Genomic DNA, 115,560 nt, shown 5'->3' with positions numbered 1-115,560 from the left:
GACAACACCCAGGCCCAGAGTTCAAGCCCCAGGACTGGCACAATGAGTAAGTAAATAAATAAATCATATTCGTTCTTACCCTCACAGGTGCGCCTCCCCTTCTGCTAGGCCCCACCCCCACAACAGAGCCTGGTTTACGCTCATCCATTTTGTGTTAGTGTATGTTAATTGCTCCAAGGGTTTCACCCTATTTCAAATACGCATATACTATATTTTAATCAGAATAATCTCTTCTACTGCTATTTCTTACCCAGTCCTCCACACTGTTATTAACAGCATTTTTTTTCGTTTTTTTTTTTTTTTTTGGGGGGGGGGTCCGGTCGTGGAGCCTGAACTCTGGGCCTGGGCGCTGTCCCTCAGCTTTTCAGCTCAAGGCTAGCACTCTACCACTTGAGCCACAGCGCCACTTCCGGCTTTTTTCTTTTTGCTTATGTGGTGCTGAGGAATCGAACCCAGGGCCTCGAGCATGCAAGGCAAGCACTCTACCACTGAGCCACCTTCCCAACCCAATTAACAGCATTTTTTTGGTGTTGTTTTGTGATAGTATTGGGGCTTGAACTCAAAGTCCCTCAGTCTTGCTCTGTGTTTTTTGCTTGTGGATATCAAGGTCTTTCTAGTCAGTTCCCTAATTTGATCCATTTTACAGTTTTGCCATATTGGATCAATAGCTTCTTTCACTCTCCAATGCCTTTTATCTTAAAAGCAGTTAGCTTTTCTCTTTGTTTTTTTTTCCCCCCAAGACCTATGAAAGATGCAGATCTTCAGATTGCTATCACCTATGAACATATTCTTGAAAATGATAATGGGGTTCAAATGAAAGTTCTGGCCAATGGAGAATGGAACTAGATCCAACAAAATTTAACACAGTTTACAATTTTATATGCCCGCAGTGTTCATAGCTCTGATTTATTGTATAAGGACTGGAGAACACCACGTTCCTCTATCTCATAGCCTGAAAACCTTCCAGCTACCTCACTGAGGTAGAAAGGAAAGTTCTCAGAATGTACTTTGTTACACATTTTCTAGATGTCTCAGATTCAAACAGAAAGTCACTAATGTCCCGAGTGTTCACAAGACATTTTTCAACTGTATCCAAATAATCCTTTAAAGTTCTAAAATACATATTCCAGGAAATGAATGTAAAAGAATAAAGTATGCTGGAGAATGAAATACAGCAAATATTTTCTAGCTTTTATTCCACAAGCACATGGTTTCATACAAAGATCTTAGAATATACCATTTATTTCCTTCCTTCCTCCCTTCCTTCCTTCCTTGTGTGTGTGTGTGTGTGTGTGTGTGCTGGTGTCCATGCTTAAACTCAGCCTTGCATTCTCACTTGGCTTCCTTGTTCAAGGCTGGCACACTATCATTTGAACCATGCCACCACTTCTGCTTTTTTTTGGTTGGTCGTGGGGCTTGAACTCCAGGCTTGGGGCCTGGCCAGGAGCTCTTTTGCTCAAAGCCAGTGCTCTGTCACTTTGAGCCACTTTCTGCTTTTTGGCAGTTAATTGGATATAAGAATCTCAGGGCTGGGCACCAGAGGCTCACACCTGCAATCCTAGCTACTCAGGAGGCTGAGATCTGAGTATTATGGTTCAAAGCCAGCCCTGGCAGGAAAAGCCGTGAAACTCTTATCTCCAATAAACCATTCAGAAAACTAGAAGTGGCACTGTGGCTCAAGTGGTAGAGCGCTTGCCTTGAGCTGAAGAGCTGAGGGACAGCACCCAGACCCAGAGTTCAGGCCCCACAGCCGACAAAAAAAAAAAAAAAAAAAAAAGAATCTCAGGGACTTACCTGCCCAAACTAGCTTTGAACAACAATCCTCAGATTTCAGCCTCCTGAGTAACTGGGATTACAGGACAGCAGCACCCAGCTATATCATCTATTTTCAAGTCATTATTAGGAATGACTCCTTTTCATATGTCTTTATACATATTAGCAATAAAATGTCAGCAGAAAAAACTGAAACACAAATGTCATTTAGCATACATCCAGGTACTGCTCTGTTCACTTCATTGCTGCTGCTCTGCCTTCTTTCAGTTATTCTATGTGTTTAGCCATGTTAACTGTTCCTCATGATTCCTTGTAATTTGATCACAATGTTTTTAAGAATTATATATATACACTAAGGTTAAGATCTGTAAGTTTGGGGCTGGGAAGGTGGCTCAGTGGTAGAGCGCTTGCCTTGCATGCCTGAGGCCCTGGGTTCGATTCCTCAGCACCACATAAGCAAAAAGCCGGAAGTGGCTAGCCTTGAGCTGAAGAGCCGAGGGACAGCGCCCAAGCCCAGAGTTCAGGCCCCACGACCGGACCAAAAAAAAAAAAAAAAAAAGATCTGTAAGTTTCATGCCACAGTTAAGCTTGGTGCCATGGCTTGAACTCTTGGCCTCATTCTTAATCAACTTTTTTACTTGTGGCTAGTGCTGTGCCACATGAACCATGCTTCCCGCCCAACATTTTGTATTTTTTGTTTTTAATTGGTTGTAAGGCCTGAACTCTGGGCCTGGGCGCTGTCCCTCAGCAATTCTGCCCAAGGCTAGCGCTCTACCACTTGAGCTACAGCACTTTCTCTGCTTATGTGTGGTGCTGAGGAATCAAACCCAGGGCCTCAGGCATACAAGGCAAGTGCTCTACCACTGAGCCACCTTCGTTTTTCTGGTTAATTGCAGATTCTCTCAGATTTTTCTGCATGATTTGCCATTGTTGGGCTTGCCCAGGGAAAGGGCCGTATTCTCTGTGCTGGTCTGCATGTAGACTTCCCCTCCCGCCTTGTTTTCCCTGCAGGACCCCACAAGCCTGCCCCAGACGTTTCCACCCAGCCCCTGCGTTACTGGGTGACCAGCACACCTGGGGGCAGTTACCTCCCCTTGCTCTGAGTCACATCCTAGACCACCTGGACCTGCACTGCCCCGTGTGAGGGCCAGTAGTTCAGAATAAACTTGAACCCAGGGCCTGGGCGCTGTCTGTGATCACCTTTTTGCTCAAGGCTAGCACTCTGCCACTTGAGCCATAGCTCTATTTCCAGTTGGGTTTTTTTTTTTTTTCGTTTTTGTTTTATAGTTAATTAGAGATCAGAGATTTGCCAACTTTTCTGCCTGGGCTGGCTTTGAACTGCGATCCTCAGATCCTACCCTCAGCCATGAGCCACTGGCACCTTTCTTCACTGTTTGTTTTTGTTTTTGTTTTTGAGACAAGATCTCGCCACAGGCTGGCTTTGAACTGTCAATGCTACTGTGTTAGCCTCCCTAGTGCTGGTATTACAGTCATAACCCATGACACACAGCTTGGGGTAGTTTCCTTGAAAAACATTTAAGCTGCTCAGAGACTAGAGAGAGAAGGAAATCACCCAATTATTAATAGTAGAATCAAAATTTTATGCTCAATCCTAAATAGGATTATGCACAACACCCTCACTTCTGAGTCATCCAGGAAAAATCCTAAACATTTGTAAATGAGATCCAGCTGTATGTTAAAATAACACACCCACAGAACTAGATGGGTTTTACTCCAAGCACGAGGGGATCATCCAACAAAAATATAGCTATAAATATAGTTTCAATACTAGCAGACCTGAAGCAAAAGGGTAGGCCCACCTCAAATGCTTTGAGAGGTAATCAACATGGATTCCTGGTGAACTTTTTTAGTAAAGTCAGAATTGATGGAGAATAGAATGTCTTTTTTTTTTTTTTTTTTTTAAGCTATCTAACATGACTGTCCTGTGTGAGGCATAGAGTTCACGTGAATCTTGGTAAAACTCATGCTCTCCTTAGGCAGCCAAGCATTTGCTTTTTTCTGACCCTCAGAGAGCGAGTGTGGGCACCAAGCCAAAGAGGAGCCCTTGTGGAGACTGACTCAGAAGAGGCCCAGGAACTGCGGCCTGTGCCGATGGTACCAACCCAAGGCCAGCAGGGTCTTCTCTGCTCACCATTCTGACACAGTTTTGACTGCTGTATGGCTTTTTTTTTTTTTTAAATAAGAGATAGAATTTAGTTTTAGGGGCTAGGGAGGTGGCTCAGTGGTAGAGTGCTTACCTCTCATGCATGAGGCCCTGGGTTCGATTTCTCAGTACCACATAAGCAGAAAAAACTAGAAATGATGCTGTGGCTCAAGTGGTAGAGTGCTTGCCTTGAGTTGAAGAGCTGAGGGACAGTGCCCAGGCCCAGAGTTCAATCCCCTGACCAACGAAAGAAAGAAGGAAAGAAAGAAACAAAGAAAGGAAGAAAGGAAGGAAGGAAGGAAGGAAGGAAGGAAGGAAGGAAGGAAGGAAGGAAGGAAGGAAGGAAGGAAGGGAGGGAGGGAGGGAGGGAAAGAAAAGAAAAAGAAAAAGAAAATAATCAAGGCTACGAACAAAGATGCTCGTGTCTCTACTGGAAGCAGAAACCTGTGTCCTTTTTCTTGTATTTCCTTCCCTTCTTCTCTAGCCCCTTCTCTTTAACATCACTGTGCCTGAATAAGCCTCACATACAAGAGAGAAGGTCTTTGTCTAGTCTACATGGGACACTTGGGGGAAAGTAAGGTAAGTGCCTCTGAATATCAAATAGAAGGTTTCAGATTGGGCTTTGGAGCATCCCAGAAGGCATTAAACTAGGCACCAAAAGAAAATGTGTAGCTGGGCGCTGGTGGCTCATGTCTGTAATCCTAGCTACTCAGGAGGCTAAGATCTGAGGATTGGGGTTCAAAGCCAGCCTGGGCAAGAAAGTCCGTGAGACTCTGATCTCCAATAAAGCACCAGAAAGCATAGGAAAGTCCGTGAGACTCTGATCTCCAATAAAGCACCAGAAAGCATGAAGTGGCGCTGTGGCTCAAGTGGTAGAGTGCTATGCTAGCCTTGAGCTGAAGAGCTGAGGGGACAGTGCCCAGGCCCAGAGTTCAAGCTCCACAACCGATCCACCCCACAAAAAAAATATGTGTATGTATAGGGGGATGATCTGAGTGGGGCGATGAACCCCCAATATCATGGGGAGCTTTAGGCAAGCTGTAACTCTACACAAGTGCTTGCAGTTGTTTATTTAGTTACTTTTCCTTATAGGAATTGTATGTCATGCTTTGGCGTGGAAAGACAATAACAGTTCTATCAGCACAGACCAAGATCACACTGGCTTGCTTTCTTTTCTTTCTCTTTCTTTCTCTTTCTTTCCTTCTTTCTTTCTTTCTTTCTTTCTTTCTTTCTTTCTTTCTTTCTTTCTTTCTTCCTTCCTTCCTTCCTTTCTTTCTTTCTTCCTTCCTTTCTTCCTTTCTTTCTTTCTTCCTTCCTTCCTTCCTTCCTTCCTTTCTTTCTTCCTTCCTTCCTTCCTTCCTTCCTTCCTTTCTTTCCTTCTTTTCTTTATTTCTTTTTTTTTTTGTCGGTCATGGGGCTTGAACTCTGGGCCTGGGCACTGTCCCTCAGCTCTTCAGCTCAAGGTGAGCACTCTACCACTTGAGCCACAGGCCACTTCCAGTTTTCTGGTGGTTCATTGGAGATAAGAGTTTCCCAGACTTTCCTGCCCAGGCTGGCTTTGAACTGTGATCCTTAGATCTCAGCCTCCTGAGTAGCTAGGATTACAGGCGTGAGCCACAGGTGCCCAGCTGGCTTTCTTTTTAAAGCTTTTTTTTGGTGGGGGAGATAGTTGGAAACCTCACAGTGGGTGTGTGCTGACTGAAGGGCTGGCCAAGTTCCTGAAATCACATCAGACAAGGCGATGCTTAACTCTGCTATTGCTTTGCCCAAGCCAGCTGCAGGGTGACAGGGAAAGCCTCAGATGCACCTAGAGGCATGTTCTAGGATGTTCTATGAATGGCGGTGGGGGGGAGGGGAGGATGGACGGGGGGACAACCGTTCACAATTATTAAATCTCTGTCTCCACATTCAAGACATTCTAATGTTTCTGTCCCAAGTTGTATCTTTCTGTGAAGGGATGATTAGGTGAATATTACAATGTCGGAGGGCATGTGGACTTCTTCAGGGGCCCAAAAGCAGCATGATGACTAGGAACAATATTGGGTTTTTTTGGTTTTCACATAGATCTTTGGATTTAATTTTATAATATAGCTTGAGAACAATACTGGTGGTTATGTCCTAATACTGGTGATTATGAGAGAGAGAGACAGAGACAGACAGAGAGAGGAGAGAGAGAGAGAGGCACATGGGGGGGAGGGAGGGAGGGAGTTGGTGGTGGGAACCAGGGCTTTACAAATGTTAACACGTGCTCTTCTACTTTTTATTCTCCTTCTTTCTTTCTTTTTTAAATTAAAGAAAAAATTCTTTTGGCTGGTACTGGGGCTTGAACTCAGGACCTGGGCACTGTCCCCTAACTTTTTCTGCTGAAGGTTGGAGCTCTACCACTGAGCCACAGCTCTACTTTCCACTCTGGTAGTTTATTAAATATAAGAGGCTCAACCTTTCTACCCTAATTTCAAACTGTGATTCTCAGATCTCAACTTCCTGAGTATTAGGATTTCAGGATTGAGCCACTGATGTCCAGCTCTCTGTCTCTGTCTCTGTCTCTGTCTCTCTCTCTCTCTCTCTCTGTCTCTCTCTCTCTCGCTCTCTCTGATGAGCATGGGCAGTGCTTGGGCATCAACCCAGGCCTGGGCACTGTACCTCTGAATTGCATTCCTACTTCAAATGTGCTCTACTACTGAGCTCCACCCCAGCAAAGCAGAGAACTCACACTAAACTTAGAGACTAAGTTTTGGAATCTGTCAGAGAAATAACTACAGTTGTTATCACAAAGCCTAGATCTGGAAACATAAAAGCATAATTCAATTTAGTATATTTCAGGACTTGGGAAGGATTCAGATTGAAGTGTGTGTTAAACCAAATTGTTACCCTTTTGTCTAATTTAGCATAAATAAGGACTTCCAAACTTGAGCATTTAGTGTGAGAAGAAAAGCATCAGGCCTGAGATTCCAGTGCTTGGCTGTTTGGCCAGGCGGGAGGAATTCATTCCATTCTTACACATAGGAGATTGCTGGGTTCAAAAAAAAGAGTATTTGGGTCATTTCAAAATCTTACAAATAGTTCAGCTAGAATGAGTGTTAGCCCAAAACAGATGACTTCAGACTTCATCATTCTTTGGGATTGAGAGTATTTTCAATCCCATTGGGACTCCAGCCAATCACAACCTTACCCCACATGTGATGCTAAAAAGACAGCGTAAGGATCACAAGGAGGCAATGTTAGTGCTTGTTTGCAAGACTAATTCCCCCCCTCTCTCCCTCCCTCCCTCCCTCCCTCTCCCCCCCCCCCTGTACTGGGGTTTGAACTCAAAGCTTGGACAGTGTCCCTTCGTCTCTTCGCTCAAGCCTGGCGTTCTACCACGGGAGCCACAGCTCCACTTCCTACTTCTCGGTGACTAGAGATAAGAGTCTCCCGGACTTTCCTGCCTGGGCTGGCTTCACACCTCCATCTTCAGATCTCAGCTTCTGGAGTAGCTGTGATTACACTGTGAGCCCAGCTCTACCTCCCTTTATAAGAGCCAAGAAACAAACTGAGTTTTGAAGAAAACCTTGGCCAATAGATTAAATCTAAAGCATGAGGCAGTAACCCCACAAATCCGCCCCTCCTCAGCTGCAGGGGTGTCCTGGGCAGGGCGGGCTGTGTTCTTGTTTGGGTCCTTTGCTAGGAGCAGTTCCTGGAGGAGGAGCTGGGGGGGGAGGGGGAGCAGATCTGTGCTCCCTCACCACCCCACCCCACTCCTGGGAGGTCACCCTCCTGTCCTTTCCTCATTTGGTCTGATGGTGGGTGAGGTAAACTATAACTGTGTATCTCAACTTTGCTCTCCGCACCCCCCCCCCCTGCAGACAAGCGGCTCTATCACTGGAGGTGCCAAGAATGGAGCTGTTGGCCTTGAACCAAGTGTGACTCAGTTGTAGCAACCTGGGCGAAGGCCTCCAGGTTTGAGGAGGGATTTCGGTGGCACAGGTGGGCGGAGATGCTTTGATGTTTTCTGCCAACTCGATGGCACCAGGTACCCTGTAATTAATCAGTTTAAATGTTTATCTGAGCTCTGCCAGCTTCCACAGGTAAGCTGCGGGGAAATGTACAGAAACAAAACTATGCAGCTGCAATGTGTGCCATTATTAAGGGGAAAAAAATATTGGCCAAGGGGTGTTAATACTTACGACTGTTTTAATTCCTGTAAGTGGAATAAAACTATTCTTTTTAAAGGATCATCACTGGTCCTCTAATGACTTCTATCCTGTTTTTCTTGGGAGCATTTAAAGAGTTAATTATACATTTTTCTTGCTTTTCTAGTACAGAACATGAACTCAGGGCTCAGGCTCGCTGGCTTCTTTGCTCATGTTTGGCACTTTACCACTTAAACTGCACCTCCAGCCTGGCTTTTTGTTGTTTATTTTGGAGATGGAATATTATGACCTTTCTGCCCAGGTTCGACTCGACTGTGGTCCTCTGGATCTCAGCCTCCTGGGTAGCTAGTATTACTGAAGTAAGGGTACTGGGACTAACTGGCACCATCCTGGCAATATGATGAATGATGGGGAATTGAGTCTATGGGTGCCATCTTGTCTTCATGGTGGATGAAGGTGAAGCCCCACCCCCCAGGTGATGGATGTTTCTGAATTCCTAGAGACAGGGGCGGGGACTTGGACAACAGGTTACTGGACCTGCCAGTCTTGTGCCATGAACTGGAGAGACTCTTGTGCTGACCTTGCCCCCTGACCGCATCTCTATTTAGGCCCCAGACCAGTTCAGCTGCCATCTTGTGCCATGCCCCATGCTGCTGACTCCCTCAGGTCACCCTGCCGTCCCTCTCCCGCTCTCCCTTAGCCTTGGTCAGGGTTGGTAGGATTGCTGTTCTGCTCTTTCCCTAATAGCATCAAGTGTATTCAAGGCTGTAATGTGTCTGGGGACTTGTGTCCTTCTGCAGCCGCTGGCTTTCTAGTAGAGACTCCTGATTTGCACCTCTCAAAACGTGGTTTCTCTGGATAGCTCAACTGAATTCACGTATAATATTACAGGTGTGAGTTCGGCTTATCTTTGACTTGGACTTTTTTTAAAAACCCAAATTAAACAGCTACGAAGTCTAAAAAATTAGATAACTGGTAAAAACTCTATAAGAATGAATATACGTCTGAGGCCTAAGGAGGCTGAGGCAGGAGGATCTTGAGTTGGAGGCCAGCCAGAGCTGTGCATCAATATCATCGTAAACAAACAAATGGAGAAACAAGCAATAACAACAACAAAAAATTGCAGAGCATAAATCCCAGCTCTTCCCTACCTCTCCCAAACTGTCACTCACCTATATCTCCTTCTCTACCTAGATCCTACATCTGTGCTTTACAATGCTTTTGCTCATTTTTTAGTCTCCCATATAGCTAAGCGACATGAACATTCTTATACATTTCCCCTTTTAGACATCGTGTATTCATTTCACCTTGCAGGAGAAGAGGAATTAACTTGGGCTGTTTATCTCCATGGTAGGTAGCTGAGCACACACACAGCCTTGGACACACAAACATCTGTCTCCTTCCCTTTGTTTCCAAAGCAAGTTACGTTGCTCAAGTGTGAAAATATTCAGTTACTTGGTGAATTTGCTCTGCAAGCTTAACTCAGTGTCCATATAGCACTGTGTCCCCCTGAAATATGGACACTGGATCCGTTTCTCCTATGTCAGAACCATTTCTGACTTTTTCTTTCTTTCCCTTCAATTTCTCTTATTAGTCGAATCCTAAACTTTCCCCAGTTTTAAAATTCTCTTCTGAGTCCAGTACTTTAGGCTCGGGGCCTGCAGGAAGCCATCTTTCTGGAGAATCCTCTGTTCTCTAGGGTCTGATCCTTGTTTCCTGTGCTTTGTCAGTCTGGGTTTACTCTCTTGATTCACTAAAGTCACATCCTCCTGAGAAAGGTTGTGAGAGGTTCATTCTTGGTACTGCTCTGTTGAGCCATTGTGTAATGATCTTACCATGTGCTCTTTTCTTCCCTTATTGTTAATAGGCTTTTTGTACCATTTCCAGTTTGGGACTCTTACAAAAAGTGCAAATGAAATTCTAGTGAAAGCCTATTGGTGGCTTAGGTAATTCTTTTTTTTCTTTTGAGACAGGGTCTCCTTACATTGTCCAGACTGCCCTTGAACTCTTGGGCTTAAATGATGATCCTTCTCAGCCTTCTCAGAAGCTGGAACTACAATCATGTGTTGCTATCTGTGGCTCTTTTATTTATTTATTTAATTTTTGCCAGTCCTGGAGCTTGAACTGTGGGCTCTCCCTGAACTTTTGCTCAAGGCTAGCACTCTACCATTTAGCCACAGTGCCACTTCCAGCTTTTTCTGTGATTAATTGGAGATGAGAGTCTCCCAGACTTTCCTGCCTGGGCTGGCTTCGAACCATGATCCTCAGATCTCAGCCTCTTGAGTAGCTGGGATGACAGGTGTGAGCCACTGGTGTCTGGCTCATGTGGCTCTTATGTAAGAATTTTTGGCTGAATGGAAACTTCAAAGGTAAAATTTCTAGTACCGGAGATGAATATATTCAGCTTTGGTAGATATTGCCAGAAAGTTATCCTAAATTGTTGGGTTGAGTTGTATTAAGAATAAAAACCATACACACACACACACACACACACACACACACACACACACACACACACACACCAGAATTTGAACTCCAGGCCTTGTGATCTTGCTCAGCTTTTCTGATCACAGTTGCCGCTCTACCACTTGAGCCACACCTCTAGCCTTGGCATTTTGCTGGTTAATTGGAGATGGAGTCTCTTGGACTTTTATGTCCAGGCTAGCTTTGGAACCACACATCTCAGGTAGCTCCTGAGTAGTTAGGATTACAGCCCTTAGCCCCAGCATCCAGCTTCTCTTTTGGATTTTTGACAGTTTCTTAAAATGTAACTCTGAAGCCATAAAAAAAAAAATACCCCTTTAAATGTGTAATTAAATGGGCTTCAATATACTCATAGAGTTGCATTACCATCATCATAATGAACTTTAGAACATTTTCATTACTCTAAAGGATCATTCCTAGCAGTCACTCTTCCTTCCTTCCTTCTTCCTTCCTTTCTTCTTTCTTTTCTTCCTTCCTCCCGTCCCTGCTAGCAACTCTCCTTCCTTCCTCTATAAATTTGACTGTTGTAGCAATTATGAAAGTGGAATCACATATTATTTGCCTTTTGTGTCTGGTTGCTTTCACTTAGCATAGCATTTTCAACTTTCATCTTTGTAGTAGCAAGAATTTCTTTCTTTTTTTTTTTTTTGGGTCCGGTCATGGGGCCTGAACTCTGGGCCTGGGCGCTGTCCCTCAGCTCTTCAGCTCAAGGCTAGCGCTCTACCACTTGAGCCACAGCGCCACTTCCGGCTTTTTTCCTTTTGCTTATGTGGTGCTGAGGAATCGAACCCAGGGCCTCAGGCATGCAAGGCAAGCGCTCTACCACTGAGCCACCTTCCCAGCCCAGTAGCAAGAATTTCTTAGAGTCGCCTCTGGCGTGGTGAAGGCGTCTCTTGGACTTTTCTGCTCAGGCTGGCTTGAACCTCAGTTCTCCAGATCTCGAACTCCTTAGAAGTTAGGATTACAGATGTGAGCCACTGGTGCCTGCCTTGAGTTTCTGCAGTTCTAGCTAGCTCCTCAGGAGGCAGATGCCGATGGTGGTCCTGGGACCAGATGTTAAGTAATAACAACACACCAAAGGGCACAAAGAGCAGTCCGATCTTTGCAACAGTCATCAGTAGGGATGGATTTCAGGAAGGAAGATCAGAAGACATTCTATTCACTAAAGACAGAAAAACGGAATGAGCAGGGGACAAATGGGATTTGTGTTTGTACACAACAAAGGAAATAAATTTTGATAAGTGTGTCAAGACAATATCGCAGAGAAGGGAGGGGTATCTGTATCTGTGTTACCTGCAGAGGAGCAAGGCCAGGACGTTGACACGGCTCCGAGGGGTGCTAATGAACACAGCTACGCTGCAGGATTCTTTCCATGCCGTTCCATGATTTCAACACTACTAGAATGATGTGGGATGCCTGTGATATGTCATCAGTGATAAGTAAAATGTTTTCTTAGAAATGAATCAGGGTTGGGTGTTGCCAGGAGAGCTTGTGGAGTGTGTAGAAAGCCCTGGATGAGTCCCTACTAACATACTAATAGTTTCTCTCTCTCTCTCTCTCTCTCTCTCTCTCTCTCTCTCTCTCTCTCTCTCTCTCTCTCTCTCTCTCTCTCCTCTCTTTCAAATTTTATATGCTAGCTTTCAGACATCATTTTGAAATGCTAAAACCAAGGAGAAATAACTGACTGGAAAAAAAGATCATTGCAGGAAGTGGCGCTGTAGCTCAAGTGGTAGAGCACTAGCTTTGAGCTGAAGAGCTGAGGGACAGCGCCCAGGCCCAGAGTTCAAGCCCCACGACCGACCGACCAAAAAAAAAAAAAGATCATTGCAAATAAAAAGAATATTGCAGGGCTCTTTAGATAAATGAACTGAGAGCCCAACACAGTGTCTCACGCCTGTAATCCTAACTGCTCGGGAGGCTGAGATCTGAGGCTCATGGTTCAAAAACAACCCAGGCAGGAATGTTGGTGAGACTCTTATCTCCAGCTGACCAGCAAAAAGCCAAAATGAAGCTTAAGTGAGTGAGAAAGCTACGGGACAGCTTTCCAGGCCCTGCGTTGAAGTCCCAATACAGCAGTTCTATAAACTTCCAAAATGCACTTTCAGATGAAGTGTATCGCTTCTGGCCATTACTTTACAGATCACCAAGTAGGATTGCTCTAAATGCTAGATTTCAAAGATTTAATGCATTGTCCACGTGTTCACCTTGGAACCAGTCATTTAATATATGGACACAGTAATGCATCACAAATGTCTTGTAAGTCAAAAGTTTCCTTCCAAGTAGTCAAGTCTTGGAAGAATCTAATCTATGCACCTGAAATGTAGCACTAACACCCCCCCCCCCCCAGGCTAGCCAGGAACTCTGAAGTTCTTCCCTTACTAACCAGAAACACAGGAACTGCAGCCTCTCTTCTTCCTGTAACCGGTTCTACCCAAGCTTGGGCCTCTTTTAATGTCAGTTTTAAGTACAACCCACCCAACGTCTGTAGAACTTTGTAACATTTCCTATGGAAGAAAGGACTGTGTCTCATGTGGTAACACTTCTGAATAATGACCCCATTCCAAGGGGCCACTACAGAAGAGCAGCCCCTTAGTGACTGCGCACTGGAGAGAAAAGAAATATGAAAGAGTAATCAATGTGGTAAGCGAAACAACAACGAGACATACAAGAATCGATGTGATGAATATGGAAGGTCTCTTCAGATACGGTTTTTACAAGCGCATCCATATAAAATTAATATGATGTGTGTTTACCAGGCCCTGTAATTTACTAACCCACAGTCTCCAATGAGTTGGAGAACCAGCTTATGTGTCTGTGGCAACACATTTAGTTGTGAGATCAAAATCTAGATGGATTCACTAACATTAGAAAATTAGCTCTCAGGGGCTGGGAAGTGGCTCAGCAGTAGAGTGCTTGCCTTGCATGCATGAGGCCCTGGGTTCGATTCCTCAGCACCACATAAGCAGAAAAAAAAAGCCAGAAATGGCACTGTGGCTCAAGTGGTAGAGCACTAGCCTTGAGCTGAATAGCTGAGGGACAGTGCCCAGGCCCAGAGTTCAGGCCCACGACCAGACCCCCCCCAAAAAAAAAAATTAGCTCTCCATCACCTTAGTAAACTATGAAGACAATATCCTGACAATAATTGACCAGGCTTTTAAGGTATTCTTCTGTTATTGGTATAGGCGGGGATTGAACCCAGGGCTTTGCAACACCTAAGCATATGTTCTACCACTCAGCTCTAACAAGATACGCTTTTAGATGGGTGTTGGTGGCTCACACCTGTAATTCTAGCTACTCAGTAGGCTGAGATCTGAGGATCATGGTTCAAAGCCAGCCTGGGCAGGAAAGTCCATGAGACTATTATCTCCAATGAACCACCAGAAAACTGTAAGTGGTGCTGTGTCTAAAAGTGGTAGAGTGCTAGCCTTGAGTGAAAAAGTTCAGGGACAGTGCCCAGGCCCTGAGTTCAAGCCCCATCACCAGCAAAAAAAGAAAAAAAACAAAACAAATTGGAGTTGACAGGCTTGTTTTTGCCAAGAGCCAGTGGCTCATGCTTATAATCCTAGCTACTCAGGAGGCTGAGATATGAGGATCACCGTTTGAAGCCAGCCTGGACCATGAGACCAATAAACTACTCTGGAAAGTCCAAGAGTGGCACTGTGGCTCAAGTGGTAGAGAGCTAACCCTGAGCACAAACAGGCCCAGGTCAGGGGGAAAAAAGAAAGAAAAGAAAGTAAATAGACCACATTTTAATTGTTTGTTTCATCTGAGTTTTAAGACCTCTATTGATGTCCTGTAAGGCTAGACCACAAAATATTAACAGCAGTTTTCCCTGCAAGCTGGATTTTGTATCATCTTTGTGTTTGTGAGCAAAATTAGTGTTATGAGTGATTTGAAATGAGCGCCCAGCAGTTTTGTTTTGATGGTAGAAGAACCCAGGGAAGAATGCATATGCAGTCCTTCAACTCTAGGACACCCCAGTAATTAGTGAGGACAAACTTACATGACAATAGATGGAAGGATGTAGTATCTTCACCGAGGACTCCTAGGCTTTTTGTTTTTGTGTTTTAATTTTTTCATAGCTACAATCATTGGCCTGGTCTATTAACTATGAAACGCTATTTACAGAAAATTGCAGGAAGTGTAGAAATGTCAAATTTTGGACTAATACATTCAATAGAATATAGTGATTTGAGACCTGATGTTCTTACCAAACATATCAATGAGAAGGAGATTCATAATTTGGACAGATCCTTTCCTTCCTTCCTTCCTTCCTTCCTTCCTTCCTTCCTTCCTTCCTTCCTTCCTTGAACAATACTGTTTAAGATGACACCTATGGTAATTTTTCTTCTCTTTCTTTTTAAGTTTTTGATATTCTTTTTAAGGAAAAAAATCCAAATTAAAAAAATATATTTATGAAAGAAGAGAGCATGGGACATATAAATAAACCACACGCTCTTTTCACGAGCATTGTCACCACAACGATCATCGTGATATCAGTAGTGTTTCTTCCATGTTCAACCCCTCTTTCTGTCTAGAGGACTTTTGTTTGTTTCCTTTTTCATCCTCCTGAGCACTGGGGACTAGAAGTGCATGCTACATTGCCCAGCTTAAGTAGGGTTTCTAAACAAGTCTCAGACGTTCTATTAGTTCAATCATAATTACGTTAACATGAGTTACAAACAGGGGTTGAAAATTATACGTAAGAAAAAGGACAGTCATTTCTTGGTATCTGTGCCAGGCAGCTTCCATTACTGTAACTAATGCCCGAGATCAATCAGCTTACAAAGAGAAAAGTTTTCTTTTGATTCCCAACTCTAGAGGCGTCATTCCATGGTCCGTTGGTTCCACTGCATTTGGGGCTGTGGCAACGCAGCAGGTGGGTGCGGAGTGTGTGGTAAACTGTTCCCTCACAGTGATCAGGGAGTTAAACGTGAGAGACGGGCATTCCAAGGTCTCTCTGGAGAGAGGGCACATTACTAACAGCCTACAATCCCTCCACCCACCCCCCCTTCCTCTTGGATTTCTCCCGCCTGCACAGCACCAAGCTGAGAGTCAGCCTTTACCCCAGGGCCGCTGGAGGGCATTCCAGATGCTAAGTGTGGTGTCACCCTTGAAACACTCAACCCAGCTCCAGAATTTCTCACCAGGGCCTCCATTCCCGCCCCCCCCCATTTCTCTTCTTTTTTTCCTCCTCGGCCTCCATCTCTTTTCTCTTCTTCCTCCGCCTTTCGCCTCAAGACTCAAATATGTCACCACCATTTCCTTCATCTCCTAAATACTTTATTTTAAATGTGATTGCATTAAAATGGGGTCTCGCTCAGTTGCTGGCCTGGCCTCGACTTCTGGAGGCCAGGTGATTCTCCGACCTCAGCCTTTTGAGAACCCATTTGTACAGGCCTGTGCCACAGTGCCGGGCTTCTTTTTTCTTTAGTGCTGCTAAAGATCAAACCCAGAGCCTTGTGCAGCCCTGGCGGGCGCTCTAACCACTGGGCTACACCCTCAGCCGTGGGGCTCAGGTCTTTTTAAATTTTCTTCCCCTCTCCAAAGAATCTAGCTATTATGTGAATTATTAAAATTTATAATAAGAATAAAAAGCACAAAGAAGATGAGGAGATTCGACTTACTTTTAAAATGTAATGAATCCAAATTAGATATAGCTAAGAATCTACATCTAAAATTAGCCTGGGAGGTAAAATGTGGCTATTAAAATGAGAGAGTGCTCCGTTCCTTTCTTAAGGCTTCGATTCTCTCTCCCCATCTGTGTGTCACCTGGGGGTAAAGGAATGCGAGAAGCCTGGGGTGGGAGAGGAAGGCCGGGAGGTCCCACCGGTGTGGGAAGGGGTGCAAAACCAGGCTCACGCCTGTCATCCTAGCTGCTCAGGAGGCTGAGATCTGAGATCGTGGATCAAAGCCAGCCTGGGTATGAAGGTCCATGAGACACCTATCTCCAATTAAACACATACACACACACACACGCACACACACACACACACACACACACACACACACACACACACACACACAAGTCAAAGCCAGGAGTGGAGCTGTGGCTCAAGTGGTAGAGTGCTATGCTTGAGTACAAAAGCTCAGGAAGTGAGTCCAAGCCCCAGTACCAGCACAGGAAGGAAAGGAAAGGAAGGAAGGAAGGAAAGAAGGAAGGAAGGAAGGAAGGAAGGAAGGAAGGGCATCAGGGCACAGAGCTCTGTCTTCCTTGTCTCCAGTTAGGGTCCACTGCAGTCCCCTTCTCCCTGCCCCGTGCCCTGCCCTGCGCCCGCCCAGGCCCAGCTCCCCGCACCATTCTCCCCACCAGCTTCATCTTTGTCTCACAATGTCTGTACATTTGATCCAAAGGATGGGGGAAAAGCCTCCCCCATCACCACTCTTCTCAGTGCCCACCATAGGTATCGATGTAGCAGTCTGTCACATTCACTTGCCACGTGGTTCTTTTTTTCTTTTCTTTCTTTCTTTCTTTCTTTCTTTCTTTCTTTCTTTCTTTCTTTCTTTCTTTCTTTCTTTCTTTCTTTTTCTTTCTTTCTTTCTTTCTTTTCTTTGAGACACAGGCTTGCTATGTTACTCAGGCTTGCCTTGAAGTCAGATCCTCCTGTCTTAGCTTCCCAATGCTGGGATTACAGGCTTGCACTACTGCATTCGCCTTTGTTTGTTAGACAAAAGCTAGCTGACTTACACAATCCATCCTACATTTCCATCCATGCATTTCTCATATGTATTATGTATGTATTATAATCATATGTTTGTTCATATCTTACTAGAATGTCTTGCAAAGATGTATTATTTTTAATATATGTTTAGAATAAATTTATCACAACTTACCTAATCATTGCTCTATTATTATTGTACATGTAAATTGTTTCCAGTGTTCTGGTATTATATAACTTTTTGCATGTATGTATATTCTCAGAAACGTGATTACAACGATAATTACATGGCTAGAATTGCTTGCTCAGAGCCTGTGTGATATTAAAATAATGACAGAGGATCTGGGATGTCACTCAGCGGTAAGAGCTCAGCATTCGGGGGTCCCTGGCTCCCAATTCCAGACCCCCAAAATCATAATGGTAGATATGGTAGTGATAATGGTAGATATTGTCACATTGCTCTCCATAGAATTTGATAAACAACAGTGTGATTTCTACAGTCTATGACAGATGAATCTGTAGGTATCAAGTCCTACTAGGGTATTTAATCCACTTGATATTATGAAATCGAGGTAAAAATAACTTTACCTTGCTCAGTCTCACTAAATGCAAAATGGACTATAAGCCAGATGCTAGTGGCCCACACCTGTAACCCTAGCTACTCAGGAGACTGACATCTGAGGATCAAGGTTCAAAGCCTCGCTGGGCAGAAAAGTTTGTGAGATTCCATCTCCAAAATAACTGGCAAAAAGTAGGGCTGGGGGCGTGGCTCAAATGGTAAGAATACCAGCTGAGCAGGCAAGAGCAATTTCATGGCCTCCAATTTAATTTCTATGGGCTTCTTAATTTTAAGAAAATGATCATTAAAATAATAACATGGGATTGGAACACAGCCATGCTTATTGGTTTATGAGGAAAATAAAACTTGGATTACCTTGTAGTTTGATGTTACATTCATTCTCCCTGGTCTACTTGTCTGTGACTCAGGTGGCAGCCAGGTAAGCTCTGGAGCGCCCCTCCGCTGTCCCACACAGCAGCGCCTAACCTTCCACCCTCTGAGCATAAACCACCCATCTGCCTTAGCTGAGTGCAGCATTGGAGCTACTTCAGTCAATGTGGCTAGCAGCAAAAGCCAAGAATCTGCTATCTTTTTCATTTTTTTTTCTTTTGGGTTTTACCACTTGAACCACAGATCTGCTTCTGGCATTTTGCTGGTTAATTGAAGCTAGGAGTCTCACAGACTTCTCTGCCTGGGCTGGCTTGGAATCTCAGTCCTCAGATCTCAGCCTGCTAAGTAGCTTACAGGTGTGAGTCACCAACATTGCCTTTGTGTAACAATATACCACCCTGGGCTACTTGTTTCTACAGCCTCCTGAAGCCCAGTTTCTCCACGGAGAGTTTTCTATCCCCTCTTTCATTCCCCCCACTCCCATCTTCCCCCTCTCCTTTCCCCCTCCACTCCCCCCAGTCTCCATTACAGTGCTGGGGATCAAACCCATAGGTTCACATCGGCACTCTACTCCTGAGCTACAGCACCAGCCCTATGCTTTATTTTCTTTTTTTTTTTTTTTTTTTTTTTTTTTGTTTTTGTTTTTTGGGTCCAGTCGTGGGGCCTGAACTCTGGGCCTGGGCGCTGTCCCTCAGCTCTTCAGCTCAAGGCTAGCGCTCTACTACTTGAGCCACAACGCCACTTCCGGCTTTTTTCTTTTTGCTTATGTGGTGCTGAGGAATCGAACCCAGGGCCTCATGCATGCAAGGCAAGCACTCTACCACTGAGCCACCTTCCCAGCCCTATGCTTTATTTTCTTAATGGCGGGAAACACAGGTGCAGTCACTTGGCCTTTGCTGGAGGGGTGATGTCCCAGCTTGCTCCAGATCACTGGCCTGAAGACTCTTCAGCATTATGGCAGGCAGGGGCCTCCATCTTCTTAGGGTCTGTCTTCCACCGTCTGGGGTGCATGTGTTTAGGCACCATTCCAGAGAACTTGCCATTCGCTTCTTATCAAGTTTGCGCAACATCGTGTGGCAACACAGCCCGCTGGTGTGTGGGTCTGCAGCGTGCACATGCTCCCGGCCCTTTGAACCGCATTGCTGGCTGCCGCTGAGCCAGGCAGGAAGCTTTAGGGGAAATTCCTATACTTCCACGGGAGAACGCTGCCGACCCTTTAAAAGACTGTTCAGAGAACTTCAAAGTTAGTTTTTCTTCCTTTTGTTCCAGCTGAAAGTCTCTGGAAATTTAGGAGGAGCCAGCTATGGTCACAGAGTGACTCAGGACAAGCCAGCGTGAACTCGACTCCCAACATTGAAGTGAGCAAGCATCCATGTCCCCCATCTTTCCTTTGGGAACTTGGGCTCCAGGACCCTGGATTGAACATGTCCAGAAGTGTGTCTCCATCTTTCCTTTTTGAACTATGGCCTCAAACTGAACATTCTCATAGATGATGCCAGCACCCACTGTACTTTCCTATATGAATATGCATCAGTTCTTGACTGACAACCTCCATCTTTCTTTCTCTAGAGAAAGCATTGCCAAACACTCTCTTCCCCTGATGCAGATAATAAATCTTTACTCTGTGTGTGTGTGTGTGTGTGTGTGTGTGTGTGTGTGTGTGTGTGTGTGCTGGTTCTGGAGCTTGTACTCAGGACCTGGGCACTGTCCTTGAGCTTTTGTGCTCAAGGCTAGAGCTCTACCACTTGAGTCACAGGTCTAGTTCCAGCTTTTTAGTGATTAATTAGAGATAAGTCTCTTGGACTTTCCTGCCTGGGCTGGCTTTGAACTGTGAACCTCATAGCTCAGCTTTCTGAGTAGCTGGGATTACAGGTGTGAGCCACTAGCACCTGGTCAATCTTTCCTCTGTGATCTATTGGTTGTGCTCTTTGGCTTTGCTCTTAGTTCAAGTTAACTAACATAAACCTAGGACCTAGTCATATATGTAGACAATTGTCTATTTCTGTGAATAAAGACTATTTCTGGTTTGCCTTTCTAGTGGGAATCAAGAAGAATATAGTTGTGAGCCCTGCCTACATTAACCTGTCCTAGGATTAGCTACCATATCTAGCTAGCAGCTCCAGCTGGGACTATTCTTTGGTTGAATTTCTGGTACTTTGTGTCATGTGCCCATAATTAATTTGATGTCTGCAGAACTCAAGCTATCAAATGGAGTGGAGCATCACAGGACTTGTGTTCCTGCGTCCCTCAGTTCTCTATGGATGGAGGCCATACCTACTATTCTACCTGCATTATTGCTATTTGTTTTCATTTTAATTTTCCATTTTAAAACACATCCATAAGAAATTACAAGATGCAAAACAAATGGTCCTACGTGCATTGCATCATGATGGTAAGTCAAAGACCGGCAGTATTAGGGCACAGGCACTGGTGGCTCAGATCTATCATCTCAGCTACTCAGGAGGCCGAGATAGGAGAACCAAGGAAAGAGCCAACACAGGGCAGACAAACCAAGAGGCTCCAGCAAGAGTCGGATGTGGGGTGTGGCTCAAGTGGTAGACCACGAGCCATGAGAGAAAACGCAGAGGGAGAGAGTCTCTGAGTTCAAGCCCCAGTACCGGTACCAGGGCCAGCTAGTAGACATAGATGCATGGTGCTTCCCAGGGCCACCATTACCTGGAGTGGAAATTCTTGCTTCGGTGATCTTGCACTATAGTCCAAGACAGTAGAGGAATAAGTTGGGCAAAGATACAACTGCACATGTTCAAACTCTGACTGACCTCAAGGCAAGCCCTCAACTGGGAACTGTATTGCAGAAGTCTGGCCCAGGGACGGGGAGGCTATCCCGCTCTTCACAGTGAGGGCGTCAGACCTCCCCCCTCAGCCAAGGTCTCCTGCTCCTCATCCAGAAGAGGAGGGTCCTGCAGCCAGTGATAACCCTGCAGGACAGGACAAAGGCCTGGGCCCTAGGCAGGTGACAGGGCAGCAGCTGGGGAAGGGGCGGTGGGCGGGGCAGCCAAGGGCATCTGCTAGACCTCCCAGAGGAGACATGCAATAAAAGACATAACCAAGGAGGAAGGAGGGGGCTGCACTCAGATCTCAGGAAAGACAGTCGGCTGTGGTGGGAATGAACAGCACACTGGAAGTTCAGAAAGGTCACTGTGCTCGGGATATGGGAAGGAGGAGGATGGGGAGGGGGGCTTGTGAGACTCCCACTTCTTCACACCCAGCTTCTGCAAGGTACGTTCCTGAAGTCTTGTGGTCCCTAAATAATCTGATTGTCAGTTTTTTAAATATGTTTTTTAATTGTAGAAATACTGTACAGAGGGGTTATAATTTCATGAGTAAGGTAATGAGTACATTTCCTGTCCAGCATTGTTACCCCTTACCCTCCTTTGCTTTTCCTCTGCCATCCCTTTCCTCTCTCCTCTCTCCCTCCCCCCCCCCCAGTTGTAAAGTTTGTTTTCAACATAGTGTCTTGTACATCTCATTGTTACAATGGGTCAACCTATATCCTTATTTCATCATTTTGTTATTTCCCTTCCCCTCCCCAAATTAGAAAAATGTATATACAGGACTGGGAAGGTGGCTCAGTGGTAGAGCGCTTGCCTTGCATGCCTGAGGCCCTGGGTTCGATTCCTCAGCACCACATAAGAAAAAAGCCTGAAGTGGCACTGTGGCTCAGGTGGTAGAGCACTAGCCTTAAGCTGAAGAGCTGAGGGACAGCGCCCAGGCCCAGAGTTCAGAACCCACAACTGGACCCCCCCCCCCCCGCAAAAAAAAAATGTATATACAAGATGCAGGGCACCAGATTGTCAGTTTTTGCAGGACTTGAACTCAGGGTCTGTGTGCTGTCCCTAAACTCTTCAGCTCAAGGCGAGCACTCTACCACAGTGCCACTTCCAGTTTTCTGGCAGTTCATTGGAGATAAGAGTCTCATGGATTTTTCTGCCTGAGCTGGCTTTGAACTATGATCCTCAGATCTCAGCCTTCTGAGTAGCTAGCATTATAGGCGTAAGCCACCAGCACCTGCTCATACATACTTTACACTAGGAATCACTTTTTGCTAATAATTAAAGAAATGAGGGTCATAGTATTAGATTGAGTCATATTAAGGCACAGAGGAGGTTGAGTCAAGTGACAGATATGTCATCCCTGCTTTCATTGAAAAATACACACCCACGCATCAACTCATAGCTCATTATTAATGGATCAGATCTTAGATGTTGGCCACTCTCATGAATTTGTAAAAGGCAACAACACAAGCCTAACATTGACCTTGGGCATCTCATCTGTTCCTTCCTAATTAGGCTGTATTTAAATGAACTATCTCTGGAAGGGAAAACAGATTACTCACGTTAAATGGCTTTCTTAAAATACTTCGCCATAAAAGAAAACCTGTACTTCTCAGCACTTCTGCCACCACACATTGATTTCTTTCCCTATATATTACCATCTGTCCCTTTTTTTGGGGGGGGGGTCAGTCATGGGGCTCGAACTCTGGGCCTGGGTGCTGTCCCTCAGCTCTTCAGCTCAAGGCAAACTCTCTACCACTTGAGCCACCTCCCCACTTCCGGTTTTTCCAGTGGTTTATTGGAGATAAAAGTCTTATGGACTTTCCTGCCTGGGCTGGCTTTGAACCTTGATCCTCAGATCTCACCCTCCTGAGTAGCTAGGATTACAGGTGTGAGCCACCAGCACCCTGCATACCATCTGTCTTTCTAGTAAGAGTATTTTACTTCTTTTTTTGGAGGTTAAAACAACTGGGTTAATTCTGTCACTGTTTATGAAGGCATCTAACTACCAAGGGCAGGCACACCAGCAGTTCCAGTCAGATAGGCCTGTCCGACCTCCCAACTCACAAGCCTGGATGACGAACTTCATCTAATTTCTTTCCATTCACATAATCTGCTTCTTACCTGGGATTTCTCACCTGGACTTGTTTCTAAACACATGTCTATGCTTGTGGTCTTTGAACTGTTATTGTATTGATTTTTGTCAGACCCGTCTCTGATCATTAATATAGTCCACAGTAATACATTTCAACCATTAAAGATTTAAGGCTTTCTTTTTTTTACCCCCGCTCAGTACCAGGGTTTAAACTGAAGACCTGGTATTTGCTGGCACCACTTCACTGGAGCCACACCCTGGGCCCTTTGTTCCCTTTTACTTCAACCTCCCTCCACCTTTCCCTCTCCTTAATCCTTTTGCTAAAGAGAAGCCCCAATGGCAGGGTTACAATCTCAATTGCTTCCACTTTCTCTAGATTACAGAACCCAAAGCATCATCTGAGGACCTTTGGAATGCCCCTTCTTAGTCTTTGACCCAGTGCATCAAATAACAATCAACAGATCAAGTCAAAAAAGAACTCAAGAGCCAACCCCAGGAAAAGGTGAGGAGGAAAAGGTGAGTAGAATCCCTGCTCCTCTTTTCCTCCCTGTAAAAGCTCTGCTATCCCCACTTCCCCAAGATGGGGCTTTGGAGCAACAGTCCCTAATCATATTTGGCAGCTTGCCCAGTGTTGGTGGCTTATGCCTAGAATCCTAGCTACTAGAAGGCTGAGATCTGAGGATCAAGGTTTGAAGCCAGCCTGGGCAGAAAAGTCTGCAAGACTCTTATTTCCAATTAACCAGCAAAAGGCTCAAGTGGTAGAATGCAACCTTGAACAAAAAAAAAGCCAGTTCCTGAGTGCAAGCTCTAGCACAGGCATTCAGAACAGATTGACAGCCTTAGAACCAACCTGGCTCCTTCCTATGAACTCTGTTTTTCTAGTGCATATAATAAATAGAATTAGAGATACAAAGCTTTCCTTTCCGGTAGCTTTTTATGAGAATCCACGCAAGTGTTTTGGTATTTCATATTTTGGTATCACACTTAACTTTAAGTTTACAATTTGGAATGAATGGCTAATGCAATAAAGAAAACAGGAAAACTAACCTTAGTAAACAACCAAGGAAAGCAAATGTGACCCCAGAGCAGGAACACCTGGGGAACACCTGTGTGTCAGGTGGGGTCAAGGCTGGAATCAGGTGTGCGCGGGCCTCCCGTGGCTCCCAGGCTTGGTGTCTGGCTCCTCTCTTTGTCTTTCACTTCCGCCATTCAGCAATCTTCCCTGCAGGGCCGCCCAGTGTGGAAGGCCGGCGGAAATACCAGAAGGATTAGGGGATGGCCTCCATCCTTAGGGAGATGTGCACACAGGCAGAATACTGATACAGAGTGCCCGGAAGCCCAGAGAAAGGGAGGACAGGGCTGTTTTCAATGAGAGAGATGTGAAAAGGAAGATTTCAGACACAAATTACAGTTGCTCTAGACTGAAGGACAGGACACGGCTCTGTTAGGCAGATGGGAGCGAGGAAGGCTGACTCCAGGACCGAACACAGGCTCTGTGGAGGATGCAGAAAAAGGGATATAAGTATGATATTATTATTATTACTTCATTACTCTTATTCTTCTGGCTACTAATTGTGTGTGATGGTATTGAGGCTTGAACTCAGGGACTGGGTGCTGTCCTTGAGTTTTTTCCCTCAAGGCTGATTACCACTTGAGCTCTCTCACGACTCCACGTTTGGCTTTTTGTGGGTGAAATGGTGATAAGAGTCTCATGGACTTTCCTGCCTGGGCTGGCTTCAAACCACGATCCTCAGATCTCAGTCTGATACCTAGTATTACAGGCGTGAGCCACTGGTGCCTGGCAGAAGGTGCATTATTGATCATTAAGCACAAGATAACTGTTCACTCACTGTGCTTTCATAGTGAGCAGGCCATGGACTGTACAAATGAAAAACAACTGAAATTAAGCAGCGCTTGTCCCTACAGAGCATTATGCAGTGAGTGTTGAATCACTGTTGTCTATAATACAATAGGTTATCATAAAATGGATTGTTTTAACCATTTTTAGGTGTGCAGCAGTGACATTAACTGTATCTACCCTTCACCTGGTGGTTCACCATCTCAGCCATCCCTCCCCCTCTTCAAGCTGGGTGAAGAAGGGAGAAGGCATTGTGGACAGATTGCTCTAATCACAGTATGTCAATTGACTGAGCTGACCTAATTTGCTGTGGGAAAGGTCAGAGAGAAGTTGAAGGTTACTGAAAGAAACTTGGTGCAAGAAGCATGGTCCCTTGGAAGAAATGAGAGAGGGAAAAACTGTAATAAAATAAAATAAAAAAGGGCTGGGAAGGCGGCTCAGTGCTTGTCTGCATGCATGAGACCCTGGGTTCGATTCCTCAGCACCACATAAGCAGAAAAAGTCGGAGTGGCGCTGTGGCTCAAGTGGTAGAGCGCTAGCCTTGAGCTGAAGTGCTGAGGGACAGCGTCCAGGCCCAGAGTTCAAGCCCCACAATAACTACTACTACTACTAATAATAATAATAAATTAAATTTAAAAATCACCATTTATCTACAAGGACTGGTTGTGGGAGGGTAGGTAAAGAACAGGGACTTAAAAGTTATTGTTAATATCTGCACTATCTCTAAGAAAAAAGTTTTCCACTATTAAAAAAAAATTATAAAAGTATCTTAAGTAGCCAGGTGTCTGTGGCTCATGTTTGTAATCCTAGTGAATGGGGAGTCTGAGATCTAAGGATTGAGGTTCAAAGCTAGAACAACAGGAAAGTCCAGGAGATATTTATGTCCAACTAATCAGCAAAAAGCTGGAAGTGGAGCTGTGGTGCAAGTGGTAGAGACCTAGCTTTGAGTGGAAAAGCTAAGACAGAGCTCCCATTCTCTGATGTTCAAACCTCAGTACTCTCTCTCTCTCTCTCTCTCTCTCTCTCTCTCTCAAAATAAAATCATTTTAAGCAATCCAATCTCGCCCCCTTCTGGCCAAGAGGAAGAACTCAGCCAGAGAAGCGATTTGGGAAAGTCAAAGGACAAAATAGAGAAGGAAATGTTTCATAGCAGGGAGGCATTTATTCTAGGCTTGGCACTGGGATAGCATACACATACACACACACACACACACACACACACACACACACACACACACAGCAGCAGCAGCTTCTGCAAGAGCAACAAACACCCTTTCTTTCATAAAGTCTCTGTTTTTATTGTTGTTGTTTGTTTTTTTGTCAGTCGTGGGGTTTGAACTCTGGGCTTGGGGCACTGTTGCTGAGCTTTTCAGCTCAAGGCCAGCACTCTACTGCTTGAACCACAGCACCACTTCCGGTTTTCTGGTGGTTAATTGGAGATAAGAGTCTCACAGACTTTCTTGCCAGGGCTGGCTTTGAACACGATCCTCACTCAGATCTCAGCCTCTTAAATTGCTAGGATTACAGGTGTGAGCCACCGGTGCCCGGCCTAACACTTTTATACACTAGTAATGTTCTGATTTTTAGATAGGATTCTGCTTCCTGCAAAATCTGCCTTTTTAGGCTTTCCATCCTGGCTGAGATGACTGGCCAATGCCTCCACGCCCCGCCTCTTTCCATGTGGACTTTCTGCCTGGGCTGTGTCCCATGGACGGCGGATGAGAGGTTGGTGCCATCATGCCCCAAAGGTGGTTCAAAAGGTCTCACGTATATGCTCAGGCCAGCCTTGACCACTCATCATCTCATGCTTAACTTCATAAATAGTGTTCCGCATTCTTAAAGGAAGAAAAAGATACTTTCTGACAGGCAGGCTTTTAGTAAGTCATGATAAAACCAGAGACGTTTTGCTTCGTGCTTCTCCATGAATCCCCTTAATACTCCTGAGGAGCCTAGAGGCCCTTCTCTCCACCAAATAAAGATAGTGAGACAGGAGAAGAGGGAACAGAGGCGAAGATCGCTGAAAAGGAAGATGGGATGGGGCAAGCCTCTGAGCTACTAGTGGGTTGGTTTTAGCCTCTAACCTGGACACCTGACCGGGAGTGTCACCTTATACCATATGAGGTCTTGTCTACCTGCTTCCTGGTGGCTGGGGATGGGGGGGGGAGGGAAAGAGGAGGGGAAGGGAGAAGAGGAGAAAAGGGGAGGAGGGACTGGAGAGAGAGAAGGGAGAGGAGGAGGGAGAGGAGGGAAGGAGGAGGAGGAGAAAGGGGGAGGGGGAGGTGGGGAAGGGCGAGGGGTACAGACTTCATGTAAGAGAGTGAAGAGTTGGACCCGGACTTCAGTAGGCCATCTCCCTACAGGAAGGACTCCTGTCCCTCCCTGGGTCGGCTTCAGTGTCTCAAGTCTGTTCCAAGTCTTGAGGAAGAGGAGGGGTGTCATCTCCACTGGGCCACTATTTCTCCCCATTATGTCGTCTCCCCTTTTGGTTTCTCCCTTGTACTCTTGCCAGCACCACAGGGACTCCACTGAAAAGCACCCGGAGACACCTGGCGTGTCAGCTGCTGCAGGCCTCCACTGGATTCCAGATGAGGGTCACACCTGCGCAGCTGCTCCTGATGCAACAGGCAAGGATGATCACCAGTATTCCCCGTGTAGGAAAACCATATCCAATGACACTGGTAACTTTGGACCAACCCACATGGGCTAAGATGTTAGTACTATCCTTTCCTTTCCTTTTATTTTTCTTCCTCTCTTCTCTCCCCCCCAACCCCCACTTCTATTTATTCATTTTTTTTTTTTTGTGGGCCAGTACTGGGGCTTGAATGCAGGGCCTTGAGCTCTCCTTGGAGAGATCAACTTCTCACTGGCTTTTTCAGCGGGCTGGCTTTGACCTGCAATCCTCAGATCTCAGCCTCCTGCATAGCTAGAATGACAGGCATGAGCCACCAGTGACAGACTTTCTTTTGCTCTATTGTGAGGAAATGTATGATCTCAAACTGACCCACCAGGAGGAGAGAAGCAAGCGCTGAAGGGAGAAGACCAATGGTACACACGAATGACACTCACACTGAGTGAAGATGACTCTGAAGAAGTGCTCATTGGGACGTAATTAAGGGCCCACACAACTGTTGGGACAGTGATGATTTTCCTTAAGGGCAGTGTATTAGTGACTTTTGCATAACTGTGACCAAAATACCTGTGTGCATAAGTTGGGTTTCTTTTGTTGTTGTTTTGTTTTGTTTTGTTTTTCTCCAATCCTGAGGCTTGAACTCAGGGTCTGGGCACTGATCCTGAGCCTCTTTGTGTTCAAGGCTAGAGATCTACCTCTTAAGTCACGGCCACTGCAGGCTTTTTCTGAGTTTATTGGGAATAAGAGTCTCCCAGACTTTCCTGCCCAGGCTGGCTTCAAATGATGATCTCCAGACCCCAGACTCTTGAGCAGCTAGGATGACAGGCGTGAGCCATTGGCGTCTCGCACTGTGCGAATAACTTCAGGGAGGAATTAATTTTTGGCTCGTGGTTTCAGTCCATGGCTGCTGGGCCCTGGGTACTTGAGCAGAACTTGGAGGCAGGAGCCCATGGTGGGGGAGGGGGCGCTTCTTCACCTCAAGTGTGAACTTCAAAGGCACCCCTCCCCCATGACACACTTTCTCTAGCTAGCACCACCTGCTAAAGTTTCTATCACCTCCCAAAATAGTGCTACCAGCTGGGGGCCAAGGGCTGCACCGGAGAAGAGGGGGCTGTTGGGGGCTCTTCTTGTTCAAACCAGGAGCAGAAAATAGGCCTGGCCAGACAATCAAAGTCCCAAAGAGCCCCTGCACCCCTCACCCCGGCCACCAGCAGTCTTGTGTGCAGGGCAGAGCCAGGACAGAGTTATAAAGGCTGAGTTCCAAGGGTGGCGGGCAGACCCATTGGTTCCAGCTTTGGAGCGAGAGCTAAGGACAGGCAACATTATAATGGAGCATGTATGGGTGTGAGGTCATTCCAACCCGGAAGTGGGAGGGGCTAAGGGAATAGAATAGAAGGCATGAACTTGTTCAAATACATTGAATTCACCTGTGGAATCATCACCATGAAATCCCCTTGTACTGTTAACATATGATCATTAAAAAACAACAACAACCGAAAACACACACAGGCCGGGAGCCAGTGGCTCGTGGCTTCCCAGGAGAGATCTGAGATCTGAGGATCATGGTTCAAAGCCAGCCTGAGCAGAAAAGTTCGTGAGATTTATCTCCAATGAACCACCAGAAAACCAGAAGTAGTGCTGTGGCTCAAGTGGTAGAGCAATAGCCTTGAGCTGAAGAGCTCAGGGATAGCGCCCGGGCCCAGAGATCAAGACCCACAATAGACTGAGGGAATAAGAAAGAGGCAGGAAACTGTTCTGAGGGTACCCCCCCCAACAATGTTCTAAGGGCCCCAACTAGCCTTCACCACCCCCTATTGCCACTTGGGGATCCCTGGAAACACACCCGGTCACCTCTGGATGTGAGCAATGTGTCCAGATGTTCCATTTGGCCAGCCAGAGCCAACATCTGGACCTTGTTCCCCGCAACTCTTCAAGATTGTTTTCTCATTTATTCCTAGGAATGTGCAGAGACCCTGCTCCGAGCAGCCCAGAGCCGGGCCTTGTGCTGCAGTGGAGGGGTGGTGGTGGTGGTGGTAGGGGGGTGGGGGGTGGTAGGGGGGTGGGGTGTGGTAGGGGGGTGGGGGCTGTGCCCTGCAGGTCTCCAGGCTTCCCATGGCCTTTCCACTCAGCCCAGGACTCTGAGCCAGCCTCAGGCGGGACCTGGAACTCAACTTTATTGTTAATGTTTTTTTGGTGGAATTCAGGATGCATCTTAATGCTATTTGAGTGGCATACACTGAAATACTATCTCCAAATTTAACAGAGAGGAAAATCCAAGAGAGAGAGAGAGAGAGAGAGAGAGAGAGAGAGAGAGAGAGAGAGAGAGAGAGAGAGAGAGAGAGAGGGAGGGAGAGAGAGAGAGGGAGAGAGAGAGGGAGAGAGAGAGAGAGAAAGAGGGAGAGAGAGGAGAGAGAGAGAGAGAGGGAGAGAGAGAGAGAGAGAGAGAGAGAGAGAAAGAGAGAGAGAGAGAGAAATAGGCAGACAGACTGCAGCCCGGTGGAGACAATGCCCATCTTCTTCCTGATGACTCTGGGAAGCAGAGATAGCGGCTCTGGTGAAGACAACACCCCTGCTGAGCCTGGAGCAGACCTTCATAGGGGCGGTACCAGTGACCAACAGTGACCAACCAGATGCCAGAGCAGCTGAGACTCACCCGAAGGGCTATAAAAGTGCTACTCACATGCTACATAGACTACTGATTTCTAGGCCTTCTTTCTCTCTTGCTCTGAAAAGCCTGTCATCATCTGCTCCTCCTCCTCCTCCCCTCCTCCCCCTCCCCCTCCTCCCCCTCCCCTTCTTCCCCCTCCTCCTCCTCCTCCTCCTCCTCCTCCTCCACAACTTAAGAAAGTTGTCCCAGCCAGAGTGCTAGATGAGGCCTTATATCAACCCACTAGTGGCAAGAGGCCATCTGTACCTTCCCTGGTATATCACCCCCATTTTCAATGAGCCTTGCCTTTGCTCCCCCTTTCCCTGCCACATCATTCTTATTTGGTAGACAAGGGAAGGATTTCTAGACCGTATCAAGACTTGAGTACGTTGCTGGAACGGATTCCATTGCCGAATCTGCCTCTGCTCCCAGCGGGAGAGGACGGTGCAGGGCCGCCCAGGAGCGGCTTAGACAGCTTGCTTACGTGAAGTGGGTCAATTGGCTCAGGTCTATTTTAGAGGTAAGGTAGCATTAGGAGATTACAGGAAGTAAAGAAATCTTCTACTTATCCTAAATGGTGATTAGAAAACTCATGACTACCAGCTTTTTGTTACTTAAGGTGAATGTATAAAATCATTCCAGCGACTTTTTTCAAGTCACTTGGAAGGAATTGGGGTGGGAGTAGCATAATATAGCTATGTATATTGTGTTTCTGTTTGTCATGTAGGTTTTAACACTTGTTAAGATGAAGGGATAATATCTTTCTAGTATTTCTTCTAATTCTGTGTGTGTGTGTGTGTGTGTGTGTGTGTGTGTGTGTGTGTGTGTGTGTGTGTGCGCGCGCGTGCGTGCTGGTCGTGGGGCTTGAGCTCAGGACCTAGGTCTGTCCCTGAGCTTCTTTTTGTTCAAGGCTAGTGTTCTACCACTTGCGCCACAGCTTCACTTCTGGAGTTTTTTGGTAGTGAATTGGAGATGATGTAGACTTTCCTGCCAGGGTTGGCTTCAAACTGTGATCCTCAAATCTTAGCCTTCCCAGTAGCTAGAATTACAGGTACAAGCCATTTATGCCTAGCTCTAATTCTTTTGAGTGAGTTTACATTCTCTAGCGAAGCTGCATCCTAGAGGGTTAGAGGATTTTCTGGAACTACATAGAAAAGGCTACAATTCTAGCGTGGTGCTGTGACCTTGAGCAATTCACGATAACTTAAAAGAAAAAGCAGGTGGGCTGGGAAGGTGGCTCAGTGGTAGAGCGCTTGCCTTGCATGCCAGGCCTTGCAGGCCCTGGGTTTGATTCCTCAGCACCACATAAGCAAAAAGAAAAAAGCCGGAAGTGGCGCTGTGGCTCAAGTGGTAGAGCACTAGCCTTGAGCTGAAGAGCTGAGGGACAGCACCCAGGCCTAGAGTTCAGGCCCCACAACCAGGACCCCCTCCCCATAAAAAAAGAAAAAGCAGGTAAGATTTCTGGTAGTTCTGGGGGCAGATGGCAAGAAATGAAATGATTTGAAAAAAATCTATTGAAGGTCAAAAAAGTATGAGATGTTTGAGTCCTGTCTATGAAAAAGCTTCCCTCTAGATGGGTATAGCCAGTGATGCACACCCCCCCCCGGCCAGAAGACTGTCTCCCCTCAGGACGGAGGGCAGGGTGCTGGCCTCCTGACGGCTGTTTCTAAGTTCCAGACAGGTGTGGCCAAGAGGAAGATGCTCCCTTGTTGTGCCTGGTCCCGGCCTGTGGGGTGGAAGGCATCCTTAGGCACAGGACCACCTGCACGAGGACCCGCACCCTTGTCTTCATCCTATGGTCATGGTCTCATGCCAGGAGAGGCGAGCTGAGAACTGAGCACGTCCATTTCCTTCACCTACGCCCTTACCTTTACACCCAGCTCCAGAGCCAGGAATTGGAGGCCACTTTTAGGAGAATAAGTCAGCCAGAAAAGAGCCCTTAATTTCTTCCCCCAGGAGCTGACGTCATCTGTACCTTAAGATTAAGGGTACTAAATTTAGTTGGAGCCTGGGCACCAGTTGCTTGTATCTGTAATCCTCACCAATCCAGAAGCTGAGGGCTGGAAGCCGCAGTTCAAAGTCAACCCAAGGCAAATACACCTGGGAGACTCCATCTTCAAAAACAACCAGCAAGCCAGGCGCTGGTGGCTCACACCTGCAATCCCAGCTACTCAGGAGTCTGAGATCTGAAGATCACGGTTCAAAGCCAGCCCTGGGCAGGAAAGTCCATGAGACTCCAATTAGCCACCAGTGGCGCTGTGGCTCAAAGTGGTAGAGCACTCGTCTTGAGCAAAAGAACTCAAGAATAGGCCCTGGGTTCATGCCCATGACTGAACATAAGTCAGAGTGGAGGCATGGTTTGGGGAGCAGTTAGGTCCCTAGGGCATTGTTGAAAACAATAGAGCAGACTACCATTAGTGGTGTTTAATAGCTGGGTGCGGCTAGGGAGAGAGCCAGCAAAGAGAAACCTGCTCAAACCATGCCAGTCCAGAGTGAGCGAGGGCACACACACAGCCAAGGCCTGAAGAGACAGCAGCAGATGAGGAAGCATGCAGGGGGATGAGGAGTAAGGGCGGGAGAGAGATGGGACCAGCATCTTCCACTCTAGGGAAGTAAGAGTAACAACAAAATGTCCCAGGGCGTTGAAGACCTCAGTGTAAAGTGATTGCAGGAAGGGATAGGGGGAGCATTAGGGCCCCTGGGCACAGGTTGAAACTTTAACTGTAAAAATCCAGAAACACAGCAAATCAAGGACTGACTTGCTAGATGGGGTCCTATCAACATTCAAAGGGACTTAACAAACAAGCCAGAGAATGGGAGAAGGTTTGTGCCAGCTATCCATCAGACAAGGGCTTAATACCCAGAATATACTTAGAGCTCAAAAGATTAAATCCTCAAATATTAAATCCACAAAGATTAATAAATAGGCCAATGAAAGACGGCTCAGAAGTAAAAACAGCCAAAACACGAAGACATGCTCAACATCTTTGGCATAAAGGAAATGCAAATCAAAACACCATCAACGGCTGGGAATGTGCCTTAGTGGTAGAGTGCTTGCCTAGCATGCATGAAGCCCTGGGTTTGATTCCTCAGTACCACATGCGCAGAAAAGCTAGAAGTGGCACTGTGGCTCAAGTGGTAGAGTGCTAGCCTTAAGCCAAGGAAGCTCAGGGTTAGTGCCTAGGCCCTGAGTTCAAGCCCCAGGACCAGTAGGGAGGTGGGGGAAGCCACCACCACCAATATCCCACCTCACCCTAGTTAGAATGGCCATTATCAAGAAACCAAACAATAAATGCTAGTGAGGATGTGGTCAAAAGGGAACTTTATTACACTGTTGGTGGGAATGTAAACTTGTTCAACCACTCTGGAAAGCAGTATGGCAGTATGGAGGTTCCTCAAAACACACAGAACTCCCCTGACCTAGCAATTCCACAAACCAGGTTACAATAAAACCATTGTCATGCAGAAGCACTAACTCACCACAGCCAAGATCAGAGTCATCCCAGATGCCCCTAAGGGAAAAGTGGGTCAAGATAAAATATATATGTATATATAATTTTATTCATTAGAATGATATTGTACCATTTGTAAGGAAATGGAGTGACAGAAAAAATTATATTGTGAAGTAAGCCAGAGCTGTAGAAACAAAGGTCTGGAAATGTCTACCATGTGCAAAGTCCTCATTTCAATCCCTTGTCTTCTATCTTTTCTACACAACCACTTGAGCCATGCCTCCAGCCTGACTTTTTGATGGTTGATTATAAATGATATCACATAAACTTTTTTTTTTGTCTGAGCTGGCTTCAAACTGCAACCCACCAGACCTCAGCCTCCTGAGTAGCTAGATTAAGGTTGTGAGCCACCAGCACCAGGGAATTTCAATCCCTTTTACTGCCTTCTTCAAAAAGATGAACTGTAGATTTCCCAGATATGAGAAAAGTGAATTTGTTGCTAGCAGCCATGTCTTAACGGAAAGAGGACTGGGCCAGTGACTTCTGCCCGTGGCACCAGTTACCCTGGAAGCGGGAGGCATGGGTTGGAGGATCTCATTCTGAGGCTAGCTCCAGGCAAAAACACAAGGCTCCACTTGGGAAAAAAGAGGAAAGGAAAAAAAGAGTTGACTCGAGTGTCTAGCAAATGTGAGGCTTTGACTTCACACTCCCTCCAAAGGACAAAACAGGCAAGGGAGTTCTTCAGGCTGCAAGGGGCTGGGGAAGGTAATCTGACTCCCTATCTCTGACCTGTCAGTCAGCTCCAGCTGCCACCGAGGAGTATCTCTGACTGCAGACTTCCGCTCTTCCCGGCGGGAGCCCAGCCCAGCAGCGGTGTGTTCTGGTGAGGGTGGGAACCCCCACACACACACCCCTTTTTCTCCGTGGCCTTTACTGGAGTGGGATCAGGATTTATTTGGCACAACTCATGTCACAACTTTCTCCCTGTTGTGACACTTGTGGCTGCTTGTCATGGCTGAATGAAATACAGTATGTTCCTACCTGTGTCCTCATCCCCAGCATACACACCAGGTCTCACCCCTTTCCCAGCTGCTGCTAGGTGCATGAATAGTGTCTGTTCAAGTCATGGCTTTCTCTTTTCTGTGTGTGTGTGTGTGTGTGTGTGTGTGTGTGTGTGTGTGTGTGTGTGTGTGTGTGTGTGTGTTGATCCTAGGGCTTGAACTCAGGGCCTGGGTGCTGTCCCTGAGCTTTTGTGCTCAAGGCTAGTGCTCTACCACTTGGAGCCACAGCACCATTTGAGGTTTTTCGGTGGTTAACTGGCGGTGTGTGTCACCTGGGGACTTTCCTGCCGGGGCTGGTGTTGAACTGTGGTGCTCAAATCTCAGCCTCCTGTGTAGCTAGGATTGCAGGCATGAGCCACCAGTGCCCAGACTTTTCTTTTCCCAGTCATAATGGTGTGTGGGGAGGGGGTGGGGAGGGGGTGGGGAGGGTTTGAACTCAGGGCCAGTGTGCTCTCCCTAAGCTTTTTTTGCTCAAAGTTGGTACTCTACCACTCGAGCCACAGTTCCATTTCTGGCTTTTTGATGGTTAATTGGAGATAAGAGTGACAGGGACATTTTCTGTCCAGGCTAGCTTCCAACCTCAACCTTCAGATCCTGAGTAGCTGGGGTTATAGCAGAGATTACAGGCATGAGCTCCAGTGCCTGGCTTGGAATGATGCTGTTTTCTAACAAGATATATGTATATATGGGGCTGGGAAGATGGCTCAGTGGTAGAGCGCGTGCCTTGCATGCCTGAGGCCCTGGGTTCGATTCCTCAGCACCACATAAGCAAAAAGAAAAAAGCCGGAAGTGGCGCTGTGGCTCAAGTGGTAGAGCGCTAGCTTTGAGCTGAAGAGCTGAGGGACAGCGCCCAGGCCCAGAGTTCAGGCTCCACGACCGGACCCCCCCCCCCCAAAAAAAAAAGATATATGTATATATATATGTCAGTCGTGGGTCTTGAACTCTGGGCCTGGGCACTGTCCCTTGGCTCTTCAGCTCAAGGTGAGTGCTCTACTACTTGAGCCACAGTGCCACATATGGTTTTCTAGTGGTTTATTGGCTCAAGTGGTAAGAGTGCTAGCCTTGAGCAAAAGAAGTTCAGGGACAGCACCAGGCCCAGAGTTCAAGCCCCACAACTGACACACACACACAAAAGTCTCATGGACTTTTCCTGCCTGGGCTGGCTTTGAACCTTGATCCTCAGACCTCAGCCTCTTGAGTAGCTAGGATTACAGGTGTGAGCCATCAGTGCTCAGCTTTCTTAAGATATTTAAACAGATGAACTTTTAGGTGAAATACAAATGTGCCACAAACTTAAATGCCTCTAGAGATGAGTGGGGGGTATGAATGAAACTGTTTACTGCTTTATTTTCAATACTCAAAAGTCCTGTGTGCCAGGCACACACCGCTGTCCCATGCTGAGCTGTGCCCTCGGCTCAGCAGCCTGCTCTCCTCCTGCATCAGATCAGCCGCCTCCTGAAGCCGTGCGAGATCACGGTGCTCTGGTATTTGGAGAGCGGGGAATACATAGGCATGTCTGTGACCTTGATTTCTGAGGAGCCTTTCTTTAAGACGATGTTGCGGTTTTCCCCATGGCAGAGCCTTTCACTGCAGTTCAAAAACAGAGTGTCTTCTAATGAGCCGGTGTAAATCCCGTTTGCCTTGGCCTGCTGCAAGGGAAGCCCCAAACCTCCTGTTAATATCACACCAGATACACTTTCCTGTTAGATTAAGACGGGGAGGGGGTGCTGGTGGCTTACTCCTGTAATCAGGAGGTTGAGCTCTGAAGATCATGGTTCAAAGCCAGCCTGTGCAGAAAAGTCTGTAAAATTCTTACAATTAACCAACAGAAAAGCTAAACTGGAAGTATGGTTCAAGTGGTAGTAGAATACTAGCTTTGGGTAAAGAAAGCTAAGCAAGAGTTCAAGCCCTGGTACCAACACATACATACACACACACATACACACATACACACACACACACACACACATACGGGCATGCGCGCGCTCATACATGTATACCCAGATGGCAGTTAATTGGGAAGGGAAGGAGGAGTGGAGCCCATTTCAAAATAGAATAATTTTTTACAGTAAAAGATGAGAAATTTTGCTATTTGCTGATGGCTCATGCCTATATCCTACTCAGGAAACTGAGATCTAAGGATTGTGGTTTGAAGCCAGCTTGGGCAGGAAAGTCCATGAGACTCTTCTCTCCAATTAACCACCAAAAAGCTACAAGTAGAGTTGCGATTCAAGTGATAGAGTGCCAGCCCTGAGCAAAACAGCTAAGTGAGAATGAGAATGAGGATCCTAGCTACACAGGAGGCTGAGAGGAGGATCATGAGTTAAAGGCCCAGCCTGGATTATACAGCAAGATCTTGCCTCAAAAATAAAGCTCCAAACACCCAAAAGGTCCACATGTGAATTTAAAAGGTTTGCCAATGACTAGGTCTGCTAATTGGTAGCACATATGTTGCTGTTCTTAAAATAGTTGCTTATAGCCGAGGGGCTAGCGGCTCACACCTGTAATCCTAGCTACTCAGTGGAGATCTAGAGAATCATGGTTCAAAGCCAGCCTGGGCAGGAAAGTCTATGAGCTTCTTATCTCCAATTAACCACTTAAAAACTGGAAGTGGAGCTGGGTGCCAGTGGCTCACACTCATAATCCTAGCTACTTAGGAGGCTGAGATAATAGGAGCACAGTTCAAAGCCAGCCCAGGCAGGAAAGTCCATGAGACACATATCTCCAATTAACCACCAAAAACCAGAAGTGGCGCTGTGGCTCAAGTGGTAGAGCGCTCGCCTTGAGCTGAAGAGTGCAGGGACAGCGCCCAAGCCCAGAGTTCAAGCCCCACGACCACACCAACAACAACAACAAAAAACTGGAAGTGGAGCTGTGGCTCAAAGTGGTAGAGCGCTAGCCTGGAGCACAAAAGCTCAGGGACAGAGAGCCCAGGCCCTGAGTTCAAGCCCCATGACCACCACCACCAACAACGAAGTTGCTAAGTAACAGTTATTTGAGATTTCACTTCTGCTCATGACCTTGTAGGCCGGCTGGGGGCTCAGCCCCATATCTGCCATGCTGGATTGTCATTTTTATGTTATCTGGAGGTTTTCCTCCCCTGCCAAGGAAAAATGGTGATGTGAGGAGAAGAGAGCAACGAAGAGCGAGAATGCACTTGTGGAACCATGTTCACTTCATGGAATTTTCCACTTAAATGTCATGGAGATTCTAACATAGAATGCTTCTTACACCACTCATTCATATTATTTTAAATTGCTGGAGAAATGTAAGCTAAATTGTAAGCGAGGCACTAGGAGGCTGAGATCTGAGGATTGTGATTTGAAGCCAGCCTGACAGCAAAATCTGTGAGACCCTTATCTCAGCCACCAAAAAGCCAGAAGTGGAGCTGTGGTTTAAGTGGTAGAGCACCTTAAGTGAAAGAGCTTAGGAACAGCACCCAGGTCCCAAGTTCAAGCTGCAGCACCAGCACTGAAAATACAAAAACTAAATGACAAGAACAAAGAGAGCTGTGAACGACGACACTGCTTACAGCTCTAAAGAGTAAGATCAGTGCCTGGCTAGTTGGCTTGAGGGGTAGAGCACCTGTGTAACAGGCCCAAGGCCCTGAGTGTGAACCCAAGTATCACCAAGAAGGAGGAGGAGGAGGTGGGCTGGGAAGGTGGCTCAGTGGTAGAGCGCTCGCCTTGCATGCCTGAGGCCCTGGGTTCGATTCCTCAGCACCACATAAGCTAAAGGAAAAAAAAGTCGGAAGTGGCGCTGTGGCTCAAGTGGAGAGCTGAGGTACATCATCCACGCCCAGAGTTCAGGCCCCACGAACAGACCCAAAGGAGGAGGAGGAGGAGGGAAAAACAAGGATGTCATTACCAGACTTATGTACTGTGATTCCTCTGTACATCACCTTGATAATAACAACAACAACAAAAAACCATGAAAAAGAAAAAAAAATCAACTGAAATAGTTAAAACCAAAAAAGTGGAAGTGGAGGTGTGGCTCAAGTGGTAGAATGTCAGCTTTCAGTTGAAATGCCGAGTGAGAATGTGAGGCTCTGAGTTCAAGCCCTAGTACTGGCATTAAACAACAACAACTTGGTGTTTCACCTGTAAATGATCAATCTGAATTTGCAAAAGGTCTTACAAGTACTGGCTGATAAGTGGCTTGGAGCTGGAAACCTAGCTGCTCCTTGTGTGCCCTGGGTATTATCCGGGTACAGAACACAAACCAGAAACTATGTTATCTGAATTCCAGCTTTGACAGAAATGTACCTGCACCTGCTAAGCTTGTACACATGCGCCTGCCTGAATTGGAGCTTGAACTGAGGGCCTGGGCACTTGTCCATTTGTGTGTGTGTGTGTGTGTGTGTGTGTGTGTGTGTGTGTTCAAGGCTGGAACTCTAATACTGAGACACATTTTGCTTCCTTTTTTTTTTTTTTTTTAAGTGATGAATTGGAAATAAGAACCTTATTGAAGCTGGGCGCCCGTGGCTCAGGCCTATAATCCTAGCTACTCAAGAGGCTGAGATCTGAGGATCATGGTTCAAAGCCAGCCCGGGCAGGAAAGTCTGTGAGACTTTTACCTCCAATAAACCACTAGAAAACCGGAAGTGGTACTGTAGCTCAAGCAGTAGAGCGCTCGCCTTGAGCTGAAGAGCTGAGGGACAGCGTCCAGGCCCCACAACTGACAAAAAAATAATAAATAATAACCTTATTGATTTTCTTGCTCGTACTGACTTCAAATCTCAGTCTTCAGACTTCATCCTCCCTGAGGGGCTGGGATTATATGCGTAGGCCACTGGTGCAGGCTTCTGCTGAACATCCTTATATTACAAGCGAACAAACTGGCTGGCTTTGAAGTTACTTTGTGTACCTATTTTAGATTTTGGCTTTGGTTATTTGAATTCTCCTTTTTTTTTTTTTTTTTGGTCCGGTCGTGGGGCCTGAACTCTGGGCCTGGGCGCTGTCCCTCAGCTTTTCAGCTCAAGGCTAGCGCTCTACCACTTGAGCCACAGCACCACTTCTGGCTTTTTTCTTTTTGCTTATGTGGTACTGAGGAATCGAACCTAGGGCCTCAGGCATGCAAGGCAAGAGCTCTACCACTGAGCCACCTTCCCAGCCCCGAATTCTTCTGTTTTTAACCTGCAAAAAATAGGTGCTTTTTGTGGTACTGGATTTGAACTCAGAGCTTGGTGAAATAGTTTTGGTCTGCTTAAGTCTGTCTAACCAGAGGTTATATTCAATAGTATACGTTTTAAAACTATGTATGTTTATGAGGGAGTACCTTCACATTCACACGCCTGAATTTCATACATTCTTTCCAAGGCATAACGTAACGTGCTGGGATCATTCCTTGCTTCAGTGAAAACCGAGGCAAATGCATATCACCCAACCTGAAGATGGAAAGCAAGAAGAGAAGACTGCGGTTAACAGTTGTTTTATCTCTGGGCACTGGTGGCCTACGTCTGCATATCACCCAACCTGAAGATGGAAAGCAAGAAGAGAAGACTGCGGTTAACAGTTGTTTTATCTCTGGGCACTGGTGGCCTACGTCTGTCATCCTAGCTATTCAGGAGGCTGAGATCTGAGGATCAAGGTTCAAAGCTAGCCTGGGCAGTAAAGTCTATGAGACTCTTATTTCTAATTAACCATCAGAAAATCAGAAGTGGAGCTGTGGCTCAACGTGGTAAAGCATTAGCCTTGAGTAAAAAAGGTCAGGGACAGTGCCCAGGTCCTGAGTTCAAGTCCACAGCTACCACCAACAAAATGAGTTGTTTTATTATCATTTTCTCCCCCTCTCCCTTCCCCATCAGTAGTGGGGCTTGAACTTAGAGCCTAGGCACTTTTCTTTAGCTTTTTTCTTTTTTGCTCAAAACTGGACTCTACCACTTGAGCCATACCTCCTAGTGTTCTAGTGTCTTGGTTTATTGGAGAGGAGGGTCTTCAGAACTTTCCTGCCCTGGCTGGCTTCAAATCACAATCCTCAGTTCTCAGCCTCCTGAGTCAGGGACACAATGCAAGCAATCGACCCTTTCAGCCCACCCTCACCACCAACCACCAAGATCCCGTCCAGCAGTGTCCATACGCCAAATACCCACAATTCCCCATAACCTGGCTTTAAGGGGAAATACTTAAGGAAATACTTGGCTAGTTACAGAAAAAGGATAGGGTAGAGAAAGGTAGGAGAAAGGAAGGTAGGGGTGGGAGGTAAGAGGAGGGGAGGAGAGGGAAGGGAAGGGGGGGTCAGATGCCTATCATCTCAGCTCTGGGGAAGGTGAAAATCAGGAGGATCTGGGTTAAAGGCTAGTAGGGGAAACTGTTAGCCCCCAAGCTGAGCGTGGTGAAATTTGTCTGTCACCCTGGATACTAGGGAGGACAGCTGTGCCCTGAGGCTAGCCATGGGCAAAAAAGCATGAGAAAAATAAAATTTGAAAACTCAAGTAAAACAAGCACAAGCATGGCATGTGGCCCGTAAACATGAAACCTTGGGCTCCACCCCCATCACTGAAAACCAAAGACCCAGAACACTTCAGTTCTCACTTATGAGGGGGTTTAGATGAGCTCTCCTCTGGGTAATCATTGGCTAGTTTGGGTAAGGTAGGACTGGTGTCTCTTCCCAAATCCATTTCTCTTCCCGAATCCATTTCTCTTCCAGAATCTCCCGAGACTCTGGTTGTGATGAGCTGCTGCCGCTGATGTAATAATAATGCGTGTGACTTCATAACAGCCCTTAGCTACCTTAGAGGCTGAGGGTTGGCACACAGTTTCAGTTTGGTGGCATCTTAAAAATCTGCTTGGAGCTTGGTGACAGTGGGCTCATGCCTGTAATCCTAGATACTCAGGAGGTTGAGATCTGAGGATCATGGTTTGAAGTCAGCCCAGGCAGGAAAGTCTGTGAGACTCTTATCTCCAACTAACCATTCAAAAGCCAGAAATGGTGCTGTGGCTCAAAGTGGTAAAATGCTATCCTTGAGCAAAAAGAGCTCAGGGACAGCACCCAGGCCCTGAGTTCAAGCCCCATGACAGACCCCTCTCTCACCAAAAAAAAAAAAAAAAAAAAATCTGCCTGATGACTCACACCTGTAATCCTACATACCCAGGAGGTTGAGATTTGAGGACTGTGGTTCAAAGCAGTAAGATCTGTGAGACTCAAATCCACTTGACAGCAAAAAGCCAGAAGTAGAGCTGTGGCATCCAGGCCCTGAGTTCAAGTTCCGGTACCAGTACTAACAAAAGTATTCCTCTTCTTTTTTTTTTTTTTTTTGTTGGTCATGGGGCTTGAACTCCGGGCCTGGGCGCTGTCCCTCAGCTCTTCAGCTCAAGGTGAGTGCTCTACCATTTGAGCTACAGCGCCACTTCCTGGTTTCTGGTGGTTTATTGGAGATAGGAGTCTCACGGTCTTTCCTGCCCGGGCTGGCTTTGAACCGCAATCCTCAGATCTCAGCCTCCTGAGTAGCTAGGATTACAGGCGTGAGCCACCAGCGCCCGGCAGTATTCCTCTTCTTGAAAAACAAAATATAATGAACAATCTAAAAGTGGGAACACTTGCAGACATATTGCAAATGACATCCAGGCAAAAATAAGGGACTAAATATTCACAAGTATTCTTTTTTTTGTCGGTCATGGGGCTTGAACTCTGGCTTGGGCGCTGTCCCTGCACTCTTCAGCTCACGGCGAGCGCTCTACTGCTTGAGCCACAGCACCACTTCCGGTTTTTGAGTGGTTTATTGGAGATAAGAGTCTCACGGACTTTCCTGCCTTGGCTGGCTTTGAACCGCAATCCTCAGATCTCAGCCTCCAGAGTAGCTAGGATTACAGGCGTGAGCCTCTGGCACCCAGCTCTTTATATTCTTTTTATGCACTTGATATTCTCTTTATATATGCCTTCTATTGTTTGCTGGTCTGATTTTCCTCTGCAGACTCTGCACACAATGCTTGATAAACCATTTGTGCTCTCACTTCTATATACTTGTTGTCTAAGCCAGAACCCAGTGAGGACTGAACTCACTGACTCTGCTTGCGAGGCAGGCATTCTACCATTTGAGCCTCACTCCTAGCTCCCTTTTTGCCTCGATTATTTTCAAGCTAGGCTCTCCTTTATGCCCTGACAAGCCTGGGTTGGGATCCTCCTATTCTTGTTCCCCGTGTTGCTGGGGATGCCGGACAGGCATCCAGCCATGGCGCTTCTCCTATGTCAAGCTACAGGTTTGTACCACCACCAGTAATTGAATGAGATGGAGTCTCTTTGAAGTTTTAGTTAGCCTGGCCTCAAACTAAGATCCCCTAATCTCTGCCTCTCAAGGAGCTAAGATCACAGGTATGAGCCAGCCAGTGCAACCCGAACTCATTTTAACAAAGTATGGAGCAATACTCCTATTACTATGAAAGGTGGATGTCAGTATAAAAGCAACTAGCCATCAAGTAGGAAAAATGTTAGGATGAGCAGGAAGAACTACTCCAAGACATGGTGGTTTGTAGTTGTACTAAATACAGATCTGGGAACAATGCAGAAACTGTCTTGATTTGGGTAGCCAAAGAGGTTTGAAGAGGAAGGTTTGAATTTTTAATTTTTTTAAACTTGAACTCAGAGCCTCGCACTCTTGCTTGACTTTCTTTCACAGCTAGCACTATACCTGAGCTATGTATCCAGTTAGGAACTTTGCTGGTGAATTGGTAATGGTATTGGGGGCATCTTTGCCCAGTCAGGTTTCAACTCATAATCCTCCAGGTTTTAGCCTCCAGAGAGATTAGGATTACTGAGCCACCAGCACATGGCTTGAGGAGGAATCTTTTTTGAAGAATCAATAGAGGAAGAACAATAGAGAAAAGTCTAATGAGTATTGGCTTTTGTGAGAGTAGCAGGAACCAAACTAAAACTCTCTAGTTCCAAATGCAAAGAACTGGGTTGAGGCTCAGTGCAGCCAATTATCCCCAGTGCTAATGTCTTTAAACAATTTTCAATAGAAAAGGCATTTGCACTAGTATATGGCTTTAAATGTGCTGCATGTCTGTTCTCTTGGTTAAAGTTGTATTGTGCATCTTTAAAATCACCTCACAGGGCTGCCGCACTACCTCAGGGTCAATATTCAGTGATTTACTTGAAATATTTTTCTTCTTCTAATCCTATCAATTTTATGAAAAATGAAATTATGAAATAAAATGAGCTGAGCGCTGACAAGTTTATGCCTAAAACTGCAGCTACTTGGGGTGCAGAGTACGAGGCTCGCAGTTGGAGGCCAGCTCAAGCAAGGAGTCTGAAGCCTCACTCCATCTCACCCAGGAGCTGGGTGCAGCAGCAGCACACTCGCCTTCCCCACTTCATGCAAACTGTGAACAGGAGGATCTCACTGCCAGCTGGCTGGGGCAAAATGAAAGCAAGGAAAGCTGGGGGTGTGGCTCACGAGATAAAGCGTAGGCCTAGCAAGTGCAAGGCCCTGGGTTGAAACCTTGGTATACACACAAAAAAGTTGGTGCGTGGAAAGCTCAGTGGTAAAAGCACACACTTAACACGCATGAAGCCTTGCTCGGTCACCAGCACCCATGAGACGCATAAAGCTCATGTGACCTTGCTCGGTCACCAGCACCCATGAGAGACGCATAAAGCTCATTAAGGACTGCCAAAAACAAAATTTATTTTTGCGTAATTTATAAATAAAAAGCAACTAATAACCACTTCCTTCTGAGATCCAAGTTCCAATAACACACTTTTAGGAACTACTAAAAGACTTCAAATACATTGTAAAGACCATTTTATAAGTGATGAATCATATTTTTTAATATACAAATTTTTGTTTCATGAGTACATTTCTGTTGATTTACTCTGTAAACTAGTTAACCCTAGAAACATATTTACTGGTTTTTTTCTTTAATAAAAATGAGCAATTTGAAACTTCATGCAGATGTGACATAAATACCTAGCTTCCTTAACATAAGGTAAAACAAATCTTAGGCAGGCATCACTGGGAATTTGAAATGTCCATGATAACACAGATGTGGGTCACAGAGTTTTAAGTACAATTCAAAAAGAACCCATATTTCTTTTGAAAGCTTCTGACATTTGTTTCTCCACAAACAAACAAATGGAAAGAACAGACAACAGAAGCTTGTTCTAAGTCCTGGTCCTTAGAATTGCCTAAAACTATCTGGGGGTGGGTGGAGTGGGGTGTGGTCTCCACCTATAATCCCAACACCCAGGAGGCTGAGGATTCAGTGTGAGGCCAGCCTGAAATATACAGTGAGATCCTATGTCTAAACAAACAAACAAACCAAACTCCAAAGGACCAAGTTCTTAGTAACAGAGAAGATAGTAACACGAATATGTTAGTTACAGTATTTGTAACAATTCAGTGTTCCCTCAGGCTCTAATGGAATGTTCTGAAACCACAGCATAATTCAGCACAAAGACAAATCAGAAACAGAACCTAATAGAAGTTTGGAATAGCATGTTATCATGACCAGGTCAAAACAAAGTATCAGCTGGTAATAGTCATAATTCACATCAGCACATGCAGCCGACTGAGAGGTTAAATACTGTGCTGCACACTTTCCGGTGCTGTGTCAGACACAAGCATCTCCAATGCTTCACTTTGTCACACTCCTTTGCCCACTTGATATTAACACTCACTAACAGCAAGAAACAGCTCTCTCCTCCAGATTCTCATGTCTGTCAGTACAAAGTAAATCAGACAGCAGAAACATTGACTACACTGTGTAGAAAATGTCCACGATGCACTTAAAATATGTCCAGGTCGTGAGAGTGGTCCACCTCGAAGGCCTCGTCTGCGCCCAGCCTGGCGTCCCCGCGGCCTTCCTGCGGCTCGCCCAGCGAAGCCAGCGCCTCGTTGGTGTCGCTGGCAAAGGTTTCACGTGACGTGTCGTCCTCCTCTTGAAAATTCAGACTTTTGATTGCCTGTTTCATTTTCTTCCCCAATAGTTGTGTTCTCCTCTTCCTAGCAGCTTTTTTATTTTCATATTCCTTTTGATTTTCAATGTAGAAAATGTCCTGTGATAAAAGCAGCTTTAGTTAAAACCAAAAAAGAAACAAAAGAAGCTACCGTTTATGGAAAGTTCATTATGGGAAGGCCCTTCTCTGTTGTTTCCATTTCTCATAATAATAATGATGATGATAATAATAATAATAATAATGAGTATTAGCAGGTGCATCATTCCACACAGGCCAAGCTGATAATAAAGTAGGAGTAGCTGCTGTAAGCCAGGGCTCAAGTTCACTTGCATTCTACATAACACAGCATCTCTTCGGTTTAAAACTGCCCGAATACAAAGGCACAGCAGGAAAATCAGGTTGTGCAGGGTTGAAATCTACTGTCCATGCTGGGAAACTAAGCCATGCTTGAAGTGTGTGAATAACAAAAGCCATGTGACAAGCATAATGTAAAAACACTTCCTTCTTAAAAAAAAAAAAAATGAAAGCGGGGTATGGCGGTATGGCCTGTAATCCCAGCATGGGACAGTGAGCTTGAGGCCAGCCTGGACTAACAGACGGTCTCAAAAGAACAAAAAAATGACATCAGATAAGGTGAGAATTGTGTGTGGGAAGACCTGTCTTCATGGCATAGAATAATCAGCTTGGGACACACAAGATGGGAAATGTGCATGGTAAAACCTTTCATCCTGACATAGAATTGAACCTAGAACATATTAGGGTGCTAGAGAGAAATGGCAGCATGCCACTGAGCTTCTAGCTCCAGCCTCCCCGAGTGATGCTGCAGGCTGTGGGGGGAGGGGAGGGCTGCAGGAGAGGTAGGAGGATGTGTACTGTGTACTGCTAGACTTTTAGCAGCAACCTGATTTGTATTTCTACCTACCACAGCCTCAGCTGTGACAACCTAAGCCATCTTCAGTTGCTACCCATGTCCTGAGGAGCATAACCACCAGAGGGTGAGACTTATTCTAGCAGCACTATATATTTAGTTCCCACTAAATATATAAACAAGGAAAACTAGAAAGCAGCGATGTGGGAGCCTTGCTAAGTGGAGTCACCGACGGTGCAAATAAGGAAAAGCAGGTCTGGGATCTAAAGAGAAATCCAAACAGAATAACAAAGAAAACATTCAGTTTCATAGGTGAAAAAATTGTAGTTGAGTAAAACTGATTTGCTCATGGTCAAATAAAGATTAAAACTCAGATCTTAACAATTGCAAAGCAAATTTTAGAGAATTCATTTTTTATCATATCATACTAACAATGCATGTATGTTTCTGCAAGAGGCACCTGGATATCAAATAAAACCCCAAGAAGAATGTCTCTTCCAACTACACACTTCTCCAAGCATTACACTGGAGGAAGGAAATGAACATGGAAGTCATCTCTCTGTCTACTACCCAACATGTGTCTTTATGGGAACATACACTGCTATAAATCATGTTATCAAAGTAATTATTCCTATGAGGAGAGCAAACAATTACTAAGTAAAATTTTAGATGTATCATTTAAGTCACATTTCTGCAGGAATTTCAATTATAGATTAAAAAAAAAAGAGAGGCCACAAAAATGAACATTCAGATTTTAGGGAAAAGCCATTCCCAAGGACACTTAGGTACTCACATGAAGCACCAGTTCAAGGTCAATGGCTTTAAGCTGTCACCCAGCATTAGAGCCAGTGACTGTAACGCATTCCTGTGAGTGTTTAGTGTGCTGACATCACGAGAAGAGTGTGCAGTCACCCTGGTAGAGCAGCTGTGTTCAGGGCACTGCATCTTTCCTGTCAAACAGGCCTGATTCCAAACCTGTCAAAAGTTTTAGATCAAAGTCTCTTCCCTGATGAACAGATTAAACAGCTGGGCATGGTGGTCCGTGCATAGAACCCCAGTACTGGCAGGCTATGGCAGAAGGAGAATACACTTGATGCCAGCCTGGCTACTTAGCTTAAAAAAAAAAAAAAAAAAAAAAAGCAAAGGAAAAAGCAAAAAACATTAAGTTTAGATTTGTAAATACATTCCCTTTATCCCAGAATGATTTGAAGACTATCTTGCAGTTTATAAAAAATATGGAAGATGGGGCTGGGCAGGTGGCTCAGTGGTAGAGCGCTTGCCTTGCATGCATGAGGCCCTGGGTTCGATTCCTCAGCACCACATAAGCAAAAAGAAAAAAAGCCGGAAGTAGCGCTGTGGCTCATGTGGTAGAGCGCTAGCCTTGAGCTGGAGAGCTGAGGGACAGCGCCCAGGCCCAGAGTTCAGGCTCCACGACTGGACCCAAAAAAAAAAAAGTAATGGGAGCCAGGCACTGGTGGCTCACGCCTGTAATCCTAGCTACTCAGGAGCCTGAGAGCTGAGGATCATGGTTCAAAGCCAGCCCAGGCAGGAAAGTCCGTGAGATTCTTATCGCCAATTAACCACCAGAAAACCAGAAGTGGAGTTGAGGCTCAAGTGGTAGAGCACTAGTCTTGAGCTGAAGGCCTGAGGGACAGCGTCAAGGCTGAGTTCAAGCCCCATGACTGACCCAAGGGAGCCAACTAATGAATGGATTCTGGTTGGAGTGGAAGGGTAGAATGCCAAAATAGTAACCATTGATAAGCATCTAGGTATGTGGTCATCTTATTCTTCTGTTTTGTTGTTTAGAAATGTTCATTAACAAAAAAAAATTTAGGATAGAAAAAATAATTAGATGCCAACAGACCAAGATGTAGTCATGACATTAGATCTGAAAGGGAAGAAAATGATGGTTACTTGAACTGACACAATGACAGGACAGGTCCATGCAAGGCAGCAGAGCATGACCTACAGGCTGAGTGGAAGTCAGATTGCCATGCATCTTAAAGGCCAAGAACATCAGCATTACCTTAATTTGTTCTTCACTGATACTAGGAGTGTTTTTCAGGAGATTTAGAAAAACTCCGCCCGGTGTTCTTCTTCTACTACCATTCTACAAAAGAAACAGAAATATCAAACTATACACTCCTTTTATTTTTTGCTGTGCTGGGAATTGAACCCAGGGCCTTGGCACACTGGGTGTAGTAGCTCTAGTACTGAGCTACATACCTCCAGCCCTCCAACTCCATAGAATCCTCCTACAAACAGCCAAAGCATCTTCTGGCAGACACAACTAAGGAAACAGGAAAAAAATGACAGACCTGCAGCCCAGTCCTGATTCTGACTCTTAAATCACACCAGAGAATTTAGGCTACAAAATAGTAGTAACTCAAATAGCATTTTCTCAAAACTCAAATAACATATGCTAATCATCCTTTCCTGTATTGAGAAACACTAGTTAGCACTTCAGTACTATCAATAGGGGCCAATTTAAGCATTAAATTACCAGAAAAATAAAGCATGAAAATATGAAAAGTTGCTAGGCACCAGTGGCTCACCCCTGTAATTCTAGCTACTCAGGAGGCTGAGATCTGAGGATAGAGGTTGAAAGCCAGCCCTTCAAGAACATCTGTTTAACATCCAATTAACCTCCAGAATATCGTAAATGGTGCTATGGCTCAAGTGGTAGAGTGCTTGCCTTCAACTGAAATGCTGAGGGACAGTGCCCAGGCCCAGAGTTCAAGCCCCATGTCAGAAAAAAAAAATCATGGGGCTGGGAAGGTGGCTCAGTGGTAGAGCGCTTGCCTTGCATGCATGAGGCCCTGGGTTCAATTCCTCAGCACCACATAAGCGGAAAAAAAAGCCGGAAGTGGCACTGTGGCTCAAGTGGTAGAGCGCTAGCCTTGAGCTGAAGAGCTGAGGGACAGCGCCCAGGCCCAGAGTTCAGGCCCCACGACTGGACCCCCCCCAAAAAAAAAAATCATGGCACTAAAGAAATTGCCTTGAGGATTCTTCTTTGGGGCCCTCTCCAGATGGAGAAGTTTACTACTTTCTTTGGGGCCCTCTCCAGATGGAGGAGCTTACTACTTTCTTTCACGATTTCCCTTTCACTTTCAAATAAACTTATTCTGTTTACCAAAAAAACAAAAAACAAAAAAACCAACACACACACACACATAAAGCCTGCTTGAAAAGACACTTGTCTACAAAAGGCAATGCTGTTTTGTTCACCTGTAGTTGAAATTTGTATACTAAATGACTGACTCTAGTCTGCATGTCTGGGAATGACTGAAAACACAACTAATACTGACTTGACATTATAAGTCTTACCAAACTTTCAAATATAGTCAAGAAGCAATTAAGACCAACTGTGCGTGCATGTGTGCGCATGTTAATAAATCTCTTTCTCCAGCTCCCTACAGTCCCTGGTACTCTGCTCTCAACTACGTCAATATTCAAACAACTGAATTTTTTAAAAATCAGAAAGTTCAAAGCCAGCCTAGCAGGAAAGTTTGTGAGACTCATCTCCAACTAATTACCTAAACACTGGAAGTGGAACTGTGGCTCAAAGTAGTAGAGCGCTAACCTTGAGCAAAAAAAGCTCAAGGACAGCGCTTAGGCCCTGAATTCAAGCCCCACAGACTGAACAAAAACAAAATCAACCAAACAAACAAACAAAAAGCAGCTATATAATGAAGAACAGAAACTGTGAAAAGCCTTACCATTATGAAAAGACCCCCATTCTGTTCCACTTCAGCAGTTTCCATCAGAAGCTCAATTGCCTTTTTGTTCCCAATTATCCTCACTACTCGGGCTATCAGATCCTTCTTTGGTTCCTGTAACCTGATTAAAAAAACAAATAAAAAATTATTTCTTATAGTTGATGAAATCTACCTTCTTCTGCAGTATACTTCTCAACTAGAATCAAGATTGTATTGTGATTAACATCTGCTTCCACAATGAACGGACTTACTGACCAGCAGGAGACTGTGACCCCAAGGGTTCCCCTCAAGTCTCACACTTGAACTCTCACTGGCCTTGCTCATTGTGGCAGATTTCAAAGGAAAGACACACCTCACCACGTGGTGAAGAAAAGCCTAAATGCAAATGATAAAAGAGAATTGACTCCCTGCCAAGACAAGTAATAAACATACCCTGTGCTTCTAATCACCCTCCTAATTCCAGATGTCTGGATAGATCTTCTCTTCAAAGGAAAGATTTTGTTCCAAACAAAAAATTGAAATGTCAATTATTTACAGATTATGGCAATTATTTACTATTATAATTACAATAAGCACGATCCTAAGAACTTATGCATTATGTCAGTTTTTTCAACATCATGAATCAGACATTTCTTTCCATTTTCCCATTGAGATTAAAAATACAGGTAGCTCTTCTAATCATAAGTAACTCTTCTAAGGAACTGTGGCCACACTCCAATCAGATCGGTTACCCTTTGTTTACTGCAGGGGAGGCAGTGAGTGAGCTGCTGTGGAAACACCAGGAACAAACTAGAGCTTGCAGTTAGCTTTAGGCCAGACACCGGAGGCTCACACCTATAATCCTACTTAGGAGACTGAGATCTGAGGATCACAGTTCAAAGCCAGCTCAGGCAGAAAATACAAGATTCTTATCTCCAATTAATTACTAGAAAAAAGACAGAAGTGGCTGAAGTGGTGGAGCGCTAGCCTCCAGCACAAACAGCATAGGGATAGGGCTGGGTTGTGGCTCAGTGGTAGAGTGCTTGCCTAGCATTCATGAAGCCCTGGGTTCCACTCCTCAGTATCACATAAACAGAAAAAGCTGGCAGTGGCACTGTGGCTCAAGTACTGGAGTGCTAGGCTTGAGCAAAAGAAGCTCAGGGACAATGCCCAGGCCCTGATCTCAAGCCCCAGTACTGGCCAAAAAAAAAAAAAAAAGAAGAAAAAAGAAAAGCCCAGGGACAGCACCCAGGCTCAGAGTGCAAGCCCCAGGACTAGCACAAATGAACAAAAGAGATTTAGCTTTAGCTCTGACTTTTTGCCGGTCCTAGGGCCTGAACTCTGGGCCTGGGCTCTGTCTCTCATCTCTTCAGCTCAAGGCTAGTGCTCTACCACTTGAGCCACAGCGCCACTTCCAGCTTTTTTCTGCTTATGTGGTGCTGAGGAATCGAACCCAGGGCCTCAGGCATGCAAGGCAAGCACTCTACCAATGAGCCACCTTCCCAACCCCAATGCTTTGGTTTCTAAACTCCAACTTCCTTTTCAGAATTCAGATTCCACACTTTGTATTTTTAAAAAATCCAGTACTAATGTGGGGATACGCTTGAAGGAAAAATACTTGATTTCCTCTAATCATATTACTCTTACCTGTATTTGTTTTCAATAACAATAAAAATCTGAACTTATGACACACACACAAATTAGTCACCCATCAAGCAATTTGGTTCCTTATTTACCCCAAAGGAATGAAAATACATGTTCAAAGATCTGCAAGCATAGCCACATACACAATATGGAGTAGTTACTGCTTCCGGCTACAACATGAGCCACTTTCAAAATCTTTAATAAATGAGAAAGCTAGGCGCAAAAGCACCATACATATGATTCTATTTGTCCAAAAAAGGCAACTCACACAGAAAGCAGAAAATCTGTCCAGGAATCAGAACACAGATTAACTGAAGATGGGCCTGTGGATGGGAGGGATCTATGATGGTAGTGGTACACCCAGGTAAACCCAGTGCAAAAGAATCCACACTCACACTGGCAGCTTGGCTGTGGGTGGGGTGGAGGTGGAATGCTATTGTTCAGTAAGTGAATCACTGAGTTCAAACCCTAGTACCTCCAAAAAATAAACCTACTAAAAATGAGATAATATCCAATGTAAAATATACCCCAATGAAGATTAATTAGTGTCTTTGCCTGTTTTGGAGCTTGAATTCAGGGCCTGGGTGCTCTCCCTGAGCTCTTGTGCTAAAGGCTAGCACTCTACCACTTTGAGCCACAGCTCCATTTCCTGCTATTTTGCAGTTAACTCGAGATAGGAGGTTCAAAGACTTTCCTGCCTGAGCTGGCTTTGAACTGTGATCCTCAGCTCTCAGGCTCCTGAGTAGCTAGGATTACAGGTCTTAATTTACTAGCACCCTGCATACAAAATCTAATTTAATCTACTTTTTTTTCCCCTATAAGAGGACTTTTTGTCCCAGTTTACAAATGAGAAAACTGAGATGCATAGTATTAATTTTCCCAGGTAACAGCAACTTCTTATTAGTTAGGATCACAGTCATGAGCCAGTAGTGCCTGGCTCTCAATAAGACTCTTTAAAAGTCACAAATCCTAAAATACTACCAAAAACCCAAGTTTAAAATGTATGTTTTACCTTCAAAGCAGAATGACACTAAATACAGAGAAAATTGTTTGAAAGTTAAAAAACCATTATTTTGTCAGATCAGGACTGTCCAAATTCAAGAAAACTCAAATGCATTCACACCATCAAACAAACCCAAAGTAAAAAAACAAAACAAAACAGAAAAGGGCTGGAGGTGTGGCTCAAAAGGTAAATTTGCTTTAGCAGGCTTGAAGTACTGTGTTTAAATCCAAGGGGGAAAAAAACAAAAACAACCCAAAACCCTCAAAAAGAGTCATATATATTTAGTACTTATTTTTTTCCTGTAACTAGAGGGTATTTGGCCAAGTCCTCATTTGTAAATTTTTTTTTTTGTCAGTTGTGGGGCCTGAACTCTAGGCCTGGGTGCTGTCCCTGAACAATTCAGCTCAAGGCTAGCATTCTACCACTTAAGCCACCGCGCCACTTCCAGCTTTTTCTGCTTACGTGGTGCTGAGGAATCAAACCCAGGACCTCAAGGCAAGCACTCTACCACTGAGCCACCTTCCCAGCCCCTGTAAGGTAAATTTAAATGTTCACCTGAAGGCAATTTCATCAGCCACTTTCTCCTGAGTATCGTCTTCTGAGATCTCATATCGGCCTTTGTAGTCCATTTCCAGTCTGGAGCCCAGTCTGTCTCTGGCAGGTCGCTTCCGTTTGAGATGACTCTGCCCATTTTCTTCTTCCCTCAACTCGGGTTTTTTGCCACTGTGCATATACTCATCTAGCTCTTTGTCTAAATCTTTTGTACACTCCTGAGATTCTCTCCTAAGTTTCTTAGCAAGCAAATAATTGTAGGTCTCCGATTGCCTGCTCTTGTCAATACTGCCTTCCATCCCCAAGATACCAAGTTCACAGGCCACTGCATCTTGACTCTGTTCCTGAAGCACAGCTCCCCATATGTTGTTTATCTTCTTTCCACCAGCAACAGCTGGCTTCTGACTGCTCTGGTCAAACTGAAAAGGCTCTGGTTTTGGTGGCAGGTTCAGACATTTCTGTCGCTTGCGTTTCCAAAGAGAGCTATCTTCATCGGAATCAGAAAAACTCTCTTCACTTGAATCCACACTTTTAACAGTCCGATAATGTGAGATAGGCATACATGCTGTAGCAGTGCTCTGGAAGGTCCTTACAATGTTGTCTCCCACGAGTGTTTTCTGCAAGTAAAAGAAAACAGTCAACTCCACAGAACACATTAATTCCACCTACTAAAAAAAAAAAAAATGTTGCCAGATATAGTGGTGCATGCCTGTAATCCCAGCATGCTGGAGGCCAAAGCAGGAAGATGAGAAGTGTAGAGCAACCCCAGGCTTCATAACCAGACCCTGTCTCAAAAACAAAACTATAATAAGGTTGAAATTTCACAGCATTAATTTAGGCCAAGTCAACTGATTTAAAAAAAAAAAAAAAGCTGCAAAGTGACCGAAAAATAAAATTCCAGCAGTAATTTCCTAGGAATTTATATGGACAAGTATTGTTTGTTTTTTGGTGGTACTGGGGATTGAACTCATGGCCATGTGTTTACTAGGCTGGTGCTCTAACTACTTGAGCCACATCTCTTTTGCTTTAGCTACTTTTCAAATAGGGTCCCTACTTTTCCCAGGGCTAGCTTCACACCTTGATTCTCCAATCTCTGCCTCCTAAGTAGCTAGGATTACAGACACAAGCAACAGTGTCTGGTCTCACTTTTTCCTTTTTTTTTTTTTTCCACTCCCCCCCTCTTTTTTTTTTTTGTTCAGTCATGGGGCTTGAACTCTAGTCTCCTGAGTAGCTAGGATTACAGGCGTGAGCCACCCGGGCCAAGCTACTTTTTCCTTTTTGATTGACGTAAGTAACCTCAAATTTATGGGGCCCAATGTGACATTTTGATCCATGTAAATGTATAATTTGCATAAATGTAATTTGCATATCAATCACCTCTAACAGTCAAAATACTCTTTTCTCCTTATAGGCCCACAACTACTGAGAATTGTACCCATGCTAAGAAGGCACTCTACCGCTGATTCCCTCGCACCTTTATTTTTTGCTACTTTTGTGTGTGTGTGGGGGGGGGGGAGCGGCTCTGTCTTTGCCATCCTTTTGCCTCTGCTCCCTGAGCAGTTGCTCTATTAGCTGTTTTGAAATATATATTACTAGAGTCACTATATATTAGTAGAGTCGCCCTACTGTGCAACAGAACTCCTGAACTTACTTCTGCTTGTAACTTTGTCCCGAACACTAAAGTATATCTTTTTTTTTTTTTTTTTTTTTTGTCGGTTGTGGGGCTTGAACTCTGGGCCTGGGCGCTGTCCCTCAGCTCTTCAGCTCAAGGCTAGCGCTCTACCACTTGAGCCACAGCGCCACTTCCGGCTTTTTTCTTATGTGGTGCTGAGGAATCGAACCCAGGGCCTCAGGCATGCTCAAGGCAAGCGCTCTACCACTGAGTCACCTTCCCAGCCCCCAAAGCATGTATTTCTTGAGTTCCTATTACAAACTGAAAAGGGGGAGGGGTGCGTTGTCAGTAAAAGGGTAGGACTTCCAACAGTACTAAGTGCGCAGTTACTGTGTGCAGCACTTCGCATGTAGCATCATGCCAGTTACACTTACAGGGGCTACCAAAGCAGGGGGACCTGGAGAGTACCAGAATCTGAACGCAGGCAGCCAGGCGCCCAAACCCTCTCCAAGGAGGAGGAGTGCCCTGACAGATTCCCACTTAGGAAACGGGAAAAGATGCCGGGCCTGGCAGTACCCTCCCGCCATCCCAGCCCTGCTTGGATGGGGTGTGGGGGGGGGGGGGAGGAAGGCCAGACCGTCACGAGTTCCAGGGTGGCCAGAGCCACCCCATCCCACAGGGAATGATTAGGGAGCGATCCTTGGGCCTGTGGCTCCTCAGGAGGCAGAGGTCTCAGGACGGCGGTTGGAGGCCAGGAAAGGCCGCGAGGCTCTCAGCTCCAACGGATCGCTAAAAAGCGACGAGTGGAGGCGTGGCTCGAGTGGAAGAGCACCAGCCTCGAGGCGGCGCCCGGGCCCGCGGTCCAGCTCAGCACCGGCACGCACGCACACCGCGGCCCGGCCCGGCCCGGCGACCCCGGCGCGCTGGGCCCAGGCGCCCAGGCCCGGAGCCTCGAGCCCCCGCCTCGGCCTCACGCCCCCCCCCCCCGCGGCCGCGGCCGCTCCCTCCCGCACCTGCAGCGGCCGGTCGGCGGGCTCCACCGTCATGTCAGAGCTCGAGTCGGAAAGCTGCCCGTCCTCCATGTCGCCGGCCTCCAGCGCCATCTTTCCGAGGCGCCGCGCGGGGCGTTTTCCGGGAGCACTTCCGGCGGGAGGGCGGGACGGTGGGGGCACTTCCGGCGGGACGGCGCCGCCGCCGCCGCCGAGCGCCCCCGCGCGGCTGGGTCTGCGCCATCGGCGCGCGCCGGGCCCGGCCACGCGTGGCCGCCTGCGCAGCCCGCTCTCAGAACCGGGGAAAACGGAAGCCAAGTCGTTCCGAGCAAGCTTGTCTCCCGGAGAACCTAAGCGGATGCAGCGCTGCGGCCCCGGAGTCCCCCGTGGTCTCACGCCCTTCACCCGGTGCTCGGACTGGCTTTCCCGCTTCTGCTCCTGCGCCTCCATCCCGGGGGTCTGCGCACCCCGCCCCCGTCACTCCCCGAGAGCGGATCCAGTCCCGGGGTCCCCCCACCGTCACTCCCCGAGAGCGGATCCAGTCCCGGGGTCCCCCCCCGTCATTCCCTGAGAGCGGATCCAGAGCAGATCCAGTCCCGGGGTCCCCCCCAGTCACTCCCCGAGAGCGGATCCAGTCCCGGGGTCCCCCCCACCGTCACTCCCCGAGAGCGGATCCAGTCCCGGGGTCCCCCCCAGTCACTCCCCGAGAGCGGATCCAGCCCCGGGGTCCCCCCCACCGTCACTCCCCGAGAGCGGATCCAGAGCAGATCCAGTCCCGGGGTCCCCCCAGTCACTCCCCGAGAGCGGATCCAGCCCCGGGGTCCCCCCCATCACTCCCCGAGAGCAGATCCAGCCCCGGGGTTCCCCCCATCACTCCCCGAGAGCGGATCCAGCCCCGGGGTCCCCCCATCACTCCCCGAGAGCGGATCCAGTCCCGGGGTCCCCCCCAGTCACTCCCCGAGAGCGGATCCAGTCCCGGGGTCCCCCCCACCGTCACTCCCCGAGAGCGGATCCAGTCCCGGGGTCCCCCCAGTCACTCCCCGAGAGCGGATCTAGCCCCGGGGTCCCCCCCACCGTCACTCCCCGAGAGCAGATCCAGTCCCGGGGTCCCCCCCATCATTCCCCGAGAGCGGATCCAGTCCCGGGGTTCCCCCCATCACTCCCCGAGAGCGGATCCAGTCCCCGGGTCCCCCCCCCATCACTCCCCGAGAGCGGATCCAGAGCAGATCCAGTCCCGGGGTTCCCCCCCATCACTCCCCGAGAGCGGATCCAGTCCCGGGGTCCCCCCCCATCACTCCCCGAGAGCGGATCCAGTCCCGGGGTCCCCCCCCATCACTCCCCGAGAGCGGATCCAGTCCCGGGGTCCCCCCCCCCCGTCATTCCCTGAGAGCGGATCCAGTCCCGGGGTTCCCCCCATCACTCCCCGAGAGCCGATCCAGTCCTGCCCCCCCCCCGTCACTCCCCGAGAGCGGATCCAGCCCCGGGGTCCCCCCATCACTCCCCGAGAGCGGATCCAGTCCCGGGGTCCCCCCCAGTCACTCCCCGAGAGCGGATCTAGCCCCGGGGTCCCCCCCACCGTCACTCCCCGAGAGCGGATCCAGAGCAGATCCAGTCCCCGGGTCCCCCCCCATCACTCCCCGAGAGCGGATCCAGAGCAGATCCAGTCCCAGGGTTCCCCCCATCACTCCCCGAGAGCGGATCCAGTCCCGGGGTCCCCCCCCCATCATTCCCCGAGAGCGGATCCAGTCCCGGGGTTCCCCCCCTCACTCCCCGAGAGCGGATCCAGTCCCGGGGTCCCCCCCATCATTCCCTGAGAGCGGATCCAGTCCCGGGGTCCCCCCCATCACTCCCCGAGAGTGGATCCAGTCCTGCCCCCCCCCCGTCACTCCCCGAGAGAGCGGATCCAGTCCCGGGGTCCCCCCCTCCCCCACTCCCTGAAAGAGGATCCGTCCAGGCTCCCCCTCTTCCCCCCCCCATACACACTTGGAAGGCACTTCCTCAGGAGCCCGTGCCCTAACTCTACCCCAAGGTTATTTGGTTGAACTCTGGGCCTGGGCGCTGTCCCTGCGCTCTTCAGCTCAAGGCGAACGCTCTACCTCTTTTCTTGTGGTTTATTGGAGATAAGATCTCATGGACTTTCCTGCCCGGGCTGGCTTTGAACCCTGATCCTCAGATCTCAGCCTCCTGAGTAGCTCGGATTACAGGCATGAGCCACCGGCGCCCCCGGCTGGTTCAATACTTTTAAAGCACCGTTAAGCACTGTTAAACTGCTGGTAACAAAACTGGCCTTATTGTCAGTGCCTCCTTTTCATGTTCACTTTTCTTTTAAATAAGCTAACCTGTTCACCCCATACCTTACTCAGTCCTTGGCAGCCTTCTCTGGTGCCCCCACCGTCCTGCGTGGGTGACTGTCAGCCGGGCAGCCAGGTTGGACTGTCTCCCCGCGCCAGCCTGCCCGCTCCACCCAGTCTGTGGGCACAGTGCACAGCGGCCCGCAGCTGCTGCCGTGCCCAGCTCCAGCTCCAGAAGACGTTAACAGAAAGATGGCTCACCCTGCTTCCCAGGTGCACACAGACACCAGGTGAGCTCCCAAAGACCGCAGACTGCCTGACACAGGCAGGGCAGCCCCCCGGGCCTGGCTGTAAACAGGCCATCCTGGGCCCCAGCGTAAAGCCCCCCAGCTCCCTAGGCCTAAGGGCTTTGTCATTAACCTCTGCCTCCTTGCTCCGACCCCATAAAAATCCAACTTCTGCACAGTCTCCAAGCCTCACTGCTGTACGTCAACAAACCGTCCTAGCCTGATGAAAATCGAGTCCAGCCTGTTTTCTTCCTTTCTCCTCCAGTTTCTTAACATTAACAACCGTTTTAGACACTGGGTAACAAACATTGGTGAACTCTTAGTGGCTGTCTTTTACCCAGGCTAGGGGGGAGCACTTCTCAGTAGCCCAGCAGGGGTACCAACAATCTGGGTGCAAACACCGCTGCCACCATTCCCCTTCTGACTAACAGACTTTATCTTGCTTTTTTTTTCTCTTTTTCTTTCGTGTGGTGTGTGTGTGTGTGTGTGTGTGTGTGTGTGTGTGTGTGTGTGTGTGTGTGTGTGTGTTTGAGAGAGAGAGAGAGAGAGAGAGAGAGAGAGAGAGAGAGAGAGAGAGAGACTGTACTGGGAATCAAACTTCACTGCTAGGCAAGTGCTGTACCCTTTGAGCCCATGGGAGTGTGGGAGTCGTGATGGCCGTAGGAGGAGAGGGTGGCTGCAGAGTTCCAGGGAGTGACTAGGAGTGGCAAGGAGAAGAGGCAAAGACAACAATGGCCCTGTAGAACTGGAGACGAGAAAGTGAAGTCCTAGTTACTGGAAGCATCCCAGGGAGGTATCAGCCTTAAGAATCAAGGGTTTGCTGGGTGCCTTTGGCTCATGCTTGTACTCCTAGCTACTCAGGAGGCTGAGACTTGAGGATCAGGGTTCAGAGCCAACCCTGGCAGAAAAATCTCCATAAGACTCCTATCTTCAGCTAACCACTGAAAACTGGAAGTGGCACTGTGGCTCCAGTGGTAGAGCACTAGCCTTGAGCACAAAAAGGCTCAGGGACAGCGCCCAGGCCCCAACAACAATAACAACAAAACAGTCAAGGGTCTCAGATACTCTAGACCCGTGAACTCTTTAACACTGGCCACTGTGAAGCTGAACGTCCTAATACAGGAGGCCTGTTTAGGAAATGTAACATTAGCAGGTGCTGTCTGCTACCACCACCTGCTGGTTGCTAGTCACTACTGCTGGAAGCTGAGGATTATAATAGCTGCCAAATTCCAGGCTTGATGAGGGTAGCCCAGAGAAGCAACTCTCCAACTAAAGCCTGGAGCAATAGGCCCCAAATTGTCAGGGCTTGGAATTGTAAGTGTCCTGAGTCGGCTAGTCCAGCCCTTAGGCATTAGGAACTCAAGGGCCCAGGACTACTAACACTAGACCTTCTCTTTGACTACCCACAATTCTTATCTGAGTAGAGCAAAAAGAAGTCCAGCAGTCTGACCAAATGTCATCTCAAAGAGGCATTCTTCAGCCTCTTCAATTTCCCTAAGTAGAACAGAATACCTACACCATTCTCAAACCCATGGCCTTCTTCAGGACATCAGTAGTAGTGTATTTATTTTGTGTCAGAATTTCCCACTAACAGATCTGCTCTATTCACTGTTTCCTGATGTGTCTGGCTTAGTGACTTTGTGCACTGGAAGGACAGGTGATGAAGAAATATTGGTTGGGGTTGAGTATAGGTCAGTGGTTGAGTGTTTAGTATGCGGAAGGCCCAGAACTGCAAAAAAAAAATCCATCCCAAATCAATTTCTGCTTATCATGCAATAGAGTGTAGGAGTTTAGCAGAAACTTACCAAGCCATTTTGAGTTCTAAATGTGGTTGGTTTTCCCATACATAGTTTTCCAGTATCCTATAGATAACAAAACTGTTACCAAAGTTATAGGTCAGAGGCCTGACTTTGGGGAGTCTTACCAACCTCAGTCCATCACTATTCCACAGCCTCTTTCCCATATTATCTTATGTATGGACTGATTTTACTGTTGTCTTTTGTATCTGGCTTCTCTCATTTGATATAATTCTTTGGAGATTTAGCTAGGACTTTATGAAAATCCCAAAACATTTATATTAAATTTATTTAGTCAGCAATCATTGAAAATTTTAGTTGATTCACATCCTACCCAGCACTTGGGTTTGCATGTCTGCCCACCAGCCTTTCTTTCTTTCTTTTTTCCATGTGTGTGTGTGTGTGTGTGTGTGTGTGTGTGTGTGTATGTGTGTGTGTGCACGTGTGTGTGTATGTGTGTGTGTGTGTGCCAGCTAAGGATCTTAGAAGAAATTTACACAAACCATCCCAAAGCACCGAGATAGTCTGGCTCATTCTTTTTAAATGACCCAAAGTAAACTTAACCTTATTATAATGTTAAATTGTACCAAAGGTGCTAGTGTTCATCCTGTTAGACCACGATTAGGACACTGAATTGAGCGTGCACAGGAATGTGCCTACCACTACCCTTGCTGGTGCGTCTTTCCTATCTATACACATGTAAGTTTACCTAACAAAATCCCTGATCTTTTCATTCAAGGCCACAGCTCTTCTTCCTTGACCAGGTAATAAATCATTACTGCCTGGCTGATTCTAGGCCTCTTAAACAACATTCTCCTCCAGAGAGGATTTTTTTTTTGGGTCCGGTCATGGGCCTGAACTCTGAACCTGGGCGCTGTCCTTTAGCTCTTCAGCTCAAGGCTAGTGCTCTACCACTTGAGCCACAGCGTCACTTCTGGCCTTTTTTTTTTGCTTATGGGTGCTGAGGAATCGAACCCAGGGCTTCAAGCATGCAAGGCAAGCGCTTTACCACTGAGCCACCTTCCCAGCCCCTCCAGAGAGGATTTGAATAGATTTGAATAGCTAGTCTTCTCAGGAGATAATTTGCTCTCTCAAATAATCCGGTACTCTGTATATATACCTGGGCTGTCCCTGAACTTCTTTTGCTCAAGGCTAGCACTCTACCACTTGAGCCACAGCACCACTTCTGGCTTTTTCTGTGTATGTGGTACTGAAGAATCGAACCCAGGGCTTCATGCATGCTAGGCAAGCACTCTTCCACTAAGTCACATTCTCAGTCCTGCACTTTTTAAAGAACTTGATTAGTAAGAGTTTACCCAGAAAAAGTCTTACCAGAAAAACGGCATTGACAAGTCAGGTTCTGAGCTTTAGAAAATGGGTGGCAGTGATTTCCCCCATTTAACACTGCAGTGGGGTAGGTAGCTCTGTTTAGGCTACACCTTTCTGAAAGAAAGTCTACCAGCAAACACCCAGGCTATTCTAAGTAGAAGTAAGCTGTATCTAATCACTACCCTGCAACATCTTTGATGGTCATTAGGAGAGGCCACAGGCCATTTGCAAATTGTGCCACTTCTAACTCGGAACTGGTTCAAAGCTTCTGTGTTCAGTGAGTACATTTCCATTTCTTCAGGGTTCTGCGTTGTCGTAGGCTTTCTCTTGTGACCCATTCAGTTCTATCTTTTCCTGTTCTTCTCATCAATTCATTGCTCCTGGGACTGGGGATATGGTAGAGTTCATGCTTAATACACACTATGCCCTGGGGCCATCCCCTATCCCCTTAAAAGGGCAGGGAACTCATTGTTTCCGATGTTCCCTGGTCTCCTGTGGGGCAGGGCCAGTGAGTTTTGTAAAGAGGAGGTGGAGAGCCAGGTACCCTAGTTTTCAAGGGGAGCCGTTGCTGGGTCCTGTCTTCCCAGAACTGGTTTAGAAAGATACCCATGAGCCTGCTACTGACTTGGTAAAGGAAAAGAAGCTAACCTTCCTTGTCAGCATTGTGAATTAACCAGCAAAAAACTGGTCTGGAGACATGGCTCAAGTGGTAAGAGTGCCAGCCTTGCAAGTTTGGGTCCTGAATTCAAACTTCAGGACCAAATTTAAAGAAAAGACACAGGGCTGGGAAGGTGGCTCAGTGGTAGAGTGCTTTCCTTGCATGCATGAGGCCCTGGGTTTGATTCCTCAGCACCACATAAGCAGGGGGAAAAAAAGCCGGAAGTGGCGCTTTGGCTCAAGTGGTAGAGTGCTAGCCTTGAGCTAAAGAGCTGAGGGACAGCGCCCAGGCCCAGAGTTCAGGCCCTACAACCGGACCCAAAAAAAAAAAAAAAAAAAAAGAAAAGACACAATCCTAGCTACTCAGGAGACTGGGGTCTGAGGATTGCAGTTGGAAGCCAGCCCAGGTGGAGAACTCCAAAACACCCTTTTTTCTTTTTGCCCCTCCTGTGGCTTGTAGGGAGCATTACTGTCCCTGAGCTGCTTTTGCTCAAGGCTAGCTCTCTACCACTTGAGCCGCAGCTCCACCTTAGGCTTTTTCTGAATAGTTAATTGGGGATAAGAGTCTGGCTGGACGGGCTTCTTGCAGTCCTCAGATCTCAGGCTTCAGAGTAGCTAGGATTACAGGTGTGCCTTCCAAATTCTAAGAAGCTTTTACTCCAATTAACCAGCACAAAGCTGGAAGTGGAAGTGTGGCTTGAGTGGTAGAGTGCCAGCTTTGAGCGGTAAAAGCCAAACAAGAGTGCAAGGCCCTGAGATCGAGAGAGAGAAAGAGAGAGAGAGAGAGAGGCCCGAGTTCAAACACACACACACACACACACACACACACACACACACAGAGCAAGGCCTTGAGTTCTAGCACACGGGAGGAGGGGGGGAGCCCAGAACGCAGTGGAATCAGAATGCGCACCGAAGGCACTGCTGCAGCCAGATTGGCTCTGCTCTAATCTCCTGTACTTTAGAGCCACGATTTTGCTGAAAAGCATTCCCAGCCCGGCCAAGGTTCCCGGGTCTCTCACCAGCGGGCCGCAGCCTCCACGCTCCCTCCCAGCGAGGAGGAGCAGTGGGAAGGGGGAGTGGCAGGGGACGGAGGAGGGCGGGCGCCGTGGGGGGCGGGGCATGGGCGGGGCCGGGCACGACCAATGGGCGCCCTCCTGCAGGGGGCGGTGCACGGGCGGGGCCGGGACCGGCCAATGCGCGCTCTCCGGAAGGGGGCGGGGCTCTATTTCAGCGGCGCCCCGGCGCCGCCGCGGGGTTCCGGGCGCGGTCTCGGGATGTGGCGTTCGGCCCGCGCGCTGGGGGTGCGCGCCGTGAAGTGCCGCGCGTTTCCCGAACCCCGAAGCGGGCCTGTCGCCTTCATGTCCACCCTGCTGATCCACCAGCCCCAGTTTGCTTGGCTCAAGGAGCTGGGGCTGGGCGAGGAAAACGAGGGCGTGTACAACGGGAGCTGGGGCGGCCGGGGAGAGGTAGGGGCGCCCGGGTTCGCACCCGCGGCCCGACTCGGCCGGTGCCCCGTGGGGTGGGGGTGGGGGTGCAGAGCCCGACCAGAAGCTTCCAGGCTCCGCGGCGCCCGGTTTCTGATCAGTGAAACACCCTGAGGATCACGGTGTGAAGCCAGCCTGGGCAGGAAAGTCTGTAACACTCCTACCTTTCATTAGCCAGCAAAACTCTGGAAATGGAGCCGTAGCTCCAGTGGTAGGGCGTAGGCCTTGAGCATGAAAAAGTAAGGGACAGTGTCTAGGCCCTGGGTTCAAGACCCAGTACTGGCACAAAGAACAAAAAAAGTTACATACTGAATCTGCTTTGTTGGAGGAAGTATGGCGGTATGGTTTTCTGTGATTGTAGGAGATATAAGTGATTTTAAATGTTTCACAGACGTGGAACTAGAAGTTTCATCCTGTTTTTCTTGTGGCCTTTTATTATTATTATTATTGCTTTTTAAACTCTGGGCTTCCTGCGTGCTAGGCCACATGCAGGACCACTTGAGTCACTCCGCAGTCCTTTTGCTTTTAGTTTATTTTTCAGGTAGGTCTTGTGCTTTTCTGTGGTACAGCCTTTTGCCACAATCCATCTGCCTCTGCCTCCTGAGCAGCTGGCAGCTGGATTCTAGGTACAGGCCACAGGGTCTGGCTTCCTTTGGTCAAATAACCGGTTACATTAGGGCTTTTTTTTTTTTTTTTTTTTTTTTTTGTATATAGCTGATACTTAGGTGGAAAAAGTAGATCTTATGAAAAGGTGGTTCCTAATGTTTAGGTTAGAAGTCAAAGACCTATAGGGGTTTAATTATAATAATGGTTAATGGAAATGTTTCTCATTTAAACTTGTATTTTAGTTTTTGTTTTCCTTCTGTTTTCTTCTCCCTGTTTGTATGGTTCTCTCAATTTGGAGAGGATTATGATTTCTGTGTATAATATTTTCTTTTTTTATTTTTTATTGTGAAAATACTGTACAGAGGGGTTACAATTACATGGGCAAGATAATGTATTTCTGTGTATAATATTTTCTATCTTTTTTCAGGTTATTACAACCTATTGTCCTGCTAACAATGAACCAATAGCAAGAGTTCGACAGGTGAGTTTTTAAAATTCAAACTGCTCTCAGGAAGTTTGTGTCACTCAAGAGTAATACAAGCCTGGCACTTGTGGCTCACATCTGTAATCCTAGTTACTCAGGAGACTGAGATCTGAGGATCCTGGTTCAAGTCAGCCTGGACAGCAAAATCTGTGAGGCTCTTATCTTACCAGAAAACTGGTAGTGGTGCTGTGGCTTAAAGTGGTAGCACACTAGCATTGAGCATAAAAAGGTAAGGGACAGTATCTAGGCACTGAACTCAAGCCTCATGACTGAAAAAAAAGTAATATAGATGCATATAAATGCAGAGTAGTCATTTTTTAAGTGCTCTACCACTTGAGCTTAGTCACTAGCACTGTTGCTTTTATTTTTTATTTATTTTGTCTGTTTTTGTTTTTGTTTTTTGGTCAGTCATAGGGCTTGAACTCAGGGTCTGGGCTCTGTCTCTGAACTCTTTTGCTCAAGGCTAGATTGAGGCCCAGATTCCCTTCTAGTTTTCTAGTGGTTAATTGGAGATAAGAGTCTCTTGGACTTTCTGCGTGGGCTGGCTTTTTACCTCACTCCTCAGATCTCATGATCCTCAGGTCTTAGCCTCCTGAGTAACTAAGGATTAAAGGCATGAGCCACCAGTGCCCAGCTTTATATTGTCTTTGAAGTAGGGTCTCTTTACCTTTTGCCTAGGCTGACTTTGAATTTATTATCCTCCTGCTTCTGCCTACTAAGTAGCTGGAATTACAGATATTCATTACCACATAGGGATGGGAGTCTTGCTATCTTTTTGTCCAGGCAAAAAGATCCTCATCTCCTCCTCTTGAGTAGTTGGGAGTTAAAGTGTGAGCCTGTGTGCTGAGCTAATGGTTCTACTTTTCTAATGCAGATCAGGTGTCTTCCTAGAGGAAGCTAGTAGAACTTGCTTTGAAAAGCAAGGTTTTAAAGCCCAGCAGCATTCCATCCTGCTGGGATGGCTCAAGGGGAGCACTCTACCACTTGAGCCACAATGCCACTTCCAGTTTTCTAGTGGTTTATTGGAGATAAGAGTCTCACGGAGTTTCCTGCCTGGGCTGGCTTTGGACCACAATCCTCAGATCTCAGCCTCCTGAGTAGCTAGGATTACAGGTGTGAGCCACCAGCGCCTGGCTATAGCCAGATTTTCTATTAATTTATTTATTTGCAGCACTGGGGATGGAACCCAGGGTTTTGCCCATCCCAGGAAAACCCTCTGCTATTTAGATCCCCAGCCCTGAGATAATTTTTAGAAATAGAGATATTTTTCACATTTCAAAAAAAAAAAATTGTGTTCAGGAAGTAGATCATCCATTTTTAATTCCTTTTCGTTTTCCCTAATTCTGAATTTAGGCCAGTATAGCAGACTATGAAGAAACTGTGAAGAAAGCAAGAGAGGCTTGGAAAGTCTGGGCAGATGTAAGTGTGGCCTGTGTGGTGGGAAGCTCAGGAGGGTCACCTGTGACAGCTGTGAGAAGACGGATTGTACACTAGGCACTGTGCCTCATGCTTGTAGGCTTAGCTGCTCAGGAGGCTGAGATCTGAGGATTAAGGTGTGAAGCCAGTGCAGGTAGGAAAGTCTGTAACATTCTTATCTCCAATTGACTAGCAAAAAGCTAGAAGTGGGGCTGGGAAGGTGGCTCAGTGGTAGAGCGCTTGCTTTGCATGCCTGAGGCCCTGGGTTCGATTCTTCAGCACCACATAAGCAAAAAGAAAAAAAAAGCCGGAAGTGGCGCTTTGGCTCAAGTGGTAGAGCACTAGCCTTGAGCTGAAGAGCTGAGGGACAGTGCCCAGGCCCAGAGTTCAGGCCCCATGACCGGACTCAAAAAAAAAAAAAAAAAAAAAAAAGCTAGAAGTGGAGCTGTGGTACATGGAGTAGAGCATCAATCTTGAGTGAAAAAGCTAAGACACAGTGTCCAGGCTCTGAGTTTAAGCTCTAGTACACTCTCTCTCTCTCACTCTCTCTCTCTCTCTCTCTCTCACACACACACACGCACACACACACACACACACACACACACACACACGACACACATGTGACATTGTTGAAATGTGCACTACTTAGAGCTGTGATCAATTTCTACCTATTGTTGGGCTTGTTGTGTCTTTCCTGGGTTTGACATCCAGTGCGTAGGTAATTGTTAATGGGTTAGAACTCTGTCCCGGTGGCATATAAGCTGCAGGTATGAACACCTTATACTCAATTAAGTTATAGTAGAGTACATAGAATGGAGAAATACCTATCTGTTCTTCCTTCCCCTCCAGATTTACCTGGGAGGGGTGTCTCTATAGAAGGCCATGTGCCTTTCTCAGGAACAGGGCCCCCATGGTTTGTGAGGCACATTCTCTCTCCTTGAGCTCTGAGCTCTGAATCTCCCTCAGGAGATAAAATGATCTGTCAGTGAGGGGTGGGGGGGGGGGGGAGGCAGCTCCCTTGGAGCGACAGTAACAGAGAGCAGGGAAGGCCTGGATTTCCCAGGCTCACTTTGCCTTCCATCCTCGGAATGGTCAAAAGTGAGGCTGGGGCTGTTGTGAGGATTAAATAACTGACTGATTATTGCAAGTGCTTACAGTAGAGCCCGCTGTGTGCAAGGTTCAGTGTGGGGCAGAACGAAGTGCTGAAGGATTTGCGAAACACTTTGAGTCCAGTGTTTTCTCTGAGTCAATGATTACAAGGGGGCTAGAAGTGGGGTGGTAGGAAGAGAAGACTCTCCAGAGAGCCCTGGGCTGGATGTAGACTCCGCTCAGCCAAGACTGTCCTGGGCAGAGCAGGGATTACACCCTTCCTCCTCTTTAATTCTGAGTTCTGCTGTCCACAAGGAAAAGTGTTCTTTCTCCAGCACAGCAATGTGGAGATGCTAGCTCATCTACCTGGGCAGAGAGGATTGTGTGCAGAGCAGTGTCACTTATTATTTTACTTATGAAATTTTCTTTCTCAAGCTGGGCACTGGTGGCCCGTTCCTATAATCTTATCTACTCAGGAGGCTGAACTCTAAGGATCAAGGTTTGAAGCCAGACCAGGCTGGAAAGTCAGTGAGATTCCTATCTTCAATTAATCACCAGAAAACTGGTAGTGGAGGTATGGCTTACGTGGTAGAACTCCAGCTGTGAATGAAGAAGAAAAGGGACAGCATCAAGGCCCTGAGTTCAAGTACAAATACTAGGACCGATATTTTTTTTTTTCTTTTTGGTCACTTGTGGGGCTTGAACTCTGGGCCTGGGCACTGTCCCTCAGCTCTTCAGCTCAAGGCTAGTGCTCTACCATTTGAGCCATAGCACCACTTCCATTTTTCTGCTTATGTGGTGCTAAGGAATCAAATCCAGGGCCTCATGCAAGCACTCTACCACTGAGCCACCTTCTCAGCCTCTTGTTTAAGAATAAGAAAGGAGCTTGGTGTTGGTTGCTCACACCTTTAATCCTAGTTACTCAAGAGGCTGAGGTCTGAGGATCCGAGTTTGAAGACAGTCTGGGAAGAAAAGTGAGTAGAAAAGAAAAGTGAATGTGGGAGGCTCTGAGTTCAAACCTCATTTCTGATTCACACAAAATAAATAGGTAACAAAAGTTAAATTGGAGGAATGGAAGACAGATGTGGTGGTGCATGCTGGCAATTTCACTAAGAAGAGGTAGAAAGATCAAGAGTTCAAGGTCTGCCTGAGATTATATGCCGAGACTGCCTCCTTCCCCCACCTCCCCAAAAAAGAGGTCTAGAGAGGTGGGTGTGTAATTCAGTGGTGGAGTACTTGTGGAATATGCTCTAGGTTTTAGGTTTGAGCCTCAGCACAGTAAGTATCATAATCAAATTTGGTCTCCTTAGCCCCAATCTCTTCAATACAAAATGAGCAAGCTAGGTTTTGGTGCATGTCATTCCTTTGATTAGAATTTGTGTTAAGCAATCAAGTTCAAAGTTTAGGGAGAGACAGAACTGTTCCTAACGGTGCCTCTGTGACTGTGGGAAAATGATGTGCATCGCTGTGGTCAGTGATGCAGAGAGGTAGCTGGTTGGTACCTCAGACAAGAACTAAGTTGCCTGGGCAGGGTGATACTCACCTTTAATTCCCATAGCAATCTCAGGCAGGAGGATTGCCAGCACCCTAGCTCTTGATCAGTCTAAGCAATGTCTCAAAAACCAAGCTCAAGTAATCAAAGCAACAACAACAACAACACAGACAGCTTGTTGCACTCTTAAAGAGGTATTATTCCTTTTGGATTGTCCCAAGTGGGGAAGATTCTTTGCGAGAGCGTTGACTGTGCTAGAGCAAACCAGTTTCATTTAGTTCATTTGAGTTAAATACCACGGATGATTTCACATTGTATCTTGACTAAGATTCTGACTCCTTAAAATCATCTAGCTATCCATACACTGGCTCTCCGGTCAGACTGCTTTCAAAGAAGTCTTTTCCATTAGAAGCATGTTTCTATGGTTGACTTTTTCCATCCTTCAGGCCTCAAGTCTACTTTCTCACCTTAGTGATATTCTCTGTCTCTTGTCTTGCTTTTTTCTGAGTTTCAGTCCCATTGGGTTTCCTTGGTCTTTTCAGCCCTGCTGGCAATTTGTGACTATTTGTGGTGGTTCTAATTCCTTCTATACCTTCTTCATAGGTATTAGCTCCTTGGAGGTATCACTTGTAATTGTAGTCTCAGTGTTTAGCATATCGCAATCTCTGTTGTGATTTAAAAAAAATGTTGTTAGAGGTGATTGTACCTTGTTTTCATCCAATACCCATCCAGCATGTTTTAGACATGAATGTATACTTTACGACAGAAACCAAATTTCCTCTCTCTTAGATTCCTGCTCCAAAGCGTGGAGAGATCGTAAGACAGATTGGGGATGCCTTACGGGAGAAGATCCAAGTTCTGGGAAGCTTGGTAAAGTGTTTGTGTATATAAAGAACCCTCTCTAGCCAGTTATCAGTGGCTCACGCCTAAAATCCTCATTACTCAGGAGACTGATCTGAGGATCCTAGTTTGAAGCCAGCCCAGGCAGGAAAGTTGCAGAGATTCTCACCTCCGGTTAATGAGCCCCAAACCACAAGTGGAGCTGTTGCTCAAGTGTTGAGTGCCAGCCTTGAGTGATAAAGCTAAGGAAGAATGCTCTGACCCTGAGTTCAAGCCCCAGTACTGGTACAAAAATTACATAAAGAGATAGACAAATAAGTAATCTTCTCAATGGGAAATAAGAAGGTCAAGTATTTCTGTGTAGAAGATGGTGAATTTTTAAGAAACGCAATTTGTAAATTTCAAAAATTCTTCCTTTAGGGTTAAAAGTTGCTGAAGTGGTAGACCTTCTGCCTAACAAGCATGAAGCCCTGAATTCAAACCCCAGTACGACAACAAAAAATCCTGTTTTAGAGGAAAGATTGAAATAGATAGGAAAATGTAAAGAAAAGTATATGGTTTTAAAATTCTTCAGAAAATAAGAATAGACTTTTCTTCTTGGTTTATTGCTCTCACCAAATGGTCAATCACAAATCAATGTTTTACTTTGCATTTAGGTGTCCTTGGAGATGGGGAAGATCTTAGTGGAAGGTGTGGGGGAGGTTCAGGAGTACGTGGACGTTTGTGACTATGCTGTGGGCTTGTCCAGGATGATTGGAGGACCCATCCTACCTTCAGAAAGTAAGCCGGGAAGCTGGTATAGCCAAGAGCTTCGTGCTAATACAGAGAACTGCAAAAATGCTCTGGCTGCGAAGTTTCGCAAAAGAGGAGTTATAACTGAGATAAAATAAATGAAAATACCTTCACTTCTTTTTTGAATGTGTCAGCATCAGAGCTTGAACTCACCTGGCTAGCTTACTCTTATACTTACTTGGCTAGTTTGTTCAGCTTGCTACTGTACCACTTGGGTTTTTGCTGGCTAATTGGAAATAGTCTTTTGAGCTTTTCAAACAGGGCTGGCTTAAACAGCAGTACTTCAGATAGCTAGGATTATAGGTGCTAGAAACCAGTCCCTGGCTGAAAATAACTTTATTTTCCAAGAAAGCAAAGTAAGACATTAGATAAAGGATCATCGTTATTTTGCTTTAAAGATAATAGTTTTGGGAAATCTGTGGGTATCATACTTTTTTAACCATTTAGAAAACAATCAGAAAGTACACTCCCAAAGAGCCTTACCCTGAAAGCAAATTGTAAGTGTCTTAAGTAAATAATCTAAAATGTAATAGAGGTTTATGAGCAAATTGTTTATTTCAGCCTCCAGAGAGATTAGAAATGACTTAAGTGCTAAACTAGCAGGGAAACATTAAGCTAATTCTAGTAGGCTATTAGCATGTCTTAAATGTTTATAAAAGTTATACATCCCTTAAGGATGGAGGCATGGCTCAAGTGGTAGAGACAGAGTCTTGTTATGTGGCCCAGACTGGTCCCAAATTTATGATCGTTGGACCTCTGGAGTGTGCACCACCACACCTGACTCATTCAAAAAATCATCTATGCAGATATTTGGGGATAACTTGGACTTCATTAACTCAGTAAATGTTGCAGACTGTATTCCAGGCTGTCTAATAGGTGATAATGTGAAATAGGTGATAACATGGTCCGTAAGGTGTAGTCTCCAGCCTCAGAATTCCTAAGCTTGAAAATAAGTCCTTTGTGTTTTGAGCAGGAGATCACGCTTGATCGTGGCAGGTGCTCTGCAGGTGGAGGGTAGGAGGTGATCATGTACCTTACCCCAGTCTGCATGCGCTTGCAGGAAGGACCACTTAAGTGAGATAACCGAACTGAAGACCTCAAGAGATCACAAATTGGGACTGGGGTGAGGGGTTGCTTCCAATAGGGAAGAAACCTGTGTAAAAGTATAAGATGGGCCTGGGCACTGGTGGCACACGCCTGTAATACTAGCTGCTTAGGAGGCTGAGATCTGAGGATGGTGGTTCGAAGCCAGCCTGTGTAGGCTTTGACTCTTACCTACAATTAACCAGCAAAAAGCCAGAAGTGGAGCTGGGGCTTAAGTGGTAGAGTGCATGCCTTGAACACAAAAGCCCAGTCCCTAAGCTCCTCCCCAGAACTAACACACACACACACAAACACAGAGAGATGGGAGAGTTTGGCTTATCTGGGCCATTGGGCCATCTTGGTTCAGTACATCTGGAAGGTGCAGTACGGGGCAGGGGACTGGAGGAGTTTGAACTTCATCCAGAGTGCCTGCAGTATTGCTCCAGAGAGCAGAGGGTTATAAGCAAAGGGAGAGAGGTCAGCAAGGCAGAAGGGCAAGGACAGGAGAGAGAAGAAAGGTCCTGCCTGGCTGCAGGGACCTGGGAGTGTGGTGCGTCACCTGGCACATTCCCCAGGCCTGGGTAACAACATGAATGTGGCCAGAGGGCTGAAGGCTGTGCCAGGCCGTGGAGCTGGGGCTTTCGCCTGAGTCTGTGAACAGACAGCCTTTGTTCTGGCTCTTCTCCGTTCCATCTGCCTTCGATTAAAAGAAGACTATGTGGGATTAAGGTTGACTTTAAAGTTTATTATTACAATCTATTTCTATTTCTATTTTTTCTTTCTGTTTCTTTTTGGTGATACTGGGGACCAAACCTAGGCTGTTTCACATGCAAGGCAAGGGCTCTACCACTGAGCTATGTTCCCCAGCCCCTATAGTTTTAATTTTCTCATTGTGAGTATAAGTAGAAGCTCATTCATTCACTGTAAGGCTGAGGAGACACCTTATCTTACGTTCAGAGAGCTTGGCCCAGTGTCTCATCAGGTAACACAAAGAGTGTCACTGTGACAGTCCGGAGTTGTGTGCAGTCACATCTCTTAGATGCCCCTGACTAATGGGATGTTTCCTTGTCTCCCAGCTGGGAGACTTATCGATGTAGCTCCTGTGAGATTCAGAAGCACAATGATTATCATTGTGGTTGACAATAAACAATTCTGTTTTACCTTAAAATTGTCCATGTCCTACAGCTGTGTAAGTGGTCACTGGAAAGCACTTGGCATCCTCTTGGTCTAGAGTATGTACTGTTGCTTTAAAGATGATTCCATACTTGGTTCTTAATTACCTTTGTTGGCATTGAGCATGCTCTGTGTCCCCCCATCCTCAGGACCTGGCCATGCCCTCATCGAGCAGTGGAATCCTTTAGGCCTGGTGGGAATCATCACTGCATTCAATTTCCCTGTGGCAGTGTATGGCTGGAACAATGCCATTGCCATGATTGCTGGAAACGTCTGCCTTTGGTAAGGTCTGCTCACTTTCCTACCCAGGGATCAGTATATCACAGTCTCTGTATATCTGGTTCCTCTACAGATGTATTTTATTTTTATTTATTTGCTTCCTTTTGATACAAGGTTATTCTGTGTAGCCCAGGCTAACCAGGAACTCCAGATTTTCCTATCCTAGCCTCTTGAGTATTGATTGGGATTATAGGCATGTGTCACCAGGCCTAGCCGGGAATACTGATTTTAAGTGCTGCCCACAGTTGGATAATCTGAAAGTCAATCTGTAAAACAAAGCATAGGCAAAAAGATGAATGGTTTGGCCCCCATTTTCAAAGAAATCCATGCATCCCAACATTTAAATCCAAATGGCTGGTTGGGTACTTGATGGATTTCTACTTTACTGCATTGCCGTACTTGGCAGAGGGGAATGTAAGAGTTCCCATGACCAATGCAGCCACAGGCTGCATATGTCATACATCATGAAGATTTGTAGTCCTTACGTCCCAGAGACATTTCTATTCTCTAATTGGACAACTGTCTAATAGGAAGTAATTTTTTTCCCCTCAAGAACATTTTTGCTTCTGCTTGGTAATAAAAGGTATATATAGCCAGGTGCTGGTGACTCCCACCTGTAATCCCATCTACTCAGGAGACTGAGCTCTGAGGATCGAGATTTGAAGCCAGCCTGGGTAGCAAAGTCTCTGAGACTATCTCCCAATTAAACACCCAATAAAGCTGAAAGTGGAGCTGTGGCTAAAGTGGTACAGCAATAGCCTTTAGCAAAAAGCTCAGGGACAGCACCCAGGCCCTGAGTTCAAGCCCCAGAACACACTCTCTCTTTCTTTCTTTCTCTCTATCTCTCTCTCTCACTCTCATACACACACACACACACACACACACACACACACACACGTATTTATGATTTTCTTCAAGTTGAATTTCTTTTCTTTTGTCTCTTGCTATCTGAAGGAAAGGAGCGCCAACGACTTCGCTCACCAGCGTAGCGGTCACTAAGTAAGTACACGTGGCTCTTTGCTAGGTAAGGTATAATCTTGAAAGGATGACTAGATAGGCCTGTGGTTTTAATCTGCTGTAAAACTGTCATGTTTATTTAAGGATGGAATTTGTATAACCTTTTCTCCTTTGGTTACAATAGCATTTTTATATCATTATGTAGCCTACACAGTTCTTTTCAAGCCATTTATTATTTATTTCTTTGGAAACATGCCAGAGGGTGACTTGGTGTTGAACTCATCTAGGCATTTTTTTAATCACTTGGAAAATAAAAACATTATTTATAGTGGAGAAGAAAGATTCTAGCAGTTTAGGAGCAGTATTTGTTAATCATCCAATAAATTAATGGTGTTGAGAACAGATTTCTAGCCAGATAGTACTTTTATTGTTGTTGTTTAATTAACAACCAGTGTCACTGATTTGTGTGTATTGAGTTTATTAGTTAAAAAATTATTGGTATTTTTGGGTGTACATGTCTAATGCTTGTAATCTTAGTTATGCAGGAGGCTGAAACCTGGAGGATTGCTTTTAGAAGTCAGTGTGTTCAGAAAAGGCCTTGAGACTCTATTTCCAATTAACCAGCACTTTGAGAAAATAAGCCCAGTGAGAAAATGCCAGGTCCTGGTACTCACACACACACACAATTATTACTATTGTATTTCTCCATTTATGAGAGTATAACCTCTGATAACCTAAAAATCAGTGCTATGGGTTATCAATCTGGAATTTAGAGAATACTCGGTGTTGAATGGTCAGCACTCTCGAATTGTTTATAGGGAGCTTATTGCTAACAAGGAATGGAGAACTTTGTTTCTGCCAAGGGCCATTTGGACATTTATAACATCATTTTTAACCCATACAAAAAAAAATTTTTTTTTTGGTCCGGTCGTGGGGCCTGAACTCTGGGCCTGGGTGCTGTCCCTCAGCTCTTCAGCTCAAGGCTAATGCTCTACCATTTGAGCCACAGCACCACATCCGGCTTTTTTCTTTTTGCTTATGTGGTGCTGAGGAATCGAACCCAGGGCCTCAGAGGCATGCAAGGCAAGCACTCTATCACTGAGCCATCTTCCCAGCCCCTAACCCATACAAAATTATCAATGCAGGTAGATGGCTGTGGGCAGCTGAAGAAAGCATATGAGGAGCACAGTGTTGCAGGCCTCACATGGGGGGACTGGGGAGCTGCATGTTCCTGGTCCCTGCGTGCAGAAGGATGTGGTCCAGGAGTGGAGTTTGCAGGGCAGTGGCACTGGCCTCCCTCTTCAGCCAGTGTTGTCCCAAAGGGATGGGACTTGAGTTCCTTATTGGTCAAGTGTGATAGTTACCCTGCCCCGAAGGGGTGGGACTTGAGTTCCTTATTGGTCAAGTATGGTAGTTACCCTGCCCCGAAGGGGTGGGACTTGAGTTCCTCATTGGTCAAGTGTGGTAGTTACCCTGCCCCGAAGGGGTGGGACTTGAGTTCCTCATTGGTCAAGTGTGGGAGTTACCCTGCCCCGAAGGGGTGGGACTTGAGTTCCTCATTGGTCAAGTGTGGGAGTTACCCTGCCTTCCAAGCCCTATGGCCCACAGAAGCCACAGACAATCTTTTTTTTCACAGTTTTAGAAGCTGTATAGGCACCACAAGGGATATGTAGTTACAAGTGTCCCTGAATTCAGGGGGCCTAGAAAATGTGCATTTCCATTTACAGTTCATACATAGTTGTCCCGGTCTGCAATGGAGTCATTTTTACCATCCACCACATTGCTTAAGAAATATGTTTTGGGGGCAGGGAAGGTGGCTCAGTGGTAGAGCGCTTGCCTTGCATGCATGAGGCCCTGGGTTCGATTCTTCAGCACCACATAAGAAAAAAGCCGGAAGTGGCGCTGTGGCTCAAGTGGTGGAGCGCTAGCCTTGAGCTGAAGAGCTGAGGGACAGCACCCAGGCCCAGAGTTCAGGCCCCACGACCGGACCCAAAAAAAAAAAAAAAAAAGAAATATGTTTTGTTGTGTATGCTGGTTGGTACTGGGGCTTGAACTCAAGGGCTGGGTGTTGCCCCTTAGCGTTTTCCACTCAAGGCTGGGACTCTACCACTTGGTGATTAATTGGAGATAAGAGTCTCATGGACTTTCCTTCCCGGGCTGGCTTTGAATGGTGATTCTTAGATCTCAGCCTCTCCTGAGTAGCTAGGATTACAGGCATGAGCTACTGGTGCCCAGCCTGTTGTTTTTCTTTTTTAAGCAAGGTCGTGCTGTGTAGTCTAGGCTGTCCTGGAACTCTTAATCATCTTGCCTCTCCCTCCCAAGTACTGGGACCATAGGTGTGAGCTACGATGTCTGACTATAACTAACATGTATGGTATCAGATAAGCAGAGAACAGAATTTTACTGACTGCTAGATTCTCATATATTAGGTGAAGGATTTTATTAACTCTACCTTGAGTACAGAGGAAAACCCCAGCTTTTAAACAAAATACTATCTACTGGTGCAATGCTTTTTACATCGAAAGAATTGTACAAATTGAAAATGGCTCAACTCTTATGAAACATAACACCTGCTGGGCATGGTGTGTGTTCTAGTCATGGGGGTTTGAACTCAGGGCCAGGGCATTCTCTCTTAGCTTTATCACTCAAGGCTGGTGCTCTATTACTTGAGCCATAGCTCTACTGCTGGCTTTTTGCTGGTTAATTGCAGATAAGAGTGCCATGGACTTTTCTGCTCAGGCTGGCATCAAACCTCAATGATCAGATCTCACCTTACAGAGAAGCGGGGATTATAGACAAGAGCCACAGCGCCTAGCCTGGGCATGGTTTTGGGTTAGACTCTTGTCTGTGTTGGGAGATCTTTTCCTCTTTCCATTTTTCTTTTACTGTTCTTTTACAGAGTTCTGATTTGCAGAGATGTGTTCAAATGTATTATGTCAAAAAGAAAACAATGCAAAACTTACGAACCCAGGCCCTGGCCCATACTTAAGCATTTACATTATTACCAAGGTTTACTCCCAGCTTCCAATCTGCCATTTTGGCCAAAAACTCCTAAAACCACTTGAGTAGTGCTTCATGTTTTCTGTTTATGTTGTATTTTAAGATTCTTTTAGGAAAAAACCAAAATAGTTCTGCCAGTTGTGTTTCTGTGTTTATTGTAAGAAAATATTTGAAAAAGCCAGGCACTGATGGCTCATGCCTATAATTTTAGCTGCTGAGGAGGCTGAGATCTGAGGATCATGGTTCAAAGCCAGCCTGGGCAGAAAAGTCCAGGAGACTCTTACCTCCAATAAACCACTCAGAAAACCAGAAGTGGCGCTGTGACTCAAGTGGTAGAGTGCTAGCCCTGAGCTGAAAAGCTGAGAGACAGCACCCAGGCCAGAATTCAAGCCCTACAACCGAGAAAAAAAGAAAATCTTTGAAGAACTATGAGAGAAAGTTGGAAAAGGAGAGAGTTGAAATCTATTTGTTTACTTACTGGTGACTTTGAGGTTTGACTTGGAGCCTTTGAGTTTGGCTAGGTAGGCACTGTAACCACTGAGCTACACGTTCAGCCCATGGAGTTTACCTTTGAAAGGTCTTTAAAAAACTGAATGATTATCTTACTCAATAACTGCTTTTCCATTCTTAGGATAGTGTCCAAAGTTCTGGAGAACAACAAGCTGCCGGGTGCAATTTGTTCTTTGACATGTGGAGGAGCAGACATCGGGTAGGTGGAGACTGCAGAGTAGCTCGGCTGAAGGAACGCGGTAGATGATCAGGAATCACTTTTACCATGTGACAAAGCCAGTCACTGAGGAAATGAGATGGTCTCTTGAGCTACTGTGCTATGCACCTCCTCCGGCGCCTGCTGTAGCAGTGTGGGACCTCTATTAGCCAATGAGGAATACGGGTTTTATTTGCCACCGTTTATAAGGGGTTTATTATACATACTAGACAAATGCTCTACTGCTGCGCTACATCTCCAACTATAGAGTATTTATATTCTGAAGTAACAAACGGCTGTTCATGACTTCTGGCGCTTGATTTCTGAAGGTGCTTAGAGACAAAAGTGGAGTGCTAGAATTATAGTCTGAGATTACACTTTCTGAGGAACTAGCCCATTGACTGAGTTTCTCAGTGGACCAGAAAAGGGAGCCCTGGAACATAGCCTCTGGTTGTTTGTTTGTTTTTTTTGGTTCTGGGGCTTGAACTCTGAGCCTGGGCATTGCTCTGTCCCTGAGCTTTTGTGCTCAAGGCTAGAGCTCTTCCACTTGAGCATCAGCTCTATTTCTGGCTCTACCATTAATTGGAGATAAGAGTCACATGGACTTTCCTGCCCACACTGGTTTTGACCTGCGGTCCTCAGATCTCAGATTCCTGAGTAGCTAGGATGATAGGTGTGAGCCACTGGCACCTGGCTTAAACATTTTTTTAAAATATATTGTTTAATTTTATCATCTTCACTTGATATTAATACGTTTAAATTTCACATTTAGAAATCTTTAACATTTAACATTTGTGTTTGTTTTAATTTTTTTGGTTGGCCGTGGGGCTTGAACTCTGGGCTTGGTTGCTATCCCTCAGCTCTTCAGCTCAGAGCGAGTGCTCTACCACTTGAGCCACAGCGCCACTTGCGACTTTTTCTGCATATGTGGTGCTGAGGAATCGAACCCAGGGCCTCATGCATGCAAGGCAAGCACTCTACCACTGAGCCACCTTCCCAGCCCTTATCAATAGATCTTTATACTGATTAATACATAGTTGATAGTTGCACAACCATCATCACTCTCTTATTCCAGATGTTACTCAGGAAAGAAATCCTATATCACCAGCAGTTATTTCTCACTATCCTTTCTTTTGCCCAGCCTCTGACAACCATTAATGGACTTTGTCTTTGTGAATTTGCCTAGTTGAGACACTTTGAAAAATTATTTTTATTGTAAAGGTGATGCACAGATAGATTACAGTTGTAAATGGAACCATCCTCTAGGTGGTATGCCTGCTTGGTTTAATGTCACAGCCTCTGTAAGCTGGGACTGGCTGTACTTGCTCTGAACTTGAATGGAAGTTGAGATTGTTTGTACTTGGCTTAGACTTTGACTTGGTGAGGTTTCTTAACAGTTAAGACTTATAAACATACTAGTATTGCTGAGGTGTTAGTCTTCTTCCAACACTTTACCTTACAACTGTATTTATTGGGCAGACTGAAAAAGAAGCAATCAGCTAGTCTTTTATTTTTTACAGATGAGAATCTATGCAGTTAGGTGTTCTCCAAATGTCTCTAAAACAAGAGCATTGCATTCTTTGACTCACTCTGTTCGGGCCCTCTGGGCTTTCTGTCCTTGATGATGGCCTTGGGACTGCTCAGTAGTTTCGAGCACTAAGCAGCAGCCCACCTGACGCATCAGTGAGTGTTCGTATATGTGTGCTGAACCTGGGGAAGTTAATCAAGCTGTCCAGCCCTGCATTAGATGGACGCTGAGACTTCCCTGCTTGGCTCCCAGTGAAGCCCTTGAAGCCCTGAGCCAGGAACAAAGAGGTTAAAATCAGTAATGTCTGATCTTCCTTCCTTAGAAGTAATTAGAAATCCCAGAACAGCCTTTATAAGTCAGCTTCTTTATAAAGAATACACTAGGCTGTTTCTCTCTAGATTATCTTTGTTTTTAATTTTTAGACGAATCATATAGTAGGTACCAAAAAATCCCCACGTGTGCTCACCAAGCAAATACCAGGACCGTATTGTGCTGGCAGTCCCTCCATACAGGAAAACCACCTTCTTTGGCTAACAGCACGCAGGTTGGCTTGTTTTCCTGTGTGAATCTACTTGTGAAAGGTGATTGCATTTTCACGATTTTTACCTTGAACCCTTGGGTTGGGCTTCCACATAGCCTTGGCGACTGTCTTGTAAGAACCCATTAGTGCTTTCCTGCTGTCCCTCTGGTTCTGTCATTGCTGGGTGTTTCTGCCTGGGTGACATGTCTGTCCTCCGCAGCACAGCCATGGCCAGAGACGAGCGAGTGAGCCTGCTGTCCTTCACCGGGAGCACTCAGGTCGGGAGGCAGGTGGCCCTCATGGTTCAGGAGAGGTTTGGTAAGTGTTGGCACTGTCATGAAGATCGGACTCTCAGAAGTATGGTGAAAAGCCTTACAGTTGTCTTCTACACTTTTTTCCTTGACCCATTTCCATGGAGATACTGCTTATATTTACTTAAATGTTTAAGTAAAAGGGTATAATTGTTAGTAGTTAAATATTAAGGAAGTCTCTGAGATAGGAGACTCATTAAAATGGGGACTCTTATGAAACAGGAGACCCCTTTTCTCTCCAGTAAAGAATAATAGGATCATGTAAGAGTTCGTCGCCTACCATTAAGTGGAATTGCTAAATTCATAGGACATTGTGTGCTTGTGTTTGAGGGAATTCACTGTAGCAGTTTCTGCAGCGGATGGCCTATATTTTATTTTTTTGGGGGGTCCGGTCGTGGGGCCTGAACTCTGGGCCTGGGCACTGTCCCTCAGCTCTTCAGCTCAAGGCTAGCGCTCTACCACTTGAGCCACAGAGCCACTTCCGGCTTTTTTCTTATGTGGTGCTGAGGAATCGAACCCAGGGCCTCAGGCATGCAAGGCAAGTGCTCTACCACTGAGCCACCTTCCCAGTCCTGGCCTATATTTTAAAATTATTTTTTAATATAGTTTAAAAATTGTGTAGTTGTACAAATGGGCTTCAGTTCACCATGTCAAACTATGAGTACAAGGCATGTTGATGAGTGTCATCATTCTCCTCCATCTCTCCCAACCCAACTCCTCCCTTTAATTTACCCAGTTCCATCTTCACATATGTATATTAAATACTGTGACTGCATTAGCCCACCCTTCCCATCTCCGTTTGTCAGCCCTGCCTCCCCTTTAGTCTCCTTTCCTCCTGACAACACATGTTCTAGCTTCCTGGAATTTATCTTGTTAAAATGTAAGTTATTTGAGGGAGTTACACTGTTTCAGTGTGTACCAGACCTTAAAGTTAGGCCTAGCATCAGGAATTCTTTATACGTGTTCATCAGATTGATTCACTGCTTATATTTCTCACCATTGGTCATTTCTCTCTCTCTAGCAATACATATGCAAACACAGTATGTGTGTGTCATTGTTGAGTTTAGTGGCAGTGGAAGGTGTGTTTCTTTGCCTCTGCATATTTCAGTGTATTTCATAAAGATAGGTTCTCTCACATAATTTTCTCATGATACAGGTAAAAAGATCAGGAAATTTGATGTTGATAAATAGTTATGCTACTTTATTAATCAGAATTTTAAAAAATTGAGATTAGGCTATAATTTGCGACTGTTTATATACGAACACTGGAATTAACTTATGTTTCTGTTTTTCTTAAAGGGAAAAGTTTGTTAGAACTTGGAGGGAACAATGCAATTATTGGTAAGGCGGCCCTTTGCTTTGCTTTGCTTTGCGTTCAGTTGGTATGTCTGTCGCTGCCATTTTGACCACTCAGCACTTGCTCAAGATGCTCTCTGCTATGTGGGCCCCTCGCGCCTGATTTCCACACTCAGGGATTTTACTTAGGAGATGGGACATAGGTTTGGGTTAAAGGCGTATATCAAAAAGGAAGAAAATTCATGTTAGGAAAACGTTACCTGTGCCCTAGAACTTGTGTGTGAGTCTTTGATCATCTGTAGTAGTGCGAAATAACTGCCATACTTCATTTTTTCCCTTGTTTTCTGAAAATTGGCTACACACGGGTTTTTCTAAAGTAACTTAATGATTTACTTAACTTGAAGATTTCTTTTGATTTCAGACACATTGGTTGATCTTTAATGGAATGTTAGGCATTTTTATGGCCTTAAGACATTGTTTTGCTATTTAATCTGTGGGTTTGAAGATTTCTTTTTTTTTCTTTTTCTTACTATTTATTGTTTTCCCCATGCTGGGGCTTGACGTCTGTATTCTTGCTTGGCTTTTTCGCTCAAGGCTGATGCTTTACCATTTGAGCTACCGTACTTCCACTTCTGTATTTTTTGCTACTTAATCGGAGTTAAAAGTCTCATGGACTTTTCTTCCTGGGCTGGCTTTGAACTGAGATTCTTAGAACTCAGCCTTCTGAGTATCTAGGATTACAGTTTGACCACTGACACCTGGTTGGACACGCTTACTTTACATGCTAGTGTTGATGCACTGTTGCTTTGTAAAGACATTGTGTGGTGCCGGTTAGCTGCTGCATCACCTGCCTGCTTGTCACACTGACGCACGTTGGTGCTTCTCAGCTTTTGAGGATGCAGATCTCAGCTTAGTTGTTCCATCTGCCCTCTTTGCTGCCGTGGGGACTGCTGGCCAGAGGTGTACCACTGCAAGACGACTGGTGAGTGGCCTACTTTTTGTTGTTGTGGTTTTTTGGTCCTTTTATCCACCATGTTTGAATGTCTGCTGTTGGTTAGGTATCATAGAGGAACTGCTAGAAAAAATATATTCTCGGGGCTGGGAAGGTGGCTCAGTGGTAGAGTGCTTGCCTTGCATGCTCGAGGCCCTGGGTTCGATTCCTCAGCATCACATAAGAAAAAAGAAAAAAGCCAGAAGTGGCGCTGTGGCTCAAGTGGTAGAGCGCTAGCCTTGAGCTGAAGAGCTGAGGGACAGCGCCCAGACCTAGAGTTCAGGCCCCATGACTGGACCCCCCCCCCCCAAAAAAATTATATATATATATATTCCCTACACATGATTTGCATCTATATGGTCCAGCTCACCCTTTTGTACATACAAATCAATAGAGACTTTTCCTACTCTAAGCTAGTGGTGGCTTCAGAGAAATAGGATTCCAGCAGTTGATGGAAAGTGGACTGGGGTTGAGACCTCTTTCTGGTTTTTCTTCTATAACAGTATGTAGGCAAAAGTCCAAGATCACATAGCAGGGGTGACCAGCACCTTGCCCTTGAGCCAAAATCACAAATTATAAATCTAAAATTATAAATCTAAATTAATTAGGGCAAAATATACTTTTTTTGTCACTTGTGAGGCTTGAACTCAGGGCCAAGATGCTGTCCCTGAGCTTTTTTGCTTAAGGCTAGCACTCTACCACTTTGAGTCACAGTGCCACTTCAGTTTTCATGGTTAATTGGAGGTAAGAGTCTCATAGGCTTTCCTGCCTGGGCTGGCTTCAAACTGCGATCCTCAGATCTCAGCCTCTAGAGTAGCTAGAATGACACACGTGAGACACTGGCACCTGGCTTTAGTCTTTATTTTATTTTATTTTTTTTTGCCGGTTGTGGACCTGAACTCTGGGCCTAGGCACTGTCTCTCAGCTCTTCAGCTCAAGGCGAGTGCTCTACTGCTTGAGCCACAGCGCCACTTCAGGCTTTTTCTGTTTATGTGGTGCTGAGGAATCAAACCCAGGGCCTCATGCATACAAGGCAAGCACTCTACCACTGAGCCACCTTCTCAGCCCTTTAGTTTTTATTTTTTACACAATCCCATTGAAGTTCTCAAAAAGAACCTTAAGATACGATAGTATTTACAGTTTATTTTGTTCATGAATATTAAACATACTCAAGCTAAGAAAGAAGCAGAGATATTACAGATAACTTTTATCCACACTCACCTGGTAAAATAGACAATGACATGCAAGCCAACCATCGCTCTTTGCAGCCTGCTTTAATTTTCCTTTGTGTTTTGGAGCAGATGCTTTGTATTTAGTGCTGAATATTAAAGAACATATTAGTCATTGCTCACTCTGGCTTCCATAGCAATTATTAGTGATGCATATGAAAAGAATCACAGTGTTATGGCCTTTCAGTGGCTAGGTCTCAAAATGACAACTCACTTGTCATATGGAGATTAATTCAGACTAACTCAGGTGATGTATGGCTTAGTACCTGTGCTAGGAGACTACAGCACAAGTCCCATGGTGCCTGGGTGGGTACTGGGGTGATTCTCACCTGATTACAGCTCATGTTAGAGATTGGCAGAGTCCCAGGCCAGCTGGTCTTGCTTTTATGGCTCAATGTCCAACTTTGGTATTTCAGTAACTATTAACAACTATTAATCAAGACTGTTAGGAAAATGAATTCCAGGTGCCAGTGGCTTATATCTATAATCAGTACTTAACTACTTAGGAGGCTAAGATCTGAAGGATTGTGGTTCAAAGCCAGCCCATGAAGAAAAGTCCAAGATATTCCATTTCCAATTGACCAGCAAAAAGCTGGGCTGGAGGTGTGGTTCAAGTGATAAAGCAGCAAATAAGTACTCAGCCCAGAGTTCAGTGTCATCAAAGAAAAGAAAATGATTCATCGTAAGAAATTGTGTTCTTTGCTATTGTATTATAACCTTGCTATTCCTCTGTAGTTTCTGCATGAAGGTATCCATGATGAGGTGGTAAACAGACTTAAAAAGGCCTACGCACAGATCCGTGTTGGGAACCCATGGGACTGTGAGTATCGGGTTGTGTTTTCAATGGTACTGCTTTTTACAAAAAGGTGATGTACAGAGGGGTTACAGTTACATAACTCAGGTAAAGAGGTCCTTTCTTTTTGGACAATGTCGCTCCATCCCTTGCTTTCTCCCAATTTTTCCTTCTTCTCCCCTCCCACATTTTCAACCTAGTGTCTGTTGAGTACCATTGCTGCATTTGTTCACCCTTTGTCCCTCCATTTCTGTGCTCACCTTACCTCCCAAAGACATATGAACGAACAGATGTAACAAAAAAGAAAGAAAATAAAAACAGCAAATGAGAAAACAAAACCCTCCTGTTTTCCTTTGGTACTGTTTTTGACAGTGTTTATGATCTTTGCTTTGAGAAGTTATTTATTTGTTGACATACATACTTAACTTTTCTGAGAGACTTGGAGGGCACAAGAAGAGGAGAGACCCAGGTGCTTGGTGCATGTTCCTGGGTGAGACTGGGAATGGCCTTCATGCAGCTCTTCCCAAGCTGGCTCTACTTTACAAGGGTCTACCTATATCTTCCTCATCCCTGGGGTTACTTTAATGTTTTGTTCACAGGCATCACACAAGCAGTCTCTACCTGTCGCTCTTAAACTGCATGCCAGCTCCAGAAACTGATGTTTTTGGAGATAGGGCAATTGCAATCAAGAAGCCAATTCTATCAATTCTGTAGTATTTATCTATCTATCTATCTATCTATCTATCTATCTATCTATCTATCTATTTATTTATTTATTTATTTATTTATTTATTTTCTGTCAGTCGTGGGGCTTGAACTCTGGGTTTGAATGCTGTCCCTCAGCTCTTCAGCTCAAGGCTAGTGCTCTACCACTTGAGTCACAGCGCCACTTCCAGTTTTGTGAGTGGTTAATTGGAGATAAGAGTCTCATGGGCTTTCCTGCTCAGGCTGGCTTTGAACCATGATCCTCAGATCTCAGCCTCCTGAATAGGTAGGATTACAGACGTGAGCCACCAGCACCCAGCTCTGTGATTTTGTTTTGTTTTTTTTTCTAATACTGGGGCTTGAATTCAGTGCCTTATATACTTGCTCAGCTACCTTGTTCATGGCTAACTCTCTACCACTTGAAATGTGCTTCAGACCAGCTTTTATGTTGGTTAATTAGAGATAAGAGTTTCAAGGACTTCTCTGCCTGGTCTGGCTTTGAACCTTGATCCTCCAAATCTCAGCTTTCTGAGTAGCTAGAATTAGACATGAGAAACTGGGTCCTGGTCCAATTCTGTACTTTTTAAAATTAAAATTAAAATTTATTTTATTTTATTTTTTATTTTTTGGGTCTGGTCGTGGGCCTGAGCGCTGTCCTACTGCTCTTCAGCTCAAGGCTAGTACTCTACCACTTGAGCCACAGTGCAACTTCCAGCTTTTTTTTATTCTGCTTATATGGTGCTGAGGAATCGAACCCAGGGTCTCATGCATGCAAGGCAAACGCTCTACCACTGAGCCACCTTCCCAGCCCCAGTTCTGTATATTTGATTAGGTGTTTTTGCTGGAGTCATTGCTCAGAAGCGGGATTGGCAAGCAGACCTATATCCATTGGATTTGCATCAGCCATCTGTGTATATCTGTTGCTGGCCACTCCTACTCATTTGCATAAGGCAGCGTTGAGTAGTTGTGATGGATAACACATCTGTGATGCAAGGCGTAGAATAGTTTCATCTGTCCCACCATAGAAGCAAGTTGTTGACTCCTGTTCTCAATTGAGAGGGTATAGGAAGGGCTTAGCCTGTTCACTAGGAAAGCTGTTATAATAATGCTGCTGCTTCCTGCAAAATGAAGAGCCTTCATTGTATCTCCCCAGCCGAGGTTCTCTACGGGCCCCTCCACACCCAGCAGGCAGTGAGCATGTTTCTTGGAGCTGTGGAAGAAGCTAAGAAGGCGGGAGGCACAGTGGTGTATGGCGGCAAGGTAACTCGAGCTCTGGGTCTTCCTTTTGCGTAGGCATAGTAAGCTTGCAGCACTGGGCAAGGGTCCTACTGACCTTCAGCTCCTCAGCTCTGTTCTACGTGGGGGAAGAGATCGTAAAGAACGATGATGTAAGTTGCATATAGTATATCTGGGCGGACACAGGAGAAACTGAGTCTTGGTTCCCTTTGATTTGGTTTCCCAGGACTTTGTATGGAAGGGGACCTCTGGTCATGACACCACAGAAGACTTTGTCTTCAGAGTAGCTAGACTCTGTGTTTATTAGTTATTTCAGGCAGTTCAGCCAGGGAAACACAAAAATAGGCCCTATTTTATTTTAAGCTAACGTAGAACTACATTTGTGTGTGATTCTTATTTTCTAGGATTTGAACTCAGGCTTGTGCTTGCTAGGCAGACACTCTACTGACTTTTTACTATAGTTATTTTTTAGGGTAGGGCCTGGAGTTGGTGCTGGGAGTGTCTGGACTGTGATCCTCCTATTTATGTCCTCTTCATATCCAGCATGACACACAGTGAGCCTCTGGGTCTGATTCATTCGTGATTTTTTTTTTTTTTTTTTTGTCGTGGGGCTTGAACTCTGGGCCTGGGCACTGTCTCTGAGCTCTTCAGCTCAAGGCTAGTGCTCCTACCACTTGAGCCACAGTGCCACTTCTGGTTTTCTGAGTGGTTTATTGGGGATAAGAGTCTCAGGGACTTTCCTGCCTGGGCTGGTTTTGAACCACAATCCTCAGATCTCAACCTTCTGAGTAGCTAGGATTATAGGCGTGAGCCACCAGTGCCCATTTTTATGATGGACAGCAAAGGTATTTTCTTCATGGATTGTAGGAATTTTGTTGTCTTCATCTGTGCAAAAGCTCAGAAAAGTAGATTACTGTCTGTACAGTGTAGTTTCATTTTATTTAATGAATCTGAAAACTCAAGTCTTGCACAACAGTCTGGTCTCCAGTCTCCAGTTCAATTCTATTTGGATAAGGCTTTTTTGTTTTTAGTCGGGTGTGGGTTCTGAACTTTAGGCCTGGGTGCTGTCCCTCAGCTCTTCAGCTCAAGGCTAGCGCTCTACCACTTTAGCCATAGCACTACTTCTGGCTTTTACTGCTTATATGGTACTGAGGAATTGAACCCAAGGCCTCATGTATGCAAGGCAAGCACTCTACCACTGAGCCACCTTCCCAGCCCCTGGACAAGACTTTTAAAAATTTTGTTCCAGCCAGTGGCTCACACCTATAATCCTAGCTACTTAGGAGGCTGAGATCTGAGGATCACAGTTCAAAGCCAGCCTAAGCAGGAAAGTCTGTGAGACTCTTTTTTTTTTTTTTTTTTTTTTTAATTGTCCGGTCGTGGGGCCTGAACTCTGGGCCTGGGTGCTGTCCCTCAGCTCTTCAGCTCAAGGCTAGCGCTCTACCACTTGAGCCACAGCACCACTTCCGGCTTTTTTCTTTTTGCTTATGTGGTGCTGAGGAATTGAACCCAGGGCCTCGAGCATGCAAGGCAAGTACTCTACCACTGAGCCACCTTCCCAGCCCTTTTTTTTTTTTTTTTTAATATTTATTTATTTTATTTTATTTTATTTTATTTTATTTTTTTTTGTCGGTTGTGGGGCTTGAACTCTGGGCCTGGGCGTTGTCCCTCAGCTCTTCAGCTCAAGGTGAGCGCTCTACCACTTGAGCTACAGCGCCACTTCCGTCTGTGAGACTCTGATCTCCAATAAACCACTAGAAAACTGGAAGTGGCACTGTGGCTCAAGTGGTAGAGCACTAGCCTTGAGCTGAAGAGCCAAGGGACAGCGCCTGGGCCTAGAGTTCAAGCCCCATGACTGACCAAAAAAAAAAAAAAAATTGTTCCTAAGCAGTCAATGTAATAGAAGTAGCCTTTGGCATTATATTAATTATTAACACAGCTCCATGCACACCATTAAGAATGGATACATGGACTCTTAATTAACACAAACAGGGAGAGAACAGAACTTCAGAAGCTCATTGGAAGATGGACCACACTCAGAGCCACTTGTAGTGGCATTGGGATACGTCATAGAAAGAGAGTCATGAAGTTAATGGAGACTAATTAGGAATTTGATTACATGGAGGTTGGTTAGAAGAATGTCTGTAATGTACCCTTCTGGAATCCTTGCTTTGCCACAGTATGTATTAGTCTGCAAAGGCTTCTATAACAAAATACCCTGGGCTGGGTAGTTTAGGCACAACAGAAGTATGTTTTCAAGCTTTGTAGTTCTGGAGGCTTGAAATCTACAACCAAGGTGTTGGCAAGGTTGGGGTTGTTTTTCTCCCTCCCTCCCTTTTTTCCTTCCTTTTTTTTCTTTCTTCTTGCTAGTACTAGAGCTTGAACTCAGGGCCTCTCATTTGGCCTTTTTGCTCATAACTGTCACTCTGCCACTCAAGCCACACTTCCATTTGTGTTGTTTTTCTGATTACTTGTATATAAGAATTTATGGGTTTGGGCTGGGAAGGTGGCTCAGTGGTAGAGCACTTACCTTGCAAGCATGAGGCCCTGGGTTCGATTCCTCAGCACCACATAAGCAAAAAGAAAAAAGCCGGAAGTGGTGCTGTGGCTCAAGTGGTAGAGCGCTAGCCTTGAGCTGAAGAGCTGAGGGACAGCATCCAGGCCCAGAGTTCAGGCCCCACGACCGGACCCCCCCAAAAAAACAAACAAAGAATTTATAGGTTTGTTTTCTTGGGCTGGCTCCAAACCTTGAACCTTGATTCTCAGATCTCAGCCTCTTGAGTAGCTAAGATTATAGGCATGAGACACCAGCACCTGATCAAAGGGTTAGTTTCTGATGAAGTCTTTCTTGCTTACAGATGGCTCACTATTGCTGTGTTCTCTGTGACTTTTCTCAGAGAGTGGAGAGAACTCTCCAAGTTTCTTCTACTTCTAATAGGGACACGGCCCGGATGGTTTTATTTATTGATGACTGTAGTTACCACTTTGAAGGTTCTGTCTCCAAATATGGAGCCTTTGGATTCATTAGGGTTTCAGCATATGAATTCAAGAGGGGACAAAATTCAGTTTATAGCACAGTAGGTACAGAATACCAACCTTAAAATTATTTTTGAAATAGCGACTTGCAGTTGGGTGCTGGTAATTCATGCCTATTAACTCTTGAGATCTGGAGGCTCTCCTGTTCAAAACTAGCCTGGGCAGAAAATTTCCCAAGATTCCCATCTCCAAAATATGCAGCAAAAAATGGGCTAGAGCTGTGGCTGAAGTGATAGAACACTAGCTACAAGCAAGCCAGCTGGGCATACAGGAGGCCCTGAGTTCAACCTCAGTACTAGCAATGCACAAAACAAAACATGCTTGTAACATTTTAAAAAATAAAGTCAGTTGTGATGCATAGAACATTCTCCTCCCCAACGATTCCTTTTTGCTATTTTTCTCTGATCAAGTAAATTAGAACCAATAGGAGGAAGAGATATATTTTAGTCAAGAAAAGAAATAACTTACGTAGAAGTGCTTTTTCTTTTCTCTTATTTGCTAGTCCTGGGGCTTGAACTCAGGGCCTGGGCACTCTCCCTGAGCTTCTTGTGCTCATAGCTAGCACTCTGCCACTTGAGCCACAGCGTCACTTCCAGCTTTTTTATTTATGTGGTACTGAGGAATCAAACCCAGGGCTTCATGCATGCTAGGCAGGCGCTCTACCGCTAAGCCACCTTCCCAGCCTTATAAATGCTTTTTCTTTCTTTCCTTTTTTCTTAGAAATGTAGACAAAGTTGGTGTCCTTTAGCCTCCACCTACTAGAAACCAAAACACCTTGAATCCTTTCATTTTATTTCTCTCTGAGGTGATGAACCGCCCTGGGAATTACGTGGAGCCTACTATCGTGACAGGCCTTGCCCACGATGCGGCCATCGTGCACACGGAGACGTTTGCTCCCATTCTCTATGTCTTCAAATTCAAGGTAGACATTCATCCCGTTTCTCTAATCCAAAGTTGAAGTAAATGAGAAGCTAGGGGGAAATGAAGGATGGTACGTTTCACTGGAGTAGCCCTTGGGAAAGCTTCTTAAAGTCACTGTGAGTGGGAAACATTGAAAGGTCCCAGGCTGGCTGCCAGGGAAACTGAGATGGGAGTTGACTGGCGTTGCTGGTTATGGAAGGTATGCATTTGTGTTCTGTATTGCCTTAATCTAAGCCATAGAGGCAGCCTCTCTCTGTCTCTGTCTCTCTCTCTGTGTCTGTCTGTCTGTCTGTCTGTCTGTCTGTCTCCCTCTCTCCCCCCCCCCCCCCCCCCCCATCCCTTAGCCTTTTCATTTAAGGTTGGCACTCTACCTCTTGAGCCACAGCTCTTCTAGCTTATTTGGTGGTTAAATGGAGATAAGGGTCTCACAGACTTTCCTGCTTTCCTGCTTGGGTTGATTTTGAACTGTGATCTTCAGATCTCAGCCTCCTGAATAACTAGGATTACAGGTGAACCACTGAGTCTGGTGAGGCAGGGTCTGTTAACACAGGAACTGGACAGTTGGACAGCCTGGTTGCGGGCCCGTGAGCACACACCATGAGAAGGTAAAGGGCAGTGTAAAGATACACTTCTATAATCTGCAGTCGGGGACTGGGCTGTGGTTATTTTAACCTGAGGCAGGCCCTGGCCAAGTCAGCAAATATTTAGTTAGTTTTAAGATTTCAGAGACTGAATCCGGGTGTGAATGTGCCATTGTGAGCAGGCAAATGATGGTAGGAATTGCGTCTTACTGTTTATTTATATCTTGCTTTAGGATGTCTCTCCATGTTCCATCTGTGAGACTTGTGAGTGTCATTTTGTGCTTTATGCTGTGTGGGGTTGATTTTGAGCTTTTGAGCAAATGTCCTTCTTGGGGTTTCAGTTGGCACATTTGTGAGTTGGTGATCGATAGTATAAAAGTTGTGTCCTGGGGCTGGGAATATGGCTCAGTGGTAGAGTGCTTGCCTAGCATGTATGCAGCCCTGGGTTTGATTCCTCAGCACTACATAAACAGAAAAGGCTGGAAGTGGTGCTGTGGCTCAAGTGGTAGAGTGCTAGCCTTGAGCAAAAAGAAGCTCAGGGACAGTGCTCAGACTGGAAAAAAAAAAAAAAAAGTTGTGTCCTAGGGACTGAATAAATGCAGACATCAGTGTGCTGTACAGGATAAAAATTGAATACATATTAGCCATTATAGTTAGTAGCTTGACTGGAAGACTGTACTAAGCTTTGCTCCTTAAAGTAGAATTGAAGCAAAACCTCTGTGAGTGTTACTTATTAATACATGATCCTGTCCTAAGAGAGGAACATAGAAATAGTAAAACTAGCTGGGCGCCGGTGGCTCACGCCTATAATCCTAGCTACTCAGGAGGCTGAGATCTGAGGATCGTGGTTCAAAGCCAGCCCAGGCAGAAAAGACTGTGAGACTCCTATCTCCAATAAACCACTAGAAAACCGGAAGTGGCGCTGTAGCCCAAGTGGTAGATCGCTGGCCTTGAGCTGAAGAGCTGAGGGACAGTGCCCAGACCCAGAGGTCAAGCCCCATGACCGACAAAAAAAAAAAAAAAAAAAAATAGTGAAACTAGTCAACTGGGATATTGGTTCTTGGTTTACATCAATTAAATCAGATTAATGCCAGTGAACTTTGTGTGTGTGTGCGTATGTGTGTGTGTGTGTATTTGTGTATTTGCATGTGCGTGCTCTCTTGCTCTTGTATACATCTGCATACATATGTGCGAATACTGGGGCTTGAACTCAAGGCCTTGTATTCTTCTTTAGCTTAGTGGCTCAAAGCTGTCATTCTAATACCTGAGCTCTACTTGCACTTTTTTTTATTTTGCTGGTTAACTGGAGATAAGAGAATCTCAGATTTGTCTGCCTGGGTTGGCTTTGAACTGTGATTCTCTTAGTCTCTTGAGTAGTTAGGATTCCAGGTGTGAGCCGTGAATATCCACTTACAGCAGTGAACTTTGACCTGAGCACTGTAACATCTAACAGCCTCCAACTGATGTCTGTTCTTTTAGAATGAAGAGGAGGTGTTTGCATGGAATAATGAAGTGAAACAGGGACTTTCTAGTAGCATCTTTACCAAGGATCTGGGCAGAATCTTCCGCTGGCTTGGGTATAGTTTTGTCTCTTTCAAACATTTATGTGGATCTCATTTGTGTGATGAGTGGACTTTGAAAAGATTGAATGGCTTTTTGTTTTTGTTTTTAACATTGATAGTCTTTGGGCTTCATCTTATTTTGATTTTTAAAGATTCCCTGTCATTCTCACCATTCCCCTCCTTCTACATAGACCTAAAGGTTCAGACTGCGGCATTGTGAATGTCAACATTCCAACCAGTGGTGCTGAGATCGGAGGCGCATTTGGTACGTAGGCAACCATTTCTCTTTTTCAAGTTGGGCTGGAAATTAACTTGCTTTACTTAGTATCTGCTTACGGTGTGTGTGTATTTATGTGTGTATGTGTTTCTGTACCAGCGTTGGGACTTGAACACTAGGCCTGGGTGCTGTCGCTTAGCTCTTTTGTTCAAAGCACATGTTCTACCACTAGAGCCACAGCTCCACCTGTGGCTTTTTGTTGGTTATTTGGTGATAAGAGTTACAAACTTTTCTGCCTGGGCTGGCTTCTTAGGGAGATCCTGAGATCTCAGCAAACTGAGTAGCTATACTAGCAGGTGTGAGCCACAAGCACCCGGCAATAGGAGCTTTTAGAACAATCATTAAGAAATTGAAACATGATTTTGTTTTCTGAGATGGCTTTATGTGATCTGTAACAAACAAAAAATGCCAATTCCATTTTTGAGGTTACCGCCAGAGTCCTGTGTCTTCTGCTGAAATGTTGTATCAGGCCAGAGCAGAGGCCTCAATCCAAGATACGGAAACCCTGGAAGGTAGCCGTTGTTTTCTCAGGAGAAGATTTCATTCCCCCAAACCACTAAAAACCCCTGCTCCAGAGCCAGAAAACTTCACATACACTATTCTGTGTCTCTTTTCAGTGGGTATTACAAATAGTAAGCAGATCTTTTTTTTTTTTTCAGTTTTTTTTTCTTTTTTGTAGACCAGGCTATCCCCAAACTCATAATCCTCTTGCCTTCGTGTGCTGAGTGCTGGGATTATAAGTGTGCACTCCTGTGTCCTGCAAAACCATCACCCTGTGCCACGTACTATCTTTGATACATGAAATGCGCAATTGCTTTTCTTATTCTGGTCCAGATTTTCTTTTCTCTTAATAAACAATGAGTTATTAATGCTTAAACTTACAAATAGGTGTTTTTTCTTTTTAAAGAAATCCCTCCTTATCAAGCATATATGTTTTACTTATTAAAAATTATCCAGAGTTTTTTTTCTTGTTTTTTTGTTGTTGTTTGGTATAGAATTACTGTTCAGTGTGCAGGTGTGAAGTTTCCCTTTCAGCCCTGTCTCTGCCTGCTGTGTTTTGTGTGTGTATATGTGTGCGTGTGTGTCCTTGCTCCACTGTGAACCTTTAGTCTCTGTGTTAGCCCGTGTGTGCTCATTCTGTCTGGGTGCTTCCTCTTTCTTAGAGTTGTGAAAACATCTTGTAATGGAAAAAGCAATCTACTTCCATTTTCTTTCTCCTTCCCTCCCGTAGGTGACCTTGGCAGTTCTGGGTTTGGACTCAGGCCTTGTTATGACACTTCCTGAGCACTGCCATTTGAGCCATGACTCTAGCATTTTTTGTTTTAGTTGTTCGTTTATTTTTGAGCAAAGGGTCTTGTCTTTTCTTCCTCTCTGGCTAGCCTGGACCACGAACCTCCTGTTTCTGCCTTCTGTGTAGCTAGAATGACAGGTTTGCAGCCACCATGCCCAGTTTTTTATTGTTTTATTTAGGTCTGGGCTGGCCTCTTTCTGTGGTTCTACCCATCTTAGCCTTCCAAGTAGCTACGATTTATAGACATAAGCCCCAAAACTCGAGACTCATTTTAAAAATTATATGCATTCAACACATATGCATTATCTAATATGTTTATATTTACATGTCAGACAATCAGAATATTTAGATAAGCATTAGGAAAAGAAAATTCTGTTTCCAGTGTTTCAAGGTTTCCATGCACAACATTTTAATTATACAGTTACTGTTATTTTCCTTTTGTTTTTTGATGCTTTTCCTCGTAACTCCATCTACTTTCTTTACCCTTTCATGTCCCTTTTCTGTGTGTTTTGGCGTGGGGTGTGTGGAAACTTCTGTGGGCTGAGTGGAAGTAGGGAAGGGTGCTTTCCTTCTCCCTTTAACCGCACCAAATAAGTGCCAGAGAGAGCAGGAGCTCCTAAGACCTAAGAGGCCGGCTTCCTCTGTTTCCAGGGGGAGAGAAGCACACGGGCGGGGGCAGGGAGTCCGGCAGCGATGCCTGGAAGCAGTACATGAGGCGCTCCACCTGGTAAGGAGGGGCCTGGGGGTGGGGGTGGGAGGGCCTCCAGCCTGGGGAATGTGCTGTCACCTCCTTCTTTGTGTTGTTGCGGCTCGGTTTCACTTCATTTTAGTTTGCATTCCACAGCTCTCTCCTTTTAGACCATTGGTTTGCACTACAGTTTTGAACATCCGTAGTGTAGAATGCATGCTCCAAGGTTGGAAAAATTGTGAGCCCTGGATTATAGGATGAGCCACCATCACCGGACTGCTTGGTGTTTTTGATGCCAGTACTGGGACTTGAACTTGAGGCCTCATTCTCGGCTTTTTGCTCACTGCTGGCGCTCTACCATGTGAGCCATAGCTCTATTTCTGGCTTTTTTTTTTTTTTTTGGTGGTTAATAGGAGGTAAGAATCTCATGGGTTTGTCTGCCCTGATCAGATCTCAGCCTCCTGAGTAGCTAGGTTTACAGGTATGAGCCACTGAACCTGGCATAGAAATAGCTTTGATTGCTGGGCACTGGTGGCTAACTTTTTTTTTTTTTTGGTTGGTGGCGGGGCTTGAACTCTGGGCCTGGGCGCTGTCCCTCAGCTCTTCAGCTGAAGGCAAGCGCTCTACCACTTGAGCTACAGCGCCACTTCCGGTTTTCTGGTGGTTTATTGGAGATTAGAGTCTCACAGTCTCTCCTGCCCCGGCTGGCTTTGAACCGCGATCCTCAGATCTCAGTCTCCTGAGTAGCTAGGATTACAGGGGTGAGCTACCAGTGCCCGGCTGTGGCTAACATTTTTAATCCTAGCTATTCACGAAGATGAGATCTGAGGATCATGGTTTGAAGCCAGCCTGGGCAGGAAAGTCTGTGAGACTCTTAACTCCAGTTAACCTCCAAAGAGCCAGAATTGGAGCCATGGCTCAAGTGGTAGAGTGCTACCCTTGAGAGAGAGGAAAAAAAAAAAGCTCAGTGACAGTGCCCAGGTTCTGAGTTCAAGCCCCAGGACTGGCACAAAAGAAAAAAGAAAACAAAATAGCTTTCCTCTAAGTATAGAATGTGGGTACAGGGCCATGTGGACTGTGTTGTAAAAGGGTGCTGTGAGGACCCAGGACCAGTGTCCAAGTGTCATTTCCTGCTTCTTGCCGGTGCTGTGCCCTGGCTGGCTTCCTCGGCCTGGCGCTTGCAGCCTTAGCCACAGTGGCTGGGCTGGGAGCCTCTGAGGGGCGTGGACGGTGCTCGCCAAGTCCTACGCACGCAGTGCTGCTGCTGGCTTTGCCTTTTTTGAATCAGTGATATTCCTTGAGGTGAACACTTAGTGATGACTTTCTGAACCTTTGAATGGGGTTGATTTTCCTCTCAGGAAAAGAACCAGGTGATCCTCCAGCTGGCGAGCTACAAAGAAGCTTCTATTTCATATATTATCATTTATTTTCTTTCTGTCCAACTAAGGATATTTGTCCCCCCACACTCCCGTAATCCAGTAAACCATTTATTGAAAGAGAGAGACAAAGTGACAGTTTTTATATTCTGTGTCCTACTTAAAAGAAAAGCTGAGGGCTGGGAAGGTGGCTCAGTGGTTAAAGCGCTTGCCTTGCATGCCTGAGGCCCTGGGTTCGATTCCTCAGCACCACATAAGCAAAAAGAAAAAAGCCGGAAGTGGCGCTGTGGCTCAAGTGGTAGAGCACTAGCTTTGAGCTGAAGAGCTGAGGGACAGTGCCCAAGCCCAGAGTTCAGGCCCCATGACCGGACCCAAAAAAAAAAAAAAAAAAAGAAAAGCTGAGTTAGGTGTGTGTGCATGACTTCCAGCCTCATTTTTGTGCTTTTCTTTTGTAAAGCTGAATTCATAGTAACATCTTTTTTTTTTTTTTTTTTTGGTCAGTCATGGGGCCTGAACTCTGGGCCTGGGTGCTGTGCCTTAGCTCTTTAGCTCAAGGCTAGTGCTTTACTTCTTAAGCCATAGCACCACTTCCAGTTTTCTAGTGGTTTATTGGAGATAAGAGTCTCACGGACTTTCCTGCCTGGGCTGGCTTTGAACTGTGATCCTCATATCTCAGCCCCCTGAGTAGCTAGGATTACGGGTGTGAGCCACCAGTGCCCGGCTACTAATATTCCCTTGTATCCTGTTTTTTCCCCATGAACTTACAGCTTAACATAAGGACAACTGCATTTTTTTTAGTAGCACGAAATCCTCCTGTATCATGAAAGTGATGTCTGTCTAACTCTGTTTCTGTTAGCACCATCAACTACAGCAAGGACCTTCCACTAGCCCAGGGAATCAAGTTCCAGTGACGCGGTTCACACGAGTTGGGTATACTGAGGCATTCCCGAGGCTGCGCCAAGGAAGACCGACCAAGAAAATGGGGATTTACCCCGAATAAATGCAGCTTTTGGAACATGATTGTGATGAATTATTTCTAAGGGCCCCGAATCCCTGGTAAATCAAGACACTCATTGTTAAACAAGTCAGAATAAAATGTTTATAACACAAAGCCACATTAAAAACCCCACAACAACAGGTTGGATGCATCTTCATGTCACAGCTGTCTGTTGTGTTTCTCAGAGTCACTCATTTGGTAAGTACTGGCCGTGTATGCCATGCGCCGATTCCCGGTGTGCAGGTCCCAGTGCATCCGTGTGGCTGCTCTCAGCCTTATTCTGCTTCCCTTTGCTGCTCTTCTATTTTACAGCCTCTTCCCTGGATACTGTATTTCCCCACTAGTCCATGCTTTGTTTTGTACTGGAGTACTTCTCACTGATTGTTTTGAAGGTAACTGGGAGAGGAGGTTTTTTTTTGTTGTTTTTTTTTTTAACCTATCAGAGCTCAGGGTAAGGAAGCCGGCTAGGTCACAACATTGGCAAGAAGCGGGAATGACACTCCAACAGGAAGATACTTAATCCTCAGGCTGACTGGGTATAGGATTCTGGATTGAAAAGAAAGTCTTCCCCTCTATTGGACTGTCTCCATAGCATTGGTATTTTAGTTATTAATGTGATTTTGAAAATATGTTATGATTCCCCATTCCCAGCTGACAAATGAATTTTTGTCCCTGTTACATTCAGTTTAGAGTCCTTCACATGGTATCTAAGTGATCATTAGACCTAATCTTCTTATTTTTTATTTACATTTTTATTTTATTTGCTGGTATTGGCATTTAAACTCAGGGTCTCAAGCCCTTTGGTTTGTTTATTAGTTGACTCTACCACTTGAGCCACACCTCCAGCCTTGCTTTTTGCTGATTAATTGGAGTTGCACAGACTGATTTATTTATTGTTACTATAAAGGTGATGTACAGAGGGGTTACAGTTAGATAAGTCAGGTAGTGAGTACATTTCTTTTTGAACAGTGTCAACTCTCCCAGTTTTTCCCCTGGCCCTCCCCCACAAGTTGTATAGTTCATTTTCCAGTGTCTAGTGAGTGTCACAGTTTCATTTGTTCACCTTTTTCTCACCATTTCTTGTACAGACCTTTTATCCAGGCTGTCATCAAGCTCAGATGCTCACATCTCAGCCTCCTGAATAGTTAGGATTACAGGCATAAGCCATGGCACCTGGGTTTTTTTTAACTTCTTTTTTTTTTTTGGTCCTGTCGTGGGGCCTGAACTCGGGGCCTGGGTGCTGTCCCTCAGCTCTTCAGCTCAAGGCTAGCACTCTACCACTTGAGCCACAGCACCACCTCTGGCTTTTTTCTTTTTGCTTATATGGTACTGAGGAATCGAACCCAGGGCCTCAGGCATGCAAGACAAGTGCTCTACCACTGAGCCACCTTCCCAGCCCTTTTTTTAAACTTCTTATCTCTAATACGGATATAGCAGTTTGCTTCTCGGTTACCAGTTAAGCCAATCCCTGCTTCGTCAGCAAACAGATAAGTTTTGGAAAGCCGGATTGTTAGACTTAAAAAAATCCTGAAGGGCTGGGAAGGTGGCTCAGTGGTAGAGTGCTTGCCTTGCATGCATGCCATGGCCCTGGGTTCGATTCCTCAGCACCACATAAGCAGAAAAAAAAGCCGGAAGTGGCACTGTGGCTCAAGTGGTAGAGTGCTAGCCTTGAGCTGAAGAGCTGAGGGACAGCGTCCAGGCCCAGAGTTCAAGTCCCATGACTAGACCCCCCCCCCAAAAAAAAATCCTGAAGACAAAACGCAAATGAATCAGTCCTTAGAGGTCAGCCTCAAAGAGCAAACTACTGGAGACTATGTTATCTAGAGGCTGATTACTTTCCCAGGTAGATTAGATATGAAACAGGTCCAACAACCATTTCCATTTTGCTATTTGCTTGCAAATCCTTCCAGATAGGCAGAACTCTGCATGACATTGGTGCCTTTGTCATACTGACCTGTAGGTGGCACTGCTGACTAAACCTCTCCATTGAGCAACATACATTGAGCTGTTTTGTCTGGGAAGGAGGTGAACTCAGCCTCGTGCTTTTCTGAGCTGCCCTTCCCTGCACTGTTCCCTATCCTATCTCCTCTAGCCTTTTTCCGAAATGTGAAAGAGGAAAACAACATTTGCCTATAATTGCAGATTTCAGTCTTCTCTTTTGAATTAGTTGTAATTAAGTTGTTTTATTTTCTATTATTCTGTCCTTTCTAGAACTGGTTCTGACTAAGGGCCTCACGTTCTTGGTTGGCTTTTCACTTGAGGCTGGTCCTCAACTACCTGAGGAATGCCTCCACTTCGAGGCTTTGCTGATTAGTTGGAGATGAGTCCCTTGGATTTGTCTCCTCAGGCTGTCTTCAACTCTCGAGCCTCAGATCTCAGCCTCTTTAGTAGCTAGGATTACAACACTCAGCTACCAGTTGTCACCCATCCTTAGTGATCATGCCGAGTTTTCATTTTGAACAGCTTCATAGGGCATTCTTCAAAAATACTTAATGTAAACCCATTAATTTTTATGACAATCCTACAGAGCAGATACTGGAATGGTTCTCATTTCATTGAAAAGAAAGAGATACAGAGAGTTTAAGGAATTTATCCCGTGTGATACACAGCTGATACACGATAGGGCTGAGATTTGAATCTAAGTAGCCAGATTGGTGAATGTAAATAGTGCACTGGAAATGGTGGCGCTCTTAATTGTGCTCTTAATTGATGCGCCTATTTTAGGCTTCCCATCTTAAGCTGGTATTACAAGCATTTACCGCTACACTGCATTTCTGTTGACATGGAGCTTCAAGAAATTATCTGCCTGGGTTTCCTTGAACCATAAGCCACCTGATCTCAGTCTCACACGTAGCTAGGATGACATGCACGGGCCACTGTATCTAGCTGTAGATTGAGAAGGGGGTCTCACATTTTCTTTTGGGCTGAGCTAGTCCTTGAATCCTAATTCTCCTGTTCTTAGCCTCCCTAGTAGCTAGGATTTAAAACCCACTAGTGCTTACTTAACTTTTTTTTTTAACATCACAAACTTAAAATTGCAACTATAGTAGTTAGAACTTTTTTCCCCTTTAAATTATTTGAGAATGTCTTGTCAATCTGATACTCCATTATTCCCCAAACTTTCCAAGATAGATTGTGATGACATTTCCCGTGAAACTGCAAAACAACCGTGAAAGTCAGAATGATTGTATTGCTAGGCAGCATTTAAATTTCAGATTCCAATCAACCAGTCTTTAGTTGGGGAGGCCTGGTAGCAAAGAAGTATCTGTTCTATGTTGAGAGCATGGAGTAGAGGCTGAGGAAAACCAGCTGCCCCTCAGCTCCACCTGCTGGCGGAAATGTCCTTCCTGCTCTTTGCTCGCCTGTCCCTTAGTGCTTCACCTGGAGTCAGCTGACATCTTTTCAGAGATGATCATCACCCAGCCTGCAGTGAGAAACCCAAGCAGCACCCGTCTTCTGAGAGCAGCCCTTCAGCAGAAAATTCCAAGTTGGTGAGAAGGAGGTGGAGGAGATGACTGGAGCAATGGGACAGCTGGCCATGCCGGCAGAGACACAAAAGCCTTTGGGCAGTCAGTGGGCAGGATGGAAAGCGGGGTGATGGAAGGGAAGTGGGAGTCAGGGAGCAGGCATGATCCGGGTGTGAGCTTCTGGCATGCACGACCTCTCTGCTCATTTCCTACTCTCTGGCTCAGTGGCTTTTCATGTTAGGGTCTTAGGACTGTCAAGAGACCTGGATTTCATTCCCAGCACTGGGGTGTATAGCACTGGGAAGACCATCTCTCTTCCCAGGCCTCATATTCTCCCATCACCTACATACTTTTCTTCTCAAAGAAGTACAAATGTGATACTGAATGCAGAAGCTTTCTGTGTCATGAGTGCTGACACCTGGTGTTATTGGGGGAGGTGCTTGGTGTTTCCTGCTTTCTGTGCAGAGCTGGTCCTGGCCTAGATCTTCCCTGGGGCACTAGCTTTATAAAGAGAGAGGCCCAGAAGTCTGATGTGGGTGCTGATGACTCACATTTACAATTCTTGCTCCCTAACTCAGGACAGCTGACATCTGAAGAATCATAGTTTGAGGCCAGTCCAGGCCAGAACTGCTTTCTAGACTCCAGCTCCAACATAAGTAGCAAAAAGCAAGGGTGGAGCTGGAGCTGAAGTGATAGATCTCCTCCAGCAAAGCAAGCAAGCCAGGCAAGCAGAAGGCTCTAAGTGAAAATCCCAGCACTGACTAGAAGTTTGGACAGTTGGGGCTTACTGACAATCCAAGCTTCATTTTTTTAGCAAACAAAGCCTAAAGGAGTTCACAGACTTTGGGTTTTAGTCTTTTATTTGGCAGTCAAAGACCTTGGAGGTTTAGAAAAGTGACAAGACAGAGAAAAGAACTTGGGTCTCTACTGGTAGGTAAGGGCCCTGGAGGAAAGCCGGTGACGTGGCTGTCTCCCACCTTTATTGTGTCCTTCCTAGCAGAGAGGGCAGGAAGGAAACCCTTGTGAATTTGTTTCCTGCTTTCAGGACAAGACAGGAAGGTCAGAGAGCATTTTAGAAAAATCTGTCTGCAGTTCACAGCAATCCTCATTCCAAAGAGACATCTGCAGGGGAGGTAGATTCGAGGCTTGAACTTGTTTGATCTTGGATTGCAGTGAGCTGAACACCTTTTGATTGACTTTGAAACTCTTTGTCTGGAATTCAAAAAATATTTTTCCGGTTATTTTTCTGTTGCAGAGATCAATTTCTCTTTCCTGGGTTCCTTTAAAAGATTAAAATTTTCTCTATTGCCTAGGTAAACTTTTCTCATGTAAGTAATTTCCTTGAGACTGGAATGTTTTTTTATTCTCAATACTGATTGCCTAAGTATGTTTAGCACATCTTCTTAGACATGAACAAATAAGGAAAGTCTGTCTTTCTTATTGTTATTGTTATTATTATTATTATTCATTGCCAGTCCTGGGGCTTGAACTCAGGGCCTGGGCACTGTCCTTGACTTTTCTGCTCAAGGCTGGCTCTCTACTATTTGAGCCACAGCTCCACTTCTGGCTTATTTTTATTATCTTTAAATAGTTGTACAAAGGGATTGCCATTTTACAAAGTGTTTGTGAATTCAGTACATCTTGATCATGTTACCCTTTCAATGTTCTCTCCCTCCCTCCTGCCCCTTCCCTTGCTTTTAATTTTGCAGTATATGCAATGAATTCTTGACCACATTCTCCTCTCTCCAGTCTACTCTTACCTCTCCCTTTACCACGCCCCCTCCCTCTCCCCTGCTTCGAGTATCCATTTCCTTATGCTTATTTTGTCAGGCTTTGACTTTGTCTTTATAAAGAACTGTGCTATTTGAGTTCTCCGAAGAGTCTGCCATACACCACCCAGCATGTTTTCAGGCTAGTCCTAGCTACCACAAATGAGGTAAGCCATGGAACTTTGTCTCTCTAGAACTGACTTCACTTAGTACAAGTTTTTTCCAAGTCTTTCTATTTCCTTACAGATTGTACAGTATCACTCTTAGGGACAAGTAAAATTCCATTGTCAATACATCCTACATTTTCTTGATCCATTTGTCCATTGAGGGGCATTTGGGTTGATTTCATATCTTGCCTAAGGTGAATAGTGCTCCAACAAACATGGTTGTGCTGGTGGCTTTGCTGTAACCTTGTTGTCATCTTTTGAATAAATGCCCAGGAGTGGAATGGCTGAGTTAAAGTGTTTTTTTGGTGGTTAATTGGACATGAGTCTCATGGACTTTCTTGCCTGGGCTGGCTTCCAATTCTAGTCCTCAAATCTCAGCCGCTTGAGTAGTTAGGATGATATAGGCATGTAGCACTGGTGCCCAGCTGTTTTTTTATTTTTTATTTTATTTTTTAGAGCATTATTAGCTCATGGGGAGGACCTAATTTGCCTGGAGTTCTGATCAATTTTAGACAGATGTCATGAAGAGTCAAGCAGAACCAAGGGAACAGGCCGAATGATGACTTATGCCGGAGCACAAAGGAGACAGTGCCTAGGATGGGGTTCTGGGTTTGGCTCTCTAAAGAGAATTCCAGCAAACGTTACAGTTCAGCCACTGTCTCTGCAGGTGCGCCACTGCCTGTTGCATCCCATCCGGGAATTTCGCACTTATCCTGCATGATATTTTCATGGTGATCTGCTCATGTGCGTTTGATCTGTGCTCTGTTTGCAAGATGGTAGAGGGTTCATTGTTGTCACCCCAGGAAGACCACACTGCTGGCTAGGCCTTGCTTCTGCACACACAGAGGCACACACATAGGAAAGTCCCTTTATGAGCTAGGTGCTAGTGGCTGACCCCTGTAATCCGAACTACTCATGAGGCTGAGATCTAAGGACTGCAGTTTGATACCGGCCCAGACAGGAAAGTCCATGAGACTCTTACCCTCAATTAGCTACCAAGGATCTGGAAGTAGAGGTATGGCTCCAGTGGTAGAGTGTTACCTTGAGCAAAAAAAGAAAGCCCAAACTAAAAAGCAGTATCTAGACCTTGAGTTCAAGTCAGTACAGAAACACAAAAAAGTTCCTTTGAAAGAAGCAGATTATGTAAATAGGGTTGTCTTTGGAAGTATATCCTGTTAAAAATAAAATGCAAAGCCTGATGGGGAAATGGAGGCTTTCTTATTCTGTCACAGTACCGAAGCAAGAAGGGACCAGGAGAACAAGGGAGATCGCCATAAGCCAGAATCAACAGTCATTGTTAACGAATAACTTGATTAGGAATGTGCATGCCTTTCTCACTGGTTTCCTGCTTCCTCACTGAGCTGTAACGGTAGAAAAACACCCCCATTTGACCTTGCCCAAAGGTACTCTATGGGAACAGAACAGTTGGGAAAAAACATTTTTCTGGAAACGTTTGATAAAGCAAGTCATTTGATCACAGATGTGTTTCCAAAGTGGAGAAAATTATCTCAAAAAAGGTACTTATAACTGGGAGAAAGCAAGGAAAGTGAAATGCATTCTTTACCTGACTTATGTAACTATAACCGCTCAATAATAATAATAATAAAATAATAATAAGTTAAAAAAAGAAAGGATTTTTGTCTTGAAAGGAGAAGCTAATGGAACCACCCTTTGTTTAAAGGGATCCTTAAGGAGAAAAGACCTTTTTGTCCGAGTGACCTATTTTTAGCAAACCTGATATCTCTGGGCCCAGTTGATAATGTAAAAACAGTGCAGCAGCAAGAATAATTAAAATATACCAAGTGATGGAAGGTGTGACATTGCTCGAGATGAATTGTACTCATAAATCATGTTGAATTGAAACCCATTTGTATAAGTACGTAAAGATGATTAAAAATAAAATGAAATATACTAGGTGTATTGAACAAAGACGATTGAGGTTTTGAGCCAGCTTGGGGAGAAAAGTCCATAAGATTCTACTTCCTACTAACAAAAAGCCAGAGTCTTGGATGAAAAAGCCAAGTGAGAGCAGGAGGCCCTGAGTTCAAGCCCCAGTATGGACACAAAAGCAAAAGAAAGAGAACACAAGGGATTCCTTTCTACTCTATTCTCACCTGGCTTCACCCCCAGCAATGCTATTAGAACTAGAAGATCGCAACAGTCCTGGGATTCGAAATCTGTTTGGACTCTGAGGGAACACAGCTAATAGAATTTATATGAAATGCTGGCTAGAAGGCACAGAGGAAAGTTACAAAATGGAATTTATAGACATTTAAAGGCTTCAATCAGGGAAGAAGCAGTAAAAGCAGAAGTTGGGAGATGAAGGGAAAATAGTCACTACTTTAGACAAATTGTACAGTTCCTCTGTCCTATTTGCCCACTTCTGTGGGCTTGCTTTGTGTATTACACACCTGCTGAGGGATGGGAGAAAAGTCCTACACGATGGGGTAAGAGGTGGCTTCTACTTCCAGTTTTCTGGTGGTTAATTGGAAAAGAGAATCTCACACACTTGCCTGCCCAGGCTGGCTTTGAACTGTGATCCTCAGTCTCCTGAGTAGCTAGTTTTACAGGTGTGAGCCAGAGAGCATTTAAAAATGTTTCGGTTCTTCTTCTTTTTATGTGCCAGTACTGGGGCTTGAACTCAGGGCCTAGATGCTGGTCCCTTACCTTTTTTTGTTCAAGGCTGACCCTTTACACCTCTACTTCTAACTTTTTGGTAGTTAATTAGAGATAAGAGCCTCATGGATATGTCTGCTCCAGCTATTTGTGATCCTCAGGTCTCAGTCTCCCCGAGTAGCTAGAATTACAGGAGTTAGCCACCCACTCCTGTAATTTTAGTTTAGTTTAGGTTTTTTTTTTTTTTTTTTTTTTTTGCCAGTCCTAGGGCTTGAACTCAGGCCTGGGCACTGTCTCTGAGCTTCTTTTGCTCAAGTCTAGCACTCTACCACTTGAGCCACAGTACCACTTTTGGCTTTTTCTGTGTATGTTGTACTGAGGAATTGAACCCAGGGCTTCATGCATGCTAGGCAAGCATTCTACCACTAAGCCACTTTCCCAGCCCCACTCCTGTAATTTTAAAAGCAAGATGTAATTTAAAACATCTTAAAATGTAATATAAAACTAAAATTAAAATTTAAGAATTTAATTTTATTTAGTTTATTAAATTATTACTTAAATTTATTTATTTGAATTTAATTTTAATTTAAATTTTAAGCTGCAATTTTAAAAGCAAAAATGAGAAATGCCATGTCTATGCTCTCAAAACTCAGTCTGAGATTGAGAAGATTTGGGTCTATTAACCTTTGACCACCAACAGTGGGGGTAAAGTAAGTCCTTATTGAACACATGCATGTGTAGATGTTTGGAATCTCCACATTATCCCTGAAGGAAGTGTCAATATAAATCATCCTTCAATTGACCACATGTCCCTGATAGCTAGTCTGCTGACCTAGCAAATTTATTAATGGGCATTACGTTTTGCTTTTGTTAGTGCCATGGTATGGATGGTGAATTATAACATCACTCAACCAGTTACAGCTTTAAGTTGGTCATGATCATGAATGCTGATATTTTATATTAAACAATGTATTTGTAACATCATAATTATAATTTCTTTGTTTTATTCTTTTTTTTTTTTTTTTCTGGTTGTGGGGCTTGACTTCAGGACCTGGATGCTGTCCCTGAGCTTTTTTTCACTCAAGGCTAGCGATCTACCACTTGAGCCACTGGTGGTAAATTGGAGCGTCTCACGGACTTTCCTGGCCGGGCTGGCTTTGAACCAAAGCTCAGCCTCTTGAGTAGCTCAGATTGCAGCACTTGTCTCTCATTTCTAATCTAGAAGAAAGTAGGAAGATTAACAGAAAGTATTATTTAGTTTATGATTTATTTTTTAAGTACCTTGCCAATCACACAATACCTTACCAATTCTTTTTGTTTGTGCCAGTCTGAGGGTTGAACTCAGAACCTCACACTTTCCCTTAGCTGGCATTCTACCACTTGAGCCACATTCTGGCTTTTTGCTGGCCAATTAAAGAGAAGGATCTCTCAAGTTGGTTTGCCTGGGCTGGCTTTTACCTGGGATCCTAAGATCTCAGCCTTGTGAGTAGCTAGGATTACAGACGTTAGCCACCAGTACCTGGTACAATTTGTTTATTTGACTATCAAGTACAAATTAAAGATTATTACTTAGAATAGATTTTAATTTTTAAAATTAAATTTAAAAATTTTAATTTTTAAAAACTTTCAGTGTTTATAAACCCCATTTAAGAGATTCATATATATATATATATATATTTAATATTAATTCTAAAAGAACTATGAACAAGGATTTTCCATGCCCAACTTGAGTATATGGTAAGTGCTCTGCCTGAGACTATATTTATATCAGCTTATCAAACACAAGAAGAAAATACTGTGTAATTAGCGATTTTTTTCTGATGCCTTCCATGACTACTGAGTTCTAGTGACCTAAGATAATATAACATCATAGTAAAGAAGAATGTTCAAAGAATGTTCATTTGTGGTCCTAATTTACCTGAATTATGTCGGCAAGCATCACATGTCAATGGGGTTGACATGCCCTTCACCTGAGAGGCACACAGGACTTTACTATGAACTTCAGAACACCCTAGATTTGGGAGACTTTGAGAAGTAATTTTTCGGGGCTGGGAAGGTGGCTCAGTGGTAGAGCGCTTGCCTTGCATGCATGAGGCCCTGGGTTCCATTCCTCAGCACCACATAAGCAAAAAGAAAAAAGCCAGAAGTGGCGCTGTGGCAAAATTATGAGTATAATGCACTTTCTAGATGCATTAAACTCAATCATAGGTGCAAAAGAAAAATGAGGCACAGTGCAGAACAAGTTGACCTAATTCTGCATCATCTAGCCTAGGAGAGCTGCTTTGAGCCATCTGGCTGCCTTCTGTTTGGAGAGACAACAAAGCAGAGCTGAGAAGAAAGACATTTCCTTCTGACCAGAGTTGCTTTCAGTTTACAAGCTGCTGCACACACAGACTACTAAGTTTACCTCAAAGGAAATTTCTGATTCAAAATGTGCTTTGGCATCCCTGAGTGGACTTTTTTATTCATGTTCTACAGTGACATAGTTTGGAGCTATCTTTGTCTTAGTAAGGACATAGGCAGAGTAGGTAGGATGAACATGGAACAGGTAGAATAAACATATTGTACGGCCATAAAGATAATGCAGGTCACACCCTAAGAGTTAAAAAGAAATCTGGGAAGAACGGTGAGCATATTATAATGTTGACGGATCATCTTAATTCCTTTTCTGTCTGATTTTCACAAAATTCATGGTATGTCTGTTACTTGGTTCTTTGCTTTTCAATTGTCTTTTTTGGGGTGTGGGTGTGGAAGATAATCTATGATCAAGATACATAGACTATGTATAATGTTTTGTGGTGAATATACAGATGTGCCCTATTTCTAGAGGCAGACTTACGAAATCGGTTCCAGGAAGCCCCGTAGTAATTGATTCTCCTTCTAGGGGAGATTCTTGGGTTATTTGTATCACTTAGATCTTGCTGACAATAATGGTGCCCTATGCTTTTTAAGAGCCTCATAGAGACTAGGAGAGGGTGTGTGTGTGTGTGTGTGTGTGTGTGTGTGTGTGTGTGTGTGTGTGTGTGTGTGTGTGTGTGTGTGTGTGTGTGTGTGTGTGTGTGTGTGTGTGTGTGTGTGTGTGTGTGTGTGTGGCTGAAGATACTTACCCAGTGTGTGTGTGTGTGTGTGTGTGTGTGTGTGTGTGTGTGTGTGTGTCTGAAGATACTTACCCAGTAAACTTGAGGCCTTGAGTTCAACCCTCAAGTATCATCATGAACAAGAAGTTCATAATCAGGATCCTAGCCATCAAATGAAGAGGTGAGTGAATCGGCTTGAATGCAACTATTTTACTTTCTTCTGATGTTGATTCTCTTGAGTGAGTAAATTCCCAAACCCATGACTAGATTTTACTCTGGATATCTGATGAAGGTTGAGGACCTATCTCAACAAACATCTACCTGGCTAGGATTTTGGGGTGGGTATTTCCTGGACCTCATCTATTTGCCGGTAGGGCTCAGTCTCTGAGTCAGCTGGGGAAATGCAGAGGAAACTGGGGTGGGGGGGCGGGGTGCAGGGCTCAGCTAAGGAACTTTCCTCAGGGTCCTGGGTACCTCACATCCAAAATGTGGGGTCAATGGCTATCTTCTCCACTTCGTTGTGTCTGGCCTGTTTCCTCCTGGGTCAGGGCAAGTCAGGAGAGCAGTGTACCCGTGGCAGCTTAACAGGTAAGGGGGCCTTGAATGCCTAGAAAACTAGCAGGTATCCCTTCAGATCGTTCAACCTTGGGAAGAATTGGTATCAAAGCTGATCAAATTAGGATCTTTTATTGCTTAGCACCATGTCCATTATTGGTGCTGAGTGCCCCAAATTAAGACAATATCATCAACAATATCATCAGTCTCTAAAGAAGAGAGTGTTTCTGGGATCCTAAATAGTTAGTGAAAATGGAATTCATGGAAGGAAACACTGAAATCCGTGGTGGTATAGATGTGACGATAAACGTCCACAGGAGACGCAGACGTGAAAGGCGGCAGAGTGACTTACCATTGGCTCCCATGTGCCATCTGAGTTCAGAAATCAGCTCGGTCGGTCATGGATGCCTGGTCTCCAGAACAGCACGGAGCTGTGCTGCTGCGAGGGGAGGGGCGTTTCATTTGTCCTTTATAAATGCCACGGGCTGATGATTAAAACGAGCTGGAATGTCAGGAAGTCTTCCATATATAAAAAGCCTGAAGGTGCCGGAACAAAAGATAGTAAAAATATTGCTTTAGAAATGGACACCCTGCTTTTCTCCCAGGAAGACCATATCCCTGGTTCTGTGCCTCCTTCAGTAGCAGGTGTGGTCATGTGAACTCTGGCCTGGAGGGGAACGAAGTAGAAAGAAAGCTCACCATCTTCCACACAAGATCATATTCTCAGAGACAATACTTCCAGTTCTTTTGCTGCTCTGGTCATCCTAGAGTTTTATGCCATTTTAAAGTCTTTATAGTTGTCCTTAATCCATTGTTTATCACCTTTCTCAGACAGAATCTAGGTTTAAACTTCATTTGTAAAAGTGGAAGATTCTAGTTTGCTGGAGCCCAGTCATGTCTGTCTTCTTTCCTTCCCCGGCTAACTCGCTGGACGCGGTATTTCCACATCTTCTTTATGAGGCCACAAGTTACTGTAGAGGTGGGATTCTCAGATTTCACCATATTCCCTCAGAAGGAGAACTGAATTAGTTGTTCATTTCATCTCACCTTCATAAACCACTCTTGTTACCCTTTGCTCTTTGAAATGGTGATTCTTGCTGACATTGAAAGGTCAAAGATGAGGAATCATGAGGGAGCTCAAAATCCTCAAAGTGTCATATCTTCTTTTTCTCTTTCCCTCGCCCTTCTTTCCTTCCTTCCTTCTTTCCTTCCTTCCTTCTTTCCTTCCTTCCTTCTTTCCTTCCTTCCTTCCTTCCTTCCTTCCTTTCTCTTTCCCTCCCTCCCTCCCTCCCTCCCTCCCTCCCTCCCTCCCTCCCTCCCTCCTTCCTTCCTTCCTTCCTTCCTTCCTTCCTTTCCTTCCTTCCTTCCTTCCTTCCTTCCTTCTTTCCTTCCTTCCTTCCTTCCTTCTTTTTTGAGACAGTCTTACTATGTGCCTAACCTTCAAACTCCAATCTTTCTCTCTCAGCCTCCCAAGTGCTAGGATTACAGGTGTGCACCATCACGCTCAGCTTAATCTCATGTTCTTACAAAACTTCATTTAAAAAAATCCATTTGGGCTGTGTGCTAATGTTTCTTACCTGTAATCCTATCTACTCAGTAGGCTGAGATCTGAGGATCTTGGTTTGAAGCAAGCCTGAACAGGAAAGTCCCTGGTACTCATCTGTAATGCACCAAAAACCCAGAAGTGAAGATGTGGCTCAAGTGGTAGAGCATCAAGCTTGAGTAGGAAAAGCTGGCCCACCAAGTCATTGTCAGCTAGAGAGCCAGGTGGGAGTCAGCTTGTGTTTCATTACCAAGTCAGTTCTTCTTCCTTGTTATTTTTCTTTCTTCCAGTGTGACTTCAGGATCACCCAGCATTTTATTCTGTTCAGTAGCTATTTGGCTTTGATTGTGCAATCAGTATTCTGTCTTCAATTTTCTTTTGTCAGTAAACTACCTCTCTGGAACAACTGCCTGGCAACAAATTGGGTGGTGACATGCTTGTCAGTGAAGCCTACAGCCCATCGCATCGGTGACGCAGTTACCAGACTGATGATCACCATCTCCGCATGATCGTGTGAATGACTGTGGTTCTGATTTCCTAGGTTAGCAGGAAATGGCTTAATTTCCCCTCGGTGAATGTAACCCTTGCAATGGACATTTGCCAGTCATGAAAATAAATAACGCAACGGGCAGAGCAGGAACTGCAGATTGCTCATTCTCCAAAAGCACTTAGCATGTATCATCAAGCAACCTGTGAACTTTTCCAGCCCTCGCTGCCCCTCCAGAGCTGCCGGGGCTGCCTGCCTTCCTCATCGAGCAGTCATTGAGTCAACAGCCTTTTAACAAGTCCAATGGGGAGACCGGCTAAAACCCAACATTTTAGTTTTGGGGATAGGATTGTAAGCTTTCATGCCTTGAAGGTTTTGAGTCCTCGGGAAGAATGCATGAATGAAGAAGCAGAAAGGCTTCCACTGAACTGGAGACTAAGACCACCAAACCCCTATTTTGTGTACTAATGCCATTGGACCAACAGGCAGCCCCAAACAACGTGAACAATGAACAACAGGAAGGTGGAGGAGGACTAGGAGGAAAGGAAGAAAGGGGAAGGAAATAAGAAAACAAAGGACTACTAAAAATCCAGATTTCAGGTTTATCCTATAAGGTTTTCTCTGAGGGAAAAGAAAAGATGAAATGAGTAAATGGAAGAGGGAAGATAAAAGAACTTACAGCTTTATGTCTCATTATAAAATGAGACGCACAGCAGCTATACAGTTTTTGTTTGTTTGTTTGTTTGTTGAGCCACAGCTTTTTTGGTAGTTAATTGGAGATAAAAATCTCATGGGCTTTCCTGGCCTGGCTGGCTTCAAACCGAGATCTTCAGCTCTCAACCACCTGAGTAACTAGGATCAAAGATGTGAGCCACTGGCACCTGGCCACTTTTCATCCTTTATGTATGTTCACGTATGTGTGTGTGTGAGTGTGTGTGCCTTAATTACTTTCTTTTCGCTTCATTTCTTTAATATTTTATGTGTCTTATCTACAATTGGGCATTGAGGACTAGAATATTCAAAGATAACTATCAAATCTGATAAAAAAATTAATGTAGCTGAGTGATTGATGGTGTGACTTCCTTCCTGAGATGGATATAATCTATGGTGAGACTTGGCACGTCAGCATTTTAAGGAAAGAATGAGAAAATTTCCTCTTAAATGAAGGATGATTGTATCTTATTAGCTCAAAACATAACATTGTGTTTCTTATTGCATAAGGTTCACGTTTGTGTTAAGTGCTAAGTATGGAGGCTGGCTAGTCAAAGGGCAATAGCATCCTGTTATTAAGCTAAGCTATTTTGTCTTCCTTCTGAGCTGTGCCTTCAACACTCCGAGTCAAAGGACAAGTACATGTCTCTAACCCCAGTAATCTAGAGGCATGAAAAGTCCAAGGCCAGTTTAGGCTACAGAGCAAGACTGAAAATGAAACAGCATTTTGTGGAGACAGATATTCAGATGGTAACATTACTGCCATTACTCCCTGTAACACCCACCTATCAGAGGAGATAGAATAATTTTCTATGCACATGTAGTCTAGGGTCAATCAGAAACTGACCAAGCAACATTCTTGACATACAATTCACTGCATCGTTCTGGCAACAAGCTGCGGTATATGTTTAAAAGCTAGGAATAGTGATGGGAATGCACAGGAAGGCTCGTATATCCAAATGGAAGGCTTTGTTGTTGTTGTTGGTCAGGGGGCTTGAAGTCTGGGCCTGGGCACTGTCTCTGAGCATTTCAGCTCAAGGCAGGCCCCCCATCCCCCACAGGCTGTCAAATTGTCCGGCCTACAAGTAATATGTTAGTATTCATATCCTGGGGTCACTGGGAGCCACAGAACATAGAACAAGAAATTTCATCTGTGTTTCACTCTTAATAAAATACATAAATCATCTAGGCACTTGTGGCTCTTGCCTATAATCCTAGCTATTCAGGAAGCTGAGATCTAAGGCTCACAGTTTGAAGTCATTCCGGGCAGACAAATCTGAGAAACTCTTCTCTCTAATTAACCAGCAAAACCCTCAAATTGGAGGTGTGACTCAAGAGATAGAATGAAAAGCCAAGTGAGGGTACGAGGTTCTGAGTTCAAGCCCTAATAAAACATCAGACAATTTGCATGCAAGTCAGAGTTTTTTTCTTTTTCTTTTGGTCTGACTCCATGAATTTATAAAGTAGGATGCATTAGGGAAGGCCAGGAGAATGCTATCTTGAAAGTGTATGTGGAGTAATTTCAAAGACTTGCATCAGTGAAATTCCTGCAAGATTCATTAGAGCCTGAAGAGTATATATACAAAGGTCCTGCCAATATTCAAAACACTTCAGACATTGGCCATAAAACTCCTGCCAATTATGAAAGATTGATGATTAACCTTACAAAATAGTATGTGTTCGGAATGCATAGAAATAGAACCACAACTAGTTTTTTTAATTTGTGTGTGCCATCTTGGAGCTTGAACTCAGGGCATAGCCACTGTCCTTGAACCTTTATGCCGGTGCTCTACTACTTTGAGCCACGGCTCCATTTCTGGCTTTTTGGTAGTTAATTGGAAAGGAGTCTCACAGACATTACTGCGGAGGCTGGCTTTGAGCTGTGATCCTCAGAGCTCAGCCTCCTAAGTAGCTAGGATGACAGGAGGGAGCCCTTCATTGCCCGGCACAACCAGCGTTTTACTTATTTTGAATTTGAGAAAGATAATACACAAGTTTGTAAGAGCAAAATACATACATGGTTTGTGATCATTTTAGCCACTCTGCCTTTGCTTATGTGGTGCTGAGGAATCGAACCCAGGGCCTCATGCATGCAAGGCAAGTGCCGTACCACTGAGCCACCTTCCCAGCCCACCATGTTGCCTTTGGAACTTCTCCCTATATTAGAATTCCCTAACTTCCCAGATGTTAGCATAGATAATTGCCTTCCCACGCTTCATAACTAACAAGCAGGACTGGAATTTACCATTCAGATCCACTGGCCATCAGATCTGTGACTTGGGAGCCAGGAATTCAAAACAAAACAAAACAAAACTCAGAAGCAGCAGCAATGGCAACCCCAGTGCAGAAATAGTAATAACCAACCGAGAAGTGACAGCACCTGCCCCCACTCAGGACAAGTCGGCCACTGTGCTGTTGGGAAATAAAGCTTCAGGCACAGAACTAGCGGCTGGGCTGTTAGGGTGGCAGTTGTGGGATTTCATTTCTTGCTGAGAGTCATCTCAACTTTCTTTTTGGGAGTTACTGGGATTTGAACTCAGGGCGGCGTCCTTGCTAGACAGGTGCTCTACCATTTGAGTCATTCCTCCAGCTCAGCATCTTTTCTATTTTTTACAGAAATATTGCCCATTATATAAAATCCATAGACTATGAAAAGGTCAATGTATATGTTTCCATGTGCATGCATGAATGCACATGTGCGTGCACACACACACATTTTATAGGTTTGCTAATGAAACAGGTATTATATTACATAGTTTTGTGCTTGCCCTTATACTGATCTTTTGTTTTTGTTTTGGTACCAGTCCTGGGGCTTGAACTCATGTCTGGCTGCTGCCTCTGAGCTTTTTGCTCAAGGCTAGCGTTCTACCATTTGAATCACACCTCCACTTCTGGATTTTTGTACATGTGTGTGTACATAAGTGTACATCGTACATAAGTACAATTGTGCGTAAGTGTCTCAAGAGAGTTTCTTGCCCAGGTTGCTTTCAAACCATGATCTTCAGATCTTAGTCTCCCAAGTAGTTAGGATTACAGGTATGAGCCACCGACCCCCAGTGACAATGCATTTTTGATGCCTTTCATTGGCAATATAATTCTAAATAGTTTTGATGACTATTAAGAGTATTATTTTGGGGGCTGGGAAGGTGGCTCAGTGGTAGAGTGCTTGCCTTGCATGCCTGAGGCCCTGGGTTCGATTCCTCAGCACCACATAAGCAAAAAGAAAAAAGCCGGAAGTGGTGCTGTGGCTCAAGTGGTAGAGCGCTAGCCTTGAGCTGAAGAGCTGAGGGACAGCGCCCAGGCCCAGAGTTCAGGCCCCATGACCGGACCTCCCCCCCCAAAAAAAAAGAGTAATATTTTGTAGTCAGAAGCTTCAACAAATACTCTTGTGCCAAGAATTTGAGGTGGCTGGTAGCATAGATCAGTGATAGAGTACTTACCTTGCGTGTGTAACCTCACCACAAAAAACAAACACCCCAAATGCCCCAATAAAAAAATCAAACTTTTGGTATATCTCTCCTGATTATTGCTTCAAGATAAATTCTAAAGCAATAGGAGAAATTCTAAAGCATCTATTCCTAGATGGCAGATCATGACAGTGAAAACAGAATCTCTTAAGGCTGTTCAATCATAAAATGGTTTCTCAGGAGCTGATCTGGTAACCTCTGGGAGGTGTTGAATATCAAGCATTAACATGGAACTTTTATAAAGTGGAAATTTCAGATAGAAAAGTATTTTTATTGATTTATTTTGCTGGTCCTGGGGGTTGAATTCAGGGCCTGGACACTGTCCCTGAACATTTTTGCTCAAGACTAGTGCTCTACCACTTGAGCCACATCTTACTTCTGGCTTTTTGGTGGCTAATTGGAAATAAGAGACGCATAGTCTTTCCTACCCGAGGTGGCTGTGAACCATGATCCTGAGGTCTCAGCTCACTCGTGTGAGCCAGTGGTGCCTGGCTCAGGAAAATATTTTTAGGGGTAAGGAACTTGGTATCTGTTAAGAGCGAACTTGCTCATCAAAGCCATTACAACAGGGCTTATTCAACCTCACCATCTTAAGAGTTCACTCAGCCTCTGTGGCTCTATTTTGCTTTTGTGATTCCATC

At 45.2% G+C, this 115,560-nt stretch overlaps 4 protein-coding genes across 4 annotated transcripts; 2 read left to right on the top strand and 2 right to left on the bottom strand.

Moving 5' to 3' along the window:
* Window positions 1-36,015: 36,015 nt before the first annotated feature.
* On the bottom strand, window positions 36,016-41,369 carry LOC138818176 (sperm-associated microtubule inner protein 10-like). Its single transcript, XM_070009121.1, has 3 exons — window positions 41,233-41,369; window positions 39,977-40,085; window positions 36,016-36,348 (listed from the first exon to the last, which is right to left on the bottom strand). Exons 1-3 carry the CDS (start codon window positions 41,334-41,336, stop codon window positions 36,139-36,141), a joined length of 423 nt encoding a protein of 140 aa, XP_069865222.1. The 5' UTR covers window positions 41,337-41,369; the 3' UTR covers window positions 36,016-36,138.
* Window positions 41,370-44,740: 3,371 nt separating this feature from the next.
* Window positions 44,741-56,098, bottom strand: LOC138818158 (phosphorylated adapter RNA export protein-like). The gene is made up of 5 exons (XM_070009086.1): window positions 55,986-56,098; window positions 53,364-53,977; window positions 50,183-50,303; window positions 48,490-48,573; window positions 44,741-45,694 (listed from the first exon to the last, which is right to left on the bottom strand). The coding sequence occupies exons 1-5, from the start codon at window positions 56,073-56,075 to the stop codon at window positions 45,425-45,427; spliced, it is 1,179 nt and encodes a 392-aa protein (XP_069865187.1). The 5' UTR covers window positions 56,076-56,098; the 3' UTR covers window positions 44,741-45,424.
* A 221-nt stretch (window positions 56,099-56,319) lies between these two features.
* Window positions 56,320-57,775, top strand: LOC138818190 (proline-rich protein 2-like). The gene is made up of 2 exons (XM_070009146.1): window positions 56,320-56,418; window positions 56,534-57,775. Exons 1-2 carry the CDS (start codon window positions 56,320-56,322, stop codon window positions 57,773-57,775), a joined length of 1,341 nt encoding a protein of 446 aa, XP_069865247.1.
* A 5,795-nt stretch (window positions 57,776-63,570) lies between these two features.
* Window positions 63,571-97,080, top strand: LOC138818213 (alpha-aminoadipic semialdehyde dehydrogenase-like). Its single transcript, XM_070009197.1, has 18 exons — window positions 63,571-63,787; window positions 64,839-64,892; window positions 66,249-66,314; window positions 69,682-69,762; window positions 70,389-70,512; window positions 72,930-73,062; window positions 74,014-74,058; window positions 77,648-77,725; window positions 79,991-80,088; window positions 81,381-81,422; window positions 82,265-82,359; window positions 84,333-84,417; window positions 86,249-86,355; window positions 90,173-90,289; window positions 92,349-92,446; window positions 92,623-92,696; window positions 94,651-94,726; window positions 96,920-97,080. The coding sequence occupies exons 1-18, from the start codon at window positions 63,596-63,598 to the stop codon at window positions 96,972-96,974; spliced, it is 1,620 nt and encodes a 539-aa protein (XP_069865298.1). The 5' UTR covers window positions 63,571-63,595; the 3' UTR covers window positions 96,975-97,080.
* The last annotated feature ends 18,480 nt before the right edge of the window (window positions 97,081-115,560 follow it).

This window comes from Dipodomys merriami, unplaced genomic scaffold, assembly GCF_024711535.1.
Source record: "Dipodomys merriami isolate MVZ:Mamm:240054 unplaced genomic scaffold, mDipMer1.0.p SCAF_72, whole genome shotgun sequence".
Lineage (NCBI taxonomy): Eukaryota > Metazoa > Chordata > Mammalia > Rodentia > Heteromyidae > Dipodomys > Dipodomys merriami.
Note: the sequence above shows the minus strand (reverse complement) of the source record. Positions and strands in the feature narration are given on the sequence as shown.

Coding starts and splice junctions, on each gene's coding strand:
- LOC138818213 (XM_070009197.1), top strand. CDS start 63,596: ATGTGGCGTTCGGCCCGCGCGCTGGGGGTGCGCGCCGTGAAGTGCCGC. Junction 64,893..66,248: donor CAATAGCAAGAGTTCGACAG/GTGAGTTTTTAA, acceptor TTCTGAATTTAG/GCCAGTATAGCAGACTATGA. Junction 84,418..86,248: donor TGTTGGGAACCCATGGGACT/GTGAGTATCGGG, acceptor GTATCTCCCCAG/CCGAGGTTCTCTACGGGCCC.
- LOC138818190 (XM_070009146.1), top strand. CDS start 56,320: ATGCAGCGCTGCGGCCCCGGAGTCCCCCGTGGTCTCACGCCCTTCACC. Junction 56,419..56,533: donor CCTGCGCCTCCATCCCGGGG/GTCTGCGCACCC, acceptor TCATTCCCTGAG/AGCGGATCCAGAGCAGATCC.
- LOC138818176 (XM_070009121.1), bottom strand. CDS start 41,336: ATGGATTCGGGAAGAGAAATGGATTTGGGAAGAGACACCAGTCCTACC. Junction 40,086..41,232: donor TCATCTAAACCCCCTCATAA/GTGAGAACTGAA, acceptor TTCCATCTTCAG/GTTGGGTGATATGCATTTGC. Junction 36,349..39,976: donor TCAGGCGTGTGAATGTGAAG/GTACTCCCTCAT, acceptor CTTCCCTTGCAG/CAGGCCAAGGCAAACGGGAT.
- LOC138818158 (XM_070009086.1), bottom strand. CDS start 56,075: ATGGCGCTGGAGGCCGGCGACATGGAGGACGGGCAGCTTTCCGACTCG. Junction 48,574..50,182: donor ATGGGGGTCTTTTCATAATG/GTAAGGCTTTTC, acceptor TTTCTTTTGTAG/AATGGTAGTAGAAGAAGAAC. Junction 45,695..48,489: donor TCAGTGAAGAACAAATTAAG/GTAATGCTGATG, acceptor CTTTTATCACAG/GACATTTTCTACATTGAAAA.